This window comes from Clupea harengus, chromosome 22 (genome assembly GCF_900700415.2).
Source record: "Clupea harengus chromosome 22, Ch_v2.0.2, whole genome shotgun sequence".
Lineage (NCBI taxonomy): Eukaryota > Metazoa > Chordata > Actinopteri > Clupeiformes > Clupeidae > Clupea > Clupea harengus.
The window spans coordinates 9,429,685-9,573,863 of record NC_045173.1 but is presented as its reverse complement, the minus strand read 5'-3'; the positions used below and the strand labels follow the sequence as shown (position 1 = coordinate 9,573,863).

General features: G+C 40.8%; 6 protein-coding genes across 10 annotated transcripts; 5 read left to right on the top strand and 1 right to left on the bottom strand.

Moving 5' to 3' along the window:
• Window positions 1–3,502: 3,502 nt before the first annotated feature.
• Window positions 3,503–7,608, top strand: cnga1a (cyclic nucleotide gated channel subunit alpha 1a). Of its 2 annotated transcripts, XM_031560234.2 has the most exons (5): window positions 3,504–3,699; window positions 4,024–4,209; window positions 5,453–5,557; window positions 5,645–5,751; window positions 5,932–7,608. In XM_031560234.2, the coding sequence occupies exons 2-5, from the start codon at window positions 4,046–4,048 to the stop codon at window positions 7,437–7,439; spliced, it is 1,884 nt and encodes a 627-aa protein (XP_031416094.1). In that variant the 5' UTR covers window positions 3,504–3,699; window positions 4,024–4,045; the 3' UTR covers window positions 7,440–7,608. The 2 variants fall into 2 exon arrangements, with proteins under 2 accessions (XP_031416095.1, XP_031416094.1); XM_031560235.2 differs by lacking the exon at window positions 4,024–4,209 and having other exon boundaries at window positions 3,503–3,699.
• Window positions 7,609–27,351: 19,743 nt separating this feature from the next.
• On the top strand, window positions 27,352–50,843 carry tacr3a (tachykinin receptor 3a). Of its 2 annotated transcripts, none has more exons than XM_031559567.2 (5): window positions 27,352–28,299; window positions 32,934–33,155; window positions 33,360–33,510; window positions 42,474–42,670; window positions 43,682–50,843. In XM_031559567.2, the coding sequence occupies exons 1-5, from the start codon at window positions 27,932–27,934 to the stop codon at window positions 43,977–43,979; spliced, it is 1,236 nt and encodes a 411-aa protein (XP_031415427.1). In that variant the 5' UTR covers window positions 27,352–27,931; the 3' UTR covers window positions 43,980–50,843. The 2 variants fall into 2 exon arrangements, with proteins under 2 accessions (XP_031415427.1, XP_012692405.1); XM_012836951.3 differs by having other exon boundaries at window positions 27,359–28,299; window positions 32,934–33,122.
• An 18,533-nt stretch (window positions 50,844–69,376) lies between these two features.
• bdh2 (3-hydroxybutyrate dehydrogenase, type 2) lies at window positions 69,377–75,326 on the top strand. 2 transcript variants are annotated; one of them, XM_012836924.3, is made up of 11 exons: window positions 69,377–70,518; window positions 70,661–70,698; window positions 71,049–71,135; window positions 71,807–71,885; window positions 72,657–72,753; window positions 73,119–73,227; window positions 73,645–73,705; window positions 73,916–74,029; window positions 74,297–74,355; window positions 74,975–75,067; window positions 75,161–75,326. In XM_012836924.3, the coding sequence occupies exons 3-11, from the start codon at window positions 71,064–71,066 to the stop codon at window positions 75,212–75,214; spliced, it is 738 nt and encodes a 245-aa protein (XP_012692378.1). In that variant the 5' UTR covers window positions 69,377–70,518; window positions 70,661–70,698; window positions 71,049–71,063; the 3' UTR covers window positions 75,215–75,326. The 2 variants fall into 2 exon arrangements, with proteins under 2 accessions (XP_012692378.1, XP_042558904.1); XM_042702970.1 differs by lacking the exons at window positions 69,377–70,518; window positions 70,661–70,698 and having other exon boundaries at window positions 71,062–71,135; window positions 71,696–71,885.
• A 100-nt stretch (window positions 75,327–75,426) lies between these two features.
• si:dkey-162b23.4 (sodium/hydrogen exchanger 9B2) lies at window positions 75,427–84,817 on the top strand. Of its 2 annotated transcripts, none has more exons than XM_012837066.3 (13): window positions 75,427–75,522; window positions 76,564–76,745; window positions 77,226–77,427; window positions 77,728–77,898; window positions 78,989–79,131; window positions 79,420–79,547; window positions 80,320–80,495; window positions 80,809–80,915; window positions 81,507–81,656; window positions 82,285–82,393; window positions 82,547–82,683; window positions 82,932–83,118; window positions 83,488–84,817. In XM_012837066.3, the coding sequence occupies exons 2-13, from the start codon at window positions 76,662–76,664 to the stop codon at window positions 83,541–83,543; spliced, it is 1,650 nt and encodes a 549-aa protein (XP_012692520.1). In that variant the 5' UTR covers window positions 75,427–75,522; window positions 76,564–76,661; the 3' UTR covers window positions 83,544–84,817. The 2 variants fall into 2 exon arrangements, with proteins under 2 accessions (XP_012692520.1, XP_031415223.1); XM_031559363.2 differs by lacking the exon at window positions 75,427–75,522 and adding an exon at window positions 75,529–76,112.
• A 606-nt stretch (window positions 84,818–85,423) lies between these two features.
• cisd2 (CDGSH iron sulfur domain 2) lies at window positions 85,424–88,963 on the bottom strand. Its single transcript, XM_012837067.3, has 3 exons — window positions 88,756–88,963; window positions 87,172–87,383; window positions 85,424–86,624 (listed from the first exon to the last, which is right to left on the bottom strand). The coding sequence occupies exons 1-3, from the start codon at window positions 88,856–88,858 to the stop codon at window positions 86,535–86,537; spliced, it is 405 nt and encodes a 134-aa protein (XP_012692521.1). The 5' UTR covers window positions 88,859–88,963; the 3' UTR covers window positions 85,424–86,534.
• Window positions 88,964–94,667: 5,704 nt separating this feature from the next.
• suclg1 (succinate-CoA ligase GDP/ADP-forming subunit alph) lies at window positions 94,668–118,776 on the top strand. Its single transcript, XM_012837043.3, has 9 exons — window positions 94,668–94,812; window positions 96,553–96,653; window positions 97,960–98,076; window positions 98,751–98,963; window positions 102,985–103,042; window positions 103,700–103,783; window positions 103,923–104,074; window positions 113,908–114,096; window positions 118,333–118,776. The coding sequence occupies exons 1-9, from the start codon at window positions 94,779–94,781 to the stop codon at window positions 118,357–118,359; spliced, it is 975 nt and encodes a 324-aa protein (XP_012692497.1). The 5' UTR covers window positions 94,668–94,778; the 3' UTR covers window positions 118,360–118,776.
• The last annotated feature ends 25,403 nt before the right edge of the window (window positions 118,777–144,179 follow it).

Below are 144,179 nucleotides of genomic sequence, written 5' to 3'. Positions count from 1 at the left end.
TTAGGCAGAGCTAGTCTTTGGGTAGAGCTACTCTTTGAGTACAGCTATTGCATTTCAGTTGAGCCTGAGCACATTTGAGACCAAGACCAAAGCATTTTCAGGATATTCACACACTCTGTTCTTTGTTTCTACCAGGCCCCTGACAGCAGCAGCAATGAGGTAGGACTGAACAATGATACATTTATGGGGGGGGGGGGGGGGGGTGATACTTGTACATCATGATACTTGTACATCCTGATACAGAAAGTTGATGAGTGTATGTCTGACGTCTTTTTGTAGCAAATTGCGGCCCATGCAAACACTGCTGTGCAGTTGATGGAACTGTACCGAATGCTTGGTCAGCAGGTGAGCTCTGCGCTACACAATCTGATGACTGTTAATCCGCTAAAGTTGAAATATCCATCTCATTCACTTTGAAATATCTATCCAATTTACTTTTGTGCATTATCCTGGTTGAGATTTTACATGGCTAACATATAGAAATGGAATATTTCATGAAATCTGTGTTTTGTTGTAGGGATTTGGAGCAGCCGCACCAGCAGGACTTGCTGCTGGACCAGTAAGTTCAATTCAATCATAGTTTTAAGACCCTTTATTACTTTTGATAGGCCACATGTTGGCTTTCCCATTAATGTTACATTTTGGGTAAAGCTCATGTGAGCCACTAGGTGACACTGTTAGACAGTATGATTAGTTCTAGTAATTATAGAGTACATTCCCAGTAAGAGACACTGTGCTTCTTTTTTTCACAATTCCTTTGATATCCGTTTATTTAATTAATGTTGGGAGTGCCAAAGATTGCCTGGTAACTTTTGTTGCACTGTGCTGTCATGGTTCAACTTCAGTGAGCTACACTTCCAAGCTATGCGGTACACAACTAGCATGTATGCTTGAGGACCAAAACAATGTAAAGGCAACAATTATTCACCATGCATTTGAGCATGTATGTGGAGAGTGCAAAGATGCTTTCAGGGTCTATATTTCAGTTCAATTCAGGCCCCAGCTGAGCCCCCAATGGTAAGACCAAACAACTAAACAACATGAAAGAATCTAAGCCATCATTATTCCTCCATTTGCACCTCTTCTGAAATAGGATCCAATTGAGTAATGGATTTGTGGATGGACACAATTTGTGCCTTGTGGTAGAGATGTTTACACCCGATTTTGGCAGTGTATGATTTGACCTAATAGATTTGTCTGTCACTCTTTCTGCCTTGTTCTCTCTTTCTGTCTTGTTCTCTCTTTCTGTCTGTCTGTACTCATCCCTGTTCCTGTAGCTGAACACAGCACCACAGGTACTGCAGCACTTCAGAGATATGCTAGAACATTTTCAGAGCACAAACTGTTCACTGCATTGACACTTACTCAAGTGTGTTTGTACTTGAGTGAATTATCATGTCTAATTTTGCTTGATTAAAAACATTTCTCAGGCAGCCGCTCCTCTGAACTCGGATGAGGAGGAAACTGTGGTAGGATAATTGTTTTGTTTGTATTACAGCTTAAAAAAAAACATTTGCAATTTTCCTCATGTACGATTGGGGGATTTGTTTTATTATCTCTAATCACTGGTCTCTCCATTATACTCCCTCATCTTTTAATCTCTCTCTTTCACACACACACACACACACACACACACACACACACACAAACACACACACACACACACACACACACACACACACACACACACACACACACACACACACACACACACACACACACACACACACACACACCCACACACACACACTCACACACACACACACACTCACACACACACAGCCCCAGTTTGCCTTTGGTGCCGCCCCTGCTGCTCCCCTGAACTCTGACGAGGCTGAGGGTGCTGAGGAAGAGGCAGCCGAGGCCGAGGCCGAGGCCGGCGCTGAGGAGGGAGCTGAGGCCGAGCCTGCGGCTGAGGCCGGCGCTGAGACCGAGCCCGCGGCAGAGGAGGGAGCTGAGGCAGCGGCCCCAGACGCCGGGGCCCCTGCTGTTGCTGTGGAGACCCCCGCAGTGGAGGTGTCTGTGGCAGGTCCCGTCGACGCCGCTGCCCCTGCCGGCCCCGTTGTGGAGGTGGAGGTTGATGTGCCTGTCGCCGTGGACACCCCGGCTGGTGTGGATGCTGCTGCTGCTGATGCTGTCGCTCTGGCTTCAGCTGCTTTGGTGGCTGTGGACCCCTCCCTCCAGGGCGCCCCACTGGCTGTGGAGATTGACACCTACCCCGCCCCCGCTGCACCCCTGTAAATGGGGACACTCCACACCTGAGATCCATCCCTGCTCCCACCTGTGACCACCCAGCCACAAAGGTGGGCTGCAGACAAGATGAGCTGTGAGCCTTTGGATGAATGCAAGTGAATCTGAGCCTTCATGCAATGTGTGGCACAGTAGAATAAATGGCTATAGGACAATACTTGTAATGTGAAACAAAAGATGACAGATAATTCTGTTGTGATGTCCTACACCTTTTATCTTGCTTCTGTATGTTTCTATGTTACTCTCTTTCCCCCCTCTCATTCTGCGAATAAACATGGTTTTTCAAGCCATTAAAAAGTAAAAGCTCTCTGGGTATGTCATTATGGGTTCTTTGTCCATTCAGTTTGAAAGCTGTCAAAGGGAAAAACAAACATGGCAGAAAAATTCAAACCCTATTTATGTTTCTGTGAAGCTTCTTATTTCCCTTTTGACAACTCTGATCTACCTTTTCATCACTCCAATTATGCAGAGAGAGAGCCATTACACACAGCAGGCTGCAGATTCCACCCCTGAGGTGTAGTGTGTGAGAGGGATTGCCATGGCGGACGGGAGCGTAGATGAGTAGCAGCTTGTTTTAATACGATCAGAGGGATCTGTTGCAGAATGCTGACAGGGCGGGGGGTGTTCGTCTCAGATAATCCTTTGCTCGTCCCATTGGCCGACAGAACTCCTCTCGTGGAAACATGCAGTCAAGGGACCCAGTTCCAGTTAACATGTGAAGGTTAGAAAGCAGCACAGTGACTGTCCCCGCGAAGTGTAGATGCAAGATGACTGGAAGCCTGTCATTGGTGGGGCTCAAGTTTAAACATAAATACTCATATAAATACTCAGAGGAAAACAGATACATTTGCGTTCATCACATTGTTTCCAAATAATAAGCTATTGGATTCACTCCTTAAAACAAATATTGATATACAGTATATATAAATGACAGGGGACGTGTCTATAAATCAATGCTGTAAGATAGTAGCATTAGCACTTCAAATAATAAATCAATGCTGTAATAAACTTGCACCGACGTTTCAAATACATCTGAAACATAGTGTCTGGTTTTCTGCTCAAAATAGCAAAGTGTCAAGAACCCACAAGTAATCTCATAACACCACTTTGATGATCTCTTTTTCTCCCACACTGTTCGATCATAATGAATGTAAGGACACCTCTCTCCCCGACACAAAGGCGGAGGCAGATGGATAAGAGTGTGACTTTGCCACTGTCATTCTCACCCATCTCTGTAATCTCCAAATCCCCCAGAGGGTCAGGGAAATCCACAGCCACCACCGCAGCTACAGTTGCCGTCACGCCTATGGACAACAGGTCAACGTGTAATTTAATGAACAGTTTCACTGATGGGGCTGTGCTGAATTTTAATAGCTGAACCACCCCTGGGCCTTCTGAAAACCGTCTGGCAGACAATAAATAATGGATTGCTCTGGGACCTAGTTACAGGTGAGTTATGATGCTATCTATTTGATATGCACATTAGGAGCTTTCACACAAGGCTAAGTAAACCACAGGTGTTTCGTGATCATAGAACAAGGACTTCAGAGAGCGTGACACCAGTTAAATAAAACCTTGGGGAGATCCTGAACTTCATTTGTGTGTTGTTCTTAGCTTCAAGCGAACACAGCATGAATACTGATGCTCTTTAGATATGGCAGCGATCATACCAGAAGGATAATAGCCTACTTGAATGGACTTCATCATGCTCTTGCAGTCAGCCTGAGGTCGGGCACGTTGTGTGTGGATTTTTGTTTCATATGTTTGCGCCAGGAGTCCATACCAGTTGGCAGATATGACGTCCACTAGGAGAGGTCACGGGGCTATGCAGCCGCCTCACACAGTCATCTCCCACATCTCTGAGGAGACAGAGAAGGAGGGGAACAGACGCCCTTTGCGCTCCCCATGCCACCTCAACACAAACAACAACAACAACAACAACAACAACAACAATGAAGAGTGAGTGCCACTCACACGAGAACTAGTTGCTGTAGATTTATATATTATTCTTGGAACGGAGAAATATCAAAGATCACGATGATCACCGGAATTTATACTTTATTTATACTCCGTGGCACATCGGAGGAGAGGTTTGGAGAGGACAGATTGTTCTTTGTCCTCTCCAAGAAAGACGGAGTTGACACAGTTTTATATCAGTGAAATATGATCTTCACAGTGCTTATGGGTAGTGTATTGCAGTGCTCATAGGTAGTGTAGTGCAGGGCTTAATTTGTGATGGATCCTGCTGGAACACGTTCCAGGACCTCTCTCTTTTTGACTGTCTGCATTACCGTACCTATTAACAAAGATCTGGTACATCTCTAGTGTATAAAAACGGCAATAATAAAATAAAATAATATTTTCAAATTTATGTTAGTGATAGAGGTGTGCGAGTCATGAGCGTGTCGATATGTAATAGTTTGCAGGATGTTAGATTCCTTCAGCTGCCCGTTTGAATCAGATAGAAGAGTTGGGCATTTAAACAGTGAAGCACATATGAGAGCCTACCTTGTAAACCAAACCAACCTCCAACCCCAACCTCCCGCTTCACAAATTGAGATCTGATGTAGTGCTGATACAGTATATCGGACTCTATTGACATTTAATCTGACTTTTATTGAGTATATCATACATATACATGTAGATATTATAACTTGTACATATGTGTGCACACAATTAATTCATACAATTAGCAAAATATACAAATAAAGATTTGTTCTCAGATGTTGATATATGTCTCGTGGCTCATAGACACAAGAGTATATGAATACTAAACCCCTAAATAGGTCCAGATGTTTAGTTGTATTGCTTTAAACAGGTATGAAATGGGTATGAGGGGTTTATAATACGACTCATATAAACATATAACTTATATCACTTTGGCTTTTTGCTTTCATTATGTAGGGAAGAGAAAGAGAAGACAAAGAAAACAGAGAGGAAAGAGTGAGGTTTTTTCCCACTAATCCATAGTTTAGATTGGATAATAATATCTAACCAATCTTTAGCATTGCCATTGCCTTATAGGAAAAAAGAGAAGAAAGCAGCAAAAGATCAGGAAAAAGAGAAAGAGAAAGAAAAAGACAAGGCCAAGAAATAAGAAGGGTGTGTATATGAATGAAAAGAACTGAGAGTCATTTGAGGTTTGATCTTCACCACAATTTCTCATTGTTATTCTCATCATATTCACCGTCTTTTTTCTCAGACCAAAGGAGCCATTCGTTGTCAATCCAGGAGGGGGCCTCTACAACTACTGGCTCCTCATAATCACAATCCCTGTCAGTTACAACTGGACCATGATTATCGCAAGGTATTGTCTGTTATACACTGAATTAATGATTTCCCTTGGGTCGTAGGAAAATCTGCAGGAGCCTGTATGGTCTGTGTTGCTTTTCAGATCCTGTTTTGAGGAACTCCAGCACAGGCATCTGTTCCTCTGGTTTTTTCTGGACTACACCTCAGACCTGGTGTACCTGGCTGACATGGCTGTGCGAGCAAGAACAGGTTACCACTTGTACAACTAACTTCTAACTAACAACCAAATACATGGCATAATGATATAACTGACTATGTACACAAATATATAGGTGATTCTGAGTCCAAATAGTTGGTTTGCATTTTACACTTGTTTTGATAGTAGGAAAAGGCTTTCATGTTTGTTTGCTTGCATTTCTCCAAATGTAGGTTACCTGGAGCAAGGTCTGCTGATCAAAGATACGAAGAAGCTTCTGGCTGAATACATGTCTGGCACGCAGTTCAAATTGGACGCAATTTCAATGTTGCCCACTGATCTCCTGTACTTTTACTTGGGCCTTGACTACCCCGAGATCCGCATGAACAAACTGCTGCGGCTCAACCGTATGTTTGAGTTCTTTCAGCGCATGGAGACCAAGACCAACTACCCCAACATTCTGCGCATCAGCACCCTGGTCATGTATATCATAATCATCACCCACTGGAATGCCTGCATCTACTACTCCTTCTCCAAGTTCATCGGCTTTGGCTCGGACCCTTGGGTCTACCCCTCTCTGGATGAAGACGAGTATGGAGAGCTGTTGACAAAGTACGCCTATAGCCTTTACTGGTCTACTATGACGATGACCACAATTGGTGAGATGCCGCCACCTGAGGTTGACTCAGAGTTTTTCTTCCATACTGCCGACTTCCTGGCAGGTGTGTTCATCTTTGCCACCATTGTGGGTAATGTGGCCTCCATGATTTCCAACATGAATGCTGCAAGAGCCAATTTCCAGGCACGCATCGACAACATCAAACAGTACATGCATGTGCGTAAGGTAGACCAGGACCTGGAGAACCGTATTATCACCTGGTTTGACTACATGTGGAACAACAACCGTTCGCAGGACGAGCGAGAGGTGATGCGGTACCTACCAGACAAGCTGCGGGCGGAGATCGGAATCAGTGTGCACTTGGAAACCCTCAAGAAGGTGCGCATCTTTGCCGACTGCGAGGCAGGCCTCCTGATAGAGCTTGTGCTCAAGCTTCGTGCCGTCATCTTCAGCCCAGGTGACTACATCTGCAAGAAAGGGGACATCGGCCGGGAGATGTACATCATCAAAGAAGGCAAGCTGGCTGTGGTGGCCGATGACGGGGTCACACAGTTTGTTGTCCTGGGCGAGGGAAGCTACTTCGGAGAGATTAGCATCCTCAATATCAAGGGCAGTAAGGCAGGAAACCGTAGGACGGCTAACATTCGCAGTGTTGGTTACTCAGATCTTTTTTGCCTGTCCAAGGATGACCTGATGGAGGCTCTCCAAGAGTACCCTGAGGCCAAGACCGGGCTGGAAGACAAAGGCCGACAGATCCTCTTGAAGGACAATCTGATTGAGCTCGACCTGTCCAAGCTGAAGCCAGACGAGAAGGACCTGGAGAGCAAAGTGAACAGCCTGTACGGCAGCATAGAGCTGCTGAAAACCAAGCTCTCCAAGGTGTTGAAGGCTCACTGCAGGAGGAGGCAAGCACTGAAGGAACGCATCACTATGATGGAACGCTACACGGGAGAAGTGGCGGAAGACTCGGAAGATGAGGAGGAGGAGAAAGCAGATGCAGAGACCGAGCAGGCGGAGAAGGAAGGGGAGACAGAGGAGGAACGGAAGGAGGGAGAGGTGGAGGGTGGCAGAGATGAAGTCGCAGAGAAGGAGGAGGACACGGGGGAAGGAGAGAAAAAGTAGACTGCGGCTGAGAATTACCTTTTGTTTTTTAGCTGCTTTAAATTATTATTGATGCATGACTAACTTCATTAACATGAGCATGTAAAAAAAATCACAGAGGTGTATCTCTGCTCTCTGAGATTAAATCATGAACAACTACAAAATAAATAAATAATTTTACTTCCATAAATAAAACTTGCCATACTTTTCTCGCAATGTTGCACTCATGTTCATGTTCTGATTTTCTCAAAGATTATATACATGGGCCCATACTTATAGTGATCTTTTGTCTTAAGCAGGACTTGTTCAAATAAACTACACTTTTATGGTTTACATCACCTTAGTTTTTAAAATAATTGTCTGATTATTCCAGGTGGTTTCTCAGATCATTGTATGGGTTGTCTTTAGGTTCAGTCAAGACAAAAAGTGCATATTGGTATTTAATTACAGCAATCATTTTAAACAAGATTTGACATTTTTGGAATGCTTTTAGACTGAAAAAAAGCAAGCAGTTATGTCAACAGTACACACTCAGTCTGACAAGAGACCTAAACATATCTCAGAAACAGAAATTATGGAACTCCAGAACCTCTTTGACACCACAGGTCAGGGGCTCTATTAACTGAGACAAAGCGGGCTAGAGATTTCTACTCAAAATTGTTCAAAAGTAAATATGAAAAGGAACAAAGACTGACTTTGTTGATGTCTTCCTCAATGATTTACCAAAGATCACAAAAGATTCAGCTGAGAAGCTTGCTAGAGCATTGGCACTGGAGAAGCTGGGAATGGAGAATGGGAGTACACCTTTGAATAGATGGTTTACCAGCGGAATTTAATTTAATTTTAAGTCTTTCTGGTCAGTCATTGGGCAGGATTTACTAAACATGCTGAATGCCAATGTGACAGGGGAAAAACTCTGCTACTACTGACTCAAGAAGGGTGACCTGGCTGATTTAAAACACTGGCACCACCCTGTCCCTCATGTGCGTAAAAAGTTGATTCTTAAAAAATAAAATTAAAAAAAACAGAAACTCGGCTTTGAAAAGAAATGAAGGAAATGATTCACGTGGACCAGATGTACTGTGTGCCAGGAAGATTATTTTTTCATAAAAAAACCATAATTTAAATCCGTGACCTTCAGATGTTTGCATTATTCTATTTACCGCACATATATGCATACATTGCAATAATGTTTTTTATTCACAGTCTTTAGAGAAATTATGCAGAGTTTTCCTTTATTCCCAATCTGTGTGTCCAAAGTACATATAAAGGAATGATAATGAAGGAAATTCCAGCATGGCTACTTGAAGGATAGTGTGATCAGGCTGAAACAGAAGTGTTTGAAGTGAGGATTTTCAAAGACCCAAGAAAGATTACCCTGGGATTGAAGTTGAGCAGAAATCCAAGGCATCTCTTATGATAGCTGTGACATCACACTGACTGTACCAGAGCTACCACACAAATGAGGTATCTTGGTGTTTATTTAGGTGACAGCAATGTAATGCAGAAGATTATGAACAATTTAGTGGCTTCTTTTTTGTGGTGTGAATGAATATGCTTAGACCCATCACAACCTAGCTAAAATGCAGGCACTTTTGATTGATTTTTTTTGGGGGGGACTGACTGCACCGGGTTCCCCAAAGTATATTGCATATTCACCTATTGTCCAGTAGAGGTGCCGCTTTTCGTCTTCAATTCATTCAACAATTCTTAACAAGACCAGAGAACTTGACCTGAAGAGGAGTGGCTTGTGAAATTCTATATACTGTATACTGCCTTATTTTTAACGAATCCCTCTGAGTTGGAGATGTTGCAGCAAACTAATTCCTACAAATCCTAAAGCTGCTGTTTCAATGAGAGCCTGATGACTGAGTGCGATGATCTGGAGTTTATTTCAATCTTGCAGACTTCCAGGCAATTTGAGTGGTGGTCCATGGAGCATCTCTGCCAAAAATCAGTACACTTACTTTTTATACTACAATTTCTCATTGTATTAACATTATGCTTTTCCAATCGAAAAATAACTCATCAAAGTTAAGCAAATCAGAATATTCTGCTCTCTTGTTGCCAGGAAACATTTCAAGACAATGATGCACCATCAAAAACTAAACACTTATCAAAGTTAAGCCAATCAGAATATTCTGCTCACTTGTTGCCGGGAAACATCAAGACGCTGATGCACCATCAAAAACGAAACACTTATCAAAGTTAAGCCAATCAGAATGTTCTGTTCACTTGTTGCGGGTAAACATTTCAAAACAATGGTGGCTATGTGCACAATCTGCACATGTGTGTGTGTCCTGTTACAGTCCGCGTGTGTGCGTCTGAAACCTTATTTACAACTCTTCGGAAAGGTTTCACCTGTCCATGACTGGCTGCATCCTCTATGCAGAGACCCTTTCATGAATACTTTGCTGCCTTTGTCCTGAGTGGCCATGTGTGCGTCTGAGACCCTGTTTACCACTCTTCGGAAGGTTCCACCTGTCCTTGACTATCCAAATCCCCTATGCCGAGACCACTCTATGAATACTCGACTGTCTTTGTCAGCCTGCAGATACAGACTGCACATAGGCCCTCTCAGCCTCACCTTATTTGACACTCGTCTCTGCACGTAGCCAGTTACGTGACACACGTGTTCACCACACAACTGTATCACAACCATTATATTTTTCTACAAATACAAATGAACAACCTGTTTTTTAGGGAGGACTATTCAAAGTTTGGAATCTGTCCAAAGAACAAAAGATAGATAATGTTATATCTATGTATTTGATATAATGCACTGCTGCTGCGTTTAATGCACGACTTTGCCAAACATGAACAGCAACACTATGTCAACTGCTGGATATAGGTGGGCCTGAACTTAAAAAATTCGATCCATGCATGTAATGGGGCAGATTTTGCAATGCTTGAGGTCTGCTCTAACACCAGAAGAGCATAAAGTGCTGACAGACATTCCAAGGTTACATTCTCTTCCTAAAAAATTTAAATGTGAAGGTTCTCTTCTATTTTCTACTGAGCAAATGGTAATGGACATGAATGTGGTCAGTGTTAAAATTACGTTAAAAAAATTGTGTTAAAAGCTTCAAACAAAAAGTTTGCCAACTTTTGAATTGATACACTTTGGCGTAGAATCTTAATGATGAAAAATAGTATACAGCCTGAATGGAGAACTTTGTACAAGCCGCCATTAACCAAAACAAAAGGGTTTACATGGTTCCTTGGGGTCTTAATGAAATGTCTAACATATTTTGGTCAAAATACCACAAGGATCAAGCAAAATAGTACCCTTCTCACCCTGTCTAAAACAGCCCTGTTTTGAGCGGCCCCCTTTTGAGTGCCTGTTCCTTTAAATGGTAATGAGCCAGCTCACCCCACCTCCTCCTCTGCGGGGGGCGTTCTCACCCGAGTAAGGTTTTGTGATACCAGAGACAGGCTCTGGCGCTACCATGGCAACTGTTGAGCATGTACCTTTGGAGAAACATGGCTGCTGCACTTTGACACAGGGGTGCACTTAACTGTTTGAACCAGAGTCAGACCCTGAACAAGAAGTGTATGACATAACTCGTTGTAATTTATGTTCGGGGGGGGGGGGGGGGGGACGTGTGCAATTTTACAGACGGTAACATTAACATTTTTATTTTAACATTAACAAATTTGTTGGAGAGACTATTTATGTACTAGAAGTGTTTATAATACTAGTTGACATGAACCATAACTGTTTGGGGATCTTCTCTCAACTAGATAGTTAGCTAGATAGCATAGTTCGCTAGATAGTGTAACCTTTTGTGTTGGGTTCGTTTGAAATCCTCACTTATTAGATAGACGAACTGGAGGGAGACAAGGATGCTCTTGAACAGTTTAATGGATCACTTCTCACTCCTCTACTTTCCACACTCAAACGTCACTTCCTGATCCTCCAAAACATAACATGTCAACATCCAATCACATTGATGAATTTCCAATAACTTAACTAAACAGAGAAGTCCTAGATGGACTAAATGTTATTTATAAATTCCCAATTTAGATATAACTTCTAATTTAATTAACCTTCCAACATAATAGAAAATGCTCCAGCTTACAATAGCTAGCTGCAAGCAGCTTAATTTACTTTAGAGCAGACATGTGTGTTTGTTGATCTTTAATATATTGAGTTGGGAGTGGGGTCTCTCCCACACTGTTTAATCCACAGCCGGCACCTTTCCCCCTGTGTTTTGGGCTTTGGAAATTCGGGAAAAACGACGTGTCACTCTAATACCTCAGGGTACATTGTGCCAGATGTAAAATGTTATAAGAGAATTCGGTATTTAGCAGCTATGTTATGCTAGCTCTCGTTACAGCAATTTTTTCATGTCTCTCCCCCCCCCCCCCAGGAATTACTCTCTGAAATGTTACCATGTATTGTCCCCCCCCCCCCCCCCCCCCCCCACAATGAAATGGGATCTCCGCCCCTGTCAGCGATCAATGAAGTAGGAGCTTTTGCATTCTGTTTATAATATTTATATAGGTAACATATTCTCTTTCTTTGTTGCTGAAATTTTAAAGACGTAGTTTAAAACAGATATTTTTCTAAATAAAATTCAAAAATTCTCTCTCTCTCTCATGTTTCAGACATGCAAGACCTATATTGTTTAAAAAGCATCCTTTCAACACATCTTCATTCTCTTGATATGTAAATGCAAAGTAGAGGTGCAAACACATCTACTGGCACAAGGCCAACATGAATCCTCTTGAATTTTACAAAATAACTGAATAGCAGACAGCACTAAAACTGCCATACCATGCTTACCTTGAACCAGCCTTTATATGTTCAGTGCTCTGATGAACTTGAATATGTGTTAGTATTCAAGTCATTCTTATCTGTCAGGTCTTATGTAAAATAGACAAGTAGAGAGAAATATGTCAACCGAAATTGTGAGGCCGGCTAATGTAGTGAATTGGTTCATGCATTATTTCTTCACTGGTTCCCTATGAACCATATTAATTAAGTCTCTAGTTCATCTTCAGTCAGCCTGTCATGTTTGAGCGAACCCAGTAATTCTCTGAGGATTCTCTGAACATGGTATGAGCTCACGGCTTTTCCTTATAGTCCAGTTTCAAGTTTATTAACATACACACTCCCCCATCCATATGAACAACTTACTCTCAGCTAATCTGCAAATAGGCTCTCACTTTGTCTCAACTTTACCTGTCTGCACCTGATCTGACTAATGCATTTTACTTGTCTTCACCTTGGTGATTTTTAGCGATGGTGGTGGTGGTGCCCTGACCATTTGATATCCAACCATAATTTGCAGTTTTTGTGAGGCTTCCCAGTTGATATTATTTTGATATGGACATCAACTTTATCTGGCACCTCTCACTTTATTTTAAATACCTCTCTGCTAATGTTCTACTTATCAGTCCAACAAAAACCGCTAAGTAAGTATACTGATAGCTACCCTGCCCTCTAAGAGCTGAAGAGGTTGATGGCAGTGGTAGCTTGTATCTAGACTTCCCCTTTGGTCCCTGTCTCACACATGCACTATCCTCCTCAACTTTGTAATCAGCTATTTGGTCTTTTATCAGTCCATGCCATCTGCTAGGGAGCCATGCACTCTGTAAAGAGTATAAACAGGTTTAGTCTTTGGAAACAAATATAATTACAAATGTAGTCTTTTCTATGCACTTTCTTACTAAGGAAATTAACCCTAACCCCTAATTGCAATATGTTTTTTGTTTCGTTTTTTATTCACACTGTCTTCAGAGAAACCATGCAGAGTTTTCCTTTATTCCCAATCTGTGTGTCCAAAGTACATATAAAGGAATGATAATGAAGGAAATTCCATCATGGCTACTTGAAGGATAGTGTGATCAGGGTGAAACAGAAGTGTTTGAAGTGAGGATTTTCAAAGACCAAGAAAGATTACCCTGAGATTGAAGTTGAGCAGAAATCCAATGCATCTCTAATGATAGCTGTCACTGATCACTGACTGTACCAGAGCTACCACACAAACGAGACAGAACACAGAGATGATAGCTGGAGATAATTGACCCGTGACAGTCTGACTGTTGATTGGCAAATAGGAATAGAAAATAGCCATGTAATTTGCCATCCTACTTTCCCATCATCGCAGATGGGGTAGACACAGGAATTAATAACTGAGTCCTCTGTGCATCAATCAATGCCTGACAAGTGTCTCAAAACAGCTTGATTGAAGCAAACCATGTCAATCTGTGTGGAATTGGTCAGCCTGCCATAACAGCCTCCACCAAGGAGCTGACATGCTTCTGTGAGGAACATAATTCCCTCCCTGGCCATTGTCAGGTTTACTCACCTGAGCACAAAGAAAAAAGACAGAAAAAACCCTCTTCAAAAGGATGTAATTACTGACAGTGTACTTTTGAAGAACAGCTCAGCTACATTCTCACTCGGTATCAAATCTGTGCCTCCATGCTTTGAATGAACAAATTAAGCTTTGGCTATGCCTCTGTCATATTTTCCCCTGGCTAAATGGGGGAGTGGAAGATGCATATTTTGCACTAGTGAGTCTCTAGGATGTTTCAGGCAGAAACTAAAGGGTATTTGCCTTAATCACAGTGGTGGTTGGTTTGGTGCGAGGGTATTGGCTTGGTTAAGACAGGATCATTTTGAATAAAACAGGATGGACTGTTATAACATCAAGGGGGGAATGCTGAACTGGATGGACCCGGGGTAGTGGTGTTCCAATAAGTTATTCACTAAGTCTCATTCTCCAAGGACGGGAGGATGCAGTACGCTCAATCTGTATTTGGGACAGGAGAGTTCAGCTTGGCTCTGGAGTCTACCCTGCATTTTCACTTTTATCTTCACTGTAATTGATATTTACTACAAAATAAGTAAGGGATAATGTATAGTCTGGCGTCTTGTTTTGTCCTCAAGGGATTTATTTTACGATTATGACCGCCAGACTTATTATGCGGCTACTTGCGAAGACGATAGAATATACATTCCTCTTAAATACCTATTTTTAATGATTTTGTTTGCCGTTTCATGATTTCCGCTAAGAAAAAATAGTTCTTCACGCAAATAGAACTTTAAAGTTCCAGGTGTTGCGTAGCTACCCATTACTTGCTGACTTCAAGTTACAATGACTACTTGCGGAATGATGATGTGAATTAGAAGCACAAAACCAGCGGTTGTTGGTAGACGATGGGTGGAAGCCAGACGATTCGCTTCGCCCGGAAGTAATTCTAAGTAACGATTGGTTGAGACCAGTCACCTGACTGGAATGGAAAACATGATTCGTTTGATTGGCTAATGGTATACCAGGATCTTTGCGTTTTCATTGAGTAACGATTTCAATTGCCTGACTTTTAAACGATTTTTTTTTTTAGGTTTTTTTTTATTCTGTAAAGTTATATGGCTTAATACTCAATTGACTTGTTAACCAAACTTTTACAAAGTCATACGGCTAGACACACAACTGAGTTGTTAATCAAACGTCACTGAACATCTGCTGCTCATGTCATGAAGTGGGTGCACTTACTGGCCATAACATTATCCGCAATGCAAAATAAACAAAACAATATAGCACACCGATGCGGTAGCTTAGAAATGCTAAGCCCCCTGCACACTTCCCCGTATACATCATGCTGCATGTTATTGAAATTAGTTCCTGAAAATGTCATACATTTTTAACAAGAAGTAGACAACTGAATGTCATGTTGAAATTCCTTTATTTAAGACATTGTTGCGAAGAAGAAAGCAACCTTCCTCGCTATTTCCATTCATCTTGGTTACAACCTGGCTGTCCACTTCCCAGCGATCAGCCTGTTTGAATGAGGCCATTCATACTTCCATGAGTTAATCCATGTCAACCAAATACAAAAATATTACTACAAAATGTTTTTCAGAGGAATAGAAATCCTTGGTGATATAAATTATTACCAAAAGGTTTCAAATTAATGTCTTTGAAACAAATCTATTTACTTTGTGAAATAATCTTGACAGTTATGTACTGACAGCTGAGTACTTACACATTACAGCCCTCCGTAGAGCTATCAATAAATACATTTCACATTGATTTACAGGTGTTGCTTGCTTTTAAAGAGGAAAATGGAGAGAGAACCACAATGCCCCAGTTATGACCAGCAAGTATAAAGCACAGTAGCTGAGCCCATGATACTGTCCCTGACTATGGCACCTGCTGCTGTGCAGGCAAAAACACCACAGTTACTGTTGCCGGACAGTTACAGTTACAGTTACACCACAGTTACAGTTACCGGAACAGAGAGTTGAAATAGAAACTACATACAGCGGAACGCTGTCTGTGATCTGCAGCAATCACTGTAACGTGTGTATTCACAATCTGCAAGAAAGAATGAATGCTCATGCTATAATATGTTACAGTGTGTTGCTTCTTTTTAGGTTATTCATTTAGGTGTGAGAAATCAAGTGTATATTGATGGCAAGATAAGTCTTTGTTTAAAAAAACTGTCATGAAAATAAGCTGGAAGAAATGGCTGGATATAACATGACTAAGTATTTATAGCCGAAAGTACTACAGTCTAATGCATCAATTCTGCAATAATTATTTGCCTTATGAAGGTTATAATATTTTGTATTAGTTTAAACAAATTTAGAGAGCTGTTGATTAAACTGTATGTTCCTTATAGAGTTTGCAGTTTGTAGTGGTTTTGAATTGTACTGCGTTGAGCTGACAAGTGTTTTGACCACCCCATGCCAATCAGTGGGGCTGGGCTAAATAACAGAAACATATTTGTGTTTAATTCAGTACAGTTTAACAGCACCACAAACGACATCCCCTAAGATGATCATACAGTTGAATTGCCACCTCTCTTAATCAACAGAGTGTATTTTTACATTGTATTATCCACAAGCATATTTAATATTGCACTGTAGCAAAGACTAAAAGCTAGTACTTAGGTAACATCATAAGGGGAGCTCTAAAAACATAGACAATGAACATTGATATAGCTATCAAATTAAGTACAACAGGTCATGTTTCATGATCAAGCATGCAAACATCAATGAATATAAATAAATAAATACGTAATTTCTTCTCCTACATACATAGAACTATCAATCATAAACCTCGCTATTGCTGAGACAGGCGTGGGCTACATACTGTCCCTGGACGTTGCTATGATTCCCAGGTGTGCCTCTCTTTAGGTAAACCTTAATGAGAAAAGAAACACACAATAAATTAATTTAGCAAACATTTAAAAAAATGTAATTTAAAAAATATTTGTACCACAACAAAAACATAATGTGACCGTAACTGATGAAGCATATGGCTGACACATAATGATAACTGGTTTAAACCATTTGAATGTCATGACTTACACACTGAATAGATACCTAGATGTTTTGTAGAGCAAAAGCATTTTCAAAATGTGCAAAACAATTAGAAATTGATGTCATGATTACACATGGTGCACAAGTGACCAGATGATATGGAGGTTGAACAAACAGTTTTTAGAATGTTACCAAAGCAACTGAGAAAAACTGTAAAAAACAAGTATTGACCTTTATCGTCTGCCTTTCCACTCATCGTCTACCGTCATTTATTTTTTGCAGTGGCCCATTCAAATCAATGGAACGTTTTGGAACATTCTGAAGGAGCTGTATAATAAAAAGAAATATCAGACCTCCGAATGTTGGGGTGGCCCATTCAAATCAACTGAAATTTTGGGAACATTCTGAGGGGTCGTATAATAACATATAATATAGTTAAAAAAAATGCTTAATTAAAATATAAAAGAAAAGGAAGTGATTGTGGGAGTTTGTAGTTATGGTGGAAGTAGTTTGTGTTTGCAGAGTGAGAAGGTGAGTACAAAAAAAGATCAATACGAAATGTACAGATATGTGTTTGGTCTTCTGCTGCCATTTCCACTTTCCCTGAAATAATTCATTCTAATTTGATGCAATCAGTGTATAAAAGCCTGCTGCTTTTGTTCTGTGTTGTCTAGACTCATCAACCCTGAGGATGTCTGTCTGTGAGTTTTCTCTCCTTTGTTTCCCTGCGATATTATTTCCCCATTCATTTCAATGGGGAAAAAACAAAGAAATATAAGAAAAAGAAAAGAACGACTGGGGGGGATTGCAAAACATTTTCACACAAGCGCTGCATGGGATCAGGGACAGACGTGTCAGAGCTGGAGTGGTGTCAATATCTCAAAAGTATTAGGAGTAGAAGTGGCGCCAAATAACAGGTCGAATAGAGAAAAATACCTCGATAATGACATTTAAGAAGAACAGTACTGTGATAACATCACGCTGCGCAGTCACACTAAATATTGGTTGTGATATATATGCATTAGATTGTGTATTTAGCTTTGTTTTGTATATCTGTGTGTCTGTGAGTTCACTTCAAATCTGGATGGAAGCTATGACTATATCAGCTTGTGATGGAGGAGGCCAGAAACAATTGTCAATTGTGTGTGCTTAAGGGACTGTGTGTGAGAGAGAGAAAGGGGGGTGGGGGGGTGGCATTGAAACAGTGAAAGGTAATTTCCCAAGAGGAGACCAGAGTCTTCACATCTTCTTCACTTAATGGATTCACATAGTAAAGGTTGAATGGATTGAAATCTGATTTTACTCTTCCATGAAGCAAAGGCCTATTATCAGAACATAAGAGCCACACAGATTGCCGCTCACAGACCAAAGGCCAGCCCATGAGTATGTTATCTGTGGGCATGAGGTTGAAATGAGGATAGGCACTTTGGATGGAAGCGCCTTGCTTTGCCTGTGCTTTATTTATGCTGTTGAAATGACATCTTGCATTGACGAAATGGCAGTATGCGCCGTGTGCTCTGAATGTGTATTTCTTAATGGATGTTTCAGGAGTACAGTGAAACAGCTGCTCTTTCACTTCCTATTGATGTCTGTTTTGAGTGGCACATTCTGCTGACTCTTAAAGGGGCAAATTTACCCCGCTTAAAGTGCTACTGTAACTTAAGGTGTTTTTTTAGCTGTAAACTAAATGATATGACTGAACTGTGATTAATCACATCATTCTTGTGTTAATATGGACAAAATTACTATTTGAATTCAAATGTATGGGTTGAAAACAGCTCAGCACACCATCCATTGTTGAAAATCATCCTGAACCTTGCAAGGCCGATGCTGACATAGTGAGCTGTTAGGGAGTCATCTACGTCATTAAATGGGCGGCCTACCTCCTCCAGTCCGTGCCCGTGAGTGTGAGTCTCATTTTCATTTGCCGATCGAGACTCATCACTCACAAGTGTTTACAGGCTACAAAGAGAACACTTACAACACATACTACACAAAATAGCAGTTTAAAGAAAAACAACACAATCATCTAGAATCTGCAACAGCTACTGTCTTGGGAAGAGGACGGGAAAATCACCCTGTGAAGAGGACATGAGACAAGATTTTTGCTTTCAGGTCGCCATGGCAATGAGTAAAGTAATCACAGGTTTGTCTCACCGTAAGCACAGGGTAGAGCTTGATAGTTGAAAATTCACTCTAGTTACCTCAGAACTCCGGAGCTGCATATAAGTGTATTTATTAGACAACAACAATTGCAATCGGGCTCACTCACAGCACAAGGATGAAAGTGAAGCAATATTAAATACATCACACAAGGTTTAGTATATAGACAAAAGTTTAGCGTTCAGCAGGGATAACCACGTGGTGGATCTCTGACGCCCGAGGCTCCCTCTCTTGCAAAGATGGCAGTTTTGCACGAGGTCGGAAAGAGCACAGTTTGACCCTTCTTATCACCTCTGGTCTAAACATGCTCTTGTACATATGCAGGCTAAGTGGCACCTAATAATCTAAGTTACACACACACAGAGAAACACAGAAATACCATGTTCTTGCTTACATGAAGCACATGATTCATACAAGGTGTATGTTAATACAAGGCACTTGATTCATATATTCTAAAGTAATTAACAGTGTTTCGAAATTATCTCCATCAGAGCTTTGTGGAACGCATGTGACAGTTCAATTGCACTGTGTGCCCCACTAATGGGCAAGTAGACGCCATTCTATTTGCAAATATTAGAAAATGTTATAAATGTTATTAATAATTTTGCGCTCATCACAGAGAGACATTATTCAAAAGAGGGTCCTATATCAGCGACCAAAACAAAACATAACTAAAATCATTAAACATTAAACTAATAAAATGTCAAACATTGTTTGTATAATATCAACTCCAAAAATGCAGTGGTTTTATCAAATGATGATTAGTTCACTCAATAACAACTGTGACTGGATCGTTATAATGATGTTAGCATTCATACCATTATACAGAGGCAATCTGCCACATTTGAAAATCACAGGTCAAAAGGTGGCACTATAACAAATTGTTATCCATTTTCACCTGCAACCCTGCAACCCAGACTGCACCTTTAAAAGAGTTTTGTGCAAATAGAACAGTCCAGATGCGTCCGTGCATTTCTTCTGTTGACAGCGCAAACTTTGTTAAATTATACTGTTTGCTAAAACTTTATAAACTTTATAAACCCCACAGATCAACACTTGTATTCTGTTTTGTGTTTGGTTATGATGTGTTATTATCTTATTGAAGTACCACCAAAAGTACCTCACGCTGTGTTGAGATTTGTCATTTAGACATCATATCATCTTATCATGGAGTTCAGGGTTCACTTACTGTGTAATCCCATATGGAAAAGGTCTGTAAAAAACATTTAGGAATCACACTTGTCATATACTTTCATGACACAACTGTGATAAAGAGCTTATATCTACATTTCTTACTAAAATGGCATAATGCCCTTCAACATCCAAGGTAGGTCAGATATAAATTAATATCTATACTACTGAAAGGGGCCATAATTATGTGTTAATACACTGTTAACATAAATATTATATAGAAATGAACATCTATGAATTTTACAGGCTTTTTTCCATGTGGGATGCCAATCCAAAAGCCAAGGGCTGCATATTTCTACCGCTGTTCCGTGTTCAAGAAAGTGCACCAGGATTAAGTTTTTAAGTCTGTGAGCCTATTAAGTAGCAGGTGCTCCAAAGCATTTCTGTTTGAACTTTTTAAATTGCCAGCTCTCTCTCTCTCTTTCTGCACCATTTGTTAATTCGCTAGAATCACACTCACTGGGTAGGAAATATTGTCTAAAGTCATGCTGGGAGTAATCCTCTTATCTTATTTGGCTACTGAGACCTTTGAGCGGGAACAACAGAGTGCACAAACTTTGGAATGATTGAACTGTACAACTCTACATATTCATTTCCTTTTCGTGAAATTATGCTTTCAAACCACTGAACAGGGAATCTGGTTTGGTGGATGGAATGCCTATGTGAATGGAATACCTCACCCAGGGTACAAAAGCACTAGATACAATTCTGAGAAGATTGCATCAAATGACAAAAGAGAAACCCAAAGAATGAAAGACAAGCAATTTCTGTCTACACTGGAATTGTTTGTGTATGTCGGATCTTTTCCATCATCCCAGCTCTGTAGGTCATTGTATCCCTTTGTGGTGTGTGAAAACCACATTTGATATCTAGGTGTCGTCACACAAACAGCTTTGCAGCTACATGCTACATACATATGACATTTACTGGAGATTGGAGAAATAGAGGAGACAGACAGATCCTCCAATCGTTTTGTGTTTTACATTTACATGTTGTGTTTTATTTGGTAATTGGAACATGACGTACACCCCAAAATGAAACAGCAGAAAGGAATGTAAAGTTTGTCTGATCTGTGCATCCGGTACACTGCCTTCTTATATGCTTAATAAGTGTACAGCAAGGGAAGTGATATGGAGTTTGAATAATACTGACTTTTAGCCAATCGCATATAAATCGAGGGCATGACTGAATGTGACCACACGGCATTACGTCTGTGCAGTGTCCAGTTATGTGGACTACTACACCATAACATGATGCATACATCTCATTACACAAAGAGTAATCCATGTTTCAATGGCGTCTGGTAGATGTCCACCAAGTAGGAATATAACGTTTTCATCTTGTTTAACCCCTGGTCATATGTGATTGACTTAATTATTACAAATTCAAAGTCCACTGAACATGTCATAACCCCAGCTGATTTAATTACACAGGCTCCCCGTGGCCAAACGGATCAACTTTAGAATCTTATTACTAACATTTATAACTGTCCATAACCTTTCCCCTGTGTATCTCACAGACCTCCTTCAGACTGACATTCCCTCTCATTTCCTGCGGTCTTCATCAGCAGGTCTGCTGGCACTATCAACCTCAGCACAATGGATGCCAGACCCTTCTCTGCTGCACCCAAAGTTTGGAATTCACTTCCTCCCTCACATGTACGTACTGGACTCCATCACAGAATTCAAAGTTGCTCCTAAAACCCATCTTTTAAAACTATCTTACCCACCCACTGCATCAACTGCAACTTATTTTATACTGCCAAATTGATTTGAACTCCTTGCCAAGCTGTGCTCTGTTGCGTATTGCATGTCTTACTGTTGTTTGTACTGATGTTTTACTGGGTGCTTTGTTACTTACTCAAAATTGTATTACTGATGTGATTACTTATGTGATATATAGATGACCTTAGGTGCAATGAAAGGCACCATTAAATAAAGTGTATTATTATTATTATTACTTTCAGGGGGGTTGAATACTTTTGTAAGCCACTGTACATGGTTTACAGTGCCCTCCACAATTATTGGCACCCTTAGTGAATATGAGTAAACGAAGGCTATGACAAAATGTCTTTGCTGTTTATCCTCTTGGTCTTTCACTCAAAAAATATTCACAAAAGTAAAATTATTGTAAGAAATTAATTTTTTTGACATTAAATAAATATCGCCACCCCTAGAAAATCTTATAATTAAAATCTAAGTGAAGTATATTTTCAGTCATGTTTCACATTTTTAAATTCACCTGTTTGATTAGGAACTCTTAAGAGGTCAACCATGACTTCCTGTTTCACTGGAGTATAACTATGAGGTGACACAGGCCAAATTCCCGTAGTCATTCATCACTATGGGAAAGACCCAGGAACACAGTTCTACAATTTCTACTATCATGGCAATAATTAAAAAGTGTAAAACGACAGGAGAAGTTAAGAATCAGCCTGGAAGAGGACCTGTCTGTAAATTGACCCCACGCACCTTGAGGAGAATGGTTCGACTGGCAAAAGAATCTTCAAGGATCACAGCTGGAGAATTGCAGAAGTTAGTTGAGTCAGAAAGTCTCCGAAACTACCATCAGATGCCACTTACATCAAGTTGTTTGGGAGGGTTGCCAGAAAAAAGCCTCTGCCGTCAATCAACAACAAACTAAAGCGCCTACAGTTTGCCAAATATTACTGGGACCATCAATGGGACCGGGTTATATGGTGAGATGAGACCAAAATAGAGCTTTTTGGCAACAAACATCAAAGGTGGGTTTGGCATAGACAGAAAGGTAGCAATACAGAAAAGCACCTCATACCCACTGTGAAGTATGGTGGCAGATCTTTGATGTTGTGGAGCTGTTTTTCTTCCAAAGGCCCTGGACATCTTGTTAGGATATATGGTATCATGGACTCCATCAAATACCAGCAGATATTAAATGAAAACCTAGCTTAAAATGGGCCGTGGTTGGACCTTCCAGCAGGACAATGATCCGAAGCACACCTCGAAATCTACTGTACACAAAAATGGTTCACCGACCGCAGAATAAAGGTTTTGCCATGGCCATCAAAGTCCCCCGACCATTGGAAATGTGTGGGATGAGCTGAAAAGGAGTGTCCACAAGCGTCGACCTCGGAATCTGAAGGATCTGAAGAGATACTGTATGGAGGAATGGCCTCAGATCCCGTGCCATGTGTTCACCAACCTCATCACGAATTATAGGAGAAGACTCAGAGCTGTTATCTTGGAAAAAGGGAGGCTGCACAAAATATTAAATGAAGGGGTGCCAATCATTTTGGCACACATAGTTTTTCAGAAAAATATTTGTTTCATGATAAAAATTATTTTTTTCTTTCAATTAGGTTACTTCAATTAAAGGTTCAATTTTTGTGAATATTTTGAAAGAAAGATCATGAGGATAAACAAAAAAGAAATGTTTTCGCATCTCGCTTTGCTCATTTTTACTAAAGGGTGCCAATAATTCTGGAGGGCACTGTATCTGAACTATGCATGTAGGTAGACCATTTCTAACAATAGCTTACATTATTTCCTCCCAACTGTCCTAACTAAAGAATTAAGAGTACATGTGAGCAGCTATAGAAAATATTACCAGTTCCTTCCACTACATCGAGCAAGGTCACAGACAAGATAACAACATCAATGGGTGTGTTTTTAGACTAGATTCGATTATATTAAACGTTATTGTCAATGTGCAGAGTAAAGGTACGAAGTCAATTAAATTCAGTTAGCATCTAAACAGAAGTGCAGGAAAAGTAAATGATAAGTGATGTTATATATTACAGTATGTACAGTGATAGACAATGGAGAGTTACAATACACTAATGTTGTATATGTAAATATTTTAAATGTGTATATACAGACGAGAAGTGGATCATTAGAGAACCATGCTATAATGGTGTGTAATTTTATCTCAGGTGAGCACCTAGCCAAGGCCACATCTTCTGCTTGATAGCTAGTTGGGTTATGTAAGACAGAAAACACGCTAAACATGATCAAATCTACACAATGGTCTTGCCACTTGATCATCTACCTATTTCAATACACAGTACAATATTCAATGTAACATTGTTTCTGATTCTGATATTGTTTTTATGTCTGTCAGCAAAGTATATAGAGTGGAGAACCACTTTGCTGCTCAGCTGAAGGACTTTTTCCCCAAAAACATTCTCATTTTAGGACACCTTGTGTACATATAGCATATACTGTATGCCAGAGGTCTTCAACCGGGGGTCCGCGGAGGAACTGCAGGGGGTCCACCAAATGATTTCATCTGAAGCATTTTTTCCCTCTTCCAAAAATTAAAAAACGTCCAAAAGACTACATAAACATAAACAGAACGTAAAAAAACAATTCAAAAACAACCCATGCTCACTTGAAAGAAAAAAACATTTAATATTTCCCGTTTAAAATCTTTTGAGGGCCAGCAGACCTTGATGAGACAATCAGCCAAAGTGTGCGAGCTAGCTTTAAAAGCCTCCTATCAAGTTGCATTACGTGTTGCTCAGACCAAACAGCCATACATAATTGCGGAAAGTTGAATATTGTGTTTGGGAAGGATGAGTACGTAAAAAAACTGAAAAGCATCCCAATGCCCGCCCTATTGATGAATTGGCAGCTGATGTGAGGGCACTAGGCCTACTAGTCGCAAAACTCCCGAAGGCAGATTATTTTGCACTACAATTAGATGAATCCACCGATGTGTCAAACGACGCTCAGCTTTTAGCTTTTTTGTGATTTGTCGACCAAAATGAGATGCAGGAGGAATTTCTATTCTGTAAGCAGCTGCCTGGAGGTAAAAAAAGTTCAGAGATTTTCAAAGTGATCGACAATTTTTTCCATGAACATGATATACCCTGGCCAAAATGTGTCGCGATGTGCACAGACGGTGCAAGAGCCATGTATGACGCACTGCATGATTCATAGGGAGAATGTGGTTGCCAAAGACATGAATGATGAATTCTCAAACGTCAGATCTCTCACTAGGTATGAGATATTTCATCCATACTGAAGCTTCTCAAGCTACTCAATTCTTTGTCCCTCCCTAATTTAATATAGAGTGATGGCTAACTGTAAGGGAGAAAGAAAATGTCAATAATAAACAGAATAAATTGAAACGAGTTGTGTGTCACAGATTATTTGTAATTCTGTTCAAACATGTGTAGGGGAGTGTGTGTGTGTGACTGACACTTAGTTCCAAATAAGTTATATGAATATCAGGCCCAAATTTGGAGCGGCGGGGGTGGGGGTCCCTGCTCAGTGTCTCTCTCAGCCAAGCGGTCCTTGGGCTGAAAAAGGTTGATGAGCCCTGCTGTATGCTGTCTATAGAGTTTTGTTGTGCTTGTTTTGTGTTTCAGATAGTTAACTGTGGAGGTCTGCATGTCTGCATGTGTTTTGTGTTTCAGATAGTTAGCTGTGGAGGTCTGCATATCTCCATGCCATCACTTGTCTTTTCCTGAGTGCACAAAAGGACAGCATGTGCATGCATGAGTGAAAGCATTTTCACCCAACTGTGGCCTTGCCCCTCACTAGCACACAGGCCCATGGTTATTGATTTGGGGAGAGCTGAACTAGAACACGTCTAGGCTTCCTTTGAAACACACTTTTCTCATCACCTAGACCAAGCATTGCTGAAATGAATTGACCAAAAAAGACCAGTGTCAATAGCATGGACCCAAATCATTTTTGCCCCTTTTTTGTAGACACAAAGGCATAGTACAGATCAATTGTAGACTAGGTACACTGTGCTTTCTGTAGCATTCACTATCAATATTAGGGAATATATTGTGGTTCAAACCCATGTATGGGTGATTTCCTCTATTTCCCTGTGTTTCTGGAATGCATGAGTTTCATGCGGAATAGCAGCCGCAAGGCTTGATAACTGGTTTGATTGAATGTATGCATTAGCAATTAATTTAAAGACAAAGCTATCACTCAACCTGCAAATTAAAGCATTTAGCTAAGGATAAAATTATATGATAAAAATATGATTATAAAGTGTAATACTCTCAACGAGCATAATATGCACAAGGCCTTTTATGTGTAGTATGCCTTCATGCGTAGTTAAGGAATGGTCTTTGATGTTTCATGCTCCTATGCACAGATGCCGTGAGTTTGCGGTTTTTATAGATGGAAATTTTAAACATGTAACTAAAAGAGATCCCTATTATGCAAATTATAGCATCACCCCCCGCTCCCTGTGTCCTCTGACTGGTCAGCTAGGCAGAAAATAAGGATTGTGTAACCGAGATACTGACATTTTGTAACAAAGGAAAAGGGCTGGAATTCCAGCGAGGCGTTTCAGGCAGCTGCAAGAAGTGGTTTCTGTGGGAGCGTTTCTTCCTCTGGCATGTAGTTTGGGATTTGTACCATTGCAGACATGCACATGAAGCAATATATCACACTAAAGGAAAGGTGAGCATAACAGGTCCCCTTTAATGAAGAATATACATTCTGGGGAGTATGTATTGTTGCAAGAATACCCAGAATAGACTTTATATGAGCCTCTAAATGCCTTTTGAAACAGGAAGATCTGTGAATAAGATGCAGTACTCACAATTTCAGTTTCCCTCATGGGCAACTTTCTTTTTTATCTGTGCATACAACAAAGGTAGATTAATAGTCAGTCCAGTGTGATGTTGACATGCAGAGGGTGACCATGTGAATCAGGATGCTCAGGCTGTCTAGAAGCCTTGTGTCAGAGCATCTTCACTTGAATGTATTGTGATTTTCATCAGTGTATCACATCTGAATAATCATTTGGAAGCAATCAGTCTTTATAGATATGCAAATACGTTGTCTGCTATGGATTTTTCCGTGGCACCCTTGGGCATACAGCCACAAATGGTGAAACTACATTAATGGTGGTGTGGTCCACAAGCTGCCTGCTGTCCTTTTGAATGCCACAGGGAAGGGAAGGGGTGATACACATGGTACCCACATGGTCACGTGCACCACACTGCTACATTTGACAACACAAGAGTACAATTATTTATCGCTGGCATTTTGGCAAGGGTGCCCAAGAACTGTGCCATGGAGTGAGTGTCAATGCTCCACTCCCTCTTCTAGGAATCAAACCTCACTGTCAAAGTCCTGATCCTTTGGAAAACAGCCACGGTTATACTAGTACCCAAAAGACCAAATCCCTCTGTCCTCTACCACTACCTCCCAGTGCTGTTGCACTCACCTCCATAATAATGAAGTGCTTACAGAAGCTTATGATGAACACCTGCCTCTCTCAGGTCACTTCTGATATCTATGATCTGGACATGGCTGTAAAAAGAATAAAAGTGCAAACTCTACATTAATTTACAAATATGAACCCGTCTTTGGGAGCCATAGTCCTTACTCTCATGTAATCATTAATGTGAACTGCTGTGTGTGGCGTGTTGCTGCCTCGTGTTTTGTCTCGTATCATTCTCACACACATTTAGTTGTACCTTAGTCCGATCTGGAAAAAAGAACACCAATGTTCAACCTTCATGGTCGCCAGATACAATCCCATTCTTCTTGACGGTGTTCTAGCCTTTAACAAAGTGAATCAATCGACTGCTCCTGGACTCACGACAAGCACGTCACCACTGGATTTGTCACAGAATCAATCTACACTGTTGTTCTCTGTGACTGAGTGCAACAGGAGAGTCGCAGACACAGAGAGACTCGTTGTCCAGAAAGTTCTCTATTTTGAAATTTTGCATCAAGGAATTGAATTCAATTTTATTCATCGAGGTTTTTTTTCCGGATAGGTATTAAGCATCGGAACGGTCTGGTGCGCAGTGAAGCTAATCTCTTTTCAGTGTCCGTACTGAAGCGCGCGTGATTTTAACGCTATCCCTCGTGTCAAGTTGTAAATATTTATTTTAGAATATCTCGGAATTCATTTTGGAATGGCAACGGCATCGAATGGAACTAACTTCACCGGGAACTTAACGAACCAATTTGTCCAGCCACCCTGGCGCGTCGCGCTCTGGTCGGTGGCATACAGCACCATTCTGGCTGTGGCGGTCTTTGGAAACCTGATTGTAATCTGGATAATACTGGCCCACAAGAGAATGCGCACAGTCACAAATTACTTTTTGCTTAATTTGGCATTTTCTGACGCATCTATGGCAGCATTTAATACTCTTATCAATTTTGTGTACGCAACGCATGGTGATTGGTACTTTGGGGAATCATACTGCAAATTCCACAACTTTTTCCCGGTCACCTCTGTTTTTGCAAGCATCTACTCTATGACTGCAATAGCTGTTGACAGGTAGGAGTCAGTTAATGTTCACACACGCCTTTATGTACGGCTATCGTTGTATTGAATGGTTGCAAGATAAAAAAAAAACTATATAAACCAGTGGTTGGTAATTGCTATTTTCATGGAAGTTAATGACGGGGAGGTAATGATGTAATTGCACAATAAAAACAATGTGTTTCGACGCCATACAACAACGAACTGCAGTGCACTGCTGTGCCTTGAAAATCAGGCTTTAATTTAAAAGGCTTTAAACCACCTTTGGAGCCTTGTGTATGTTAGAGTATGTGAATGTGTATTCCCCCTATGCGATTGGATAGTTTCAGCAGTTCTATGCAGAGCCAACATCGATATATTGCTACTGAATGTGGTTACATTACATACTGAAATAGACGTGGGTATACAAAATGAGTCAAGTGGTATGAATACATAGTCATGCTTCTCCATGTAAGGGGGCACTTCCCTAAAAATACAGAGCCTCATTTGGTTTTAAGCAGGTTTAAGGTAAACCCCTGAAACATGTAAAACTCCCAGTAAAATCAGACACCTGTGCTAGTGACACACCTGTAGGAGAGGAACAACAAGTGTGGTGCTGAGGTAGGGGAGCTGTGAGTGTGTGTGGGGGGGGGGGGCTAGCTCACATAGCCACTTTATCATTCTGTCCCACTGTGCCAGAAGAACTAATTAAATCCTAACCAAATGTATTTGCTTAGTGGCTGCACCATTGTGGCTTTTTTCAAGCTCTAATAAGTTATTTATAAAATCTCCAGGGGTTCTATTGCATTACCCCCACAGATTCTACTGGTCCCAAGACCCCTCGGCACAGCCTATCCTCCCTCATTTACATCTCAACAGCCATCTCGCATCCTTTCTGTGTGCGCTGTTCTGAAATGCTCCGCTTACAGAAATTTGTTTGTAATGAGAAAATTACTTTATGCCCAGGAGGGGTTTCCACCGATGCCTCTTTCATTTCAGATGTATGCCTACAAATGTTGATTTTATCGTAAAAGACTAGTTCAATCTCCAGAGTTGGCCTTGAAACACGGCACTCTAAACAGGCGTGATTGTAATTAGCCTAATAAACCCATGTTCAGAGTCGCTTTGCCATAGTAGAAGTGCTGCCCAATGGATGACAACTAAAATGAGGATGTGCAAAGCTCATTGAAGTGAAATGACTCTGTAACACTGCTCAGTGCTTTAATGTAATCTCTCTCTCTCTCACACACACACAGAGAGAGAGAAGGAGAGAGCCATACACAGGTCCAATCTCTCCTTTCTGCAGCAGTCAGACAAGAATAGCCTTAATGTCCTTAAGAGTGGCATAACTCACTCCATGCAACCTGGTTTTCTGTCCTTTGTTACAATGGGAGGGAAGTTGTCAGTGTGTGCAAGTGAAAAAGCAAAATGCTGTAGTAACCACTTGCTGTACATAGCTTAGAATGGGTTTAGCCCTTACATCTATGACCTGAGGATGGTCTTCATGTAGATGCCACGTTGCTCAAAATATTTACCAGTCAGTTGCTTCATACATTGGTCTGCATTAGCATAAAGCAATATGAAAATATGGGAAGGCTTCAGTGTAAGGTTCGGTTGCCTCGAATATTTCTTACAGCTCCATGGACAAAAATGCTCCATATCCAGGAAACATCATCAAATGACACATAAAGAGAATTCAATTATTACCTCGCGTAAATGAGATGCACACTAGACACCTGTAGCCGTGAGCACTGTGAATATCAAAGATGATAGTACAGTCTCCAACAGGTCGCCTTGTCATCTTGTCAGGGTGTATTGCATTTTGCTTTTAAGTTGAAATTGTAAGCCATGGGCAATTGTGGCCGAACAGAAATATTTCTTTAAGTGAGGAGACATGAGCTGACCGATCAAAGTTGCAGCGAGAACCATGACAACAGGTCAGAGGGAATTGAATTAGCATGTTGACATTAGCACTTTTGCAATCATTGTGTTTGCATTTGGAGTAGATTAAATATTTGACCCCAGGGAGAGCCTGATGTCACTTTTGTTAAAGATAATTCTTATTCACGGTTGCTCCCCTTGTTATTCATTCTATCTGCTGTATGGAGTGATGCCACTTGAGTATGGGGAAGAACATGTCCTTTTCTGAATTTGTTCAGTGACATTCAGGTACATATTCTGGGTGAAATATTAGAAATGTATTTGAGTAGCACTGCATACAGAATGGAATGTGTAAAACCCTCTGCTCTTGTACATTCCAAAGAAACGCCAGTCTTGTCATTTTACACACGCACTGTCATTATGTAGTGCACAAATACTATCTGACTCCATAAGACTAGGTATTGCTTAGACTAAAGCCTGTGCCATACTGTCCTATGCAGTGTAGTGTGGGTAACATGTTTGCTAATGGGGGTCTAATTAAAAAAAGACGGGAAGACATTTTGGGAAGGGAAGGGGAGACTTGCCTTGCATTCAAATTTTGCATATTCATGTAGCATGATGTAAAAGTCCAATTTTTTTTTAGCCACTGGGGTCCACTGCTTTCTTCAAGGCTATAGCTCAGTCTATGCATATTGATTTGCCACCTTGCTAAATTATGCTAATGTTTTTAATTCAATGTTCTGATTTTGTACCATTGTCTTAAAATTGATGGTCTACCATATTCTGCAAATATCACAAATAAACAGTCCTGGATTTCCTTGGATCTCCACCTGTTGAAATACATGTGTCCAAGCTATAATGCAAAATGCATTTGAATGGACCTCAATAACCTCTCAGAGTTTGACTTGAAAACAGCCATTAGGCTACCACATCTTTTTATTTTTAGGAGAAAATCATTGCCATCAACAAATTGTATTTACATTCCAAATAGTATTTACATGCATAGAAAGAGACCAGCACATACTCTTTCTTTGTTGCATGCTCGTGATGTGTGGAGTCCACCAATTTCAAATATGACTTATGACTTATTCATACAAAATTCATACGCTCTTTACAATCCATGCTTCTTTTCTAGCCTTTCATTTGCAGTACAGTGAAGATAACCCACAAAGTCAATGGGCTCAAGAAATGACCTAAGGCCGGACTTAACCCTGGGTCTTTATGGGCACTAAACCCCCATGAGGTGTGGGCGCAGACACTACCACTGCACTGTGGCTTCCTCCTCCATGTTACTCCTCTGCGACTGAATCTGTAGAACCGTCTATTTAGTTCAATTGTATTGGGTTGGTTGGGTTTTTGGAGCAATAAAATCATTTAATTTATCATTTTATCTTCACTAAAGACATATTTTCATTGTTTTCAAGTGAGTGTAAGCCATGCTAACTATTGAATAATGTTTTTAATTTTTTTTAATTTAGATTTATTTCAGCACCTTGACATTTAGATTTAGTTATGCAACTGATACCCCATCCCCATAGCATTAGGTGTTGGTTTAAAATCATATCGGTAAATCTTGCAATTATGTTGTTGGTAATTCCATGTTAAATCAGATCATTATGGTAAGGATCTCCTAAACCATGAGATTGAAAGAACAATTGTCCACCAACAAGATGAGAAATTCACATTCTCATTTTCAAGACATGAAATGACATGCATCTTAAACAAATGTGAATATCACCGTATTTCTAACTCCCCTTGACTGCAAGGCTGTGACGAAAATACATACATGGTATTACATGAGATAACAGGAATTTGCCTCGTTTTGCATTGAGATTTTGAACCAGTATGTGTGTGTGTATATCTCTGTCTTTGATGAGCGTTATGAATAGCAGCTCAACAGCTGGATGGGAGAATGTCTTCAGACGCTTCCCATGTTGAGTATCAGCAGCCTCAATACATCATAAGGTCTGAAGATAAAAGGCTCCGTGAGAAACCTGCTTGATTACTTCCCTCTGTGTTTTTCTTTTCTAGGTCCTGCTGCCTAACATGCATTTACATTTCTTCTACACAGCTCTCTCTCTCTCTCTCTCTCTTTCTGTGTGTGTGTGTGTGTGTGTATGTATGTGTTTGCATTTGTGTGTGTCTGTGTGTGTGCATGCATGCATGTGCCAGTATGTGGCTCCTTGTTCAAATGTTTGCCCCGTCTGTCACCTCCTTCAGATTCCTCTTCTTAGAGGTCGCCCCAATGAGGCTCTGGACCTAAATAAGACATCATGCCCCGCAGCCAAGCCTCGTGTAAAGCCACTCTTACAGCACTCTGAGTGAGAAGGCACTGGTGTGTGTGCAGCCAGCCAGCCAGCCAGCCAGCCTGTGCGCACACTAACAAATTATGTTGATGAATGGTGGCAGTTGTGATGTGCATTCAGAAAAGCCCACTCATTAAGGTGGCATTGTTTGTGAGGAAGCATCGGCTAAGCTGACTGAGGCACTTTCTTTGTGTTTACGCCTGTGGTAAAGCAGATCATAAGAGCCAAAAAAAGTGTCAAATGTAACCACATTCAACCGGCATACAAAGTGACTACAGAGACCCAAATTAACATTAACGCCTGAAAACATAGGGGTGTGGGAATCCGTGCCTCTGGATGCCTTCGAAACACATCTCAGCACTGACAGATAACCCGCGTATCATTTGCCTCTCTCAATGTAGGGTGACATCTCGTGTTTTCCCATGCCTGTTGGCTCTGACCTCTGACCTGGATGTATATATGCTTGTTTCCTGTGCTGTGCAGATACATGGCTATCATCCATCCTCTGAAGCCGCGGCTATCTGCCAAAGCCACCAGAGGGGTGATAGTTTGCATCTGGGTGCTGGCGGTGGTGCTGGCTTTCCCTCTCTGCTTCTACTCTACTATTAAGGCGCTGCCCAAGAGGACCCTCTGCTACCTCGCCTGGCCTCGTCGCTCTGAAGATGCCGTCATGTCAGACATCTTTTACGTCAAGCTTTCTCTATTGTCTGCTTCCCATAAACTAGAGTTTAACGTGTTGCCAAAATGTAGATCATTTTAGCTGAGTTCAAGGGCTTCCTCATAATTCACCAATACATTTTAAATTACTATTTAGAAAAAAAGACAGAAAGAAAGATTTCATAATGTCCTTATTTTATTACACAACTGAAATGCTAGGTTTTGAGTGTTGTTCTCTTTATTATGTCACAGGTACCATATCATTGTTACTGTGCTAGTGTATATTTTGCCCCTGGGGGTAATGGCAATCACCTACACTGTAGTCGGTGTGACCTTGTGGGGAGGAGAGATCCCGGGGGACACCTCAGACAACTACCATGGCCAGCTCCGAGCCAAGAGGAAGGTAAGTACCAGTGGCTATTACTAGGAGAGGTTACTATTTCACCTTTATAATCAGCTATGTATCTCTGTCTGCATTCATTCAACTCCAATCATGCCTGGAGCAATGTTTTTGCCTTGCACCGATTGCTGATACTCACTAGAAAAAAGGCATTCTGGATGTCAATGAAAATTACCCACTTAATCAGATATAGACATCAATCTGTCAGGTGGCATTTTATGTTGCTGATGCCTCTGTCTCTACGCAATGTAGTGAGTTTTTTTCTCTAGAGGGGAATACAGACATATAAGAGATAGACCAGCCTCTTGCAATGGTGCGTGGTGTGCTCTTTTCCAGTAGTTTATGTGAGTGCCATGTAGCCGGTGAATGCCTCGGGCTAGGACAGTGACTGCAGTGACCCAGAAGCTTTAACGTCTGGTCTGGGAAATGGAGAGGGCGCACCTCCACCTCTTCAGTGAGGGTGGGCTAGGGAAGTGGGCCAGTCGCATGACAAACCAGGGACAGGCACTAAACAGAACCTCTCTGGGGAATATGGGCCAAGGAGCCTCCAAGGCACTGTAGGGCACGCAGGTGTGTGTCTGTGTGAGTGTGTGTGGGAGTATGAGTGTGTGTGTGGGCGTATTGATGTTTCCCTTTTTCATCGTAAAAAAACCTGCTTATATAATGCCATTGTTGTAAACCTTGTCTTTATAATCCGTTCACAATATCCAAGAGAAGAATTGGAAGGATATAGTGATCAGCCTTTAAAATATACCCACAGGTGGGATGTAATAATATTGTAAAGAATCAGGGTTTCAGACAAGGCCAGTATGTCTGCCAAGGTAGTATAATTAATATGAAATTTAGCAGTGTCGTGGGATCTAAATATTTTGAATGGAAATATGAAATTCAAATGAATTATGCATAGGTGTATTTAGAGGTGCTTTGGCTAAGAGCCCTGGTAGTTAAGTTGATATTATCATTCAAATTCAGCAGATTGCTGGAAAGGATAGATACATCAAAGCATGTCAGTTCAATCACTTAAAACCTATTTAGGCCTCTTTAGATCTATTAGATTTCAGATAATCGCTAAACAGTCCTGCGGGTCCATCTATCGGGATTGATTGTGTGGCCATGCAAATACACAGCATCTGTCACAAACAAATTCAAGTCATTGGCATGATTATGTTCAATGGGTAAGAGCAATTAAGGGTTACTTTAAAGATGAAGTAAACTTAACACTATTATTAAATGAGTTGTGATTTTAAAGATAATTGAAGTTTAGTTTGCCTGGAGGTCAAAAAGCAACTGTTATTTCACTGTAATCTGGTCAAACAGCAAATCTAACATGATTTTTGGTCCATTCGTCAGATTGTTATGTTGCTCTTTTACTAAAATGTAATGAAAAAGCCACTGTATATGTTTCAACTCTTCTCTACTTAATAGAACTTGATATAACTCTACTTGATATGATTTTTTTTTTTACCAGGCAATAATACAGGCAATAATACAGTTAGTTGCCATTCTTAAAGGCTCTTACAGTAAAAGCAAGTTTGTTGAAGGCAAATAAACAGCAGAGTCAATTGAGGGTTGTTGTGGCTTGGCACATACTGTACATCTAGACACAATTATGTCTTGGTGCAACACAACAGCATCACAAAACACCCCAACTAACTGGAACCCTTTGATTAAGATTTACCAGCTCGCAGCATTGCCAATACAACCATGTACCAATATCCAACTCTATCCATATCTCTATGTTAAACATGTGGATATGGCTACATGTTTTCACTCTAGTTACACTGAGACAGATGTAGCTGCTTTGCCCATCAAAGTGGGGTGGACATTATAAAATCCATTCATGATAAATCCTTCAGTCAATTAATGCAACTGTCATATGCATTTTCTATTAAGTAGTTTATATCTAATTAGGATTATATGAATACATCTCTTTCTCTCTCTTTCTCTCTCTCTTTCTCTCTCTCTCTCTCTCTCATTCTGTGTGTGTGTGTGTGTGTGTGTTTGTTAGTATGTGCATGTATGCACTCACATTTACAATGTACATAGATGGGAGTCACACACAGGCACTACAAAGTCCATGGAAGGTTTGGGAGTTATAATTTGTGTCAGTCTGAACTTGTTGAGCTGGAGTGTTGCTTCATCATTCAGCAAGCCTGACTGCAGTCGGTCTGGAGGTAAAATAATCACAGTTCAAATGGCAGGCAGCTCCGATAGGAGAATCTATTTTTCAGCTATTTCATTTTGATCTCTATAAAAGAGTTAGCGTGGAAAAAAAGACGAGTAACAGCTCAAGAGAGGTCTCTGTGTGGTATAACAGAAGTCTATTCACTTAACCTCTTTGCCAAATGTGGTTGCTTTCTCTTAGAGAGGGGATTCGAATGTTGTGTTGGTGGTATTGAGGCACCTGCATGCAAGATTTAGTGCATCACCAGTTGCGATGTGACGAAGAGTGTCTCTGCATATTTGAAGAGCAGTCTAGACTTATTAGAATCAAGCAGATAGGACAGCGGAGACATAAGCCATGCTGAGAAAAGGGGAGAAGGCCGTTGAAATATACTTGAAGTGTCTGGGCTGAGAGTGGACAGAGATTTCTATGAGCTTCTGAGTGGGCACTGGGAGTGCAGTAATAGCGCTGTTTCACAGATAGAGATATGGAGGTCATGGAGAGCAGGAGGTCAGTAGGTATCAGGACTTTGAAGTAAAGATGAGTTAAGTGCAATGAAGGGGTTTGGGATTTTTTGGTAGTTTTGTAAAGTCCTCAGTACTGTTCTGTATGTTTTAGGTTCCTGTGTCCATTTGTGTTTAGTGGGTGAATATCTGTCTTTGTGTGTGTTATAGTAATGTGTGTGAAGTTTTTTTAAATTACCTCCTAAATATAGGAGTTAAAATACAGATTATGTTGGTAATGTTTATTTTATGCCTGCATAGAAGCATAGCAGATGACAGATTGGTATCTGAGAATTAAATAGTGTTAATCCTTCGGAATGGTCAAAGTGGTTTAGTGGTAACATTGTCTAATTTAGGTGACTAATAATTCTTCAGATCTACACCCTGTATATTGTCAATAAGATCTGGGTTTTATACGCTATATTTATTGTTGTTGTAAGTGCATAGTGGCTCAAACACCTAAGGCAGATAATATCTTAAATAAACTAGTAACTGTAAAGTAACTAGTACATTTGACAGATCGCTGATTTCCTTACCTTCAGCAGGGGCACTTAATACATTATCTAGTCCTTAAAGAACCAAATAACCACCATAGTCTCATGCTCTCTCTATTTCATTCATCCAGTGCTAGAGAGCGTATTTCCATTAGCCTATTTAGGCATCAGAGCGGAAAAGCTCTTATCAGCCAGATCTCAGCCTCTGTCTCTGGAACAAATTGCTCTCATGGCACCCAGTTCAAATGCAGGCCTGAGCACAGCGCAGATAATTAAAACAATTAATATGCATTTAGCCCTTTCCTATCAGGGGGTGTTACAAAAAAAAACAGATTTTATTCAACGTGTGTCACCTCTCGCCTGAAAACACACCTTCTGAGTGAGCGTAAACACGGTAGTCCCCATTACACCGTAATATCCCCACACAGAACCAATATGCCTTCTGCTCAGCCGTGCCTCACTTCAAAGTCAACGCTCCCAGCCTGTCAGGAGGCCTAAGCAGTAGAACTAATGTCCCTCATTAGGTCGGGGGGAATGGCAGTGCCAGACTCGATCAGCCGGCCTGCCTGCCTCATTCACCTTGACTGATCCTGTTCACCCTGCAGGGGCAGACCAGGCCTCTCCGTCAGGCGCTCGCATGAGCAGGGGGTAATTAGTGCAAGAGCGTTGTCTTCTTCTCCTTCCCGGAAAACTTCCATTTTTCTAGGGGATGTATTTGCTCATGTGCTAAGCCTTTTGAAAGGTCAAAGAGATAGAGTTTAAAAGCATGGGAGAGAAATGTCAGTGTATTCACTGCCAGCTCTGTGTCCATTAAGCCTCCGTTCTTTGAACCCATGATGGGTTTGTGGACTGGTGAAAAGCATCTTTCCTAGAAACCTTTTAGTGACTCTGAAATTGACTCATATTGAGCATATGGTTGGCAGTTTTGTAGCACCTTACCACCTAAAGCCTCTTGTTGAAAGTTTAGGTTCACCTTAATTTAAATAACCTCTACAGCCCTTACTAGGTTCATGTTACCACAGGATGTATGATGTTAACAGGGTTGCAAAACCCACACGCCATTTTGAGGGATTACCTAGCCTAAGCCACTATTGCCACTTAAACCCACGATAAGCACTGATGTGAGGGCTGCGGGTGCGGTTGGAGTGTCCTCTGGAGGTGGTCTAGGAGCGTGTATGCTTAACCACTGATGACCAGTCACCCTAGACCCTGCCGTAATGACCAGATCTCACACCTCTTACCTCACTGTGAGTGTCAGCTACACCTGAGACCCTTAGGATTCAGGAGAAGATTGGACATGGAGAGGTTTTTTTCCCCTCCTTTCTTTGAAATGCAGGAAATAAGGTGTGTGTGTGGGGGGTGATTTCCTAGGTGTTGAAACGATTGGAATAAGATAGGTGAAAACTCTAATTTACTGACATTTTACTGTGTGTGTGTGTGTGTGTGTGTGTGTGTGTGTGTGTGTGTGTGTGTGTGTGGCAGCTCTGGGCTCTATGGACTATTTGAAAAGTAGAAGATTCAAGGTTTCTGGGGGTGTTATTTTTAAGTCTGTAGGAATTTAAAATGCAAATGCAAATGCAACAGCTTCTCTTTTGAATTTCTGAAGGAACTCTTCTTTTGTCCTACAAGAAGAAGACAACCAACCACAGAGGTTTGGCTTTTAAGATGGAAAAAACTTCTCTGGGTACTAAGGAATTTCATTCTGTTCTTTCCAGCTATTCTCTTAGCACTTGAAAAGCAGACCCTAACATTTGAAGAGAACTCAGTGGCGCCTTTGAAAGTCAAGCGTACTGGGGAACACGGTGTTCTGCCTTTAGGTAGCTGTGCTCACAGCTCTCTGGAGATCACAATCATCAGAGCACACCCGCTCTCAGGCAGGGTCTTTGGGCACAGCTAAGGCAATCATGGCCTCTGTGCTGATTGGAAAAGGTAAAAAGAAGGTGCTGAAATTGAAAAGCTTGAGAAAGAGATATTGCATGTAATATATATTCCCTGTAAATATGTTCTTATATTCTTTAATCTAGGAGGGGCAGTGGGCCTTAAAACTATTCTCTCATCAATGGCTTTCTTTTTTCAAGATCCATCTGATTGTCAGTCGGTGCTCTTTTATAATAAAGTGGTTAATGCATTTCAACAGCAGATAATAATTGGCTACAGAAAGATGGCCCATTATATGACTCAGTTTGGTGTTTGTATTTCAGCCATTTGATTTGATGTATGCAACACTTGCCATGTCTGACCACATCCCTCGGTCAGTAAATATCAAGGGTTATGGCGTCAGGCGTATCCCAGAGCCAGCTCCACTCTGAGGCCCAGACACACACATTGCATGGCAAAGAGCAGTTGACGGCTGGCACACAAATGTGTGATGTCAGGAACGATCAACTGTGTTTACTTCACTTAAGGACACGAACTTCCACCCTTGAGAGTGAGCACTGATCTACTATATATGGAGTTCCGTCCCTCTGGAATCTGTAACCTACCAGAAAGCTTCACCCTCCTGTGTCTTGTCACAATCAAACATTAGGCTAAATATTTATTCATGTGACAGCAATGCTTAAATTTGTTCATAAACTGTTTTTGATATGGAGTATAGTTTAAAAAATATTTAACAAACTGTGTACAATTAACCAAATACCGCTCAACCAGCCCTCAATCAACTACCTTTGAACTGTCAACAAAGACCAACTCTCTATTTATGTGAGTTCAGCACATAGGCCATTTAAAGGAAAGTTAGGAAATCCCTTTTACAGCATCGCTAAAGGCTGTCCACGACCTATCCAGATTGTATGCCATTAATATATTCTGCATTATTGATGTAACCATCAAACAACCCAGGTCAGCAGAGAGAGAGAGAGAGAGAGAGAAAGAGAAGTAAACAACATGCGATGCCTCTCAGCATGTGGCGAAGACTTACAGACTCGGCCAGACTGTCTTCATCATTCCTGCTCTGGGCAGCAGAGGATGTGTTCTGTGTCCTTGACAACATTAATGGCCTCCTGTGAATTGTTTCCAGGCAAACAGAGGTGTTCTGTTTTAGACTGGCCTTTGTCACTAACCCCTTCTGTTGAAGAAGCAGAGATGTTTTTGTCTGTGTTGGATCTCAGAAGCCATTTGAATATAGCACACTAATGAGAGACTAATCACTGGAGCAGAAGATTAAAATGTGTTCAGAATCAGGTGTTGTGAAATTATTATTTAGGATCAGAATAAAATGTTCATAAATACGAAGATTTTTTTTAAAAATAAACAAGAAATGATTCTCAGTTATTTTTATATTTTTTTTACATTTACACAGATTAATAACAATTGTTTTTATAAAGAATGTATTGCTATGTCATACACCAAGCTGTACGTGGCCCCACTTTACATTGCATATCTAGAGCAAATGAATAATGATTTAGTTTTGTATGAACCTAAAGAAAATAATTGAATAATAATAATTAAACACAAGGCAGGTCATTAGCATGGTCCATTACACTATGATTAATTCATATAGGAATAATAAAAAAATGTATACATGTAAAAAAAACATAATTAGATGTGCATATATAGAGAACCATGTCTACCTGGAGGTTTGCTCCCTAGTTGTGTTGATATTTCTGTGTCCTTGTGGGTTTTGTGGATTTGCATGCAGTTATTGTCTCAAAGCTCTTGAGCCAAATTACTTTGGATCTGCCCATACAACCCTTGGACAAAAGACATGGGAAATAGGTTTTAGCTGGGAAAGCTTTGAATGCTGTCAGTTTTCTTTTCACTTTTTCGTTGACATCACACCTGCTCTCCACACAGCCCTTGCCACAAAGAGAAGATCTATATCCCTCATTGGAAGGCACAGCCTTTCCTACTACAATAACAAAAGAGGAGTTGGGGAGATAAGAGGAAATAAAAGAGGGTTTTTTGTTCAGTCCACTTCTATCTTCTCCCTCTGTTTTTCGCTTTATGGTCTATTCTCTCTATCTTTCTATCTCACTCCCTTTTTCTTGTCTTTGTCTTGCTCTTTTCCTTCTTCCCCCTCTTTTCTGTATGCAGGGAATCATCCATTCAGTCAGCTTCCATATTTACCCAGTGAGTTCAGAAGTGGGGGGAGGGTAGAGAGATGCCAGTGTGGCAGGGTAGAGGTGAACGTGACATGCAAGCATAGAGCCACTCTAGCCCTACCTCTGTCTTCTCGCCTTTATGTGTCAGCGGTGTCAAGTTCTCATTGCAAAGAACATGATGATTCACCTCAGAAAAATGTGGTGAACATTTAAAAAAAATTCTCTCTCAAAATGACACTAGGCAGTGAATCGGTTTTACAGGAAATGTTTGACAGACAAAAGAGTGCAAATCTGCTGTGATTCCCATGACTTACCCTCTAGAATATTCTCTTCAGCACATAGCATCATGGACCTGTATTCATGCATGTGATGATGAGCAATGCAGGGAATGTATAAATCATAGAAGAGTTCAATTTCTGTAGATACAGGGTGTGTTTTAAACAAATGCATTAGAACAGAACCAGAACCAGAATATAGGTGTTCTATAGGTGTATTATTACATGCTAAAATATGCATTCACAATAGAGATCAACATACTGTAAGTATGCTTTTAGGTGAATTGCATGCATCTTCTGGAGTCTGAAGATGATGCAGTCACTTGTGAGGCTCTGCCCATCCCTCTTCGGCAGTAATGGAGGTCATTACTACCACTTGTTCAACAGTGAGTTGAATAGATTTGAGTAATATGCTGTTCATCGTTAATATCTTTTTAGCCATTGGCCTCACAGAGCCAGAGACACATAGACATATATATATGTTCACCCAATGACCACCCTGGAGAACTTGGTGTAAATGGTGATGAGAATAATGAGCAGGTATCATTCATTTAGGATTTCTAAACCTGTTCCATACCTTATGAAGGTGGAGCTCACCTTCACGCACTTAACCACATCTGGTCTTCTAGACTGCCTAGTGATAGCTACTGAGAAGAGGAATTCATTTTCAGATCAGTGTCAGTAAAATCAAGTCAGATCTAAAAAAAAAAAACACTTCTTTTTACCCAAACTGAACAACACCATTATATCCAGTCCGTTTAGCATTCATTCTTATCAGCTTCCAAGCACAGAAATGTGTTGTACACACAATGTTTGTTTAAATCCTATGTTTTCCATCATCTCTCAGGATACTCGAAGTAAGACAGAGAGGACTCTTGATTTTATTCATCAGAACACAATTGTCCTTCATGGGCATTCATAGAGGGGACCAAAAGAGGTAGATAGAGAGAAAGAGAGGGATAGAGAGAAAGAGAAGTACAACGCAGTTATCTTCATTACTGTGCTGAGGAAGAGTGGCAGAAGTGTGGAGATCATTCAGAAGTACCGTGACAAAGCTACCTAGAGTAACAGACACAACCGTGTGTGATTAGATCTGAAGTGTTCGAGTAAAATACAGCTGAAGCAGAGTGTGGAAGGGTGGTTTGTGGATTGATTTGGTGTTATTGGATTCTGTGGAAGAGACTGCGACACCAGAGCATGTCTCCACATGTTTGCATTGAAACCTAGTTTGGTTATGTACACATGTTTGCACTGGAGCCTAGTTTGGCACTGTACACATGTTTGCACTGGAGCCTAGTTTGGTTCTGTACACATGTTTGCACTGGAGCCCAGTTTTGGTTCTGTCCACATGTTTGCATTGAAGCCTAGGTTGGTCCACCTGTTGCTACTTTTCAATCTGTGTCATCTGATTCGGCTGAATCTATCTCCCTCTCTAACCTCAATTATTTAACCTCTTTTTCCCATCTTTCTTCCCTCTTGTCTGGATCCAGGTGGTGAAGATGATGATCATTGTGGTGGTGACATTTGCCATCTGCTGGTTGCCGTATCACATCTACTTCCTGGTGTCTGGCCTCTACAGGCCAATCAATCGGTGGAAGTACATCCAACAGGTTTACCTGTCAGTCATGTGGCTCGCTATGAGTTCCACCATGTACAATCCCATCATATACTGCTGCCTTAACAGCAGGTATGGCTCAAATACACCTACTATTTGTTTCAAGTGTTGTGGGTGGCACATGAGCCCTAGATGGCAGATGAATCCCATCAGTCAGTAGACATGCACTCCTGCACTCGACCAGATGTGACACAGATGCCTCTTTCAGAAGTGTATTTAGAAGTCTCACCAGGCTTGAGTCAGTGTTGAGTACATATTACTTGGTGCACCAGTAAAGCTAGGCTTTGTCACATGTCGCCAGGCCTAGCCCATGGTCGCAAAATACCTTAGCTTCACCAAAACCTTTGAAAAAAGATTTGTCATGATTACAGTATGATGAGTATGCAATGTTTGAGTTGCATGCAATACATTATGGCTGTAACCTTGGTAGAATACAACCATTGTTAGACGTCTTTTTAACCAACATTTGACTGGTTCATTTGGGTTTCCTATCTCAAAGTATACACAATACACCTATACACAAACACTAACATCCACGCAACTCATACGAGAACATGTATATCACCTGGTTCTCTGCAATCTCTCCAAAATACATTCAAATGCATCAAGGTTTCCAAAGTAAAGTGGGCCGCTCATGCATCATCCAAGAATGTTGTTAATGTTGTAGCAACCAGGCCAGTTAGTGTGGTGTCTAAAAAGACAGGGATAGAAAGAATCCACTGTGGGTTGTTAATAGGACAATTTTACTTTATGAGTACCTTAAGGCTCTAAAAAAGACAGAAATAGGACTGGATCTGGAACATGTACAGCTTCTAGGGCCATGTGTACACACTTGACACAAGTAATGTGTGAACGCCAGAGTGTGACAGGGTTTAAGGTCATTATTTCTGACCAGCAGGGGTTCTTACAGTTTAGCTCTTTTTCATTGGGGATTAGTTCAGTGTGTGTGTGAGTGGATAAATAGAGGGAATTTACATACATAAATCGCTGTAAATTAATATCTTTTTTTACAGCCTCTAGCCTCTTCTTGTGAGATCAAATAATCTGCTTCTCTCACCGCTCCCGTCTCTTTGCTGTGCACAGATTCCGTGCTGGCTTCAAGCGGGCCTTCAGCTGGTGCCCGTTTGTGCGCGTGTCCAGCTATGACGAGCTGGAGCTGCAGGCCACCCGCCTGCACCCCACCCGCCAGAGCAGCATGTACACGCTCTCCCGGATGGAGACCAGCATGGTGGTGGTGTACGAGTCCGGCGAGGCCAAGCAGGCCGGACGCAAGGGAGCCCCGTCCTCTCGTCACCTCAACGGCTGCGGCGCTGGGGATAACGCAGTGGCACGGGCAGTGCCTTGCACAGCTCACACTGCCCAACAGGAGGAGTTTTCGTAAGGAGATTGGCGCACAGATCAGTTTCACTGGAGTCTCCCGTAGGCCTTCGTATAAGGGTGGGTGTCCGAAAAGAAAGCTTCGTATCACAAGAGTATTGTTTGTTCATTACAGATGTTCAAGTCAAGTTCCTTCCTATGATTCTTGCACTGGGCAGTATGGCTATATAATTATATCACTTCAGATATGGACAGAGTATATCATCATAAAAGGTTGTTTGGTGTATATCACTGTATAATGTGTTCATAACAGCTTAAGGTGGCCTATTTTGATTGACCTACCTTGTCATGGTCATCCAATGCTTGTCTATGTTGTTTATTTTTTTATGCTCCTTTTTTATGCCCCGAGTATTAGCTACATACAATGTCAAAGTCATGAGGATCTAGTCCAATGTTATCATTAGGCTACTCAGGCAGCAGCCGGTTAGTGACCGAGCTGTTGTCAGCTAAGTTGTTTTGTTTACCAAGTTAGTGCAGCAAATCAAACCATAAAAAACACAAGCTAATTTACCACTGTCAAAAAGAATTTCTCAACTAACCAAAGAGGAGGCCTAAAGATATATGTGAGATATAGAGGTATATAGGTTTATGTGCATTGTGTGCTGATTTAGTCTTGTAACATTCTGTATATTGTCTTTGCAAACAGGAAGTATCACTGGCAGTGTGCAAATTATGACCAATTAATTGGGTATTGTGCACATCCAGAGTACGTAAAGAGCAGTCATTTGAAACAACTGAGCATGGATAAAAGTGGTAATGAAGTAGGCCAAATACTAATTCAGAAGCTTAATTCAGAGCTTAAAGCACAAGGGACCAAACAGTCTTGGTGAAGTGGTTAAAGGTCCTTTCCTGTTTGCCATAGTCGCGACAACCAGCTTCCATCCATGGCTCAGTAAAAGGGTATGGGATTGGAAAAGAGGAGAGTGAGGACAGACTGGTGACAAGACATTTGGTGTAATTTAGTTGAGTTTAGCTTTTTCACACTATGATGCAGTGGACTTACTGTAACAAGATAAGGCATTATGTTCCCAGTTTCACATCTTGTAATTCAAGTCTCAAAACCCAACTCTTCTTGTATTTTGCCAAAGCATACAGTATTCTTTATATTTGCACCAAGCAGGATCAAGGCCTAACGGTAACTAACTTCAAGCAAGAAACATTTATCAGTTGGTTTAAACCATTTTAGGAGATCTGAAAGGCGTACACTCCATTAGCCTATCCACCACCAAAAAAGGTATTAATCAGCACCATTAAACAGGGTTTAACCAGTGAATATTACCCTTTAGTTAATATTTCTAGAGATTAACTAAAAATGGGCCTTGTTGATTACAGTGTCCTTCAATCAGAGCTGCCAGAAACCTTGTGCTTGTGAAAGCTTGTATAGTCTGAGGAATTATTTCCTCTCAAGCTCCCTGCAGGATGCCCCCTTGCATGCAGTTTTAATTGCCATTGTCTCGGCAGAAAAAAACTCTCAAAGGGAAAATTTGTCCCCAGTCTTTCTCAGTGGCATTGCTGATGAGCACGAGAAAGCCTCGTCCATTGCTACATTTTGTTTAAATTACAAACACACATTACAAATGGACGTTTTCTTCTCAACACACTATATATAGCACCAGTCCTCTATGTCTGAACAATCACTGTCTTTGTACCCTGCCCAGGATTGTCACACTTGACATATAATGTACACATACCCCTGCACTGTAGCCTACCCCCATCTGTAGTGATGTTGGCTGGAGACTGCTAGAGTTTATAATGCTGGCATACCATTAGAGGGGCTATACGTAAGATTGACTATCTGTCGGCTAGCGGGCTAAATTATTCGAGACTCCCCACTCTAAGCAGATTGGGGATAGTGTATTTTTACGTTTGTATACCCCTACCTCCTCTCCCTTCAGAGGAGTAAACAAAAGGACTGGCCAAGGTGGAGGAGGCTGAAAGCTACATGTAGCATGAAAACATTTATGTGATTGAAAGATACCTAAGTTACCATTAGTGTTATTATGAATAACATTAACTTAATCAAGACAAACAGACCCCTGTTGGTCTTCATTTAAGCATTTGAGCTTTTGAGCTAGCTGATTAATGTTAACCGATGAGCTTGCTACTGAGCTACTTGTTGATACATGATAGCCATGCTTACTTGGGTATGTGCGTAATTTAATCCAGTACTCTGAAAATGGATTGAGGCACTGTAGTTAAAAAAATTGAACAATCCATTTCTCTACAAATTCATAAACACTTTAACTGTCATAATTTTAGGCTCTGAAATGGTATTTTAGCAATTAAAAACACCCTTTCTGACAGTGTGGGCTTATGCCTGTCATGGCACTCTTGCCTTCCCTTGCTGTTTTCACTACAGTAACTCACTAGTGCCTCTTAAGGTACAAAGTGGTATTATGAGAGAGGCAGGAGCGGCTCTAGCTGATTAGCATGCTAACTTTAGTAGATATCTGGGCCTCACAGTGTATAGGTTATTTTATCACATTATGTGGCTGTTTTTAGTTAATTTCTGAATGTTTTGAACTAAAATTCTTACATATATCACCTTTAAATGACTTTCTAGCTACGTCCGGAGCATCCACTCACTCTACAGTCCACTATACTGTGAATCAGCCATTTTGTAGTGCTGATCGAATTCTTAACTGTAAATTATTTTCACTATATAGTGCACTATAAAATTCCCACACACGCTATGAATAGCATGGCAACTATAGATCGCATTTTTGCTAAATATCACCATTGTTGCCCTGTAATGGTATTTTATCAATTTTACCGAAGGAAAGCAGTCCTGTTGCCAAATTAACGTTAACATGTTGGTAAGTTACCAATACGGAACATTTTGGAATGTAGTGTCCTGTTGTTTTAACGCCTGATTCCCTACATAGTGAACTTGATAGATTTTTCTATGTGGTGGGTGAGTGAGTAAGTGAGTGAGTGGATGTTCCGAATATAGCTTCGGACTTCAGACACGAAAAAGGCACCAGTTTGGAACTCGTTGGCATTCATTTCAGGTTCTGTTTTTGTCAGAAGTTCTTTTTTTGCTTGTTTCAGTACTTCCAAGGGTCCCAGGGAAAAGCAACACTGGCCAGTTTTGTTGCTCCGAACCACTCACGCTGCCATTTATCCTCTCACCTTTCAAATGCAAATGCAGACCATCAAGCGGAAGACTTTCCATGCCTCTGCTAGTAATGCAGTCCAGATGTTTTGGGAAATTGATTTGATTTGTTTTTCTCCATTGTATGCATTGCTGACTCATCCAGTAGTATATGGACCCACATCTCCACATCTCCTCTCCAGCTCAGTCCTACTGGCCCTTCTCCTTCTGAGTGTCTGAGTCTCCCTGCTTGGGCCTTGTAACAGGCAGGCCATTAACATTAATAGTCAGCCTACTGCTTTGATTACTTACCTGATCTGTGCTTTGCATGTTTTATGCTTAACACACCACATGCGTAATCCTCATCCTTCCTTTCCTTATCTAAGCATGAATTGGACAGTGGAGGGTTACCGCATTGAGGATACAAAGAAAGGCAAAGTGAGGTATTACTGTTACATATGTGTCATTTGGAATGGGGCCTGACTGGCAAAGCGTGTAATTCACCCAAGTATCTAACTGGCTTTATTACAGGCAAAAAGGGAGTTCTGAAAAAACAACACTGTTGGTAAGGAACACAACCGGCCGTGACCACTGTGTGTCTATGCTGAGGCTTTAATTAGACCACATGTATAACGAAAGATTTTGTGCCTACCACCCAGATGAACTTTCCACTGGCTCTCTCTAGGCCAATATAGGAGACATTGACTTTTGACCAACCTGCTGACAACAGCAATTATTCCGATTCATCACACTGATCACTGCACACACCAAGGGGGGAAAAGAATCTCTCGCAGCACTTAAAATGGCTTCCCTCACCTCCTGGTGAACAGACCAGTAATCTCCGTTGCCCCCTAGGGAACAGACCTCCAGACTCAGCTCTGGGTGGCATGGACTGCCCTTCAGCTTTGATAACAGAAGGTCTGCCCTGGGTAACAGTGGCCTTAGTTAGCCTGCCACTACTGCTTACTACTGCTATTAATGGGAGCGCCTGATGCATCATCTGGATGTGTGCCAGACCCCGATAAATCAATGAGGTTGGCTTAAATGCATCAACAGCCATCGGTCACTCGTGGGGTAAAGCATGCTGATCCTGCTTGTTCACTCTTAACCAGTGGAGACAGTGTTTTGTTCTCTTTGAGGATCGTTGCGACTTACTTTCACACTTCAACAAACATGCTAGAGCATATAACACATGAGGTGACAAGGTCAGAGAAGAATGAACCATCTACTCCCAGTCTCTCAATGTTGTAAGCATTTGGGGATACCTCACCCAGACTAGTGGTACAACAGTCTGCAGTGTTCCTTCTATGGTCGTGGTAGATTTCCAGAATAGCAATGGATATCAGTTGCCATGTGATTAGAAAAAGTGTAATGAAATGAAGTGTAAAGGCCATTTTGGATGTGTTTAAATGTGAGGATGTTATGTTCTTTGTTTAGTGACAGCAGCATAAGTCACTGGTCTGTTCCATTTGCACAAAATAATGCATGTGCTTAAGCTTGCAAAAAGGAAAGATAAGTTGCGTGTATTGGTTTTGTTGTGTCAACATTGTCAAGCCATAGAAACAGCATTAGTATTCACGTGGTGATAAGAATTTGCTTTCCTATACATGTTGGTGAAGCGTGCCCCTTGTAAGACAGGGACCAAATCATTGTTGTTTTATTTTCTCAGTACACCTTTAAATCATAGCAGTCAAAAAAGCGCAGAGGACTAGTTATGATAAAAGATGACTCTTTGTGTATATAATGCATTTTCCAGAGTAAAGAATGGTATTGTGTTATATTTATATCAGAATTAGCTGATTTATACGTTTTTCTTTCAAATCTTTATGTAGCTACAAAATAATACATTGACATGCCAGAATGTGTTTAAATATTAAAATTGTTTATCGTTGGTGGATGACATTGAGTCTCAATGTGTTTTGGCAGATTGTTAGAAAAAGTATAAACAAAAGCCTAATGTTGTGGATGGCAGATGCCAAAATCACTGTTGCTTTGACTTGTGGTGTTGTGGAACATTTACAGGCTTGTTGAGCTGGTCCCAATCATATTAGTTGTTGTTGATGTAGTCATCGACGTTCTGTTCCCTCCCCTGTGAAGCTCAGTGGTGTAACACAGCTGAAGCGTTGTATTGTCTGCATCCTTCCAGATGTGTTGGCCTATAAAAAGAATTATTTCAACATCCAATTTCCACTGCTTGGTTTGATTCATTCTGCCTGCGTTATCGCCCCAGTGCCCTGCATGATTCTGCATGCATCCAGATGCCTACGGCCAGAGGTGCTGAAAGCTGGCAGGATCTCTCACCCTCACAGCTACGGCTATTGATTATTTAAGCCTCTGATCCTTACAAGGGCCCTGAGGCCTGACTGACCTACAGCATAGCAAACAGGTCTGACTGCCCCACTGCTGTCTTGCCTCAGCAGACGGAAAGGCTTCAAGATTAATTGATTTTCTTCCAGGTGGGAGATGCCCACCTGTGATCCTCTCTCTCGGCAGGAAAGATATAAAACTGCACAATAACGCCACAGTGGTTTTCTGGGTTTTCAAAAACAAACAAAACAAACAAAACTAAAAAGCACGCACATATACACACACACAGACACATTCTCACTCGCACATCGAGACCCGTGATGATTTGACTGTGGGTTATGAAACTGATGTTTGAGGAAGATAGTGGGTTACACCAAAGCAGACAAAGGTTAAATAGATTATATAATTTGCTACATATATACAAACACACACACACACACAGAGGGAGAGATAGAGGGAGAGAGAGAGAGAGAGAGAGAGAGAGCGAAACAAACAAATCAGGAATAATCCTGTAGCTCTTTTCATTCCTGGACAGCCTTTCTTTGGTCTTGTTTGTTCAGTTTTGGTCCATGCCTTATTTCAAAGCCTTTGTAAAAATGGCTACTCTTTTGTCTCTTTTGGTTATATATTTAGGATATGATCCTCACTGAGAGATTCAGAGGTGATCCTTATATGTGTATATACCTGATATGTGTATATAAGTATATATGTGATATGTTAGAGTATGTTACAAATAGAATGTTCTAGAAGACATTATGAAAGTATTACCATGCAAGAATGTAGACTATTTAAACTTAATTACATATGTTTTAGTATTTTGTCAAAGGAACAGAACCAACCTTTTTTGTATAAAAAAGAAAAGTCTTACTGCCATTGTGAATGTAATATGGATTTAACTGTGGGGTATCATTTTGTCATTATTTTCTATTAAGCAAGTGAAACATACATGTAATTAGGGTTGTCTTTGTTTCCGTTTGATGTCTGTATGTATTTGCCAAAAATAACTGTGTTTCTGTGGTGTGCTGATTATATATGAGTCAGTGATGGATATCATAGTGTAGTCGCAGTGCAGTTTCATAGCTTCATGTCAACAACCTGCTTTTGTTTCAACTCTGTGATGAAGACTAATACCGGAACATACTAGTTATGATGATTGTTTGTGGTTTTTGTTTTTCCTTTAATAGTTAATTTATTAAACTGAGTGCTCAGTTATTGTATTTCTGTTAATAATCATATATGTAATGTTTTTTTTCATTCGTTATTCATTATGTTCATGTTCATCCATGACCATGAATGCAATTAAGATATGTTATACAGACCAAATCAGTGAGGCAAAAATAGTTTCGTTTAGCATCCATCTTACCAGTATATATTCCATAATGTATATGCTAATTAAAATGTATATTTATTTATGTTTATCCTTAAGTGTATTCTTTTGATCCAATTTAATAAATATCATCTATGTTATTCTGTGTCATTCTGTGTTATTCACCATCTCATTTATTTAAAGCCTAAGGCAGAGCATGTATGAGACATCAAGAGGCCCACCACCATAGAGACTCACTACCCCTTTCCACCATAGAGACTCACTACCCCTTTCAAAAGGGTTATCTTTTTTCTCATGCAGTTCTCTCAACCAGTTAATTTCAAACTCACACTTTTGAAAGAGTCCATTGTGAATGTTACCATTAATTGAGCATGAAATATGAGCATACGTTTTACATTTCATTCAGTGTAACTCAGGTTGAAAAGTGTAACTCAGGTTGTAACTCAGCTTGAAAGCACTGCTTGAAGAACACTTCCTCTTCAGACAAGCACTCTTTAACAAACACTTTTTTTAAACGCTGGCGTGTCTCTAGGGTATGAAGTGACTCCCAAACTGAATTGCTCATGCTGAACTTCCCATGATTTTGTCCTATTTTTTGGCATTAAGGAAAGGTTGGTCTGAGTGTGAAACAAATATGACATGGTCAGTTGCAAGGCCCTCGCTTATTTCACATTCACCCAAGGCATTCCTTTTTCATGTTCACCGCTAGACATCAACCACTTGTAGCAGTCAGTACTCGGATTTTTCACGCTATCAGTTATGTCAGATCTTCAATCAACCATCTTCCTGTGGAGAATATAGACATTCACAATGACCATGCCTCAGTCCTCGTGTCAGCAATATCAGTATTTATGATTACAGCTTTCATTATATTAAATGCCTTAACAGCCAAAGTCAAATAGTAATATGCTGCTATACCATCAAACATTAGGTGAGCCGCCATGACAATTACTGATAATGATGAAATGGCAATGTTATACTATTGAAAGTATTCCTCCATGAAAACACAAGACATGGCTATGTTTGTCTAATCATTGGTTGATTCAAGTATATATGATGATTTGACATTATTACCAGTTGGCTAAATGAATGGGATAATTTAAATCATGACTGACTTTGAACACATCTGAGGCACATCTACAGAACTCAGACCAGAGCGTTGGTTAACGATAAAGATCTTGATGAAGATAAAGATATTGATCTGTTCGTAGTTTTGGTTTGTGTGGTAATCCTAAAAGAAATGACCTGGAATCCATTTAACTGGCAGTCTGCCCCTGACGAGTGGCTGTGTCTCTTTCTGTCTGACGTGTCAGTGTTTCTGACACACTCGTGCTCTGAGGCTCCCACACTGTCTGGCGGAAAGCCGCTATGGGGGAGAGGTTGAACTGAGAAATGCCAGGGTTTCACGGTCGCAGTACTACACATGCATGCCATTTCTCTTTCTGGGGTCATGCACTGCAGGATGAAATGCCACTGATTTCTTGTTAAAGTGAGATGCCTGGGAGTGTATTCTGAGGTTTGTGTTTTCTACATACACATGTGAATAATGGTTGGTATTAGACCTGTGTCAATCTTGGGTCTTTTTGGTCTTCTTCAGTACCTCAGGGGTTACCTCTCATACTCTCATATCCTAATGACTGCTGCCATTTGGACATCAATATCAGTCTGCGACTCAGTCACCACTGTCATCTTTTCCGAGACTATAGTCATGATGTTTGTTTGGCCAGCACCTGTTTCTTTGGCCCAAGTCCACAATTGTTCTCAATACTCAACAGTATGATTTTTTTCCAGTTTATTATTCAGTTTCAGTATTTTTGTCTGATATACACATATCAATACTAAGATATCACATTAGTCAGACATTACTATATTATGTAATGTATTAATTGTATTAAACAAGCATTTGTTGTAGAAATCCAAGCTCTGCATGCTGAATGTGTTGTTACTGTCACTAGAGTGTTGAAGTAAAGTCTGTGTAATGTAAAAACATTTGTCTTGGAGTGGACCCCCCACCCCCCCAACCTTATTGGTTGCTAAACCTCACCCCCTCCTTGGGCTTTGGATTGATGCAGTACAGGCCACCACCTGACGGCTGTTGAAGTGTTATTCAGTATTTAGGCAAATTTTCTTTAAGAAAAGAAATTAAACACCACCTGTGGTAAGAAAAAAATAAATGTTTACCATTAAAACAACAAAAAAAAAGGTTTAATGTAGCTGTTGCCATAGAGCATATGTAATTGATTTGTGTCCATTCTGCTGTTTGGAATGTTATAGGCTTACACAGCACTGGGATATTCTACAATATATTTACATTTACATACATAACATTTTTAATTAAATTATTTATACTTATATTTGTAATTTCAGAAATGTTGGACCCTCAGAAGGTATGGTTAATGTTTACCAGTTTGCAAATATCTGTGAAATATGGTCCAGATTATATGGTAATTGGAACTGTGAACTGTATTTTGTGTTTCTGTTCACTATATAGTCAGCTTTCACATACTGTTTTCATCCTTAGAAGATGTCTGCATCATTTGTGTATGGAAGAGGGAAAGTGTATGGAAGATGGGCAGTGTTAGCTCTTCCACCAGAGGAGAGGGAGGATGAGCTTCAGTGCAGTGATGAGGAGAATGACATTGACGCGTGTGGCTAAGAGAGAGAGCAGTCCCTCGGCCTGGATCTTTGGCTGCCACTTCATTACCTTGGAGGCCTGGGTTCAAGGCCGGGTGGGGTGACTGCTGTCTCACTTTGCTACCTTTTTTGTCAGAAGTTGGATGGCTTGCTGTGGGGCCGTTGGAGGCATGCTCGGTTTGAACCGACGAGAGACCCAGACAATAAGCTGATCCCTGTGCGAGGGACCTCAGAGATTAATGAAACGATAGCGTATGGGGCACTCTGGGATGGGAGAACTATGGTAGGGGGATGTGTGAGGGATGCCTGTGTGTCCCTGTGTGTGTGTGTGTGTGTGTGTGTGTGTGTGTGTGTGTGTGTGTGTGTGTGTGTGTGTGTGTGTGTGTGTGTGTGTGTGTGTGTGTGTGTGTGTGTGTGTGTGTGTGTGTGTGTGTGCATGGGCGTGTTTCCCGAAGGGGAATGCAATGATGTCCTTGTATTACTTTTGAGGTGGATTTCACCGTCACAATATTACCCTGTTATCATTACTCTACAGTCCAAATACAAAACCTGCATGTGCTACCACGGTGGTATAATGGCAATGTCATTAGGCACTGATGGGTATTTGTTTTTTGCTGCGAATTTGACACGGAATATTTATTTATATTTTCTAAGCCCCAGGGAGGAACCTCTTATGACCCCGAATGACCCCACGAGGGGAGTCGATTTTAAAAGGCATGTGGTGGGTGCAGTCTGATTGAACTCAAACCACCATCACCATAAAAAATCTCATTGTGGCTCCCTGACATGTCAGAACCACAGGGCTCTCAGTGCATTGATGGCGTTTCTCATTAAACACTCACCATTAGCCACAGCTGTATTACAAATGCATCTGACAAAACTGCCATGTTTATTAATGTAGCGAGGAGGCCTAGCAGGAGAGTTCTATGATCCGCCTTGTGCATCAAACACAGTCTCAGTAACATATTAATGATGAATGTAATGGGCCGGTTTAAAAAATGTTTGTCTCTCCCTCTCTCTTTCCAGCCAGTTTATTGCCAGCTCTGCCAAGCCTCAGCTGTTCTCAGCTGGGAAAATGAAGTAACAGCAGAGCACTTTGTGTGCACACAGTTGGAGAGGTGTGTGACGTGGAGTGATTATTCTCCACAATCATGTCTTTGACATTTCCAGTGCCGGTTCGTGATAGAATAGGTACTCATGCAACCCTCAGGAGGCCTGTTGGGGAATAGGTTGTCACTGCACTGAAATCATCAACTGGCCCCTGGGAAATGTGAATTTAGCTCCATGTGTCCTATTTTATTCAGTGGTGTAGAGCATATGCTGCTGATCCACTGAATGTAACCTTTGAAGACTAATTCAGGGACCATAAGGGGGTTTCGTCTTTAGAAGCACTCTCTTTTAATAGCAGCGTAATACTACACACTCTTGCAATAAATATTTCAGACTTCAAAAGTAGTCAGATTGACATTTTAAATTGAGGTAAGGACTGAAATATCATACACACCTTGTTATTCCTGAAAAAGAAAAGAAAAAAGGGGGGGGGGGGGACATCTCTGAAGTGTAAGGTGAGTGGGGGAAAAGAGAGTAAACCAAACATCAGAGACTTCTTTTCATGTCATGATTGGGATTCAGATCTGAGATTTCAATTGATTTTTTTCTTTTTTTTCCAGCTATCAACTAGGTCCATGTGTGTTCTTCCAAAGAGAGTGCGTCCCTGGGCTGCTGTCCTGTATGACTGGAGAGCATCATGAAATAAATGTTTTGTTATACTATTCATACTATACAATCTATCTTATGTCACTATTGCAGACCCCCCCAAATCATGTAGGGACAGGACAAAAATATTGCCATTTTCAATCTTATCACAAAAAAAATTGAACTTCTTCATGCTGATTAAACAAATAATATCTTTGGTTACAGTTCAAATACTCCACACCACTCCTGACCTGCGCCACTGGTGTGAAATTGATGAAACCTCTCTCTCTCTCTCTCTCTCTCTCTCTCTATCTATCTCTCTCTCTCTCTCTCTCTCTCTCATGGGCTGTGTTGCATAATACATTTGACGTGTTTCCATTGAAAGAATATCATGTCATCCATGGGGGTGAATATGTTTGTGTTCACAGTAATTATTATGCTAATGGTTTAATTTCAGAAAGACAAAGCTAAGTATGCTACCGGGAAATGGCTTTGTTGTTTATGCCTTTGGAGCACATTGAAACAGTTTATTCAGTCAATATCTTTAACACTCTTTCCAATTACATCCATTTCGCACTTTGCAAGTCAAATGTAAGATTTCATGCCACTATATTAAATCTAAGTTCCATCAGCGCACATAAGAAGCCTGTTGGAGTTAAATGTTTTCTGGCTTCTGTGTTGATTTCATGCCTGGGAGGCTCTACGCATCAACACATAGATAATGCAGTGTTGAGAGCTTTTCCATTGTAATCATTACTCACGTTATCAAACTCATGACGTGCATGCTTGCAGGACTGCACTTCAGAGAAATAGAGCGATACCATTTTCCTAACATTAATCTCTGCCAGTAAGGCCATAACTGACATAAAATAGAAAAATAGAATGTGGGTTCTGCAAGATGAAACTCTTATTTGCATAGAGTTATGAATACCACAGATCATGAGCAATCACTTCTGCATGGAGCAGGATTACTCACTCTGCAGACATACTGTAGATCTGGGTGTACCCTGAGACTAGAGTATCTTACCAATCGGCTGGTTTTTTACTATGTTAGGTACCTAGAATGGCTGGTTACATTGTGGGAACGTCTAGTTAAAGGCATCAAATATTAAGTAGGATATTAGTAAGATGGTCTTTGATTGCGTTTTTGGGTGAGTAACAGAGCTTACATTAATATCAACACCAACATGGCCAGCATTCGGCATGTTTGACTCCTGGTGAATGCATGGTGTAGTGTCCCCTTTTGGTGACGCACTTCAGCCACACTCATGCTGGTTTTCATTTCCGCTTGGAAGCGTGGGTTCATTTGCAGACACTCTGTGTAGGGGTGGGAGAGTCTTGTTAAGAAAGACACAAAGAAATTCAGAATGGAAAGAATGCCAGGCAGAATGCCAGACATGGATCTGATCGTAGTTACACCACGAAGGAACCAGTGCCAGCAGATGTTCCTTTTATTGTCTTTTTAAGTAGTCTTTAGAGTAGTCACCAGTGCTAGACCAGGCGGTTCTTTTGACAGCTGGTATAGGGGGAACTGTGCTTCATCATCGAAATGTCAGGCTCAGTACAAGCCCATAAGGATGAGAATGTGCAGCACTGGAAGCTAAGACAGCCAGAAGGTGTTCATAATCTAGCTTGAGTCTGTTGTTTCTTTTAATATGAACTCTTGCCCCATCTTTGCTTTTTTATCAATTCATGATTTAATTACTTAGACTTTTTGCAATTGAGAGAGATAATTTAAACACCCTCCCCCCCAACCTCCCTCTGTGTGTGTGTGTGTGTGTGTGTGTGTGTGTGTGTGTGTGTGTGTGTGTGTGTGTGTGTGTGTGTGTGTGTGTGTGTGTGTTTGGCTTGAGAGTAATTAATGCCTAACAGCTGGATCCTGAAAAACTGTTAATAAATGTAATTTATCAGCTAATCATAATTCAACACAGAGAGGTCCAAATGAAGCAATCACATTCTGCCTCTCCGATTATCTTGATATTTAAATGACATTCAAATACATAATTAACCCTGAATAATTCGGTTATATACCAAAAAGACCCAGTGGCTGTAAGACAATAAACCTTTACATGATCAGTGTGGTAAGTTATTAATTACATTTCACCATACGGTTGTTAATTGAGTTCTGCAGATTATGGGAGCAAAAATTAAAATGTCAGAACCACATGGTTGACAGGGAGACAAGGGAAAACAAATGAGGCCCTGAAGAGAGAGCAGCATGTTCGTATCACTCGGTAGAAGATGAGTCAGTGCGGATGAGCCATCTCAGGAGAGAGGGGAGCAGAACTGAGTGAAAAGACATACGCAGTTGTTTGTTTCCATTGCTTCACTCAGCATCCACTTCAGTCTCAAGTGGTGGGCTCCTGCCATTAGGACACTGTGCAGGCTCACCTGTGTATCAGTGCCAGCAATTGTGTTGACCCTTTTCCTTTTTTGAAGACATGCAAATGCTGAGAGGTTGGGAAAGGAATTGGTACCGGAAGGGTTTTGTTATTTGCAAATACTCATGTAAAAGTGATTCACTGGCTGAGCACTGGCTGAGATATATATATAGGTGTGTGTGTGTGTGTGTGTGTATGTGACATATTTTGCCTGATTCTTTCACTGTCTGTGAGATGTAGACATTTTAAATGCAGTGTCTTAATAAACCATGCAACACAGCCTTCAACAGTATTAATGCTGAAACATTTCTGGGGGTTAGATTTAGGACTTAGATTTAAAACTTCTTCACTGAGTACAGAATGTACTCCATGGTAATATCAGTCATAAGATTTAATTGGAGTTAACACTTATATGACTGTCTACTGCATGACAACCATATTTAGATTTCATAATTTCCTTTGTGTGTGTGCGCACGTGTGTGTGTGTGTGTGTGTGTGTGTGTGTGTGTGTGTGTGTGTGTGTGTGTGTGTGTGAGAGAGAGAGAAAGAGAGCGAGAGAGAGAGAGAGAGAGAGAGAGAATCGTCTCTAAGATTCACCAAGGCAAGATTTGAATTTGAAAAATAAGAAAAGATGATAATTTAATATACGTATCTTGTGTTTCACAGACAAAACAAATCTACTATGGATTACCACTCACGCAAGGCTGAATATTGAATTAGGGTGATTTTAGGGTGATGTCTTCCATTCACTGTTTAATGTTTGCCTGTCAAAAGTGTAGATTAGATCAGAAATGTTGAACTTTGATGTCAGAGCCAGGTCCATGAGAAATGATAAATTGCAATTATCATCATGCAAAGTGTTTAAACTTATTCCCATCAAATCATCCCTACATGCGTTACATTTTGTCAAAGCATTTCAATCACTTCCACGCTGTTTCATCAAGCAGACCTAATGGCCCTAGCCTTTTGCCTTGATAACATCCGCTAGCTTTAAACCACTCAGAGCCCACCCTTGGCTGATTTTAATTCCAGGGTCTCTGTCTCAAATGCTGCCCTTCTCCCTCTTGAGTTGAAACGATGTGGTACACTAACTCTCAGAAACAAAGTCTGCACTTCATTAACACAGCAGTTGTCAGTCTGAAATAAAATATCTACTTCATAACTGCAGACTGCCATGGTAAGCAGGTTGTCAGAGGTGTCTATAAGTCACATTTCGGCCGACACCTCTTAATCAAAGATGTAGTCCTGGTTGTGACAAGTGTATTTCTATTGGGTTATGTTTCTTAACTGAGCTAACCCAAACTGAAAACAAATGTAAAATATCTTTGAATAAAATATTTGACTTCAGGATGTTGTTGGATCAGGATCTCTCAGTAAGTTTAGAGTGCCTAAATTAAGATAAGAGATTATTCTCTTAAGTTTTTTCTGGGCACCAGGCAGTCAGGAGTAGAGGTGTTGTTTAGTCTGGTACAAAGATCCTTCTTTTTCTCCCTCTCTTTCTTTTTTATATTCTCAAGTGTCCCTGGATGTCCATAAAAATTATACCACAACAAAGGTGTAAATCAGACAGAGAAACAGATACACATAGCAGCATAAATCCGGAAACAACCATATTAGGAGACAGGAACCACACAACCTAATATATGGATATTACATGTTCTGGTCTCACAAAGCTGGCAACCCACCCAGACCAAACAAAGGCTCCAGTGCTTTCCACAGGATGGATTCCACATACCAAGAAGAACAAGCCCCTCAGCATGGCCTTGTGCCCTCCATACCAATAACTGTCACATGTGTACAACACATTTACTCTTATAATACCATTGATGGTCACATTGACCTAGCAGCACATTCATTATGAGAAATGTCCATACCCCACACAGTTATTCCCTGAAGGAAAACACACTTACATAACAATTTATGATACACTTCTACAGTGCGATCCCTTGAAGTGAAATGCCAAAATACAAAGTACTGCAAAATACATAGTATAAAGATTGCCTTACAGAAAGGACATATACAGCTGTCTGTCATCTGTGTAGAAATAATACAAAAGAAAGTGTAGAGCAGATGAATGGAAGCTGGGGGTTTGCTCATATAGACACAAGAGGAGTGCCAGTTACAGAACCCGAGAGCACAAGTCGAGAGTCTTTGTGACACCAATTACACATGGAGCCCTGGGAATGTCCTGGAGAACAGTTTGGGACCACTGCTGTAAGTGATAAACTGAAGATATATACAATGTCAGAGGTGAATGTGTGTGAGAAGATTGTGGGTCATTAGAGAGGACTAGGGAGTTGGAGAGGATAGTGGTAAGGATGACTGAGGAGAGGAAGCATGTAGACAATGTGATACCCCAAGCTGCTCTTGGGGTTTAAAAGTTAGTGAATTCCCTTTCCAGGCCTATACTGGGCAGGCTCTAGGACCCTGGGGAGGTGCCCTGGGGACTAGGGAGGTCGGGCCATCCACTGATTGCAAGCTCAGGTGCAAATTGTTTGATTAGTTTGGCACTGAGCAGCAACAAGAGAAGACACAAGGGTTTAAAGAGTCAGTGGGGAAGCAGGGCTGAGAGGGAGAGGGAGAGGGAGAGGGTGAGGGTGAGGGTGAGGGTGAGGGAGAGGGTGAGGGTGAGGGTGAGGGTGAGGGTGAGGTTGAGGTTGAGGTTCCTGTAACTCTGTGTGCAAGCCTGTGGGCTTATGTCTTTTCTGTTATGTTTGACTACCTGAGTTTGTAAGTTTAAGAGTTAATAAATGGACCTGGATTGCCGAAACACCCTTGTCGTGTCTTTTGGAACGCTAGGCGTTCACAACAACTTCAGTACATCAGCGGAATGGTTGAATGCTAAGGGTGATGTACTGTTAGTTAGAAGAGTGCATCAGTCTAGCATGGACATTTTGCCACTAATGGCTGCAAACTCAGGAAAGGGTGTTGACGTTATGCCTCATGTCAGTGAGTCAGGGATTAGAGGTGGTCTTGAGCTTGTCTGTAGGCTAGGCCAGGGGCTGTAAAGATGATGTGAGCATGGAGGGCCTGGAGCCTCGTCAGCAACAAATGAGGAGAGTGCTATCTTTTTACTGAAAAGTCTTCTAATGTAAGGGCTGGAGGCTTCAGAATTCATGTCCAAAGAAAGCTTAAGTTTAATGCAAAAATGGTTTATTTGCCAGCAGCAATAACAGCAACAGCAAAACCAGAGTGATATCCCAAAAGAATAACACTGACATGTTACATTCTGTGTGTGTTGTTTGTTTAATACACAGCAATACTTATATTTATCATATCAGACCCATTGTGGATCCTTCCCATAGATCGTATTCATCTTATTTTATGGGGAGGGCTTTTGGCTCCTTAAATAATTGTATCATATTTGAGCATGTCTGGCACCTGTTCTCTGTGTCAGCACAGACTGCCAGTGGATGACCCTGAGCCTGATCTCACTTTTCTCTGTGTGATGGTCCTGTTTCTGTACTGCTCCTGTCTGTCTGTGTGATGGGCCTGTCTGTGCACTGTTCCTGTCTGTCTGTGTGATGGGCCATAAGAATACATGTCACTTATTTTAAATCCCTTCTTGCTTGTTGTTATCATTCATTCAATCACTCTCCTACTACAAGCGAAGACCTGTTAAAAGACAACAATTAAGTAAAAAGCGTTAGAAAGACTTGGGTGTGATGAATTGGAATCCAACCCGCACTTTCAGACACAAAACCCATGGAAAATAGCACGTCTGGGAGGAGGGGGGATGGGTGTTCACTCTGTACCCGCCAGGGTAGGAAATTTACATATTTTTTAGGGGGCAATTTTTGCCCCCACAGACTGAAATCCAGGGGCATTTAAAATAAAATTGGGGGCACTTTTTGAAACTTGTGAAATAACATTTAACTATGTTCAAACTAATAAAACATACTTATTTAGGCTTAAAGTATATGGGGATTGTCATCAAAAGGCAATAATAAGACTATTAAGCAGTACTCTACAAAAGTGTTTTCTTAGATTTTTTGAACAAAAAACAAACAGAAAACATAAATCAGACAATCATATTCAATTGTATTCTTATTTCTTTGTGGTTATTTATTGTTATCATTACATTTTTATTGTAACTATTAACTATTATAAGTTTTGTCTTTCTTTTTTATAATAATAGCTTATTATATTTATTGATTTTTTTTTGTTTCCTTTAATCATGTACCTACCATAGTACAGGAAATACAGATAGGACTAGTTAGCTTGCAAGCAAGCCTTTGTAGCTAACGCACTATCAGAGCTAGCTAACGTTAGCTAACTAACGTTTAACTAGCTGACGTTTAACTAGCTACACCAAACTAAATAAAAAAAATATATATTATTACTAGTTATCATTCACCGTAGGCGATGGCGTGTTGCTTGGCGCCTGGTGACAAAAGGTCATGTATTTCTTTATGTTTTAGCTGCCCTTGATGAAGTCAGTGTGCCTGTGCTGGATTGACAACGAGTTGGCAACTCGTTGTCCACAAATCTGACATGCCTTAAAAAAATGCCTTAAAAAATTGCGTCTTTTTCTCGTCGTCGTCATCTTCCACCCCAAGCCAATCTAGCTTCCATTTTTCGAATGAAAATGTTATCTTTTGGAACCTGAGATGGTGACGGAGACTGTGTTTGCTGATCCTCATTTCTCCTCACACTCCAGTCACAGGTCTGATTAAGAAGCGCTCCATTTATAACTTTTGTTAGAACGTTCGGTTCTTCACGCACACGCAACATCAGTCAAGGCGAAAATCTAAAACATTTTATGGGAACTGGACCGGGTCATATAGGCTACGATGTTTTTGACAAGTTCATTCAATTATTATTAGAGGAAATTATGGGGGCATTTTTTGCCCCTCTCCTAGTGATATCAGGGGCAAAATTATATTTCTTAGGGGCAGTTTTGCCCTTTGCCCTCGTGTATTTCCGACGCTGGTACGCGCTGTTCACGGTTACACCTAAATGAATGTTCAAAGTCAAACTTGTCAAAGCGCCGCCATCCTCCAGAGAGTACCGCTGACCTAGTGGACCATTTTATGACAACCAGGTGGACTGACACAGGAGTGATAACCATGATTGCATTGGTATCTCAAAAGAGGTACAATTGTTGAGAAAAACAAGAGGGGCGGATTTCTATTACGAGTAAAACCTCCCCTCCCTCCCTCCCTCCCTCCCCAGATCAGAGAAAAGTGTGGAAGAACATGAATTTCACTTAAAGACCAGTTGGTGTGGTTGTGTTCTCTGGAATGACCCAAGCCTCAGTAAGTGCTGGTGTCTGAGTACATGACTGTATATTGCAATCTGGGCTCATGTTTGCTCTCTTGTCCACAGATAAGCGGCTCCAAAGCCAGAACAAAACAGGGGGACATTGAATAGGAGCTAGGAGGGACTAGCAAAGAGAATGGTTGCAAAAGAAGGCACTTACTTCTCTAAATGGAACAGTTGCTGCATTAGAATTGAACGGCAGAGTTGTGTTGGTACCACATAATAACCCAACAAGAAGAAGAGGTAACAGTTAGGAGGCTGGTTAAAGAAAGATCATATAAAGTGGAGACAGACCTTTACACCATCTTCTGAGCACAATTAGATTGGCCTACATGAAATAAACGTTCCTCTGCACACACACGTAGAAAAGTCAGCAGCTGTTACCCATGTGTCTGATATGTAATATGACGTTTCGTGTATGTTTCGCTTTTGTGTTATATTCTGAACATATGTTTGTATTTATCCTGCTGGTGCAAAAATGGTTTTAGGCTTTTTTTTTTTTACTTTAATGCGTTTCTCACAAAATGTTGGAAAAGTGTTTCTATGGTTTGATTAAAAAGGGCATTTGAACATTGTGCTAAGTGAAAGCTATGTGTTGCCTGGTGAAAAGTGAAGCTTTGGCATATCTCTGTATTACTTTTTCATTTTCTCTTGTTGGTTCGTCTTGGTCTTTGTAATCACTGCTCAATATTTCAGTTCAATTATTTATTTTCCATGTCCACCACTGATAAGCACCCTGTGTTTTTTGTGTTGTTAGCTGCCTATCACACAATGAATAACAATTGTTGGTATGCTGCAATGGTTCCGACTGATTGTCACAAATCACTGCTCATTACAGTCATAGATCATTGAAATTCAAATTTCAAGATCCAGTATACCACTTGGTCTGCTATTTTTAAAACTCCTTTAAAAGTCCTTTTTGAAAGTCCTATTGCCTCCAGATTTATTGACAGCCAAGAACATATACAGTGGGGAAAATAAGTATTTGAACCCCTGCCGATTTCGCAAGTTTGGCCACTTGCAAAGAAATGTGTGATCTATAATTGTAATAGTAGGTGTATTTTAACAGTGAGAAACAGAATATCAACAAAAAAATCCAGAAAACTGCATCTTATAACATTTATGACTCAATTTGCATTTGATGCAGAAAATAAGTATTTGAACCCATAGCAAAACATGACTTAGTACTTGGTGGAATAACCCTTGTTGGCAAGCACAGACGTCAGACTTTTCTTGTAGTTGGCCACCAGGTTTACACACATCTCAGGAGGGATTTTGGTCCACTCCTCTTTGCAGATCCTCTCCAAATCCTTAAGGTTGCGTTTTCAATGGGAGGGAATGAGGGAATGAGGTTCAAGCCCAATATTACACATTACATGGCCCCATCCATAGTCCCCTCGATGCAGTGGAGTCATCCTGTACCCTTGGCAGAGAAACAGCCCCATAGCATAATGTTTCCACCTCCATGCTTGACGGTGGGGATGGTGTCATATTTAGTATTCTTCCCCCTCCAAACGCGGCAAGTCAAGTTGATGCCAAAGAGCTTGATTTTGGTCTCATCTGACCACATCCTATCTCCCAATCCTCCTTAGAATCATTTAAGTGTTCATTGGCAAACTTCAGACGGCCCTGTACATGTGCTTCCTTGAGCAGGGGGACCTTGCGAGTGCTGCAGTACTTCAAACCATTACGGCGTAGTGTGTTGCCAATGGTTTTCTTGGTGACTGTGGTCCCAGCTGCCTTGAGATCATTCACAAGCTCCCCCTTTGTAGTTCTGGGGTTATTCTGGGGATATTCAAGGGGATATCTTGCATGGAGCCCCAGACCTAGAGCGATTGACAGTTGTTTGGTGTTGCTTCCATTTACGAATAATCGCACCAATAGTTGTCTGCTTCTCACCAAGCTGCTTGCCGATGGTTTTGTAACCCATTCCAGCCTTGTGCAGGTCTACAATCTTATCTCTGACGTCCTTGGTCAACTCTTTGGTCTTGCCCATGGTGGTGAGGTTGAAGGTGTGAAGTATGATTCTTTGGACAGGTTTCTTTTATACACGTCACCAGTTGAGATCAGGTGTACCTTGTTAGGCCTAATGAGGACTAATCTGTGTGCTTCTTGGGCACATAACTGGTCATTGGGAGCCAGAATTGTTGCTGTTTGCTTGGGGGTTCAAATACTTATTTTCTGCATCAAATACAAATAAAGTCATAAATGTTATAAAATGCAGTTTTCTGGATTTGTTTGTTGATATGCTATTTCTCACTGTTAAAATACACCTACCATTACAATTATAGATCACACATTTCTTTGCAAGTGGCCAAACTTGCGAAATCGGCAGGGGTTCAAATACTTATTTTCCCCACTGTATTATCATAGCCAGAATTACATACCAATGACGATAATTCCAGGAAACTTTTCAACAAAGGTATCACTTAAGGGGAACAGTAAGAATATCCTGATTTTTTTTCTGGTAGTTAAGTTGCTGTGTCCGTTGAAAATAATTCTTAAAGCAACAAGTTAATCCCTGGTAACTGTAAATATTATTTGTGCATTCCCACAAAAACGTGAAAAACGTTATGTTGATGTTAATATGCCGTATTGGTGTCATGTGGGAATGGGAGCCAATGTTGTTACAGTAATACTGCTGTTGTGCTTGTGCTTGCCAATGCGTAATTCTACCCCCTGGCGACAGTTAACAGTAGTCCATTTCACATATGAAATCCCAAACAACGCTAGATGAAAATAGCTAGATTCATTAATTCATTAATTCCCTCAGGAAACAGCAGAACAGTTAGCACTGACACTTCATTTTCATCTATGTCATATCTTGGGAAGTGTCTGTCTTTTTATGATTAGGATTAAAGCTAATTTTATGATTACATTTTGGGAAGTACCATACTGGGATACTGGAATTTTAATAATCTCTTTTAGAGACCTGAAGAATCTTTCCCATCTATAAAAAACTGAAGAAATTCCTGATATCTTTTTTGTAGTTGTGTCTTCTGTGGATACATAAAAACGCAAACACATCCCTAACATATGCATGTATGTTTTAGTAAAACAACCTTCAATTTTCTAATTCTAATTCTAATTCTAATTCTAAGTGTTTCCTCCTGGCTCTGCCTGGAGTGCAGGCATCATTTACCTCCATCTGAACAGTGACTCCTTTGCAAACATTGCTGAGTACCACCATGTTGAACAGTTCTTAGATGCAATCTTGTTTTTTTAAATAGCCTAATTGCTTGAATTTGGACACCACACCAGGGGCGGCGCCAGGGGGGGGGCTAGGGGGTGCTATAGCTCCCCCTGGATTAGCCATAGCACCCCCATAGCACCCCCAAGAAAATAATGGTTTATTTATTATTGTTATTTAATTTCATTCTGCGTTCTTAATTTAATTTATTGTGTGATAATAATATTTCAATCACAAAAGAAAATAATAACAGATTGTTCACGTAGCACGACACAGACACGTCGCATGCGTGAACGTTGACGTTTCCTGACGATTGAAGGAGAAAGAGAGCTAGTGCACTGTCAAAGCCAAAGTCAAGCGGTAGTATCAACAATTTCACAATAATGGATCGGTTTTTGATACCCAAAATTCCACGAGTAAAAGAATCATGTGACGTTGAAGAAGGAGAAAAAATGCAAGGGGTATCTGAATCTGATTTAGAAGAAGAGGAACGTCGTGGTCAAAGAGATCAACTCTACACCTCTACTGAGGGTGCTAGCCATGCTACACCTGGTCTGCTGGCTTGCCCGGATTTTGGTTTTGCTTATGGCTTTTCCAGCATAGTTTTGTTTGCATTTTTGCCTGTTCTTTAAGAGTTTTATTGTACAATGATACAATGATCTAGCTCTGATTATTGTGGTTTTGAGTGCCTACTGTTTTGTTTCATTCACTTTTAAAAGGGGCCTGCATCTTTACACCGTTTAAGATTTAAGGTGGAACGGTCTTGTTAGATGTGTAACATTAATGAATGCGGTCTCTTTTGGGGATTTTTCTGGATCCGCCTTAAAAAATCAGAGATTCTAGCCTAGGACGAGCAGTCTGTCTGTGCTAGCCAGGTATACATAAGCTTCTATGGTTTTATTGATTGTGACCTGAAATAATATATACTTTTTGAAAGCATTTCTGGCTCTTTGACTGTTTTAGTTCATTCTATCTGCTATTCTAATTTGCCCTCTTTAGTTTAGAATGTATTGAACTATTTATGTTTAGTTTAATTTGTCAGACATGGTAGTGGTGACCTGGTGGTCATCTGGCGCCAACTTTAACCCCCACTGAAGTAAGTGAAGTATTTGGGATTGCGGAATCTATAACATGCTGCATGCATTTTGTCAGTGACCGTCGCAGAGGAACACGGCTATGTGCGCGTCCGTCGGAAGCAGCCTAATGATAATAATAATACGATCGATTTGTATGGCGCTTTTCATGGACCACAAAGACGCTTCAGAGAGCAAACATGTAAACAGATATGACAATATGATGGGGAGGTGTTGTAGTAGAGAACCATGTGACACATATGCTATCACCCTAATTTCATAGCACCCTCGGTAAAACGCCGAGCACCCCCATAGCACCTGCAGAAAAAAAATCTCTGGCGCCGCCACTGCACCACACAAACTGATTTGCAATGAATCAATAGCATGGCACACTCCTGTGTCAATGCTATGGATTTCCCTGTAATGTAAAAGCAGATGAAATGTTCATTACCTTGACAGATGATAAAATGGGAGAGTGCTAATTGAGCACTGTGGCCCCATCCTTCACTCTGCTCTGAAAGATGAAAGATGCCTATGCTCTGCATTCCTTGTCCCGTCTGCAGTGGCCTGTGGTAGCTCATTTTAATCATGTCTTTCTATTGTAATGAAATATGTCTCCTTGAAAAATAACATAGAACCGCTCATACAGAAGAGCTCATTTTTGCTGGTCAATCTATTGGCATCTGTGTTCATGCGTGTTTGGTAAAAAGTGTATTTTCCATTTATTTATATCTGCTACTACTACATTTACCAGAGGAAATGCATACTCCTGACAAAAACACATTTGGTTGTAAAAGCCAAACCTATTTTGAAGCACTTAAAGTAACACTATGCAACAATTTGACACTTTTTGAGATATTGTTTTATAGGCAACTAGTTTTGGTACCATCCTCAAATTGATTTTGACAGCATATGGTCATGTGAAGGACCTGTGTCTCCCCCACTAGCCATCCAGGATTCGCCCTATGTAGTTCTGTGTAACGGGCTGGTACACCCTGCAAAAATGGAAGAAAGCTTTCTCACACATGACATTGCCAGTTAAACTGTGCAGTGTGCCATCAGTGTAAATTTTAAATGTGTATACATTGTAAGTCGTACATATGTAAGTCGCTTTGGATAAAAGCGTCAGCTAAATGACTAAATGTAAATGTAAACTGCCAAAAGACACCAGTTTGTGTGGTGGCAAGCTTCTATCAGTGTCAACTGGGCTGTTGGTGGTGTTTGCAAGGTTTTTGCATGCCTTTTAGGTAGTTAGCTTATTGGTTTTGCAACAAAACTCTGTATTGCTGCTTTAACAACAACAGCAAATATGCCTTTGTGAGCATTTCCCTTGGTTTGTGAAGTGCACCTTCCTTCATCTCTTTCTTCGACTCCTCCAGAAGGCTCAACAGTGCAGTTTGGCATCTGGGATCCATCCCCCTCCATGCTCAGGTTACACAGGTTAATTCACATAGTTTACCCGAGTAGTCAGCAGCCTCAGACAACTCCTTTGAAGCTCCTTTTAGTGACCGTCCTCAAAAATCCAAAGTGTTGTGGTTGATTTTGTCACAGTGAATCATGACACCTCTCTATGGTGTCCTAATTGGGAATTTTGTGGAAAGCACTCACTTGGTGTGAAAATCTCACCAACTCTCCACTGGTGTACTGTGGTACTTGGACCCCTCCTATTGTCTATTTACACCACATTTTTAGGTCAGATCATCTGTTCCCATGGGTTCTTCTGTAATGCAGATGACACTCAACTGTTCTTGTCCTTCCCCCCGGATGACTCCACAATATTGTCTCGAGTTTCTGCATGTCTCAGTGATATTTCAGTTCGGATGAGGGACCTCACCTTCAGCTCACCTTACCTTCAGCTCAATCTTTCAAAAACTGAGCTCCTGGTATTCCAAGTCAATCTGGATATCCCACAAAATATTAATATCCAACTTGGTTCATCTTCACTGACCCCAACTAAAACTGCACGAATCTGCACTTGGAGGTTATGACTTTCTCTGGGCATGTAGCTTCTGTCTCAAGATTGTGTCGGTTCACACTCTATAATATTCGGAAGATCAGATCCTATTTCACACAATATGGTACATAACTTCTTCTCTCACTCTTGCCTATAGGATAGCCACTGGATCAGCACCAGCCTATTTAAATGCTGTGAATCAGCTCTATTCCCCTTCTTGACCACTGCGCTCCTCTGATGAGCGTCTGTTATCTTTGGATTTTCTAGGCAGCAAGGCAGTCAAGGCACTTTTTGTTTGTGGTACCTCGGTGGTGGAATGTCCTATGTCTGTTCCAGCCTTGGTACACTCAAACAGCTAATTTGTTTGAGGCATACTTTATAAATATAATCATAGTTTTGGTATTATTATTATTGTTATTATTATCATTAGTAGTATATTAATAATTGATGGTTATACTTTTAAATGATCGTCAATATTACTTTCATTGTGCTTATTAGTTACTTTTCTCATAGTTGTTTTTACGGTTTTTGTTTACATTGTTTCTAATGTTTTGGAAGTCACTTTGGAGAAAAGGGTCTGCTAAATACCTCAACTATAATTTTAACTGGAGTCAAAAAAAAGGTTCAATCTCTCATCTGTTCAATCTGCTTCATTGATTTGTAGGGTAACCAACCAACACCAAATACATAGAAAAAGCTGAGCAGCAGCAATAGGTGGATGGAATCAAACCTATAGTTTAGTTACACCTGCCCAGTGTAGCCCAATTCATTATGTAGACTGTGCTAAAGATCTTGTTGATCATTGTTAATATTTGAGCTCATTAGCCAGTCAAATTACACCCATATCTTCTTACCTACCACTATAGCAGGAACAGAAGTGAGAAATGTCAGACCTTGCACCTCCCTTCTGTTCTCCTGAAGCAACATATTGATTAGCAGAAATTCTTTATGGCTCAGTCTTAGCCGCTACGATTCCCATTTACATAGCCAAGACTGTATATGAACATATTTAATACAGAATGAGTGGACAGCTACAGGACCATGAGGAGCAATTAGCTGAATTTGACAAAAAGTGTATTGGATTAGAATAGCGGACTTTACCTTTACCACTAACAGTTATTTATATGGAGCTTGTGTAAACAATGACTATAATCAGAAAAAAAAACATAGTCTAAGAAATCAAATAAATACAAATAACTCATTATTGTACCCAACTGCGACCCGAATATATACATCTCATAAACAGCAGAGAGGATTGCTGTTTGGTTTATGAGGAAAGGTTACAGGTTGGCAGCATTTAAAACACTAAGCGAACCACTAACATATCAAATTATTTTTGCTCCAATTTCATCATATTCCCACATATTCTTTCAGAGTCATGTTTTCAATTGTGGTATGTCCGGGTATTTCCTAGTGCCAGATAATTTAGGTGGGATCTATGTCAATGGTGATATATATATGGTTTATCTGCTGCTTTCACGTGATGAGCTGCTTTACTTCCGCTTATGAAAGTGAGAGAACTTTGCTTAGCTATCCAATAGAATCGTGAGAAATGCACAACGTGATGTTCCGCCCCTCGCGTATCATGTGACTTAGAAAGTGTCTCGGTATTGAAAAGTCGATAAAGTGAGTCATCTCATAATCAACAAATGATTATGTTTTGGGGGAGACTTGATTGATTGTAAATACAGTTTGCATATTCTGAACAAATTATTGAGTTGCCTGTTAAACGTGTTTTTCTTGTGTTTTCTTTGGTAACGTGGTGTAGGCCTACAGTGGACTATTCGTGTGTGCCTACGGTGTAAGGTGAATGCGCTGCTATAGGCTGTGTGATATCTCAATGAGATGCATTGTTGCAGAGATTAGCCTAGATTGCGCGAAATTCCGATTAATCCTGGTAAAGTGAACTTTGTCGCAAACTAGTATTAATCATGAGTATACAATTTTTTAGACTGAACATTACATGCAGCATAATCACAGTCAATAACATATTCTGATGTCTTGATGTTTTGGTGTAGGTGCAAGGTCTGTGGTTGTCAATAAATGGCATACATTTGTAGTAAGCGATATTAGTTTAAATGTGGTAAACATAGGCCTACATGAAAGCTGGAATAACCGTAATCTTTTTTTCTACCCTGAAAATGCTTAAAATGAAGAAAAGGGGATTTGTCATGGGACGCCTGGATGGAAAAGTGATCGTTCTGTCTGCTGCAGCGCAGGGGATTGGCAGGGCCTCAGCCATAGTAAGCTTCCTTTTACGACTAACACACTGCAGGTGTAAAACCTGGCCATTTCCTAGGCAAAGGTCAGTCATGCAGCAGAAACTTCTGAACCGGTGTTCTCTATGTGAGCATGTTAATTGCACACAGTGTAGGCTAGAAGTGTTTGTTTCCCTCATTGTCAGCTCTGTAGAATACAATATTTCAGACACATTTAAAGCCAGGGTTATCACTGTTAATCATGCCCTCAGAATTACATAATTTTATGTTTAAATACAGTAAACATAAAGTTTGGTTCCCCACAATACAAACAAACTGTACCTTTAACACCAACAGTTGTTTCTGTGGCATTTGTGTGAACATGGCGGCTTGTCTGTTGCAAAGGACATTCCTTCTCAAAACATACTGTGAATATGGTTCTTTCAACTGAAATTGGGCAAAGTAGGATCAGTTCTTTTCAACCATTATCTTAGAACAGGTAAGATCAGTGTGCAAAGGAGACCCAAAGAGACGAAAAAAGCAATGAATGGTATTGTTTCCAAAAGTGATCAATTAATTAAAAGGCTGACTATGGTGTATTACAAATGTTACTGCATTATTTGGCTGACCATACTTGTGTTTAGAAAAGAGAGGAAAAAGGACTATCGGGAAAATACATGTCTATAGAAGTAATCAAAACTGAAATGCGATTCCAGGCCTTTGCTAAGGAGGGAGCACAAGTAGTTGCTACTGATATCAACGAAGAAAAGCTGAAAGAACTTAATGGTGTTCCAGGTATGGTCCCTTTCATTGTGGTTTGCTGCTGCCATCTAATGGACAACAATCTAATATTTATGGACAAGCTCTATATATTGTTCAAATTGTTGTACTCTCTTCATGGTACGTGGTACGTGTACAATAGAAGAATATCAGAACAGTAATAGCTTTTTGACATGACAGTAATGCAATACAGAATTAACACAGTGTTAAATATATTTTGTTATACTTCATTTGTGAGTTATATAGTTTGAATTCAAAAGAGTGTATATGAAGTGACATAACCCTACTGACAATGACAGAGCTAGGCCTAATTTGTTTATCTTAATATAAAGTGATTGTTATGGAATTCAGTATTGCTTAAGTATCTAAATTTACAGTGACCTGTATTGTATGGTGTCATTGATATATTCCTTCTTATCAACAGTCTTCCTTTTGTAAGTAAACACTTGGAGGGGTGTATGTATGTGTGTGTGTGTGTGTGTGTGTGTGTGTGTGCGTGCGCATGCACGCGTTTGTGTGTGTGTACGTGTGTGTACGTGTGTGTGCTCGCACGCGTCTTTTACTACTCAGATGCTAATCTCATTAATGAAGATGCAAATCTTTGCACGACCCACTATGTACACAAAAGTGATCAGTTTTTCAGGATTCTCTGCACATCCTCAATCTCATGTGATTTTAATTATTGTTAATTAATTAATTAATTCATTCATTCATTCATTCATTCATTCATTCATTCATTCATTCATTCATTCATTCATTCATTCATACAATTTCTGTTTCATTAAGGAATTAGGACCAAGGTTGTTGATGTAACCCGGAGAGACCAAGTTGAGGCTCTTGCTAAGGAGCTTGATCGTGTGGATGTGCTGTTCAATGTTGCTGGGTAACTTAACTTGGCTACCTTTAGTCCTGCCAAGAGGAACATTGTTATTCATACAAATTACTAACATAGACAGATAAATGATATGACATCTTAGGCTGTCAAAATAAACACTGCAGAGTTATACAATCATGAATTGGTTTATATTGGAAATACCGTCCCAGTTTTTTGCAATCACAATTTCTCTATTTTAGTGTATGTTATTTGTATGTCCAAACCTAATATTTATCATCTTTTGAACTCTACCATTGTTCTCTGTGGGTCTACAGGTCTCAATAACAGTCAGTGTGTCTCTTAGATAAAGTTTATAATTACCACAGTTCCTTTCTCTTGTTTCAAACTAACCATTCACTCCTCTGTCCATTCAGCTATGTCCATCATGGCTCTATTCTGGACACTGAGGAGAAAGATTGGGACTTTACAATGAATGTGAACCTCCGCAGTATGTTCCTGATGATTAAGGCCTTCCTGCCCAAGGTGACCTTGACCTGCAAGTATCCCTCCTTCAGAGGATTATCAGAGAACACATGCTGCCCTATTTCTCTCCACTCTTATGTTCAGTGGTTTTATAAATAAGAGCAACATTGGACTAGTAATGAACAGACATGCCCCCATCCGGATTCCTGGATTAAGTACTGAGATGAGCCTTGACATGTAGGGGTTAACACCTAATCCCTCTAGACCATAACACTGACCAAATTGCCTCAAGACTGTTGTTGTTCTTAGCACCCCTTACATGTTTTCTGTAAGAGTTGGTAAATGTTATGGTTAATGAAAATGGTAAATTAACAAACTGCTGAAGGATAGCTCACTTTTAAAATATTTTTATTCTGATGCAATATTCTTATTGTTCATTCATGACCCTCATTGTCATTATTTTCTACTTGAATTCAGATGCTTGCCCAGAAATCAGGAAATATTATTAACATGGCATCGGTGGCCTCCAGTATCAAAGGTATTTCTCTGCTGAGCAGGTCCTTTGAAATGTAATGGACTATCGATTTGAGACTGTAATGAAGTCAATGTGACATTCTGACATATGATATTTTACAATATATGTTTGTACTTTCAAAGAATTACAAACTTAGATACACTCAACTTACTCCTTCATTTGGTCACACGTGTCCTCATTCTCTTGCTCAACACGTTAATGTCTAAAATTCAGGTGTAGTGGACAGATGCGTCTACAGCACCTCTAAGGCGGCAGTCATTGGACTTACCAAATCTGTGGCTGCAGACTTTATTGACAAAGGCATTCGCTGCAACTGTGTCTGCCCTGGTAGGTGTCTCATAATTATTATTATTATTATTATTAGTAGTAGTAGTAGTAGTAGTAGTGTTACTACAGTTACCGATTCAGTTAGTTGTGTTGACTAATTAACTTGCAATTTGATTATAGCGTAATCTTTAAATTCTCCCTATAACGTGTTTTTGTAAACCTGACAACCTTTGTGTAAACCTGAGATGGATGAAAACAAACTAATGACATAGATGACCTTATGCATATAGAGGCAGTTTAGCAATTTTGTATCTTTTGTGGTCATAGGAACTGTGGACACACCATCGTTGAGGGACAGAATCCAAGCCAGACCCAATCCTGAGCAGGTATTTGCCTCTGCCATGAGTCAATGTCATTACTTAGGTTAACGTTCCCTTTCGGAACTGTCACACAGAGGTGATATAGCATATCCTGATAGCCACACAGTCAGACAACAGAGTATAAATATCATGACAACCTTTGTGAGCAGATTCCTCCAGTTAGCATCGATTTACTTTGGTTTTTGCCTTTGCTGCTATAAAAGATGCAGTCTGCGATTTGGTTTTGGTTTGTGAAAGGTTGTTGATATTTGTGCTCAACTGCCAGTCAAATTACTCCCTTCCAGTCCATGCTCCTGAAGCATGTGTGTTGATTGGCTGGGATTGTTTATGGCTCCGTCTGAGACACTGTGTTTGTTTCAATTTACAGAGCCAGGACTGTGTAGTCCGGTTTCTTTACCGCAAACACTGAACAGGCAGCTAGAGGACCATGAGGAGCAATTAGCTGAATTTGACAAAAAAGTGTATTGGATTAGAATAGCGGACTGCATCTTTAAATCGTGAGAGCAAAAAAACATGTTAGATTTTGGCGGATTTTAGGCCATACAAGGTCCCAATACCCTACCTTGAAATTCTTCAGTTGTTGAGTATGAATTAAAATATATTTCTGTTAATTATTGTCCTACAGGCCCTAAAGGACTTCCTTGCCAGACAGAAGACTGGCAGAATGTGCACTGCTGAGGAAGTGGCCCATCTGTGTGTATACTTGGCCTCAGATGAGGTATGTTGTTCCCCTTTAATATAACAATCATTTGAAACATTTTATTCCTAGTGCTTAATGAAGTCAATTCAAATGTATACTCTCATTTCACAGTCAGCCTATGTGACAGGAACTGAACACATCATTGATGGCGGATGGAGACTCTGAAGACGAGCTGTTTTGCAATTAATTGTGTGTACCCTAACTCTTAAACTGTCATCAACCGTTATCACTATCGAGATATGTGGTCTTGTGTGAAAATAAAATGTGATCAGTCAAAGCTGGGTTTAATTATTTTAAATATTATTCAGCATAGCGAAAGGACTTCTGAATGTAAAAGCGGATGTTTTCAAACTCCGTGGTATATTTCAGTCGGACACTTTTAATCCTCTCCTGCTTCTGTGGGATGTCCTCCTGTGATCTTGAACAATCCCCCATGCATCCACATCGGCGACATTTCGCCAGTGTGGCATGAGGTGAGTGATCGATTTAGTTAATGTACGTGCCTAGACGTTTCTGTAAAACCGTATAATGTAACTGCTTTGTATGAACTCTACTTGATGGCCGAACTCTGTTCATCGCGGGCAATCAGACGTTTTCAACATTAACTAGCACGTGAGGTAGTAACATAATAAAAGGCGCGGCGGAATTTTGGGACCTTATTAACTAGTGACGCAGCTGTTAACAGAGTTTTCATTGCAGCCAGTTAGGCGGGAGTGGAGGTGGTTCCCTACTTAACATAAGTGACGTTAAGATATATGCTTACCTCTGCGTTGAAGCATATTGTCCCAGTCCCAGGTGATGGTTAGCTAGCAAGTTGGCTAGTAAGCTGAGAGTCTTACCCCAGACCATATGCCACTGTTCTCTCTGCTAATGTGCCATATGTTCGCGCATCAAGACGAGCGTCGATTAGTGTGAAAATGGGATTAACTAACGGTTGCCTGCTTAACTACCTTCGTTAGCTAGCTGTGTGTTTATTATGCTCTCCGGCTGATAAGAGATTGCCAGCGTTGGACTGTCATTTGACTTCAATTAAAGTCTGAAACGTCACAACTCATCACTTTGGGTAATGTAACCAAAATTAGCTTGCTTGTGCGTTTTTGTTAGATGAACAGGTGAAGTTCTTCGCTATAAAAGACCCACGTTTATGTTCTCTCCAATTCGTGTTATAGTCTAGCTAACACATTCCACCTGTCAAAGGAACAACCAGATACTGGGGGTTCATGTTCAATGTGTTTTTAGCTAGGACCATTTTTGTGATTTATTCTTGATTTGTAAATGCCTCTACTCATATTTGTAGAAATATGTCAAATGTGGGCTACAGTTAGCCAGCTGGCTAACGTTAAATCGGCATTGTCGAAGTTTCTTTGTGTTTCATTCTAAATTATTTCCGCACGCCTTCGTATTATTTCATGGGGAGAGTGTGAATAAAAAGCAGTTGGCAATAACCGTATACAACTTTATGGAGCAGCAGTTGTTCATCTGCTTGTATCAATTCAAACACTTCCTCACGTTAGGTGACGCCTTGATGGAAGTAAGCCAGATTCTGGTGTACATCTGGAGTGGAGCGCACCCATGGTCAGTCACATTGGGAACACAGTAAAGCTGCTATGCCATGGAAGGTACCTTGTCAAGACCACTCTCTTCAGTATCCCAGGGGACCGATGGAGGAGTTAGCCCCATATGCAACCATGCAGAGGTACGAAATGCTATACAGAGGTGCAAGGACATAGGGCGACTAGACGAACAGATTATGTTAGTACATTTGAATTTGAGGTGAATCGTTTGCTGTTGAATTGAGTGTCTTGAGAGCCATGTAGTGACTTCATTACTAATTGTGTGATGTAGTTACTATAATTGAATCATGTCAATACATCCTTTCTTTCTCCTGCTAAAATACACACAGTTCATTGAAACAATTGCGTTATTTCCTGTACGGGTATAGTAATGTTGAAAGCTGTATGACTCATCAGCATGAGTGTGTGACCTACAGCCCATTTAATAGGGTTTACTTACATTTTGATAAGCACACACCTCTTACATTCTGTGGTGGCACTGTTTTTTCCTTTTAATTTATTCTTATCCACAAACATCCACTCCCTTCAATGCTGCCTACTGAACCGATGCCACTTGTCTGAATTACTGTTTAAACTGTTATGTTATTGTGTGCCATATCCAGTCACACCTCAACGCAGACCAGGCGCTGCAGGTGGTGCCAAAGCGATCAGAGAGCCCCAGTGTGACGGAGGAGACCGTCTTCATTCCACATTCTGTGACCTCGGTGGACGCTTGTACCAACACCGACCCACCAGACAAATGTTGCGAAAGACTGCAGATGATATGCCCCCCCAGGGGCATCATCGCTGCCCTCATAACCAAAGGTCTGTTGATAGGGAATGGTGATTAAGATACAGGCAGGATTTATGATAGCAGCATTGTTTTTTTCTTTTTTTTCCCCCCCTTTTAGCAGAAGGTTACATTCAGCCTTCGGATTGGTTATGCTTATGAAAAAAAATATTTAAGTGCTCTTTATTTTGGAATTTGTTTTTGAGCAATTCAGAAGTCCTAAACGTGTTCTCCTCAGTTAGGTCTTGCTAGCTGTTGTTGACTTGGAATGGAATCTGCTACTAACTGAAACTTCACGTGCTGGGAGCTAATATAACTTGTTCCACTGCCCACAGTGACCATGGCTGCTGTGCTTTTTGGGGTGGTTTGGTCCATCACCGTAAAGGAGTGTGAGCCAGGGGGCAACCTGTTTGGCATTGTCGTGCTCTTCATCTGCGCCGTCATAGCTGGCAGAGTAATGGGGCTCATCCGTCTCCCTAAACTACCTCCCTTACCACCTCTATTGGGTAGGTTTCATATCTTTAAATATTTCCTGAACATTTCCCTTTCACCAGCTACAGTAAACAAAAGTCACAATGACCTTATCAGAGGAACAATGGTCAGATGTGAACAGATGCAGCAGAAGGAATCAGTTCCCAGAACAGGACTCATTTTAGCCTTGTGTGTATGTTTGTTTACTGTACACTCCACTGTATCTGTTCGTACCAGCATGTACAAGGTGTTTGTGCGTTCTGCCTTTATCTGAGTGAGGGTGAAACTTATCTTTTAGGTCTGTTTACTTTTCAAATAACATCATTAATATTCACTCTCTCATGACTTGTTCCCTCTTTTAGTCCAGATAGGCACTGCTGTTTACTTGGCTTGATGGGGTGTGGTGCATTTACCACACAAAATATACTTGTTGCATAGGTATTATCAGTATCGGTATAAGTCAGTCATTTCCTTAGTGCTTGGCCAAAGGGGCTGTGCTATGTCTCCCTAGGCTCACCAGTATGCATAGCAGTGGGTTAAGATCTTCAGTGATGTTAAAAAAAAGCTGATGTGGGATAGTGAGGCTCTTTGAGCTCTTCTAATTATCTGTCTGATGTGTTCTCATCTGATATTTAAGAAGTGTCCTCATTTAACATTCCAAAGGGCCACTCTTGATTTGACGTCTTTGGGGCTTAGTTGCCCAGGGTTACAGCAGTAAAGGAAGGCAAAGCTGGCAGGAATTTTTCATTGGCCTTTTGATTCCTGACTAAGAGCTAACTTTTGAGTAAGTTCAGAGTTCCCAGACATTCTGCGTTCTGTATTCTTTGTAGCTTTCCACGAGTCACTCTTATATTCCTGTGAACGGATATTGTTACACTTTATCCTTTCACAAAGTCATCAGTGCCATCGAACTGTGTTTTCACTACAAACACCTCCTACAGATTAGATATGCTTTCTTTGGATTTTTGTGTCGGTGGGGTGATATCTGAGTAGGACTTCATAGTGTTGTGGGAATATTCTGAAATACTACGACATACTGTTTTCTCATCAGCCAGTCGCTCTCTCTCTCTATCTCTCTTTTTGTCCCTGTCTCTCTCTCTCTCTCTCTCTCTGTGTGCTCTCTAGGCATGCTGCTAGCAGGCATCCTCCTCAGGAACATCCCTGTGGTCACTGACGCTGTCCAAATCGACAAAGAATGGTCATCCTCGCTGAGGACAATCGCGCTCGCTGTCATTCTGGCCAGAGCTGGGCTGGGGCTGGATTCATCAGTATGTCCATGTTCACCCTCCTCTCTCACTTCTTTCTTTTATAACAAGTGTTCCTCCTTCGTTTAAGGGCTGCACTACTACATCAGACTTAGTTGTTTGTTGTTGTTGTTGTTGCTGTATCCATACAGTTTGGTCTGTATGTTTTTTTTGTGACAGATGCATTTATGATCATGTGGGATTCAAGCTTCTATGCTGCTGAAATAGTAGTCTTTTGGTCTTAAAGGGTCTTTGGTCTATGAAGGGTTCTGAACCTGCTGTTCTGTTCTGTTCTGGTTTTCATTTCATCAGGCTCTGAAGAAGCTGAAGGGTGTGTGTGTGCGGGTGGCCATGGGACCCTGCCTGATCGAGGCCAGCACTGTAGCTGTGGCCTCACACTTCATTATGGGACTGCCCTGGGTCTGGGGCTTTATACTAGGGTACAGTAAATTACTTAAAATAATAATAATAATAATAAAACTATTCTTGAAATAATGTTTTGTCTAAACACATTCTGTTGATGTGAGATCTCTGATAGAGTGTGTGTATAAGTCTGTTTTGTTAAAGTAACACTATGCAACAATTTGACACTTTTTGAGGTATGGTTTTATAGGCAACTAGTTTTGGTACCATCCTCAAATTCATTTTGATAGCACGTGGCCGTGTGAATGACAGATAAACACCTGTCTCTTTCCCATAAGCCATCCAGGATCTGCACTATGTAGTTATGTGTTTCCTGGCTGGAACACTTTGCAAAAATGGAAGAAAAGCTTTAACAGCATGACATTGCCAGCTATTCTGCCAAAAGACACCAGTTAGTGTGTTGGCAAGCTTCTAGTGTCAACTGGGCTGTTGGTGGTGTTTGCAAGGTTTTTGAATGCCTTTTAGGTAGTTATCGTAACGTGTTAATTATCGGACAGTGTGTGTTATCGGCAAACGTTTGCGTTGTCATGTTAATCCATTATGAGACTGAGCATATCCATTGTTAATCCATTATTAAACTTAGCATGTTGATTGTTTAACAGAATGGCCGATGTTTGACACTGTCCGATAACTGACATAGCTACGCTAGCATGCTAGTTTTGGAACAGAACTCCTTATTGTGTGAATATTCTGTGAATCTATGTGGAGAAAAAAACCCTGCATGTACCGCAAGGGTTCTTAATGTGAAGCGTGTTGCTGATCCAGCACTGGTGTCCTGTTGCATGGCAGGTTTGTTTTGGGAGCCGTTTCTCCTGCGGTGGTGGTGCCTTCCATGCTGGTACTGGCAAAAGAGGGCTACGGCGTGGAGCAGGGGGTGCCCACCCTCCTCATGGCAGCAGGCAGCTTCGACGACATCCTGGCCATCACTGGCTTCACCACCTGCCTGGGTGTGGCCTCTGCCACAGGTACAATGATCGCCATGACTGGGACAAACCCCTCCCCATCAGTGAGGCCCACACGACTGGTATTGTACTAGCTACCAGCCTTTAATATGTCAGCTGAGTGTTGTGTATTCACTCAGTAAATGTATCTTTACCAGGGTAGGTCAGCTGAAGTCCACATACTTTTTTTACAGTATTTGCTGTGAATGCACACTGATCATAGTGCCATATTTAACTTAAACTATAGATGCTATTTTGCACAAATTTTTCTCCAGGAATGATTCAAATTGTTATTTGACATTACAGTAATTGTCATCCCACGTGTGTTTTGTTGAAGGGGCCGCCTGGTTTAACATACTGCGAGGCGTATTGGAGGTATTCGGGGGTATGGTGGCTGGAATTTTGCTGGGCTTCTTCCTGCAGTACTTTCCCAGCAAAGACCAGGTGAGGAAATTAGCGACACTGATGAAGACTGAGAACCTCTTAAATCTTGGCATTAAGACGCATGTAGTATGGTCTTATGTTACATTAATGTATGTGTCTTGTGTGACTGACTGAGATCCATTTGCAGTTCCCCATGCGAAAAAAGTCAGCATGCAAGTCACCATTTACCTCTTCATAGTTGGATTTCCTCTATCAAATATTTGCTGGAGCCCTTTGAATTGACACACAGTGAGCCAATTTTCAGCAGTAGTGGTGAAGCTCCTTTAGTTTAATTGAGGTGAATGCAGGTGAATTGTCTTGTCTTAATCACAAGGTAGAATGTCTGTTATCTGAATGTCATGTTTACTGGCAAACATTTAGCGTACATCTTAGTTGTATGCAGGTTTGCTGACCAAATACGGTTAGATCGATCTCATCACAAAGATGTGTTTGCTCATGTTTTTGAACGCAGCTCTTGATGTGGATACCAGCTTCTGGATATAGATATATATATTATATATAGATAAATATATTATTGAGTGTCAAATATACAGTCCTTGGTATCATTCTGTGTTGTATCCAATCCTCTTTTTCTTGCTCTCTCTGATGTAGAAACATGTGGTGATGAAGCGCTCCTTCTTTGTGCTGGGCCTCTCTGTGTTTGCTGTGTTTGGCAGTAATGTGGCCGGCTTCCCTGGGTCCGGAGGCCTCTGTACACTGGTGCTGGCCTTCGTGGCAGGAGTGGGCTGGGGGGATACAAAGGTCAGGTTTCCTCCACTCTTCCCCTACTGTGTGTGTGAGTGTAAGTTAGCGCCTCACTGACAGCGCCCAGCTGGGGGGGAAAAAAACATTAGACAGCTATACAGATGCACACTCAGTTAAGTCTTCTCTCTCTCTCACTGTCTCTCTTTTCTAATTATCTCTCTTTCTGTTCTAACGGTTCCACATTAACTTAAGAAAAACCTCACCAAAACCCAATGCCTTATTTTCATAAAGTGTTATCTGCCAGCAAGGTTCACTGCTGTCACATCTGCTAAGAGTTAGCACCCATCTGCTTGTCTGCTGCTGTTCAATTTGTCTTCTAAATAGGTGTTCTAACCCCAAATTATATATTTTTTGCGTTATGTTTCATTTACGGAGTCTTCTCTTCCATTAATATCAGAACAACCCAGTGTAACACGGACACTGTGACAATGCTTGTATGTTGTGTAGCAGTGAACTGAGTGAACTTCCAGTAATTGGATTTTAGTTAGTCAGCAATACACAGTTACCCTGGTATCGGTGTTATTTATGAGGTCAATTCAGTTGTTATTCTGCCAGGTTTATTTGGTGCTGTTGTACGTGCTTGTGTGATCTAACTAAGATTTACATTCTGTGCCTCTCTTTCCAGGCTCCTGTTGAGGAGATAGTGGGCAGGGCTTGGGACATCTTCCAGCCTCTACTCTTTGGTCTCATAGGTACTGAGATCACCTTCTCCACTCTAGATGGCCACCGTGTGGGTAAGCACACATAACTCTTATGTTTAGCCTGTGAAGTTTGCTTGATGCTTCAAAGGTTAGGGTCCAAGCAAACTGATTTATCAACCAAGACTGTAACAGAGGTTGTCCTCTCTGTCTGTGTGTCTCTCTCTCTCTCCCTCCCTCCCTCCACAGGTTTAGGTATTGCAGCTCTTATGATTGCACTGGCTGTTCGTCTTCTCTTCACGTTTGTGATGGTGATGTGCGCAGGCTTCAATTTCAAAGAGAAGATATTTATAGCACTAGCCTGGATGCCAAAAGCCACAGTGCAGGTACAAATGTGATGTTTGGGAGTATGCCAACTCCACCATACCCTTGATTGCATTTAAGTTAAAGAGCAAGACAGTCATAACATCATGCCACGAAGACAGCATAGGGAGTCCAGTGGCACAGTATCACATAGATCAGACTCCCCAATCTGTGGAGACATGTACTGTACATGTTTTATATAATGCGAAGATGAACTTAATGCAGCCAGTGAGTGTGTGTGGTTAAGGCAGATTTGCTACTGTGCCCTCAGGCAGCTATTGGGTCCACGGCACTGGACATGGCTCGCAAAAAGCAGGATGCGGAGCTAGAGAGCTACGGGATGGACGTGCTGACGGTGGCCGTCCTCTCAATCCTCCTCACAGCACCCATCGGAGCCCTCCTGATCGGCCTCTGCGGACCATTCCTCCTCCAGAAACCCAAGAACCCCTCTGCCTGGGGTAAACACCATTCCTCACGCCCGTCTATTTGTGTGGAGCTTATATAGGGCCTTTCTGCCTAACATTTTTTTTTTTAACTATTATTATTAAATACTTTTTTATTTATTTTTTTGGTTAGGGCATTCCCACTTAACATCTAACATTACATTACGTCTAAAATAATTAAGTAAATTCATCAAGAGAATATTATTTGATATTACTGAACCTGCTTATTGCTGTGACCTTAAGAGGACACCAGGAGGCCCACTGTTACTACCATGCCACACATTGGGAGGGAATGTCACAAAACTGATTCTGATTATATGTTGTCAATGCTCGCAAAACACATGCGTAATTTTGCAGTCTTGACTGATCTGTTTTGTGCTCCAGGTCTGGGGGGCAGACAGTCGACAGACACCCCAGTCACCTATGAGAGCGCCATCTGATGTGCTCTCCACTGCCATGGAATGGCTGGGGAAGGGGAGGTGTGTGGCATTCGAAGAAGTGATCTATAACCCCAAAGGAAGTGCAGGTTTCGGCAAACCAGTCCTTTCGCCCAGGGGTTTGATTGGAGCTTTTGCTGACATGCTGCTGGTACGGGTGAATCATTGTGTATTTATAGTCCTGTAAACTCCAGCTTACAGGCTTCATAAAAGGCTTAGACACTGACCCTCATCTCATGGATCCACTATACACCATCCCTGCACCTGCCCAGTAACACAAGACTAATCAGTCAATATTCCCATACTAGGGGAGATGGGGGGGGTCTGATTTATTTTTTATTGTCAAAGGGGGTAACAATTTTCAAATAACAGCTTCAAAATAATTTTTGTGGTAAACTGAATTGTAATACGGCGAATGGCGTCTGTGCCACTGCCACAGCATGCCTGTTGCGCCTGGTATTGCACTATGTAACTTTAGGGTAGAGGGGCGTGAAACCTCTTGCAATAACTACGTAATGTTTTATGGCACCACATCTCTATGAAAAGTTTGGGAACCACTGCACTAACCTTATTTATGCAAGTGGATGCTTTGGAGATACACTGAGAGTGCAATATCAACAGCAACCTATTCACGGTGACATGGTATATGACCTTGGTACCCAATACCAAAAATGTTTTTGTTAAATTATTATTATTGTCAGTTTAGGTTTTAGGGTTGAATTGTAAGTGACTTCTAATAAAGTTTAGGATTATATTGCAAACTACTTCTGATATTGGTGAAAATTGGTTGTCGATTTTCTGTAGGAACAGAAGTGAATAAATTACATTTTAAAGGCTGATAATTATATATATCAAAATATTATGGAGAATAGCCATTTTTGTCAAATTTATGCTTTGTTTGCAACATTTTCTTATGTTGAAGGGAAAGCAGAACTGGGTCATGACAGAGATTAATCGCGGCCTTTATGTGTAACTGTTGTGGTTCAGGTGAGCCTTTTATTCAAGATGCTTATCTTCCTTTACATTTCTCCATTGAGGTCAGGTTTTAAAAAAATGATTTATTATTGTTTGCTCTTTCATTGTCTTGTTACTGAATGTTTATGGTTTTGTTTTACTGGTGTGGTGATGATAGCTTTAATATGTTTTGTATCGTGAAGCTTGTACAACCTCTATAGGGCTTTCTGTGTTTACAAAAAAACACTACAGAGCAATATTCTACATTAGTGATATTGTGTGTTTTTTTTGAGGTATCATAAAATAAACAGGTTGTATGCGAACTTTACATTTAAGACAATCATATTTTGTTCAATCGTGTGTTTTTTTTTTTTAGTGGGAAAGATGGTATTTAGAGGTACGTAGTCATTACTTTCCCAGATTGCATGACATCATCCAAATCATTAATTCATCCCATAAAATGGCATTCATGTACAGTTTGCAGAAATACAATAAAAAAAAAAACAGACTAGAGAGAGAAATTGGCTCTGTCCCTGTGTCCAATTCATTTTCAGTGGCAACTGTGCTTGGATGGACACAATAGCAAGTAATGCACGTTGAATTTAGTTTGCAAACATATTTTGCATGGACAGAGAGGAGCGCCACATCCACAGAATACTAAAGGTTATTCCCCTCCATCCCTCCTCCTTTGAAAGTGCATTTGCAAGGTCAGATTTGCAAATGATATGTAAACAAGATAACCTTGCTCAGAGGATGACATTGTTGGTAGCGCTGTTGTATCATTTAAGATGCAGAGAACATATTTGCCTGCTCCTCTCAGAAAGAATAGGTCATTGCATCATAGATGTATTTGTGATCGGTGTTTGTTCTTGCCCATGTTATATATATATATATATATATACATTAATGAACATAGTCTGAAATCTTAATTAAAAAAGGCAAATATTTATATAGTTTTTGATTTTTTCAAAAGTATTAGAGCACATCTGATTTACATAGTAACATGGCCATAGGAAATGCGTTAGCCTAATTGATTTCCTTAGATCATGTCAAAATATTTAAGTTGGTGTCCTACAAACCAGTAGTTAGTGAAGAAATAGATGCTTGCAATAGCAGTTGAATCTAGACTCTCAAAACACTAAATGGCAAATAGAAAGTAGTAGAAAAGATGGCAAAAACTCTGTAATGTGATTTGAGGTTTGTCTGTGGTACATTCCTTGGTTATAGTTTAACAATTTCTTTGAATGCACAACATTGACAAATTATTTTCTGACCATTTAAGCAATACCTATAACAACATTAAGTAAGACTTGATTTCCAATGTAAAAAGTAATACACAGTTCACAATAACTTAAACATGCTGTGAGTTAAAAACAAAATGAAAATTCGATGCACAAATTTGAAAACTCCCAAACCTCATGCATGAACTGGGTAAATGTGTCAGTGACCTGTATCATTTTAGATACCCAGTTATCAAAAACGGATTCGTGCAATCATGATGGAGCTTGGTAAACCAGGAACTGTAGTCATCACACTCACCAACACACTCATTTGTATATTCAAGTAGGACTGACTCATACAGTATTCAGGCACCGAAGCTTGAATTTAACAAAGTCAGTATTTGCTCCATTAAATGCTATTTAAAATTGTCTTGATTGCGTCATTGAATTGACTTCACGTTGATGGTGAATTTTTTTTCCCCCCGTCAAATAATATTGCACATTAAAACATTGAAACTTAAGGCATTAACAGAATGTCATACTTTCACAGAAATGGGTAAAAAAGTAAAAAGAAGCAGATGAAACTCAAACATCTAGAATCTTAGAAATCTGTTTGTCCCAGATATCTATACTTTAACTAATTGAAAAAAAGACAAAATGTCCCTTAACATTTAAACCCTAACAAAACATAATTGCCACTATATTATGAAAAACAGACAATATCTGTCACTAAATAAAGGCAATATAAACCTTTGAAGAAAGGTCTCTCTCTCTCTCATGCTGACTCTAGGTCTATCCTCCCTTGCAGCAAAGCCAGGGATTATAGAATCTTCTTCTTCAGTACCAGGGGTCCAACATTGTCGCCAGTCAGCTCATTGTGCTTTATGTGGGATCTGTCGCAAACAGGAAACTAAAACAGGAACAAGGACAGCCTATTAAATGCTGATAAGACTGCCATACACAAAACACCCTGCACTACCATAAGCCCTCAGGCCATGTCTCTCAGTCATCTTGCTCCCTAAATATTAAAGCACTTAGATAGATTGGATAGGTTTCAAGGTCAGGTTCGCACACATTTTAACATTTAAAAACTTTTCCAGGACCCTTAATATAATTGCTTTACATTACTTTTTTCCCACAGGTTGGGCCTATTTATTGAATGAAAAATAAAAAAAACATGTTCCCTTCCTTTTCTAATAAAGTTATGGCAATTAAATTTAAGTGGATACTGGATCCTGCTGCAGAAATTCAACAAAATATCCATAGAAGAGTACAATAAAATAATTCATTTCATTAGACCTATATATGACTAAATCAAATATCATGACTTTTCCAAAACTGTCATTGAATTTGCTTAATTCCATAACTATTACAGGCCTGGAAAATGGGATTTTAAAACTCCAGGATTTCCAAGACCATGGGAACCATGTAAAAAAAAATAATAGCATCTCTCTCACCGTCTTGGACCGCCAACACCTGCAGTAAGATTTTGTGCTACTCAAGTCCTCGATGTCAATCTCGTTGACCACTCGGGGGTTCTCCTTTTGGATTTTTGGGTTGATGATGCTGTCTTTCTGCTTCTTCTTCTTGGGGAGGAAGGGGCGGATGGTGAGGTAGCCCAGAAGGGCCAGAATGCCCAATAGAGGCAGCAGCCGCAACCACTCCGAGACTGGAGTAATGGAGATAGTGTATTTAGGCAAGTCATGTGTAAACGCAGAGTTATAATCATAGTGCTCTGATGTGGATTCAGACCAACACAATGCTACCCCAGAAGGGAGGCCCTGAGGTGATGGGGAAAACAAATATCTGGACTGCCAGTGTGAGCCAGTTTTCCTCACAGCATCCTAGATCAAAGTTTGGCCTCAAAGCTATCTGACTTGTCTCTGTTTGAATATGTGTATACACTAAAGGTACATTTTAAAATGATATGGTGGCCCAAAATTGTCCATGTTTAATGAAGGTTTATTGGTCAAGGCATATTACAGATCTATAACTCAAACTCAGCATACAGTAGACAAAAGCTGAAATTACAAATTCCAGGTCACTAAAAGCACCATATCTAAATCCAATAGACTAGTGTTTTCTCCCTCAGTCAACACTTTCAAACTACAGAATCTTATTCATGCAAAACACGTCCAAAGCTCTTCCAGGCATTGCACTAATTGGTGCAGAAGCATGGCGCTTCTTGAGATTTCCTACAGACATCCCATTTATTTGCACGCTACAGTATAGCCTGCGTGTTATAGATCACCTCAGGGAGGGGTGTAAGGAGTTTTCTTTAAACCACAACATCAGGTAGCATGTTTTCCACAATGGCATGTTTGTAAAGTAGGTCCTGCTCCAACTTGTGATTTGCTCTATACGACCACATCTCCTCTCACACTTTCAGTAGAATTAACTAGGTTTTTGCTTCTCATACTATACTAAACTAAATAGTGTTGAAAGCAGATGTGGTCAGTGAGTGCCTGAGCTATTTTTCACAGACTCCACCAATAATGCAATACTGAAGACTAAAATACCCGCATTGACATGCAGCTATATGCCCAATCCAACAGGTCAGCAAACTCCATGGAGTGATGCCGTCAAACGCATGAGATGTAGGCTGTTAACCTTGCAAAAAGTCCAACTTACTGTCCTTGTCAGACAGCTGAAGGCATCAGGCGTGGGTAGGTTTTTTTTATTCTTACCTCGGAGAAGCTTTGTTTTAGATCGGCCAACATCGAAATCTATCTTTTATACGCAGAATTTGATGATACACTTTTCTTTACTTCCCCTAACTTTAACGTCACAGCATTTCAACCACATACTATATAAACTCATTAGCTGCTAACTACAATCTGTTAAAGCAAGCATGGGGGAATGGAAACACATGTGTGTAAGATATCGCAGGTTGAATGCATTAAGAAAGTTATGTATTGACATAACCTATACGATTCCAAAATGTAGGCATTATGAAGTATCAGAACAAGCAGACAAGTAGAGTATCTAGGAGTTGTGTTTGTCCATAATGGCACGCTGTGCCAAGCAAACTCTTTGCTCACCTGTTAATCTCGCAAAACCTCCTATTGTCTCTGGTAGGGGTAATTTTTTGAGGTAGGCTGGAAGCTGGATTTTGATTATCCTAGATATGGTTTCTAACACCATCTTGAATGAAGAGGTTGTAGTAACACAAAGTTGGCTATTTCCTGGGGTACAACGTCAGTACGTCGTTTCCCGAGAACGAACACTAGCCTATGAGCTTTGTAACTTGACTGGGCGTTTAGGTCGACGTACTTGTTACAGTGAATATAAAAGTCTTACGTACCGGTACGCAGGGAAATTTAACCAATAAGAGAACACGGAGTTGGGGCGATATGATTGGCTATTGTTAAGGAGAAGTTGTCTTTGCTTGTAAGAAAGTTTTAAACCATTGTCATGGCACGAATAACATCGATGGCTCTCTACTGTAAAAACTGTTGTGTAGACCCAAGGTAAAAGTTATTTATTTAGCAGAGGCAGTTATCTAAAGTGACTTACACAAAGTAAGAAATATGAATACTTCTTGCAAAACTACCAATGGTAACGACATTATGAACAATAATAATAATAAAAATAATGATGAAAATAATAATAATGGCATTGCTGCTTTGTTGGCAGCAGCCATTTATTATAGCAAACACACTCCTAGGAGGAACTCACACACAATGGGAGGAGTCTGCCTTAAGGAAGGTCACCCTGACTGGTGAAGCTGGAGCAATGGGCCCTGTGCTCGATGATCGGAGGAGTCATGCTGGTGCGGAAGCCCTCCACCCGGCAGCGGTGGTGCAAATGACTAGCTGGCGGCAAGGACGCAGCGGACTCTCTGATTGGCAGTGGTGACACAGAGGGCCTCTGGCCAACAGCGGCACCAACACAGAGGAACCCCCAGCTGAATACAGAGATGGTGGCAGTGTGGACGATTTCCCGTGGCGTGGCAGCTTTGTGGCAATGCCCTTTGGCTGATGGTGGTGGCATGGAGACTCCCCCTTGTCTGGCGGCAGACCCTTGGGCTGCCAGCGTTGGTGTAGTGGACCCTCTGGCAGGTGGCAGCGATGCAGAAGACCCCTGGGCCGGTAGCGTTGGTGTAGTGGACCCTTTGGCCATGAGGTCCGTCACAGGCCCTCTTGTCAGCAGCGTAGAGAGCCACAGCTTCAGCACCCAGAAAGAAATTGACACTGGGCACATCACCGTGGCCTCCAACATGGCCAGCAGGTCCAGCTCAATGATGCAGGGTTCCTTAATGTCAGCCAACCAGAACTGATGATCAATAGTGTAGCCAACTACAGTTACCTGAAGCTACAGTTACAGTACCTTCTCACCCGCATCTTGGCGTGCTCACCAGTGACCGTGGTGATGCGGAACGTGGTGGATCTCCAATAATAATAACATACAACGTTGTTAAATTCGGCGTAAAATGCACAAAACAAGGCAGCATTTTGTTATATGGTAATGGTTTTATCTCTGTGGTTTTCACAGCCACTATGTAAACTTGAACTGCATTTACCAAATCAGTAATCAGCAAGGCCAGAGCACTCCAATTTAGCACCAATCCCCATTCCTGTAAAACAATTGCATCCATTAACCTATAGTTTACAGGCTACCTATTCATCTCTGCATTTAGCGATGTTTGTTAGGCTATTTGTATGGGTAGCCTATGAAGAAAAGGGCTAAGTCCTCAGTATAATATTATTCTTGGCGGGCGTACCTTATTTCTCCACATAAAAGGTGGCAACCCTAAATGAGATATTTAACTAATAATAAAAAATGTGTAAGTTAATAAAGACTGTAAGTGAAAATAATGTGTCTGATTATCTTTACTTGAAAAACAGGTGTCTCATAATCACACAAGTGATCCAACAATGGCCACAAGACAATGGTGGGCCTACTTCTCCACTCTCAGTTGACAATGACAGATTGTCACAAAGACAGTTTTGGATGGTTTTATAGATATACTGTATAAAAATCATTGCCTTAGTACAGTAGCTGTAACAACATATTTACAACATATCAATGTCATATGTAATACTGCTGGGTCTCTTAATAGGCTGTTAGTCAGTCTCTGACTTCACAAATTGTATGCTATGTCATTAAAGACCCCCTCCTGTGAAAATCGAGTTTGTAACCTGGTTAACATGTCTATATGGTGTTTATATCATACACAACATATCATGAGCGAAATAAGCAGTCAATGCCATGGATGAGTATTTCCACCTTGGAACTGCAGGTTACCAACGACAGTCACACAAACATGGAATCAGACAACCTGGGTTTCATATGTCATAAACCTATTGAACCAACCCTGTCAACTTGCCTGTCAGGAGGGAGGGTGTAATGTCAGTATACATATACAGTGGGGAAAATAAGTATTTGAACCCCTGACGATTTCGCAAGTTTGGCCACTTGCAAAGAAATGTGTGATCTATAATTGTAATGGTAGGTGTATTTTAACAGTGAGAAATAGAATATCAACAAACAAATCCAGAAAACTGCATTTTATAACATTTATGACTTTATTTGTATTTGATGCAGAAAATAAGTATTTGAACCCCCAAGCAAACAGCAAGAATTCTGGCTCCCAATGACCAGTTATGTGCCCAAGAAGCACACAGATTAGTCCTCATTAGGCCTAACAAGGTACACCTGATCTCAACTGGTGTATATACATATACAGTGGGGAAAATAAGTATTTGAACCCCTGACGATTTCGCAAGTTTGGCCACTTGCAAAGAAATGTGTGATCTATAATTGTAATGGTAGGTGTATTTTAACAGTGAGAAATAGAATATCAACAAACAAATCCAGAAAACTGCATTTTATAACATTTATGACTTTATTTGCATTTGATCCAGAAAATAAGTATTTGAACCCCCAAGCAAACAGCAAGAATTCTGGCTCCCAATGACCAGTTATGTGCCCAAGAAGCACACAGATTAGTCCTCATTAGGCCTAACAAGGTACACCTGATCTCAACTGGTGACGTGTATAAAAGAAACCTGTCCAAAGAATCATACTTCACACCTTCAACCTCACCACCATGGGCAAGACCAAAGAGTTGACCAAGGACGTCAGAGATAAGATTGTAGACCTGCACAGGGCTGGAATGGGTTACAAAACCATCGGCAAGCAGCTTGGTGAGAAGCAGACAACTATTGGTGCGATTATTCGCAAATGGAAGCAACACCAAACAGCTGTCAATCGCTCTAGGTCTGGGGCTCCATGCAAGATATCCCCTTGTGCGGTATCGGTGATCATCCGAAAGGTGCAGAATAACAGGGGAAGCTTGTGAATGATCTCAAGGCAGCTGGGACCACAGTCACCAAGAAAACCATTGGCAACACACTACGCCGTAATGGTTTGAAGTACTGCAGCACTCACAAGGTCCCCCTGCTCAAGGAAGCACATGTACAGGGTCGTCTGAAGTTTGCCAATGAACACTTGGATGATTCTAAGGAGGATTGGGAGACAGGATGTGGTCAGATGAGACCAAAATCAAGCTCTTTGGCATCAACTCGACTTGCCGTGTTTGGAGGGAGAAGAATGCTGAATATGACACCATCCCCCCACCGTCAAGCATGGAGGTGGAAACATTATGCTTTGGGGCTGTTTCTCTGCCAAGGGTACAGGATGACTCCACTGCATCGAGGGAACTAGGGATGGGGCCATGTAACGTGGAATATTGGGCTTGAACCTCATTCCCTCATTCCCTCCCATTGAAAAGGCAACCTTAAGGATTTGGAGAGGATCTGCAAAGAGGAGTGGACCAAAATCCCTCCTGAGATGTGTGTAAACCTGGTGGCCAACTACAAGAAAGGTCTGACGTCTGTGCTTGCCAAAAAGGGTTATTCCACCAAGTACTAAGTCATGTTTTGCTATGGGTTCAAATACTTATTTTCTGCATCAAATGCAAATTAAGTCATAAATGTTATGAAATGCAGTTTTCTGGATTTTTTTGTTGATATTCTGTTTCTCACTGTTAAAATACACCTACTATTACAATTATAGATCACACATTTCTTTGCAAGTGGCCAAACTTGCAAAATCGGCAGGGGTTCAAATACCTATTTTCCCCACTGTATAGTAGCCTACCATATTTCCTATGATGAATTTCATGGCTTTCTTCAGAGACTTTCTATGGTATTCAAAACATTTCTTCCTATCGGCACATCTGGATGTTTATCATTTCAATCTAGCCAAGTAAGAGCTGACGATCAGGACCAACGTTTATCAAACATTAGCAACACATTATTACATACACCATCTCACTCTACAATGCCGTGTTATACCCTTACTGATACCCATCAATTAATACCAGAGTGCTTATTAACTTGTTTTTCCATGACATTGTCTAACCAGTACATCTGTAGGGGGAATACAAATAACACCCACATGCATACTTTTCTTTAGGCTACCCTAACAGGAAAATGGCACATTAATTACTGGTTGCTGGTGCTTGTGGTATGTGAAATAGGCCTATGATCAATAGTGTTTCCTACATTTAACACAATTATTGTGTTCACCACCATTTATTGAGTACTAAAACACCCATTACAATAAAACTTAAACACTTTAAAGTAGGTTAGCACATATATTTATTTAGTTGATTAAACTATACACATATCAGTGGCGCCATTGTATGCATGAACCACATATGGTGTACACTAAACAATCTAGACAGATAACATGGGTAGGTGTTAATATTTATTTCACGCCATCTAGAGGGGAAAAAAAATCATACTGTTATTCAAACAGAGGGAGACCAGGCACAGATATAACAAGGGAACAGTTTAACATGCTTAATTTCTCAACTCGTGTCTAACCTCAAGAGGTACTGTACACAAATGTGTTTTTGAGCTGTAAACTAAATTAGATGCCTGTATTGTGATGAAACAAATCAATGCTTTCTTTAATATTGAAAAAATACTATTTTGATCAACATCGGCATTTTATGGGTTGGAATGGCTCAACACTCCATCTACTGTTTAAAATCATCCAAGGCCAATGCTGATGTTGAGACTACCTTTTGGTACAACTCTACTATTAGACTCTCAGCCCCATGCCCAGTCTTTTTTTTAAAACAAAGTGGCTATTTGTATGGATTCCGTGGCGATAAGTGTTATCACAACAATCATACATTTAACTTAAAGAGGAACTGGGATTTTTCAACCTGGGCTATATTTTTAGATCTTTTTGAGTCTCAACTTTTGCTAGGGACAATTAACGATCGAAATCGGTCAAGTTTTGAGTTAGAATGCTATAACCGGCAACCGCAAAATTGATATGGCAAATGCGTCAAAGTAAACCACTTGTTTTCACCACTGACTGGCTCATACGGGTATTATAAGCTTCTGACAACATGGAAAAGATCCACACAGAGATAGACCCGTGTCTGTTTACCTCAATAACTGTAAAGAAACAGTTGAAAATGGCATGGAATACCTACTACATGCATCAGATGTTTTAGGCTGCAGAGAATGTCCTTTGGGGGGGGGGGGATAATAATGTGTGAATCAAGCTGTGTCAGGAAGTTTGAACAATTCACAAATAAATGCAGGAATGATTGAAAATGGCACTACATTTACATGTGAATTAGGAAATACATTTGTGAACTGTGAGACATTTATCTGTGAATTTTGAAACTATGTATTCTATGCAGCAGATTGCGGCTATCAGATCCGTTGGTAATCAATGTGTTTACTTAAGTTAACTTTGTATAACTAAGTTCGTAAGGCATCAAGAAATAGGCTACTGACGATTCTCTCCTCGTGCATAGGAATGAATGACTACAAAAATGTGTACAAGGTAAGCCTACAATTACCAGCATGCCGTGGGTCATATGTGGCCAGTGCTTAAATCGGTTTTGTGTCGCGTTTAATTATTTTATAATGGTGAATGTACACATTAATTGTACATACTAATAATGAGGTGAAATATTTCTATAAGACAAGCATCCAAATGTATGCTGTATAAAAACAGGCATGTTGGAAGTCAGCCATTCTTTTGACGGTTAGGTCCATCTTCGTCCTATGTCATTGGCGAATGACCGAAGATGTCTCACAGCAGGTTGTTTGCCAGGCTGCTCTGTAAGTTTATTACATTTCGTAAATAATTCAGTTGGGTTATACCGCTTTGATCAGTTATTTGGTGTTAACAACAATTTGTAAGGCGTTTGTATTGGCTTGTTTCGTAGAAAGACATAGCTTACAGCTGCTCCAGCTAGCTGGATAGCTAACTTGCCAGCAAGTAGCCTTCATTGGTTTTAGCCTGGTTAGCAAGCTACTTCGAGCTGACCTGTCTATTTAGAGGCCACAAATAATTGAACTTTGAACCACTCGCTTCAGATCGCTGTCATGTTGGATATGTTTTAACCACTAATTCCAATATTGAATGTTGTTTTGTGGTTGGTTAGTGCATTGAACATTTAGTTGGGTCGTTAACTACGAATGGCGAGCTAGTAGAAACACTAGCAACATTGACAATCATGTAGTCAGCTAGCGATATAACATTATACATTGTGTATGTTAGTGACATTTATTTGTCATGTCAGATTCATCGGTACAATTTTCGAGATGTTGGCAAGTTATGTGGCTGACATAATGGGTAATTGACATATCTTGTCACATCAATTATGAACTTCCATAGGTAGGGAACGTAAACTAACTCAGCGACATCAACGTTATTCAGTCCATGCTTTTCTTTCCCACACTGGACTATTGTAGTGTACCTGCTTATTTTTCTTATTCTGTTCTGTTCTCCATATCTATGGTTTCATGTACCTGCTTATTTTTCTCATCCCTTCTCTTTTTGCTACTTTTATTACTTTGCTCTTAATTCTTACTACTTTTACTTTATATGTTCGTTTGAGCTTTTGCTCATTTACCCTGTCTTTTGTTCTTGTTATTTGGTCTTTTATTCTTTGTCAATTGTGACTTGTGACAAGTGTAGGAAATATACACAATTGCACAATCATTTTGCTCACAGATGTTATTTTTGCCCAATGTATTTGAAAGGCATTAGGAAACAAGAATGTTGTCAGTTACTTCAGTTGACATTTCTTCTCTGTTTCATTTCCCCACTGAAAAGCTCTCCGTCATGAGGCGCTCACAACCTCGTTCTAACTTACTGCACTATTGCAAACTGACTGTCATTTGTTGTCATACTTTTGTGCCCTCTCTCCAAGAGAATAACATTACACCGGACGTGCTCAAGCAAAGTTTGGAAAATAAATTGTGTGATTTTGCTTTGGTAGTTTGTAAATTTGACATCTAAATAGTAGTTTTATTAAGAAATGTGAAAAGTAGAGCTCTAAATGTTCACTCAGATTTGTTCTGTTTACTCCAGGGCAGAACTTCAACAGACACTGATAGTGTCATTCCAAGTTGTTCCAGAAGTAGACTAGTATGTATAAAGAGTAACTAAGCCCTTCATGGCAAGAAATCTCTTTGGTGGCCAGAGTCCGTGCACATGCAACACTGACCTGTATTTTGAACTGTTGCTTAATTGACAAGTAGCTGTGATCTCCATTTTGGGAGTAGTGCTTTATCAGACCTGTGTGCAGGAGAAACTAATGATTGTCACTCTCTACTCTACCACACTTGAATGAACTCCTAAGGCATTTCTAATGACCTTTTATTTGCTTAAAACAACAATTTTCCATTTATTGCACACAATGAATACCTTATTGATGCGCAGTTGGCTAAGACTAAACATCTCTCTTATGACCTTGGGGCAGTCTCGTTTCTTTGCGCTCTGTAAATGCAAGGGCAGTAACTCTTCTGGTCTTTAATTCCATTTCTAACATTTACTTCTGCTTCTGTTCACAGGGCAGCAAACAGGAGTCAGGCACTGTTATACTGCTTCCAGGAAGCATCTGTACATTGACCAAAACACCAAGGTCATTTGCCAAGGCTTCACTGGGAAGCAGGTATGTATTTTTCCATTTACGTTTAGTCCTGGCCTTGTAGCTAAATGTACTGTGTTGAAGCTGTTAGAGCATGCTCATCATTGGCTACATCTGCTAATGCACCAATTGTCATGTTTCACAGTCATATCATTTGGCAAATGGCCTGTGCAGTGCCTAGCACTGACCCTATTGACCTTGAGCTAATCGCCATCTAAGAGACATTTAATACCAGTGTCATCTCAACAAAGGAGTACTTGGATCACTAAAGAAAACACATTGTTAAGGAATAAGCAACAATGAAAGTGTCACTGACACCAAATTACTTTTCTCACTGGCTTGTGAAGGAACGCATCCTTAAACTTCAGTGTCCTAATATAAAATGTTTGTGGTGTGAGGAGAAAAGCTTAGTTAGCAGAGTGCTTTGCAGATGTGTTGTGAGGAGAAAGTGTTCATGGGAAAGTTCACTAGAGAAAATTGAGTAGAAATGTGCTGGATGATTGGCGTCTCTCTTGCCCTGGCTTTTAATTGTTGTTGTGACATGTTGTTCATTGACCCCTCCTGGTTATCAGCGGCGTTTCAAAACTCTAACGTAGTCAATTAAGAACAAACGACGAAGTGGGTTAAACATTGACTTTCAGGCTTTATCAGGCCTAATTGAATAGAATGTGTCCTTTGCCTGGTAGGAAAGTTCACTATGTGAAAGTGTGATGTTTTTTGTAATTTATAACCCCACACCTACTAATGCTCAAGTCCTGGTTTGAGTACAGTAAACTGGCACAATGCCAACGTCCCACAAACATATACACAACAGTATTATGTAGGCGGTTGGCCATCGGCAAGTTTGTAAACATTTTGTTCATAATTGACATGCAATTTAACGTCCATGATGAAAAGTACACACTACAAGAACATGACTGGTTAACAAGACATGATACAGAACATCTTGAAAAACCAATAAGCATGTAGTTGTGATGGTTGTTTTAATAATCAGAGGATTGACACTAAAGTTATACATAAATAATGTCATCATGACCACCAATATATTGTGCACCTGCAGTGTGTGTTTTTCCAAGCAGAATGAGGAAATTGTCATGTTTTCAGATGTGTATGTGTATGTGTTTGTGTGAGTGTCTTCTTTATGACATTACTCCCAAAATCATTCCCACTTTTCCTTTTCTCTCTTGCTAATGTATGCTCAATTATTCCTTTCATAGCCACACTCACCAGATCATTGTTTTCTTTCTTTCTTTCTTTCTGTCACTATCTCTCACTGGCTCTGTCTTTCTCTCTCTTTCTGGCTGTCTCTTGCTGTCCTCTGTTTGTCTAGGGCACCTTCCACAGCCAGCAGGCCATAGACTATGGATCACAGTTAGTGGGAGGAGTATCCCCAGGCAAGGGGGGCAAGACCCACCTGGGCCAGCCTGTCTTCAACTCTGTGAAGGAGGTAAGGGCTCGCTCGGCCTCCTTGCCCTTCTCCTTTCATGTAGGCTACTTCTGAGAGTCTATTATCAGGCAGCTGTCCTGCCTGTCTCACGTTAAAGGTCACACAAGAAAAGTCTCTGACAGACTGCTATTTGGGGTAAGGGGTTTGCTGGACAGCTGAGCCCCTGTCTTTCAATGAGCTTTGAGCTCACAAAGTCCATAGATTAGAACTTGTCTGATTGTAATTTTGTCTTGTAATTTTTGATTGTATGACGCACACACAATTTAAATTTGCATATCATTTTAAGTTGATTTGTTTGAAGGGGTGGCTGTGTTTACTTATTGAAATATGTTGCCGTCACAAATTATTATTTATTTATAAATTAAGTCATGCATGTGATATTTGCACGCCTGGGTTTCAAACTTCATTGAACTTGATTTTTAACCAAATCAACCATAAGGGGATTCGGTACCTTTTTTGATAGAGATTCATTTTAAATGAAAATGGAAGTTTCAGATGTCATTTGAAATGTGTTCATAGAAAGGCTGGATATATATACCTTATATTTGTGCATGTAAAAGTTATACAGTACATTATATTATTTCTAATGTGATAAATGGATTGTTCACTGATATACAAGTTAATTGACCCCTTTCTTTGTCTCCATCTTTTCCCCTCTGTCTCGTATCTGTCAGGCAAGGGAAGCCACTGGAGCCCATGCAACGGTGATCTACGTCCCTCCGCCCTATGCGGGGGCCGCCATCATCGAGGCGATCGATGCTGGGATGCCTCTGGTCGTGTGCATCACAGAGGGGATCCCACAGCAGGACATGGTGAAGGTGAAACACAGGCTGCTGCGCCAGAGCACCACCCGCCTCATCGGCCCCAACTGCCCCGGGGTCATCAACGTAAGCACTGCACCACTGCACTCCACCGTTGGCCAATGTCAGACTGTCGGTGAGCGTCTGGGGCCCTAGTCTTCGCAGTGTGTCCCGCTCAGTGTTTCCCCTAGGTTTACAGCTTTTAGGGGGGGGGGGGGTTTAACGCTTAAAGGAATCATGGTGTTCATGTGTTTCTTTTAATGACAGCAGTCAATATAACAACTAAACATCGGAACATGTCTTTTTATGACAATTATCCACAAAGTGTGCAGCTTTTGTCGCTGCAGTGGTGTATCTTTCTGGGCTTCTGGAAGAACATTTTTTAAGATATTTGCGGCCTAAAATTCGATTGCGATGAAAGTTTTTATTTTTAGGTTTTTGTTGCAATGAAATTGGCGAAACAAGTGAAAGTTGCGATAAAAAGTTATGAATTGTCCTCTTTGTAATTATAATTGAGTTATTTGTTGAAAAATAATTGATTATTAAACAAACATTAATTCATCAAGAACAAAACGATTGAGAAATGGTCCTCTTAATAACCTCACCAATATGCCAAACAAAAGATTACCAGGACTACAAAAATGTAGCAAAATAGGCTTTACTTATCCACAACGAAGTGCACATGTTGGCATTACAAAAGGACCAGTACGACTGAATAAGATGTTATGAATGTCTCAGCCTTCATATGACGAAAAAAAAAGAAAAACAGCCTGTGTCACTATGATCTGTCTCGTCATCTGACGTCCTGCCTGTGTTTCTGCCGTTCTCATTGCTTATCAATCTGTTTTGCTATCCTTGTTTATTTATTTTATCCGTATAGGTGTTGATGTTCAATTTCATATATTAATTTCAAGTCGTCCAATTTCAAGTCATCCATTCTTCAACACTAGCTGCTACCTTGTCTTCAAACAGAAAGTAACGTTAAATCTCCATGGCAACAGCTCTTGAGGGTTTGGCAAATAATCGGATTTATTGCTTCCTTCATTATTCACAGCAAAATAAATAATTTTCGTTACATTTCATAGATTTATTAGCAGACTCTATGTAAAAAGGGCCACGCACAACTCGCGGAAAAAGATAAAAAATGGAAGCCAGATCTATTTCTGAATTTTCGGTGCGGACATTCTGTACGTACGTTCTGTTTCCACGTCTGTTGTAGCCATTCTCATTGGGCCTCATTGCAGTTTTAATTTTGGCAGCTATTTTCGATTTAGTCTTAGTCTTAGTCTTTAGACAAAAATGCATATTAGTTTTAGTCACTTTTAGTCATTTTTATCCTCCTTAGTTTTAGTCTAGTTTTCGTCGACGAAAACTCAGAACATTTTAGTCTAGTTTTAGTCGACGAAGTCTCATTACATTTTAGTCTAGTTTTAGTCACATTTAAAAGTCCATCTTATAGCCACATTAAACTCCTTTCCTTCCCTTCTCAGGCCCGGGGACCCCTTGTGTAGTGTCTACAACTGCATAATAGTCAAGCTTGCAGTACTTAAACTGTGGATGCAATTAGTCTCTAAGATACAGATCTCCTAGTATATGCCTACAGCTGAATTCCAATGAATTCAATGTAAATAATAATTTTAAGGCAATACTTAATTAACAGTATTATTATTAAAATATAAGAGAATATCAAGTCTAGATTTTGAAGATTCAAATGATGTGATAACACAATACAACTACTATGCCTACCTGGCCTTGGAGCTAAATCAACCACATATCCTCCATATGAATTGCTGTGCAATCTGATAACCAACATACAGTATTTAGCTAGACGGATAGTTTGAGAGTTGAAAGTAGTGCCAATGATGATAACAATCGCATAAATAGACAAGGATATGTAAACAAATCACATATTCATTTATTTTTTCTTGATTAATGTCATGCGTGGCCTGTCCTATAGTCCATTCTGCAATGCGTTTACTAGCTAGTTATCGATAGCTAGTATAACTTAGCTATGCTACCTCATAGTTAGCTAACGTTAGCTAGCTAAACGTTTTGGAACTCATTTGCCAAGCCAAATGGGAGGTTTCAATCGAAAATGACTAGCTAGTTATCCAAGCTGACACAACCTATACACTCGACTGCCCCTTTGAAGTTAACTTAACGTTGGCTAATATTTTCTAATAACTAGTTAACATTAGCTAATTATCATTGACAGTTACTAGCTAATTTACCTTGGCATAAATTGCAGGGTTGTATTGTGCGCTTTTAGGTGCCTCTTGTTGTGTTCTTCCCACCTATTTTGAAGCCACAAGGTTTCTCGCCGGTTATTGCGGTGCATTGTGTTTTATTTTCTGTCAAGTTATAATTAAAGACTGTCCAGATATCTATTCTTATTTTTCTTCCAGTAGCCTACCGAGTGCCTGTACTTCAGCCATCATGACGTTTGTTAGGGCGTCACTTGCATGTCTGTCTGGGCATCTCAGGGAGTGGAGGAGGGATAGATACAGGACAACCAATGATGTGCATACAAGTTTATAAAAAAAAAAACAATTCTGACTTAGTCAACCACCAACATTTTCGTCTCGTCTCGTCAACGAGAGTTAAAATAGATTTAGTCATAGTTTTTATTTTTAAAGATCCGTTTTCGTCACGTCTTAGTCTCGTTTTAGTCACGGGAAAAAGGTCGTTAACGAATATTTTTCGTCATAGTTTTCGTCAACGAAATTAACACTGCCTCATTGTCGACCCTACCGAGGAAAAGAGCTCTGCCGGATTCATGAACGCCTGGATATTAGTTTTTTAAAGCTTAAAAGTGTCCGTAGCTGTGCACTGGTTCTTAAGCCCAATTCTGTCCGCTGGTGGGAGCGTGCTCACCTGTGTGTGCGCGCACGTGTCTGTGTGTTTGTGCGCATCGCGGCGGAACTCTGCCATGCGCGATACAGAGAGCAGAGAATTGTAAACGCGCGACCATGTAGAGACAGAAATTACATGCCGTCGTGTAAATAAGATAAATAACATAAGGCTATTTATTTTGTTTAATAAAAGAACAAGCTATAGACCTGTTCTATAGGAAAGGTAACCTTAAATTACTTCCGTTGTGATCTGGCGCTTTATAGAAAATAAAATTGAACAAAATGAACTTGACCTTCCAGGGGGGGCGGGGGGTGCCGTTGGGGGGGCGGGGCGCCCCCCTAATATAACGGTAGGGGAAACACTGCCGCTCCATTGGCACTAGTCAGACCCCTGTCGGTGGCTTTTCGGGCGTTTGAGCATGTTGAGTAGCCGACGGAGCCCGTCGGTGAGAAAGATCACACTGATTCTCTAGGCAATTCAACGAGTGCGGTGAAGAAATGTTGTATCGTATTATATCCCTCGGACAAAGAAATTTGTTGTTTGTAAACATTTTATTTGTAGTTTACATGGTTTTCAATGTAATGTCCTTGTTAAAAAGTACACTTTAGAAGAACATGACTGGTTAACAAGACATGATACAGAACAAAATCATATCTCAAAAACAAATAAGTGCTGTGTCAGTTTACTGTTCATGATGTTCCCGTTTGTGAATGCAAATGCAAAAAAGGTGTATCCAAGGAGTGAAATAACTCGCCTTTACACTGAAATACAGCTGTGAATAAATATTGCAGAAAATACATGCTAGTTGGCCATTGGCTGTCGTCTTTAAGGTGTGCTGTGACTGAATGAAGTGTGACTGTTTGGCGATGCAACACTAAGCCTTGATCGCCGTTAGTTCTTTGATGTTTGTCAACCTCTTGGCCCAGACACTGGAAACGTGAGGCGACGCAACAGTCAGCCTTCGTTGACGCTAGTTCTTTGATGTCGGTTTGATGTGTCTCTGGCTTTAGGTTCACACGGTGCTAATCTGGTTACTGGGGCAAAATCGTCCAGGTTTTGCGACGTGCAATATTGCAGTTTTCAGTAAATCAGTTACAAGTTACTGATACTGAAACATTTAAAAAAAATGTACTCAACACACACACCATTCATGCCTCACGCTAACAGAGGGGTTTAAATATGTGTTGCGTTCACAATACGTTTCTTCACAAGTAATTTCCATGTCCTTTCTGTTCCTGTCCCTTCACCTTGACAGCCTGGAGAATGCAAGATTGGAATCATGCCAGGCCACATTCACAAGAAAGGAAGGATTGGTAAGCAACATTACTTGTTTGTTCTGGCAGTTTTTGAATAAAGGGTCCGAGCTCTGACATGTTTCTGACATCTATCTTGATGGCATACTTGAACTGTTGACTCATTTAACTTTGAGGAACAGGGGTGCGCGTTTGATAGTGACTGTGATCTTTTGGAGATGAATGTAGGTAATAGGCTTGCAGTGGCAAGAATATGTGAGGATTCTTTGGCTTTATTCATTCCAACCCTTCAAAGAACCAACAAACAAATGATTGCTGCCATGAATGAATGTTACCATTTTACACCAGCTTGAATGTGTGACTCAGCATCAGGGAGAGAGTGGCACTTTTCTGCTTGAGTGCTCTGGCTACTGTTTGATAAGATATCCCCCGTGGGGAGGGGCGAGCCATGGACAAAGCACTCAGATAGGAATACAAATGCTTTGATGTCCTTTGAGGAAAGGCGAGGCAACTGGGCGTTTAGAGCAGCACTGATTTTATGCATGAAAAGCGACAGCAACTGATGAAAAACAGCAGGGCATGGTTTGCAGAAATCTCCTTATGTGTCAGCTTTTTGTGTCTCATCGTAGGGAAATATAGTACTGCCTAATGTATCCTTGTTGCATGAGTGTATGTTTCTGTCAATGTGCAAAGGTTGATGTTTTTTGTCCTCTGCAGGCATTGTCTCCAGGTCTGGCACCCTCACATATGAAGCCGTGCATCAGACTACGCAAGTCGGACTGGGGCAGTCTCTCTGTATTGGTATGGAAGCATGTTGTTTAAGTTAGTCTGGTGTAGCGTGATGTGTTTATGCATTACACAAGGAAGGTGGATGGTATGAAGGTAGCATACAGTGTCTTGTCTGACTGACCAACCTCTCTCTCTCTCTCTCTGATGTCAGGAATCGGAGGCGATCCTTTCAACGGCACAGACTTCATTGACTGCTTGGAGGTGTTCTTGAACGACCCAAAGACTGAGGGGATCATCCTGATTGGAGAGATTGGTGGGAATGCAGAGGAGAAGGCCGCTGAGTACCTGAAAAAGCATAACTCTGTAAGTCTCTCCCAGCCCAGTGTTAGAGCATAACTCTGTAGGAGTCCCTCCCAGCCAGCTCAAGGCCCGAAACAAGAAGGGGAGGCCACGCAGAATTTAGGATAATAATAATAATAATATATTTATTAATGATTTACAAGTTTATATAGTTATCTAATAATTATAGCAAACATGTGGTGAAGATCAGTGTTGTGAAGAGAAACAAAAGATGTAATGTAAAGTCAGGTAAATGGTAATATAAGCAAACGACGACGATAATCCAAAACCAACGACACTCCAAAACCAACGACAATCCAAATCCAATCTCTATCCAAATCCAACGACCAACCCAACGCTCTCCCGACTGCCATTTGATCAGGGCTTTTGTAGCCCAACCAATCATGGGTCACACCTGGGGTACACCTGCTTCCCATTACCTGCTAACGAAACAGAGACAGAACAGGCATGCAACTATCATGGGGCGGGGCCAAGACCCGCCAGGGTCATAACATCCCCCCCCTTAAGACAGAAGCCCACTTAATGGGATTCTGCGCTATCCAATTCACCTATTCACTCACACGCTCAACATTCATCCAGCTCACCAGTCACACCCCCTATTGCCCCTCAGCAATTCCAGGCCCTGGAAAAGCAGTCTAAGAGGGACAGGGGAAGAGATAGGAGAGGCGCGAAATTAATTAAGCAGGCACGCCACTTATCACAACTTATCCCCACATCCGGAGCGCGGGACAACACATTAGTCCATGCAAAATGAACCTTTTCTTTATGAGGTGTATACCCCCTGTATAACAAAAAGAAGCTGTAGGTTTCGAAGAGCACGCCAATAATGGGCCACCCCATCAACACACCACATACACACCCCACGAAGAAACTGGAGGCTCTTCCTTTATTCCTTTGACAGGAGAATCTGACGGTGCGTTCCAGGCAGACGACAAATGATAACCCTGTAATAAATAGTATATTTACTATGGCAAGGAGGGCTCTCTCGATAAACAAGATTATTCCAAAGAAGAGGGAAAACACGCTGAAATCTGTTAGACCCATTCCGATTCCCAGAGACTTAACTGTTTTTTCGCTACTTTTCGCCCGTGTCACCACACACTCCGTGAAACTATCCAGAACCTCTGTGACCCCGTCATCTTGTTTAGTGGCCTCTATTGGCTTAGTTGATCCCACCAGTGGTGCTGACCCGCTTGACCATACCCGGTGCCCAGCTACAACGTTACCCAGAATCACGTGCACTCCTGGCAGAGGTGTATCACCACCCACTTACAAAAATCCAACCGACTAGAGCTTCCCCGCATCTATCTCCAAAACACAGTCCTCGCTATTTCCAACCTATAATCTTCAGTGTGTCCACCTGCAATTGAGCTGCTAACCAACTCCAGCGCGTCCGACACACCCACGAAAAACAAAAAACTCTTATAAGCACGGCCAAAACAACAAACAGCGGTAAGCGCTCTTAACCTGCGCAGGGGTTTGCGTTTGCTCAGTAGGTACTCACCTACTATCACCACCCAGTTACCACTACACCTGTACCCAATTTTCCCCAGCCTGCACAGCGTGTCTCTGTTGCAGCGAGAGCAAACGGCTGCAATCACTTCCAAAAGTGACTTCCCTCCTCCACGGCAACCCCCCGAAAACAACAAAAGCTTAACCTTACAAATTTCCGCGTGCGTCTCCCCCAATTTGCAATCCCCTTGCTGCTGCACCGGCAGTTTTGTGCCCGTCAGTATCAAAGGCCAATATCCCGATCTATACAATCAATACAGCTTCCCCACCACTATTCCCCAATGAGTGGATGAAAAAGTTGTCTTACCAGATTCCCGGAAAAAATCTCGGACGAGCCCCCACGTGTTACGAGCCAGCTCAAGGCCCGAAACAAGAAGGGGCCACGCAGAATTTAGGATAATAATAATAATAATAATAATAATATTTATTAATGATTTACAAGTTTATATAGTTATCTAATAATTATAGCAAACGTGTGGTGAAGATCAGTGTTGTGAAGAGAAACAAAAGATGTAATGTAAAGTCAGGTAAATGGTAATATAAGCAAACGACGACGATAATCCAAAACCAACGACACTCCAAAACCAACGACAATCCAAATCCAATCTCTATCCAAATCCAACGACCAACCCAACGCTCTCCCGACTGCCATTTGATCAGGGCTTTTGTAGCCCAACCAATCATGGGTCACACCTGGGGTACACCTGCTTCCCATTACCCGCTAAGGAAACAGAGACAGAACAAGCATGCAACTATCATGGGGCGGGGCCAAGACCCGCCAGGGTCGTAACAACCGGCAGAAGAGTAGGGGGTGCAAAGTTTTTTTCCGAAAACCAGACAAGCGAATTGCGACGCTGAAAAAAAAAAAAGATTGCGGACCAAACTCTGTAGATGGTCGTATTTGTACATAAAAGTGGTTTGTTTGACTTTTTTTTTGCTTAGATTTTTTTAAAGTTACAGAGAAAAAGACACTGTGCAATGTAAAAACCCCGTTATTGTAACTGAAAAATATGTCTGAGGGGATTTGCGAGGTGTCTGAGCCAGCTATCTAACGGAACCTGGATTGCCTGAATCCGGAAAAAAATGTGGTCGGATCTGCCTTCCGTCCACACAAACCCAGCGGGTTGGGTCCCTGAATCAGGAACTTTTTGAATCTGGTCTCCAGAGTGGATACATTTCAACCCGCCAGCGGATCCGTGTTCCTGTGGGCGCCCGATCCGCACATTTTCTAACCCGATGACGTCACTGCCCCTCGTGAACGCCCCACGCCCCGCCTCGCAACCTCAGCCTGAACCCTTATTAACCCTGCTGCATCACTTCATAACACCAACAACATAAACTAAATTTATGTTGTTAGGAAAGGGATGACATTAACAAGCCACACTTTAATCTATCACTGCTTAATCTATTTGCATCTGACCATTGTTCAAAACCGGTTTTTAAAAGTGTCAGCAATGAGCAAATCTGACGTGAAAAGACTTTTAATAATAGACTGAAGTTTCAAAACAGTAACTTAACACAAACGAGGGTAATGGCGAAGTGCGCGATTCTAACTAGTCCTGTTTGAATGCTGTGGTAACAGTGATTTCAGGTGGAAGAGAGTCTTACAGCAATCGAAAGATTGCTAGTTGGATCTCAACTTCTGTCTTCTGTCACTTTATGCTCATGCTCCATGACGTCTTTACAGCGTTTTCAACCACTCTGCTCCGCTCCAGCGTTACCGCGTGGACACTGATTTTTCTTGACACGACTCCTTGTGGACGCGATAAAAAAAAAAGTACCGGATCCAAAAAGAAATTCCGGATTCAGGCAATCCAGGTTAAGTGTGGACGTGGTCTTAGAGCATAACTCTCTAAGAGTCTCTCCCAGCCCTGTGTTAGAGCATAACTTCTCTTATGCCATAATGTGGTGGATTATTTGCTACTTACCGGCTTGATGTGGTGCGTTAAAACAATTTAATGCATGTGTAGACCTGATCAGATTGAATCATTCTAAATATATTTTTTTGTGTTGCTTTGTTTGTTTGTTTATTTTTTTGTGCCCACAACATATTAATATCTTGATTAACAGCAGCAGTCTAGCGTAGCTGAAAATACCTGCTTTCTTTTCTGATCTAAATGAGATATGTGAACAACTGCCATTGAGATGGCAATGCTAATTCACACCTCTCCAGATCTATGTGCTGATGGTTCACAGTCTCAACAGATTGCTTGCATTCAGTCTCCTCAGAAGGCTCTAGCCTCATCTATAATCAAAACTAATCTGGTGATTTGGTTTCACTGGCCCTTCTGTGTGTTTTTGTTTTGTTTTCCCATCATTTTTACCCAGTCTGTAAGACTCCCTCAGGTCTTCCTCTTTCATCCCTGGCCTTTTCTGACCTCTGAACAGAGGCAGGCCGTCACAATGCATCAGCCTCTGCTAGCGCAGGGCCTCAGCAGCGGCAGGGTCAAGTGGTGCTCCGCGGGGCTAGCAGGCTGCATGGAGGGAGAGCCATATTTGGCTGGGCGGGAAGTTCTGGAGTGCTCCATGAGAACCGCAGGAAATATTAAAAGATTTAGATGATCAAGAGAAGTAACATCTCTTATTATTCTGTGCTGACTGCCAGTTCTCAGGGGGTGTACTGAAGTATCAGCAGCCCTTTTTCCTGTATGTTAACACTTTCTTTGAATATCCAGCACTGCTTCTTGAAATGTATGATGCGTGGACTTGCAGGATTGCAGTGTTTGGTATTTGGAACAGACAGGGTATGGGGGGGGGGGGGGGGGTGGTTGTTGATTGGTTCTTGACCACCCTTGTAGGTTCATAAACAGGGTCTCCGTGATTTAATTTGTGCTGTGCTAGTGGCGTGGGTTGATTCAGATCTAACAGGTGAAAGCGGACCTTTCAAGCGCTGACAGCAGCAGAAGAAGGAGAAATAGTGAGCTCATTTTCTCAACAGCAGGCGGGGGGAAAAAATAATTATATCTGGAATTTGTAGTAAAGAATAGTCAGTATTTCACTGGCCTGTTCACTTGACAAAAACATTGGCTTACCGTCTGTGTAAATGGGGTTAACCACACTGGGCCATACAGGTCAGAGACCTGCATTAAAACTGTGCTTTACGTTCCTAGCCTGGGTCATCAGTTTAAAAGGGTTGATGGGCATCTTTTAATCTGGGAAGTGTAAGAATGCCTTGTGTTATGCTGTACAGAGCCCAAGAGGGCACACATTTTAAGTGTGTTTCTTTTCTTTCTTCGTGGGCATGTTCAAGTATATTGCGCACACCTTATGGTACCTTTTGTGAGCTCGATCTACTTCAACATGCTCACAATTTATTAAATGCACCAAGATCTTAAATGGTGTGCACAATATTGTCATAACATTAGTAAGCCATGGAGTGATTAGGTATGTACTTTGGTTTGTGGATGACCTACAATCAAATATCGGCAATGCTATACGTTTAAGAACTATGTGAAGAATGTTGCACATGTCAGCATGAACCTAGTAGCCCGCAGTACGACCAACCCACATGCTAAACACCCACATGCTAAACACGCACACCCAGGCTAAACCCACCTAGTCTACTCCTCTGGCTGCTTTATGGGAAGGGACTGGCTATCAACCCCAGCCAGGGGCTATCTCGACCTAATCTACTCCTCTTTGCCTGCTCTATGGGAAGGGAAGGGACTGGCTATTAACCTAATTTACCCAGTCTGGCTGATGCTTGAAATGTCCAGGCCAAAATAGCATACTCAGTGTGGCTAATCCTGTAAATATCCAGGCCAAAGTAGCATGCAACACACTGACTCGCTCAAAAATTGGGATCAGGTTCTCAGTTTTCCACAGAACAGAATCCGACCGTGATTAATCCACAGTTCCAAGGCGCTTGTTCCTTTCCCGCTCTCTGCCCTTGTTATCCTGTCCTTCTCACCCCACCAGCAAGTAAACATAGAGCCGGTTTGAATTCAATAAGCCACAGGTGTGCCCCCAACCTGCGTCATGCAGCAATTTAACAGCGTTCACTACACAATCGTGATTTAGGGTATGTAATTGACTTCAATATGAATGGAAATGTAGCAAAATGACAACACGGGAGCACACAACACACACTTCGAGAGCTCAATTTAACTCTTTTTGTTTGCAAGTGACACTTTTTCCAGACCACGCTTTATTACCTCGGGGGTACAATCAAGGAAAATGTGCACAAATTATAGCAGCTAGAAAAAATGTAGCTCACAGCGGCTTCTTCCGGGTTCCATAATTCTGGATGGTCACTGAATGCTGAAATTCTGATTGGCTTTCAGGCTCATCTCTGAAGCTAACCTGTGTTGTCAGCTGTTGAGATCATGTTAAAGTGTGTAGTGAGACTTTGTGGTTTGAGAGAGGGAGTTGGAGAGGTATGTGAGTTTTCTGTTTGCATTATCAGGTGTGACACGCCAGCCAGAAACAGTGCCTTTCTTAAAGTGAAATGTCTTGCACTATTTCTTCCTTTTTCTGAAATATATAGCTGCATTGAGACTTTGTTACTGTTGCAGAACACCGGATTTAACATTGAGCAGTGTCTGTAGTTCTGCTTTTAGAGGTGTCTTTAGTTAATGCAGGTCTGCATTTAGATGCTTTTACATATTTAAAACGAGCTCTTACCCCAAACATTTTTTAGGTCTAGACTCTAGATTGCTTTCCTTAGAATGCTCCAGATTAGTTCAAAACTCTTTACTGCATTACACTGCACACGTATTTGGCAAAACAAATGCATGGCACAATTAGTTGGCCTCCATGAAGGATACAGTTTGTACTTAAAAAAAAAAATGTGCCTGTGTAGCGGACGTCTACTCGTTGGTCTTTTCGGTGTAAACCTCTCAATGTGTCTGACATGCACTAGCGACCAGGCTAGCGACAGGGTCTTGTAGCTTTGTGACTAGAGCACCTGGCTCCCATGCTCAAGCTGGTAAAGACAACCACTGCCTGATTTTAAGCGTTTCCATTCAACATTTCCACTCAACCATATCTTAATTTGCACAGGTGACCTTAAAGTCTATGCGCTTCCAACAGCCTGGGCAGCATTACTGAACTGCAGTCTTCTCTTCACTTTTGGTGGGGTTCCACTGCTGTTGAGTGTGTGGGGCTCAGGGGTGTCAAGAGAGTCTGTTCTCAGGACAATTTGCTTAATGGGTGATGTCACCTCAATTACTTGTCATTACATACACACCCTCATTAACATGGCGGAGGTGAAGAGAAATTGATGATGGTTTCAGAGTTTTGGGCACAGTGTGTGAAAGTCATCAGAGAACCTGTTTTTCAGGATGAATTATTAGCCCCAGTCTGGCAAGATGAGATTGACTTGTTGGGGTCTGATTGGCGACATTTTTAAATCCCAGACTGTTCCGTCAGCACATTATGGCAGACACCTCTCGTTAAGATAATGAAACCGTTCCCCGCGGAGGGTTTTTAGAGTGTTTTTCCGTAGCAATATGAGGCGAGACTGGATCAATGAATGGTCATGCCACATTACATGTATTGAATTTTGCTTAGAAAGATTTATCTCTGGCCAGTTACATTTTCTTGTCCACAGCAGTATTGACGTGCAGAGGCAAAGGGGTCGGACAGAGAGGATCTAGTGACGGGCAGGGTTAAGTGCTCCTTGCAGGAGGAGTAAGAGGCAGGTCATAAGGCACTTTGGAGCTAACCATGCTAATGAGCGAAGTAAACATGCTAATTGCTGACAAGGTCAACAAGCACCCTGGCTGGTGAGGACTTGAGTGAATATCACAGGCGGCGTTAAGTGAGTTCAGAGGTCAGATTTGTCTGTAATGTGTGATCTTTCGCAACGGTCAGCATTCTTCCCTGCCCCACCTCACCCCTCTCTCTCTCTCTCTCTCTCTCTCTCTCTCTCTCTCTCTCTCTCTCTCTCCCCGACAGTGAGTCAGCCACCATGTGAACCATTTGCTGTGACCTGCTTACCACCCCTACTCTAATCCCCTCAGCTCTTAGCGTTCACAGGTTCACTTGTTCTTTCTCAGGCCCAGTCGATCGCGCTCCACACTTAATGTTGCGCTGCACACTCAGACCTTCCACTGCGTGTTTGCAGCATAATGAGCAAGGTGAAGGGCTTGCTGCCTAAACCGGCATGAAAACACTGTGGGTCCCCATTTAATCCTCCGGGTTGAACGTGTCTGCCCCCTGCTCTCGACACTCTCTCTCAGGTGCTCCACAGTCGTTGCATTAAACCCTTTTAATTCATTTAGCTTAAGTCCCATGCCATGCTGTCGAGTGCAGTGATTTTTCTTATTTCGGGGGTTGCGTAATTCAGGAAGGGGGGGGGGGGGGGGGGGACAAGAAAGAACAAACTAAGAAGAAAAGGAGTGAAGCTCTGATGCTGCACAGATCTGCAGCCAGGGGCTTGTAATTGTCTCACCGGTTGGTCTCTTAATCGTACAAGATTAACGCTCCGCTCCGCCCGCCGCCCCCTCACACCCCCTCCAGTCCTGTACTCCGCTGGGTAAAGGTGTGGGCACAGCCGCCTGCTCCGTGTTCGGAATTAAAGTCACACAGCCCCGCCACTGACAATAAGAACAAAGAAAGGAATTATAAAGCTAATTTAACTCCTTTTATGTACGAGGGGTGAACCTCTGTGGGGAATGAAAATTAATTGCCTAATTATGCTCCGACCTGTTTAGGTAGATTTAAGCGTTGGCTTCGCAGTGGGGCGGTTCATTCATCAAAGCGCCAGTAAGCTGGAATACGGCGCTGGCTCCCACCACGTTGTGTCCCCTCAGAGAAAAGGGTTTAAGTGGTAAAATGATCCAGGTGCAGGCGTCGTCCCGTGTTTTTTTTTTGCAAAGCTTGTTTGAAAAGATGACTTCTCGGAAAGTTGATGCTCATTCTGTCTCTCTTGTGCGTTGTTTTTTTTACTATATATTTATATAATTAAAAAAAAAATTGCGGTGAGCATTAATCAACTGAAATGAAGTCCTGCAGGCCCCTCCTGTCTCAGCCTCTTGTGTGAAAGCCTGGACCAAACTGCACCTCACGCTGTGTCTGATTATGTTGATGATATTCCTAGGGATGAAATATTGGCTTTCACACAAAACAGGATCCACACTTCCATCCATCAATGTGCTGTAGAAACACCCAGGCACCTAATCACCTCAGACATGACTAATTACCGCCACTCCAGTGAGATTGTATTAAAACACTGTCCTGAGCTACCATCAGTTCCCTCCCACTCCATTCAGAGGTGTGTGTGTGTGATGTGTAATATATATATAATATATATATATATATTAGTGCTGTCAAACGATTCAAATATTTAATCGCGATTAATCGCATTTATGTCATAGTTAACTCAAAATGAATCGCGATTAATCGCAAATTTTTATCTATTCTAAATGTCCCTTCGTTTATTTATTTTTTTCCATCTTTTTATTTTTATTTGAATGCCCTTATCAACATGGAAAAGTTGATTGGCTTGCTTTATGCAAATGTTTTATTTTATTGAAAACCAATATTGCCAAACAGGGCGGTACAAAATAAAATTATAAAGTGCACATTTCAGGTAAACAAGGACTCAGCCTATAGAGCAGTTAAACCATGGCTTAATATTTTCTTTTTTTCAAGTTTGCTGGGAACATAGCAGTCAGGCCTCTTATTTCAGAAACATTGAACCGTAACAGTTAGGTTACCAATAAAAGGTAAGCCTACTACTTCTTTGCTTTCAGCCAGCTGCCTGTTGACATTTTCAGACAACAGTGAAGCTCGCTTCTTTTGCACAACACAACTTTTAAAAGTAAACTTTCCATTCAGAAGCTTTTTATCATCCATTTCGCGGTATCGCGCTCACCATTCACTCAAACCGTAACGTTCGCCTACTACACAGTTTGCGAGGCCAAAAAGAATGTTTATCTAAAAAAAAAAAAAAAAATATATAAAAAAATTCGCGTTAATCTCGCGATAAAAAAATTAACGGCGTTAAAATGGGTTTGCGTTAACGCCGTTAATAACGCGTTAAACTGACAGCACTAATATATATATATATATATATATATATATATATATATATATATATATATATATATATATATATATATATATATATATATATATAATTACACACACACACTTGATATATAATCAAATAAATTAATTACAAGCACACTAGACAGTGTTATCTTTCTGGTGTCTATGCACCCCTTTGTAATTGGCTTCAGTTGTTTCTTCTGAGTTCCCACCTTTTTTCATGGAGGTGTGAAGTATACAATTAACTGGGTGACCTCGTTCGACCCAGTGCCTTTTATGTCTGACTTTTTCTCTCTCATTCACGCACCTTTTCCTGTCTCATGCCACAGGGTCCTAAGGCCAAGCCGGTGGTGTCTTTCATTGCTGGGCTCACCGCGCCGCCTGGCAGGAGGATGGGTCATGCCGGAGCCATCATCGCGGGGGGCAAGGGTGGAGCCAAAGAGAAGATCGCAGCGCTGCAGGCCGCCGGAGTGGTGGTGAGCATGTCACCCGCTCAGCTGGGAAGCACCATTTTTAAGGTACGACAGCGCCGTCTTGCAATTCTCTTAATTTCATCCTGTACTCCCACCGGCCCCACACACACACACACACACACACACACACACACACACACACACTCATTTCCGCCATCTCTCTCCCCCTCTCCTCCTGTTCCCCTTGTCTCAGAGCCAGACACCCATTCCCACAGAGTTAGCACTGGCTCTCACTTCTCTGCCATGTAGCTAACATGGCAAAGAAGTGAGAGATCTAGATCTTTGTCAAACCCAGAACCCTCATCCCTTTCCCAGGAACACCTGTTTTTTCTCGCTAATCCTTCCTTCCTTTCTTCCTTGGGCTGAAATATGGAAGATTGTGTCTGAAATAACAATAGCAGGGTTCCCGCGGGTCCTTAAAAAGTCTTAAAATGTCTTAAATTAAAATTCAGGTAATTAAGGTCTTAAATTGTCTTAAATTTCACGTAAAGTTGCTGTAGGTATTAATTTTTTTGCCGGTGCACTTAATGACGATGAGAAAGCACAGTGGCGCATCGTAAAACATCTAATAGTTGATTAATTTAGTATTGTGTGAATTGAGTCTCCGCAATTTAATAGCTGTTTACGGTAGGTCGGCTACAGACGCTGACGTCAGGCTGCGTGTCGCCATTACGCGGTTGTCGATGTGAGGTTCAAAATGCAAAGAAGATGGGGAAGTGCAACGCAGATTTCGATGCTTCATTTCGGTGCCTGAGCCAATTGAACACGGTCGCTAGGCAGATTCCGTGGGGCACATGTAAAACTGCCCCAGCTCCCAATGGAAAAGTTTTCCTGTGTCGCTCACGCTCATTGGTGTTTTCATAGCAACAGTCTTATGACAGTGAAGAGCAGGCAGCATTTCACAGAGCAAGCACAAACAGAACTAGCCAATCAACCTTTTAACAGAGAAAATACCGAAAGGTAAACGGTCAAAAGTGCCACTGTATTTCGCACAAAAAGATTAAAACATCGCGACGTGCAGCAAATGCAACAAAACAATTGCGTGAAAAGAGGGGAGAGAAGGCAAGAGTCAACGGCAGATCAGCAACCGAAGACTGAAAAATAAACGCAGATGACAGCTAAAGGTAGTCTCTAAAGGGGCAGTACACATTTTCTCGTACTCAGTGTGTTCAAGTAACAAGATTAACTATAAACAAGATAGAAAAGATAGGTATAAACAAATCATAAAATGGTGAAATTTCATGAAATAAATGCAAACAAAATAATACATTTTTGACTCCAATAATACTATTTTTGCAAAAGAAGTTTGAAGCTGTTTTTTGTATTTATTTATATTTATTTAAGTATACTATAAACTGTTGTTTACAGTTAATATAATGTTCATAGTTTGAAGTTAAAAAGTTTGAAGCTGTAGTTGGAAGCCAAGTGTTTTGTATGTATTTATATTTATAATATACTTTAAACAGTTAATATATTGTTCAATTTGAAGAAAAAAAATTGCCTTGGCAATAAAAAAAGCCTTTCTTCAATGTCGTCAATCGTCGCTTTGTGCTTTTAAAAAAAGTATCGGTTCAGGCACCGTTTATGCACCGGTATCGTTTTAAAAGTATCGGTTTAGCACCGGTATCGGAAAAAACCCAAACGATACCCATCCCTACTAACGACGATACAAGTTCAGACGCCACCTCTCAGTCGGCTGTAACAAGTTTCATTTCAGCGCCAGACACCCAAAAGGCAGAGGTACTGTGGGTTCTCCATACTGTGACGAGGCACAATTCATTTAAATCTAACGATGACATACGTGGCGTCTTTGCTGCCATGTTCCCCGATTCGCAGCTTGCAAAGTCATTCACCTGTGGTGAAAAAAAACCGGCATATGTCGCCAAATATGGCATCGCTTCATTCATCAAGAAGGAGCTATCGTGCAGCGTTAGTGAGAAACCATATGTTGTCATGTTTGACAAAAGTATGAATAAAACGACAAAGAGCAAACAAATGGACCTTCATTTGCGATTCTGGACTACTGATGATGAATTTGGGATGTTACAAAACAATGGACCTCTCTATTCATTGGTTTCTCTCATGAAGAGTCATGTGATAACATTAATGTTTTCAAACAGTTATTATTTTCATTATTCGATATGATTCCTTCATGCAATGCATTGTGTTTAGTGTAATCCAAACATATGTATGTTATGTTGGCTGTGTTCTGCATCACAAAGGAACAAAACAAATGAAAATGCCAACTGTGAGCTTTGATTGTTTACATCTATATTGGCCAAACACTGTTGGAAGGGTTATTGTCAGTTATTATACTGTCTCCTAATTTCAAAAAAAGGTCTCATGAAAAAGTATTTTTGCAGAGTTTACACATTTCACATAGTTGATAACAAATTGAAAACTTTAAGTTTTGATTTCCATTGTAGGAGGCAATAAATTGAGTATTCTAAAGAAATTGTGACATTTTTGGGTCTTAAATTATATTTGTTGAGGTCTTAAAAAGGTCTTAAAAAGCATTACATTTTACTTTTGAAATGGTGCAAGAACCCTGAATAGTAGTAGTAGTAGTAATTATAGTAACAATACTATAATAAGACAAGAGCCCTAGTAATGAACAGAGTTTTTCAGTAAGCAGGAATGCCAGCAGGTATGAATGAAGACACTAGATGGAGGTGCTCTGTGTGTCGTCGTAGGCCGAGGGTTTCTTAACGAGATGTATAAAAATTGAAAGGGCGCATTACGCCCATTCATCACTGCGTTCATTACAGGCAGGAGCAAGCGCCCCCTCTCCCCGTCCACCACGCAGCTTCCCCCCCCCCCCCCTCGTAATCATTGCCAGTAATGATGAAAAACGCTCTTCCTGCTGGTTAATTTTGCAGTCCATTGTGTTCATACATCTCTGTTAATCTCACTGGCCGATTGAATCAGCCCGCCGTAATGTGTGAGCGTGCAAAAACATGCACGAGTACAGCTGTCTGAAAAGGCCAATTTAGATTGGGTCTTATTGGTTTTTGCTGGTTCTCACAGTGTCATTTCTTCTCATGGCTCATCCTCACTCTTGGTTGCCAATGGACAGTAGTGGTGTACACACGGTTAGGTCCTGACTATACATGTGTTCATACTGCCTACCACTGATCTCGGATGCTACCTCCAAAAGAGGTTTAAGAATTTATAGTTCCAGACTTGGGCACAGAGAAGCATACATCCTTATCCTAACACGCAGACTTGCATAAGCCCACACACGCAGGGAACAGAAAACTGAAAATGGGCACACGGTAGGCCTCATTTGCTTTGTGGTACTGAGGGGCATCTCAAGTGCTTTCGGAACACCGATTCAGACATATCAAACATCTTTAGAATTGTGGTTGAGTTCTGCCTCTGCATCAGTGAAGTAGTTCTAATCATGCCCACTAGGTGGCACCCCAGAATCAGCAATAGAGCTGCAGAAATGGCTGCTCCTCAGTTTGTGCCTCTTCCCTGTGCCTTGATGCATGGCATTTGCTGTGATTGTGTATTTTCAGGGAAAGAATTAATTATGCTGTATTCAAATGTGGGGATTTTTCTTGTGTTTATTTTTTCACTCCTTACCACACATTTGATTGCAGCTCTTAGATTTTGTGAATTGATTGTGCAAATGGCTGGCTGCCATTACCACTCTTCCAACCTCATGCAGTTCTGAAGAACTGTTTGCGATATGTTTAAATGTCACGTGAGTTCCAAGCAATTTTATGCTCACTTGCATAGAAGTTATGAACGCATCCTTGTTTTCCTTGTATGTCTTCGGTTCTTGTGGTAGTGCGAGACAAGATGGAGGGATTTAGTTTGCACCTGTTTGACTGGAACCATTTGAAAGGTTGCGTTAGGAAAATCTCCAACACACTAATAGCAGTACTGTCTCCGCTGAGCCCATTATCCACTCACAGTGTGAATAGTTGTGGCAGTTGCTATTGTGTGAGATGATGTATATAGCAACCCTGTACGACCAAATTATGGCAGAATATCATGACTACTTTGGTTAGTGCTGGTGAACTAGCACATGTGCTTTCTGAGCAGCATGTGACCTGATGGGAGTTGAGTTACTGCCCAAACAGCTACTGATAACTGAAAATAGTTTAACGATTAGAGTATTTCAACAACAACAACAACAAGAAAAAAGGGGGAGCGGGGGGTTAAACTAGTTTAGAACAGTAGCATTTTCAACTCGGCAGACTTGTATGTAACCTGTCTGTGGTGGCTGTTCTGAATGTTACTGATCCCTTTCTCTGCTCCCTCTCCATGCAGGAGTTTGAGAAGAGGAAGATGCTCTAAGACGTCTAATGACATCTGAGTAAAAGGCCCTCTGAAGAAGACGACACTGACTACCCTCTGCGATTCTGAAGACGTGCCCTTACAAAATATACTACACCAAGCCTCCGCTACAATCCACATTCTCAGTGTTTAAAATATGTTCTTGAGTTCATTTGTAAGTCTCATATCTAACCCAGAGGAAATAAATATAAAACCACAATATGTCGATTGTTTTCATTAAACTATGACCAGCTCCTGTACAGCACAGTAAATATATATGTAGACCATTTTATCCACAACATTAATGTGAACTATGCAGTGCTTTCTAAAAAGTGGAGTCAGACTGCTGACCATCTGCACTGTATTGTTTCCATCTACTGTCACTGGTCCACCGTCATGAACTGCAATTGTCCTGAAATACAGATTCTTTTGTTCCAAGCTCTTGTTGTAGCATTTTTCATCTGGTACACGCTCGCCCTGTCCACCTTGGCAGAGCTCTGCTCACCAGAGCCCTGAGGCAGCCCACACATTCATTCAAGCTCAGGCTGAGATGAACCAGCTACACACACACACACACACACACACGCTCCTTTAGAGGCCAGAGAAATACATCAAACTACATGGAAGTCAAAGGATTGGTATCATTTCCCTGCCGTCAAAATGGTCAAGTCTTCTAGCAGTAGTGTTTTAAAGCAGCACTAAAAGGCATGCTAAAGAAAAACTTTATACCACCAACAGCCTTGCTGGTACCCTTAAAAGCTTGCCAATTGGTGACTTTTGGTGACCATAGTTGTGCAGTGGAACATTTTCTTTTATATTCACAAAGAGTTCTGTCCCGGAACACATAACTACTGTTCACAGCACGTATCTTGAAAGGCTATTGGGAACGACTCTGTCCTTCACGTGTCTGTGTAAATGGCAAAATAATTGCCTAGTGTTGCTACAGGGCTGCATTTTGGCTGTATTAAGGTGATTGTGTCTTTATTTAGGTCTGAACTGAAGTACATTTTGCACTCGTTTTCTTTGTCTCGTAAGAAACCCAGGTGGGCTGCCCTTATTATTTTTCTTTCTTGAGATGTCAAGATGACCTTTATGCCTCAGTTGGCTACCTGGGATGTGAAGTGCGTTTATGGCAGTTCACTTGAGGCGCCTACAGACTGAGATTTCAGCAATCTTAGAAGTTTATAGCAAGCCACACTGCGAAATGGATCTAATGAACTTGGGCACAACATGTAAGTAGACTATACGATAATAACATGTACTGAATCGTGGATTTGGCGCTAAGTGTCGCATTTATCAGTGTGTTTGCTTATGCACTGTCAGAATTTTGGCCCAGGTTATGACTACAGCCATCTTTGAACCTCAGAGAATGTCATTGGACCACCGTTTTGGAGCCATGACTAAAGAAATCACAACGTTTCTTTCACATTTGTCATCTTTTCAGGCTGGCCCAAAATCGTTCAGTGTATACCGAGCTTTTAGAGTGGTTGCAAAGAAAACATCCTCACTGCATGCCTCCCGATTCCTCCCCATGGGTATGTTCGGCACCAGCTCGGTTCTTCAGCAGAAGGAGAATGTCAGCTACTGTTGCTCACGTGACTGCAGTTGGAAGCTGGGAGAGTGAGCCAGGGCCAGTGTGCGCTGCCTGCAACGGCTGTTGTTTAAAGCTGCACGCTTCAAGTAATTGCTCATGCTATAATTTATCCGGGGGGAAAAAGCCTTAACGGTATGTACACCTCTGTATTTTTTAGAAATAATAGCCTACTATAAGATAAATTACCACAACTGAGAATAATGTAGAGTGAAAAAAAGAACAGCAGATTCCGCGTATGGAAATACACAGGAGCAACAAAAAAAAAAGGCCTAAATGATTTAATCCCAAAGAAGTGCTGTGAAGCATAAAAATGTAAGGTCCCTGAAAATAATAATGTTCCAGATAAATGTTGTACTATCAGATGCAGAAATGTAAAAGGTCAAAGGTAATTTGCCGTCATCTTGTGTGGAGTTTGCATCTCACCCACTGTGGGCTTTTAGGGTGATGCAATTTCAGCTGTCCTTTTTATTAATAATTGCACTTATTTATAAACGAGATGTGAGAAAATAATTTCCTTAACAGTGTAATTGTTGAACACCACCATCTCGACCCACCCTCTAATAGTGTTCCAACAATGAATATAAATGCTAATGTGTTCTTATTACAGCCTTAGTTCAACAGAGCTAATAATGTGCAGTTTCTGATTCCATGTTCTAGTGATATGACAGTCATTCCTAGTGATCACCCTCTGTACAAAAAGCTTTTCAACTGACTTGTCTGAAGCACTGTTGTAGAGTTGGACAAAATCCATCCACCCAACAATTTACAGTTATATGCAAAAGTTTGGGCACCCCTCTGAGATTGCAAGTTAATTTGCTCTGTCTTTATAAGAAAACGTCATAGCAATATTTCATTCATTTTCTAAAGAAAGCTGGATAATGGGATGTTTTTCAGACAAATATTCTTAATGTATCAGTATTGAGTTGTATGAAAAGAAATCGAATGTGAAAAATAGGCTGTGAAAAAATGTGGGCACCCTTTTAAGTATGTTGATTTGAATAATAATATTTAGTCACTTAATGCTGATTGATTGAAACACAAAATTCTTTAGATTAGTTGATTTAACCTTAAATTTCAAACAAAGTTGCAACCAATCACGTAAAAGCTAATTTAACATAGCTAATTGCTAGGTGTACTTCTCCTTCATTCTCTGTTATAAAGTAGCAAAACGGGAACCTCAAAAAGTTATCAAAAAGGTTTGAGTTGTCTGTCTCCACGGTCAGAAATTAAGAAAATGGAAAGCCACAGGAACAGTCCTTGTGGAGGAAAGATGTGGTAGGCCGAGAAAAATATCGGAAAGACGAAGAATGGTTAGAATAGTCACAGAAAAACCACAGACCACCTTTAAAGAGCTCCAAGAACATCTCGATGCTGATGGTGTCATTGTACATCGTTCCACAGTCCAGCACACTTTGCACAAGGACAGCTCAATGGTAAATGCATAAAATACTTTTCTACGAAATCACCACAAGTAGAGTCGCTTGAGGTATGCAAAGGCTCATCTGGACAAGCCAGAATCATTTTGGAATAAAGTGCTGTGGTCAGATGAAACTAAGAGTTATTTGGTCACAACCATAAGAGCTTTCCATGGCGGAACAATAACTTGCTGCCTACTGTAACATTTGGTGGAGGGTCCGTCATGCTATGGGGCTGTGAGGCTAGCACAGGTACTGGAAACCTTGTCAAAGTTGAGGGACGCATGGATTCCACCCAGTCTCAGCAGATTCTTGGGAACAATGTTCAAGACTCAGTCAGGAAGCTGAAGTTACACGGGGGTTGTTTGTTTCAGCAGGACAATGATCCAAAGCGTTGTTCAAAATCTACCAAGGAATTCATGCAGAGGCACAGATACAATGTTCTAGAATGGCCATCCCAGTCCCCAGACTTGAACATCATCGAAAATGTATAGAATGATCTGAAGCGGGCTGTCCACGCGCAGCAGCCATCAAACCTGACTCAACTGGAGTGATTTTGTAGGAGGAATGGTCCAAAATTCCTGCAGCCAGAATTCAGGGACTTATCAGTGGCTATAAGAAGTGTCTACAAGCTGTTATTTCAGTAATGGGAGGCTCTACCAAATATTGATGTGATTATTCCAATGGAGTGCCCACATTTTTGCACATATCTGTTATTGTATTTACCCATTCCTTGTCACACACACACACACACACACATACACACCTACAAAAATACTATACTAAAAACGATGCTTTCAAAGTGGCCATCATTAGCCTACAATGTAAAGTTATCTTGCATCCTTGTTGGCGGCTTAAGCCATGTGACATATATTTCTGGGTACAAATGAGCCTGTAATTAAGAATACTCTCTGGTGATAGAGCCTCATATGAAAGGTCATTTAATGCTGTCATTCACAAATCTGTGCTGTGGAAAGGTATGCATGGAAGGGCTATATATTTCACATATTAGTTACTTCATAAAAGCTGGCTTCTCAGTGAATATTTCTGATTTCTTTCTTTGTTTCTTTGTTTGTTTGTGGCACATTTGGCATTATGAGGTCGGCTTTTAAATCCCTCCATGCTCTGGAGAGCCGTGTTCAGAGTACACAGTCAAGCCCACTATTACATATGGATACAGTCTTTAAAAATATGCTATACTTTATAAACCCAAGGATTAAAGGGGGGTAATGAAGTGTAAAAATGCTCTCCTCTGCCGGACATCTCTGTAGCCTACTCTTATCACTTAACAGCAGTCAGCCCAGACAGATAGTTCTATGTACAAACTGTTTGCAATTACTTTCTAATCTGCTTTAGAGCATTACCATAATAAAGATTGCCAGTGGAATTTGAGGCTTTATTTGTTTGGGGGCTCTGGGTTCCCACTCTCCCGTTGCGTTACAGCGGCCAGGCACAGGCGAGAGCCTCTCGTTATCTCTGCACATAGCTAATGAGGTGGTGTTGTGGGATGTGCTGTGTGCTCACTCATCCTCGACTGAGTTTGGATCCAGCAGTTAGAAGGTGAGAGAATGTCGCTGCTCGAGTAACGACAGATAACACACTTTTTAAAAGTATATTTTCTCTTCTTATTTCTTTGCCCTGAATTATCAGCCTACAGCTATTGCCATCACTAACCACAGAAGAACTCAAAGTCAAAGTCAGTCAAAGCACTGGTCTTACTCCTGGGAGTAGGTCAGACAGTGGATGTCAATCAAAATGGAATGGCCTAATTGAGAGTGGTGAGTCCTTTAGAGACATACATCCTATACAAACTTTCAAAATTCAAAATCTGTGTCCTTTTGAGTTACAAAAGAAATGACAGCACAAGGAATTAAATGAATTACTTTTTTTCTAAGACAGATTTTGGATGCTTTTTGATTTTGCTTCATGTTGGGAATACAAACAACATATAACATATGTACAAACAGACATACAAAGTGTTAAATCTGAAAAAAAAAAATCGGCAACCTGACAAATCCATTGGCAAAAGGTAGCAATGTGTAAACATTTATTTGGAATGTATGCAAACTTACAATCGAATTTATAATTCACATTTATGAGAATTTAAAAGAGTTCAATGTAATAATCAGTCCCAGTTCAATTTAAAAATGGTGCACCATGGACTGTAAACTATTCTGTTGAATAGGCCTGCTGGTATATAATTTTAATCTGTCTGTCTCAAACTGCAGGGATACGATGAGAGCAAATGTGTTGAAAAACCAATTGTGCAGTAATGACAATGTGCAATATTACTGCTTTTGGGAGGATTTATTCTATCTACCATTTGTATTACTTTCCTTGAAAGAAAGAAAATGTTCAGAAATGATCAAGGGCATATTCAATAAGGTCTACATTTTAATAACCCTCTGGCCAACAATTTGGACTTAGTTTTACTCGTATGCAGCTGATAAATTTAGCCTAGAATGATACCAATTTGTTTTGAAATTATGTTTACAAACCTTGATTTTTCACTGACTTTCAATCAGAATAAAACAACCATACATTAGCATGTCGTAATGGAAATAAAAAATAAAAAAACTATTTAAAGAGGCATTACATATAGTTTTGGAACTAGTTAACAGCAAACAGACTATCCTTGCTTACACAAACAACAATAGAGTTGGCACTAACAAAAGCTGATGCAGTTTGGCGACATATTGAGCTGCCGTGCTTTCACTGCTCTTTCTTTTAACAAAAAGAGCATATACAAAGGGAGAAAAGTACTAGCATACAGGTTGTTATTGTGTATATTTTAATATACTTTTTTATATACTGTTCAACCTTCGGCATCCTGTTGAGCACACATGCTCCAAAAGAGATAAAGCTGCAGGTGACCGTGTCTCCTTGGCAACTAGGGTCTGAATCCTTGCCAATGAATTAGCCTTATCAAGCCGTAGGGCCAGCATTATGAATACAGTCATGGGCACCTTTATGGTTGCAGCCCATTCACAACCCATCGGTAAAGTCATTACCTGGTGGGTGCACTTGGAAGGAGACATGACAGTATTTATCCAAGCCAAGAATCCCTCAAACAGACAGATAAGAATTATGTCAGTGTCTTCACAAATGCTCTGACTGTGAAGTGTAGCAGCATTTTTAATGTAGTTATTATAAAGTACTATGTAGCATTGAAAAACACAGAGCTCTAATTGTATAGGGCAAAGAGGACCGCGAACGGGCTCCGTGCATCCATTCGAAATGGGTTAAAAAATGCTGTCTAACTGGGTATTTTAACTTGACAGCAAGGCATCGAGGCAGCTACCTACCATTTCGAACGCACCCTATGTTTTCACTTAAGCCCGTTTCACACTGCCTGCTCGTGTGCCTGGCGCTTATGGGGCGCCTTTTGTAAAATGTTGCACGTTCTAAAACCCTGCTCAGTTTTGGTACATTTAGCATTATTATATGGGGAAAAAAGCACAACAATATTCAAATGTCACTTTTTCAAACATTTAGAGAGATATTCATGTAAGGATAATGTTTGGCAGTAACACAAAGTTGTTGAATAATATAAATGTTTCATCTAAGTGTAAATGTTAAATATAAATGTAAATGTTAAATGTAAATGTTAAATATAAACGTAAATGTTCAATGTTAAATGTAAATGCTAAATGTAAATGTTAAAGTTAAATGTAAATGTTAAATGTAAATGTAAATGTTAAATGTAAATGTAAATGTAAATGTTAAATGTTCAGACTACATGTCAGATTTGAAGACTGAACCTTATATTTAACAATACAAACAATATTTACGGTAATTGGCTTTCATAGTTTTCACCTCACGTCAGAATCAGCTTGCGGGCAAGAAATACACTCCACAGCTGTCTACCACTGGAATTTATACAGGAACTGACCATCTTTCATTCAAGATTATTTACTATATCCGCTTTAAAATTGTCTGACATAGGTAGTAAAATGCCAGACAGTTGTTGCTCGGTTGGCTGTTCAAATCGGCGAGGAGACAAGCCCGGCTGTTTCCAGCTGATTGTAGACGTCTTCTGGGTCAACTTTTCTCAGGCGGGCAGTAAAGTAGCCTTATTTTTGGAGCTTTCAATAAAAGCAGTAACCCTGTTTTGGTCGCCTCATTTATCAGAATATCTACCTAAAACGGGAATAGATCAAGAAATAAAGTCAAGAAACAAAGCATCAACACGATTCAAATTGGATTACCCGGTTTCTGCTCTGAGATTGCGACAAGTACCTAAGCAAGTAGGCTAGGCTACTGTATTTTGTCATCCAACTGGCACTGGCGTGTTCAGGGGGTGGCCTAGGGTGGCACGGGCCACCCCTGAAATCTGATTGGCCACCCCAAGTGCCACCCCAATATCTTAAAATATGATTGGCTATATGCCCAGTCATTTACGGTAACGTGTGACGTTGGTACGCTGCAAGAACGTTATACTATCTAACGTAGGCTAACGTGCTAATGTCAGACAGTTGGCTGACAGACGCCTCGCAAATCACATCAACTATTTTTGCTGGTTACAATAACGGTGTTATCGGATAGTACAGTGTCTTTTTCTCGGTAACTTTTGAAAAATCTAAGCGTGAAAACGCCGAAAAATTTAAATTGACTTAAAAGACATAGCCGTCAGCTGAGTTTGGTCCGGAGTTTAGCTGCTAAAGTTATCTTCTGTCCTGTCGTTTGAAGCAAACCTTTTAGCTCTGGCATTGGTCTCCCATTATGTATTTATCTATCACTTCACTGGATTGGAAGTCCATTTTCCAGGCTATCGCACGCCCCCTTCATTGAGGCAGAGGTTAGGTTTGCCTCCCCTATGTGCTTTTTCACTGTGGTTTTATGACAGATCAGCAAGACTAAATAGCTTCTTCACATACGTGAAATACATTACATTACCTATTATATGGATACAAACGACATATAATAAAAGTGTCTAAAAATATTTCAGTGATGACAAACAATGAGAAAGCAAAAGTCATGCGCTCAACCCAGTGTGTGAGGGATTGCACAATCTGAGATGAGGCGCAGCTCGTCGCTGCCTCACCTCGCGAGTCGCCTCTCTGTTTGAAAAGCACATGGTCAAATTCAGCGATTTTGATTATAAAAATGATCGGAATCATACAAAAAAATTAATTTAAGTAAAGATCAGTAGATACATATTAATATTGATTTTATCATTATTTGTTTTTTACTTTTCATGAGGTAGCCTATGTGTATGACCCGTTTTCTACTGCCGGGCGCTTCACTGCAACTGAACAAACTTACCACTCTCCTATTTCAGTTTGGTTTTTAGAATGAGAGAATTTTAGGAGGATGCCATTACTGTGGCTCAACTAGGAGTCAGGTGCAAATGGGCCTTGTCCTGACAAGCTAGACTCAAAGAGTAATGTAAAGGGAAAATAATATGTGTTCCCACTGTCACAGTTTTTCAAGAACACAGAGAAGCTAGGCCATGCCTGATGCAGCCTCTGTTGATTTTCTGTTCCTATAGTTGGCCCTTTTTTTTTTGCTTAATACCTGATGGAGATCTGTGACGTAATGTGCTTTGGTGAAGTGGACTGGAGTGGGTGGTCGGGAGGGTATTGGGGTGGGTGGTTGGGTTGGCCTGTGCCCGTGCAACATTCAACACAGGAATGTTTATGATGAAACTGTTACCAGAGCACAAAATTGTTTACAACAAAGTTATTCATAGATCTAGCCTCATAATTTTGTTGTCAAAGTGCACCAGATTGATGCACTGCACTTTAAAATGTGCAAAATGTTCTTATATATAAAATATATTCCCCCAGGGAGCATGCCCCGGACCCTCCTAGGGGGTTCGCATCGTTGTCACCTTTTTCATCCCTGATGAGTTTTCACCCCTGGGCATACGTGAGTGTATATGTCTGCGCAGGCGCTCCTGCTCACATTTCATGCCACCCCTGCATACGTCAGTGCCCCACTGGTGCCACCCCTATCAAAAATGTCTGGACACGCCCCTGCCAACTGGTAATACTACAATGCCAGTAGAAAATACTTGGGAAGATAATTTCAGTTGTCATTCGCTAGACCAGTTGGTTGTACTTGTGTTAACCAGGAAATTGTGTCAAATGATAAAGAACAGTGTTGGGTAGGCTAAAGCAGGGGTTCTCAAACTTTTTGGGGCCAGGGACCCCTCAAAGGGTAGAACATTTTCCGAGGACCCCCTCATAATCACATCCCAAATTAAACCATATAGGCTTATAGCTATTTGTAATGTTTTATGCTTTTGGACTCTTTTACTCTAAAATCATATAGTACTAATATTACAAGAGTTTTAGATAATCATTCTATTACATTCGGCATTACTTGACAGTATGTAGGATAGATTTGTAAATTATTTTTTGGAAAATGTGCTGAGAAGCTAAATAATGTTTACCTTACATAAAAACCAAATATTGATGGAATACATTTTTTTATCAAAGCAGATTGTAGGGTTTTCCAATACAACTCATATTGTAGGGTTTTCCAACGGAGATGATTCTGAAGATTTCTTTTTAACAAAGACATTAACAAACATGAAATATCCCCCTAATGTTATCCAAAACTGGTATCCCAGACTGACACTCCGTGTGTGTGTGTGTGTGTGTGTGTGTGTGTGTGTGTGTGTGTGTGTGTGTGTGTGTGTGTGTGTCATCAATGAGAAGGGTGTTCCTGTCTCTCAGCACATAGTTTGTCCAGTGCAGTTTATTTACCCGGTCTTGTTGTCACTGAACGATGGCAACCTTTGGAAACCAGAAATCTGCAGTTGTTTTATGGCTGATGTGATGAGCACTTGTCTGTATTAGCGTTGTCACGAACACATAACAAATGGCATTTATAGTATTATCCTCCAGCAAGATACTAATGGAAACAACATGGTGACATCACTGCATTGATTATACACGTATAGCGTTTTCTTTCTAGAGGTTCATTTTGACAATGAACTGGGCTACGTTCTTGCAGCCAAATTGAAAGCTAGATCAACGTCTTAAACGAGAATAGCTACATGCAATAGGGCTAACCTATCTTTAAAAAAGGGCCTTCTGCAACGATAAACACGACCTGTACTGATGGAAGATTAAATGCATCACTTGCAGATTATGGCAGTTAACATTACTAGCGTGAAAAGTGCGGTTTAGTTACGTTAACCACACTGCATTATGATCATTGTACTACGCATAGTCAAAATTATGTGATGGGGAAAATCGCTTGTCGCTAAACTAGGCTAAGGCTACTCGTGTTAGGCTGTATATGGGTGACCTTGTGGGTGTTCATGTTTTTAATCACATTTGCTAACCTGTCGTTCTTTGAACTCTCTGAAAAGTTCGGGGTGTCTGTCTGAGAGGTCCTTAGCCATATTTTACGTGTTACCTCCCTTTGCCTGTGGCTTTGAAGCATGTTTTACAGACGGGTCTCTGTGTGTCGATGGGCTTTCCTTCACAGTCTGCTTCGTATCCGAAGTAATTCCAGATCTCACTTATTTTTTTTAAACAAGCCGAGGACGGTCGGCCAGAGCTCCTGCACATGAGGCAATGTCTCCCCTGAGATGAGTGAAGGCTGTCTGTTGCATGGGTGAGAGTTGGGCAGCCCCGCCCTTGCAGTCAATGCGTGCAGGCAGCCTGACAGGGAGCGGAACAGTGAGTGCGCTCTGATTGCGTGCTATTTTAATGAAGTAACTATACTTATACCTTTCAAAACGTGTCTAGTATCGGTACAGTGTGTAACATTAGTCTACATGTTTTGTATACTGTATTGCAATAAAAAAAAAAAAATTTAATTAAAAAAATTTAAAAAAACCTTTGGAAGCCAGACTTTTTCGCGGACCCCCAGGCAAGGCGTCTCGGACCCCAATAGTCAGGTGGCTTAAGCCCGAATTATAGATCTGCGTCGGTGTCCGTCCGTTTTACGGATGGGCGGGGAAACAGATTCGGACGGATTCGGACGTACTGTTGTTGATTTATACTTCTTCGACGGCTGTGGGTGTTGAAAACAATTCACCGCCAGAACAGTGGGTGGAGCAGCGGTTTTTTGGTCACAGACGAGCTACTACGCGACCTCTTTGAGTGATAGAATTCGTCGACTGTTTATCTCCCTCCTCCCAGCCGTCACGTCATCAAGAGCAACAGGTGTAATCACATGGGTCTTTGAGACACACTACATTACCATGAATAGTCTGTCTAACGCTATATATTCACTTGAAAAGGCAAACTTATCTCCATCATGGTAGGTATTATTTGTGTGAAAATAGTAGCAATCTATAACAAAATGATATGCTTATCTTACATACACTATAGAAACTATTAAAAACGATTCAATGAAATGAATACTATCTCATTTTCTTTGGTATTTTTTGTCATATTCAGATTTGTAATGATGATTGCTGGGTAATATGTATGCTGTTGTCCAATGTCAAGTCTCTATTTGGTCATGTGACGAGACGATATGATAGTTTAGGCGCAACATCTGAACGTCAAGACCAACAAGCTGACTGGGCAAATAAATATCTGTGACAACGTGATTACAGGAGGCAAACTGGTATCAGGGAAGAAGTTAAAAATAAACTGTCATCTGGAGAGTTTAAAAGAATACAAAACGAGGGGGAATCTACTGTATGGAGATATTTCTGCTTAGTAGTCAACGCGGATTTATTAAACCTGGATGGTTGGGGGAGAGAGATGAACGTCAAAACCGACAAACCGGGCCAGAGGCAAAAGCACCTGCAAGCTGAAAACAATGGCTTTCAAACATAAGCGTGATAAGGCATTGAACATTCCATATTTAAATATCTTAATAAGTAGTCAAGTCAACGTGTCTGCCTCACGTGATGGAGAAGTTCGTTTTTGAGACTAAAATAAATCACATTTAGGATAATAGCCTTCTTGTGTGCGGGGATTTTTTGTATGTCCTAGCTGTGACAACGCGATTACAGGAGGCAAACTGGTATCAGGGAATAAGTTAAAAAATAAACTGTCATCTGGAGAGTTTAAAACGATACAAAACGAGGGGGAATCTACTGTATGGAGATATTTCTGCTTAGTAGTCAAGGCATTGAACATTCCATATTTAAATATCTTAATAAGTAGTCAAGTAAACGTGTTTGCTTCACATGCTTCTCCCCTGTACAAAAGCGTCGGCTAAATGACTAAATGTAAATGGATTAGACCTCGATTGTTGGACTATGTAGATCGTTTTATAACGAACTTTGTGCACTTAAAGTTTTAAAAAAAAAGAAACTGTCATCTGGAGAGTTTAAAACGACACTCGAGGGGAAATTTACTGTAGGCCTATGGAGATATTTCTGTCGGATGGCATCATATTCTATGCGGATTCTAATGAGGCTGTTTGATATGTCCAATGTAAGAAGTGTGAAGCTTTAATGAAATATGATTGATGCCATCCTCTTTCTCCACAACATGGATTAAACATCGATGGTTGGACTATGTAGATACTTTTATAAGGAATGTGTCAAGAAAAAAGATAATCTTCAATGGTAAGACTTGTTTTATTCGCGCCTCTTCTGGTGTAGCATATAACGTGAGTTTTATTTAGGCATAGCAGATGCATAGCGTGTGTAATGTGTAGGCCATTTCATTCCGTTCTTGCAATGTGAATAATTCATTTCAATATGCTTATATCCCTTTTGTGCGCGCTTGTGCGTTTAACGGGGCTTGTTTGTGTGAGCCAGTGCATTTATCATTCATCTGTTGATGCTCGAGTTTAATAAAGGCAGGCTATTCTTAAGAAAGGTATGTAAATGTGTCAGTAGTATGAACAGTTGAGACATTGACTCATTGGGGTTCGGACTAAATATTTTACTTGCTGTCGGGCTGGGGTAGGGCTGGGACAAGTCAGAGCGATAAGGCATTGAACATTCCATATTTAACTTGGCATAGTCGCCCCATAATGCCGTGCGGCGGGCACATACTTTTCTCGATGTGATGCAGCGCATAGACATATATACATGTCTATGATGCAACGCCCAACGATGTTCTTTAACAATGTTCCTTACTGTTCTAATTGCATGTCGTTGTTCTGTGTTGGGACGGAGTTTATACAGGTGTGTGACGGTAGCACAGTCTGTTCGTGATAACTTGTAGCAGGTCATAAAGCCCGTGCCATTTTGACATTGTATTGTGTTTAGTGTTTAATTAAAAGCCATAACAAATATTCCACACTTCCGTGATTTGTTACAATATCTTAATAAGTAGTGAAGTCAACGTGGATTCTATGGAAAGCACCCAGAAAAAATCAATCCTTTGTGTGCAAAAATGTCTTTCCTTAGCCTACAATTGTTGCAGCCCTCTCTAGAATTTCGGCGTCTTCTGAAAAGTTGTGTCAAAGCATCCTTCAATAGCCTGCTTATTGCATCCCGGAAATCTAAAACTGTGTTTCTTCCATCAGTTTGTTCTTAAAGAGTCTCTTTGTAATGTTCTAGCAAGACATTGATTAACCTGGTTTTATTTATAGTTTTCTTAACTCCAATATCTTCAAGCCTCTTGATGTACAACGACAGCTCAGAAAGTTTAAACATATGAGTTCCTTTTTTAAACGCTACATTCTTCTATGTACTCGATAAGCTCGACAAATGCTATTGACTTGTTCATTTTTCATCATCACATTTGTCAATTTATAACAGCACATTCCTCATATGATCAGTTTTGATGTGCGAAAAGACACGCTCAATCTGCGCCAAATTTACCTTTTTCTGCGTAGCCTCCTGGTACTGTAATGCGCCTTTGTTGGTGCTATTTTAATGATGTTGAAGCAAATCTTTAATAAAATATTACAGTCCTTATACATATAAAAGATACAAATGCAAATATGGTTTTAAATGGTGGTAAAATAACGGTTTTACCTAACAGATATAGCAGAATTACGTCTTTCCCGCCATCTTGGATGAGCGCGCGCACGGGCACAAGTCTTTTTGTCTGTTTTGCTACTTAAAGGAACATTTGTTTAAACTAGTGGATATCAGAAACAAAGAAGAAAACACAAACATGCATAAATAACTGATTTATTACTTATTTGGTAAGCATTTCTAGGCAAAATAACCGTTTTGAAAATCGGACCACAGGTAACGCATATCTTGATTTAGGTCAAAACTTAATATCTCATTAAAACGAAAAAATGAGCAGTTTCACTTGGGCACCCCTTCTAATATCTTTTAGTAGGGTATAAGCTAATTGTGTGCCAAATTTCATGCTTTTATCACTCTTGTCACTATCGAGCCTAAATTTTGCATTAAGCCACCTGACTACAAGGGGTCCGCGGACCCCAGTTTGAGAATCGCTGGGCTAAAGGCTGCTACCTAACAGCATGTAGCTCGCTAGCTGGTAGCTAGCTATTAAATGGCAATCATCTTTGCTCTGATAATGAAGATGTTTATTAGTTTTCACCTTCCAGATGACATCGTTATGAACCCATCCCCTTATGAAAATTAAATTACTATCTGTGCTTTTGGTAGGCTTTCAGTTTTTGAGGTGTGTAGAGGGACGGATTTTCTATTAAAGATAGGTGTAAATATCTCCAAACTGGAGTTCAGGCAGGGACTTCTACGACGTTATAGAAATACAAATAGCGGTGCAGTAAAGGGATCACAGGTTCCCAAAATGGAATTTTTTTCTAGATATCTCTGTCTGGCTATTGTGGTATGATCTGTGTTTGATGGCGATCGTAATTGAGTAGGCTGCACTGCTCGACGATGTCCACTGTTGGTCGACATCTTCGCTTTTGCCCGCAAGGTATCCCTTGTAGTGTTACTGAAAACTATGAATTACCGTAAATATTGTAATGTTCTGTCGTCAAGTCTGACATGTAGACTGAACATTTACATTTAACATTTACATTTACATTTAACATTTACATTTATATTTAACATTTACATTTAACATTAACATTTAGATGAAAGATTTATATTATTCATCAACTTTGTGTTACTGCCAAAAATGATCCTTGGAAAAGTTATCGCATGAATTTACATGAATTTATCTCTAAATGCTTGAAAAAGTGACATTTGAATATTGTCATGCTTTTTTTTCCATATGATAATGCTAAATGTACGAAAACTGAGCAGGATTTTCGAACGTGCAACATTTTACAAACGGCGCCCCATAGGCGCTGCGTTATCTGTTGATTTTTCCGCAATAAAATTAATACAATCTGATATATATACAACAAAGTCTGATATTCATAGAACGAACTTTGATATAAATACAACAAAGTCTGATATTTATAGAATAAACTCTGGAGAAATGTTAAATAGATAAGAAGAACTGGTTTGATATTGAATGGAAAAAATCTGATATTATTGAACTGTGATTATGATATGCTTAACACGGTAAAGATAGGCCAGGCTACTCTTTAAGCATTGAAGGCATTTCAGTTGAGGCTGAGAAGACCTGATCAAATCTATTGTGGCCCCTTTGATATGCTTGATGAGGCCATGAATGCTGTCAGTAAGGTTGCAGAATGGACATGTCACTCAGACAACATGCAACATCCTTAAGAAGTTGTGACTAAAACCAGGTTCATTGGAGTGGATTATTTCACTGAGCCAGTCGAATTGGATGGCAATCGCAAATTAATTGTCAAATTTACATTTGTTTTTCTTTGGTTATGTATCCCAGTAGCCTATGGCATAAATACATAGCCTGAGCTATTATCATAGCTAGTCTTGCTAGGAAGCCCGTTTGGTCTATGGTGTTTATATAGTCTCATGGTCCACTAGGAGCTATTAAAGCACTTTGTAGTTTTTTGTGTGTAAACTATGGCCGTGAGGAGACTGGCTATTGACTGAGTGGCTCAGTTACAGTAGGCTACTTGCTGAATGTAATCATGCCATTCTTGGCAGGTTTGAGTCAGACAGACTACGCTCATAACCCCGAACAAGCCCTCAATGTAGTCTAGCCTACTGTAATGTGTCAAGTTATAAACATCATATTTCTTATTTCAGCTACTACAAGCACTCAGTTCATTGGGCATAAGTACTCTTAGGCTATCAGATGTCATTGTATGTTGATGAAAGTTCATTCCATAAATATCAGAGTTCATTCAATTTATATCAGAGTTCATTCCATAAATATCAGACTTTGTTGTATGTATATCAGACTCCATTCAGTATATATAAAAATCATTAAATCATTTCTGTTTGGCTTGCCATACTTTTCATACTGTGTAGAAAAGTGCTCAACACGACATGTGACCCTATGTGATGTAAGAACTGTTGTCAAATACGTAAGAGTAATATTATCACTTTTGTGTATAGAGAACTATATTATTACACACCATCATCCCCAAAGCCATATAAAACATAACAGGTAAAATAGTCTGTTTGCCTAAAAAAGAGCAAAAAACAATAGCTTTCTTTGTATTCCTTTCTAGTGAAACAAGCCAGCATTCACAGCATCTGGTATACTGAAGGGCATGCTGCTCTTAAGCACAGTGTGAAGGCAATGATTCACCCCTTATTGTGTGAAGAGTATAGAACGGAACGGTTGTTGTGACAGATCCGTTTTACCACCTAATGCTGCTGAGGTCGCTTCTTCAAGACCCTTTCCCAGGGTGCATCTGTGCCAAACATGCAGTAACAACAGAAACCCCTTTGTGTCTGCAGACTTTACAGTAAGCGTTGTTTTCTTGGCGTGCATGTCACAGTGCACAGTGATTCTTTAGGAAACTTCTCAGCTGAATGCACATACATAAAGCATTCCTCATTAAACAAGTTTAAAAATAATAATATGGCATTCTAAAATGTTTTCTCTTTCGCATTGGTCCTTTAAGAATCTGTCAAATTAGCCTAATAAATATCCTGTGTGCCACCCATGGCTCAAAGCTTTTGTGGACAATCTAACCTCTGACTGGGGAGTGTTGGGTATGATGGCGTATACTGTCAGAAAGTCTCTAACCCCCTGAGCCATTAACCATGGAATTTTTCCTTCTCTGCCCCTCTCTCCTTTGCGTGGGTTGGCAGGACCTGTCAAATATTTCAATGGAAGGTGATCCACACTGTTTTTGTATCACTTAATACCTTACAATTACTTCCACAGTTGAAGGCCCCAGGGTGCTCTCCCCAACTGACCTGGCTGTGGAGAGCTTTACAGCGCTACTCCAGCAGAGAAACACCAGAGCCATGCAATCCAATAAGGGCCCTATAGGCACTTCTGGGCCAAATTGATCTAACCTGCTCTTGCTGTTCCTCTGAGCAGTGTTCACCTTCACTCAGCTGGAGAGAAGAGAGAGAGAGAGAGAGAGAGAGAGAGAGAAAGAAAGAAAGAAAGAAAGAAGAAAGAGAGAACTGGAGAAGTGCGATTTTGCTCCCTTGGCCAAACAATAGTTTCAAAGCTCTTTTTTAGGCAGCTGCCACACCAGGCAGGGGCATTGAAAATAGCCTTCTGGCAACATTTCTCAAACTGCCAATAGAACATTTTCCCCACCAGTGTTATTGCACCATAAAATGGTTTGGTGAATGGTTAGGTTACTCAAGATATGTTTTCTGTCCATCATGTGTGTTTTAACATGTGAGTTTGTGATAATGGATGTGATGGTGAGGAGCTCTGCTTTCCACCAAAATCTCCTGAGTCCTTTAGGGTTTGTGTGTGGATTTAAAAAAAAGCCATTCTGTCCTATACAATGACATGCAAATGCAATTTACCCCCACTGCACATTCGGTTGATTTCATCCAGCAGCAAAGTGCCTGGGTAGCAACTTAATACAGCGTACAGGGAAATCATGCTGATATTTCATAAGTGATCCCGCTCAGGAGAGCACAGCACCAACCCTCAACTTGCCTCAAGGATACAATTCATCTTTATTCCTCAGCTCCCCACGCCCACCCCCTTGTCTGATGCGCTAATATAATCCAGAGTTTGGAGCACAGTTGTTGATTAAGGCAACTCCATTCATCATCACAACAGAGGAGGCTGGTGAGTGCTTTTCTGTGCGGGCGAGGCAAGGGGGAGGGGGATGGAAGAGGACCGTCTTGCCACCTCCCAGCTTTTTCATTATAAACTGTTTACTCATCATCTGTGATCCATCCACATCATGAGCCCATCAGTCACACTCTGCTCAGGAATCTCTACATCGTGGCAGACATGAAATTGGGATGAATCCTGATTGCCCCCCCCCCCCCAAATTATTTTAAATGGATGAGGAAACAATCAAGTGTTGCTGTAGAAGGAAATCCCCTTTTCACTGCTATAAGCCTGTGTCCAAGTAGAGACAGACCTCAGGTGCATCTTCCCTTTGAAAGACTGGCCTTATAGGAAACTGATTTAAAAAAAAACGTATAACATCATACACTGGGTCCTGTATTGCAAAAGACAAGACTTTTACAATCATCATTTTTGAAGTTGGAAGAGAGACATTTTTATTAATTCATCTGAGATTAAAGTCTTTAAAGGGAGACAGTCTTCAACATAAAGCAACTTTTCATGTTCTCAAATCCGACAGATATATCACTGTGGTGCCCTTACGTTCACCCTAAAACTTTTACTTCTCTGTGTATCAGCAGCTGCTATATCATTTTTTATGTAAATTTAAAAGCTGTTAAAATAATTACGAATCCCTCAGAAATATAATAAACTGCTTGGTTATATCACTGTACCCCCATAAGATGGCTGTCACTATTTCGGAACGTCTTTAAAAGTGGAATTCTGTATTCAAGAAGCAGACTGATTTAAATGTATCCCCCTTCCTTGACTTGGCTTGACTTTTTTTTTGGTGTCCTGGTGGGATTTATATTCATTATTCTGGCTTTTAGAGCAGTGGATTGAAATAATGTGGTATGTGCTGTTCTGAATGCCCAAAACCAGCCTAAGCATTCTCAAATGAATGAGACATGGATATTCACAGAGGCCAACCTCTACAAAAAACCTCAGGTATGATTTTGTACACAGCCTGAAAAAGAGAAAGGAGACTATTCATGTGAAATGGTGGGTGCCTAGTTCTGACCTGTTCTGTTCTGGCTCTGCTCTGTAGCATCTGAAGGAGATCCATGTTGACATGGAGCTCATTCCACCTGGACAGAGACAGAGAGAGAGAAAGATTGGTATTAAAGCTCTTTTCGCCAGTGAGGCTTTGAGTCGGCGTGATGGGCCTCATATAAATCAAGTGAAAAGTGACAGCTGCTATACTTAATCCTCCACGGTGTGGACTGACTCCTGCAAACGGTGAGGTCAAAGGTCAGAGGAAGTAGGCAGAGTTGACCCTCTGCTTCGTTGGCCTGGCTGGCACAGCCATTGTAACAACACTCGTTCTGAATTTAAATCCTGCTGCCTCTTTCTTCCCCAAAGAACTTGTTTTCTGCTTCAATTGCTTTTTTGCATATTATCTCCACAATACATTATTATGCATGAGAAAATATCCCTCTCATTGGTTTATTTGTCGAGTAATTAATTACTTTTGATGTTGCATTAATCCCCATCTTTTGGGTTTCAAATTAATTTCCTCATTTCTCCCCTCTGTGTGCTTTCTAAATGCATATAAACTGGTAAACCTTTTTTTTTTGACAAATCGTTGACACTTTTCTAATTATGCCAGTCTCTTGAGATGTGCAATTTGCAGCCTGCAGATTTCAAATACACGTGGCCACTGTGACTTCTTCGTTTACCCTGAACTGTACTTCCGAGACCCACTCATTGCAGCCTTACTCAGCAGGCCATCCTGTCAGCCCAGCAGTCAATGCTGTGCAACTTAGTATTGACCACTCAAAGATGCTTCTTTTAAAAGCTGTTTTTATCCAAGCATTGTCCGTGTGGGAGGGTTACATATGAACCCATTTATGGCATGTTGAACAGTTCAAGAGTTGTGGGAGCTCAACATTTGTCCTTTTTTTTTCAAACAGATCCTTATCAGGTCAATATTTCGAAATATAACATCATAGGAAAGAGCACTGAATAATTTTCCCTCGGTCTGACTGTCCATTTGTTTCGCAGGGGAGAGTATGACCTTTCCTCAAGGCCAGTTGGTATAGCCATGAGCAAGGCTTCCAGCAATGTGAAGTGTGATGATAAATACAATTATAAAACAATTGGGTTCTATTTAATTATTTAGCTGTTTCTGATTGGACGAGAGACGTTCCATGAGTTGGAATATCCCAGGACATCCCAACTCGGACTTTTCACAGCTAATAATAAATCACTCCACGATGAAACATTCTATAACCGTTAATTCAAAGTTCTTATAATTCCAAAAGACGTTGACAATGGAACTATTTTTTTGTTGCGGAGAAACAATGGCGAAATAAACATTTTTTTAATCAATAACTTCGTGTTTAAATGTTAATTGGTTGACTATGAAATTGTTTTATAAAAGCAATATAGTACTCGTGCGAGTGGGGTAGGTAAGGGATATTCCCACGGGTGTTGTTGCCTGCGCCACTCGGCCTCCGGCCTCGTGGCTACGGCTGAACACCACCCGTGGGAATATCCCTTACCTACCCCACTCGCACTCGTACTATATTGCTTAAATATATTACAAAAAACCATAGGAACTTTCAAGGAACCATACTCTTACCTACTTTCTTTTAAAAGAGTGATCCTATCTTATAACTAAATTTAAACTGTAAATTGGCTGACTTAACCGAAACATATTGAATACTTCTACAGCCTTTTCTGATTTTTATTTATGTCACAGTGAAATAGATGTTCTCTGGTGATGAAGACGAAGTAGGGATTCTGGAGAGACCAGATTGGCATATGGCAACTTTCCCCCAGTTTCCCCCAGATTGTTGGGCTGCGCCGGGTATATAACACACTGCACTGACCAGCCTTTAAAATGAGCCCATTCAATAGTCACATGCTTTTAACAGGGTTCTTTATGTACTTATGTTCGAGATACCCCTTTGATATCTGTAGAAATACACTGGCCGTGTAAACCAGTGCACTGGGCCATCATTCCATTAATACTGTACATGATCACGGTTGGCCTTCCCAGAGTAGGTATATGCTATCCTGATTTGCCTAATGAGTGTATTATGGCTGACACTTGGAGCAGGATCCTGGACCATATTGAGTTGCAGTATGAGGCTAGGCTTTGAGTGGGTGCATAAATATTTTGACAAATGGCTTTGGTGACACTTTTAAACTGAGAATGCTGAATTTATATCAGCTAATGGCTCTTGTAGCTACTCTTCTGCAATCAGAGAAGCAAATGCAGTTCAAGGCACAGAGTTAGTGGATGTCTCTGGAAAATAGCACTCTTCCCACAAGTCCTGCCCCTGGAGTTGCTAAGTGTTGCTGGAGAAGTGCCTAGACCTAAATCATTACACTGTGTTTTGCAGATCAATGCTTCACAACTTCAGGCCTGTGAATGTTCCCTGCCAGACAAATGGTTCCCTGGGTGAGACTCTTAGTACATACAAGCACATAGATCTCCTGTTTAAATGTGTCCCCCTGGCAGTGCAGCCCCAGCAGATTTGTGAGCCAGACGGGTCGTATGGATATATTTTGTAAATAGATGTCGAAACAGAGCCACGCATGCCTTAATCACGCTGCTCAAGTGAGGAGGGTGCGCTCAACTTCAGCATTAATGAGGGATTATTGGGCTTGCCTTTCCTGTTTGTTTTTCCTTCCTCTCTCTTTTTTTGTAAACATGGACTGTTCATGCTTGATTTTCTGATTTAGTGCTCTAGCGCTAGAGTTCTGGTCAGGGTAGGACAGAGGGACCTCTCAAAAATGAGCACAAATACGTGAGGTTTGGGAGAGGGAGAGAGATTCTTTATATATACTGTATATATATATATATATATATAGTATTATTTTTTCTTTCAGTAATATCAATGTTAATTTTATGTGGGTCTAAGGCTATGTAAGTCTACACAGAGACATTTAGATTTCCTGCTCCATTCATTCCTTATTATTGTATGACCGATTTGGCATTACAAATGCATTATTTATCATGCAAATAAAGCACTTTGAATCAAAATGAACTGAATTGCATTTAGATAGAGAGAGAGATAGAGAGAGAGAGAGAGAGAGAAAGAGAAAGAGAGCAAGGATAATGATTCTAGTGAAATGGGCATTTTTGGGTCTCTTTCAAGGCAGATGGTATCATGGCCTCGGTAGTCTCTTTTGGCTGGCAGTTTTTCACTGCCATCCAGATTGTCCGTGCTTTGTTGTCATTTGGAAGACAATTAATCAGCATGACTCAGAGAATATATAAACAGACTTTATGGATAAATGAGCAATAAGACGTTCATATTCTCACTTGTTTTATGGCTCCCCTGGCTGTGTCTGGGTCACCTCCTGCCAAAAAAGGTTATGCAGTCTGCCTTAAATGACACTGGCACCGGTTTCAGAGGAATATTAAAAAGCGTCTTTTAATCAATTGGACGGAAAAATGTGGCGTTGGTGGTGTGTGTGTGTGTGTGTGTGTGTGTGTGTGTGTGTGTGTGTGTGTGTGTGTGTGTGTGTGTGTGTGTGTGTGCGCGTGTGCCTATAAATCATTTGAGATGTTGCAGGAAGGGTGGTGCCGAGTTCAGTGTTTTTGGCTCGGATCCGTCCCTGTCAAACTAATGGTCATCCGTTAGTCTGCACGATCCCTTTGACAAGGACACATCACCCTGATTTTCCCAGACTATAATCACTCAGGCTATGACAGGCATCAAAGCGTTTGCTTTCTTTGTATTTGTCTGGGTCTGTGCAACATGATTTTAATTGTGTGCAGCTCACAGTGTATCAACCATCCGAGCATGAGTATCACAATTATTTACAAAATGACACTGTGTGAGTCCTTACAATGCCATTTAATAACCTAAATGACCTTGCAGTTTTTACCAGTTGCTTTGGTACATTTCTTGAAACACCCTTAAGATTTTCAAAACAGTAAGTGCATTTCATACATTCGTATCAGCACCACACAATATATAACCTGCAAAAGCCCTTAGTTTGCCCAAAATCCTTAGTTTATATCTCAAAAGGAAATACTTATGTCAATACACATGTCAATACCATCAGAATGAAAAGTCCCTGTTTCATTGTTTATGAACAAGACAGTCAAAGACTTACCCATGTTGTGAATACCCTTGAAGTTTTCCTTATTACTGTCTGTCTTTCACTAACAATGATTGACCATTACACCTTTTATCCACCTAACTGAAGACTACGTTGTGTAGGTTGAATGTTATCCATTTGATTGTATACTGTAAAGATGTAGAATATTACCCGAAAGAAACAGGACAGTAGCCTCATCTACAACCTGCTGAGAAACACTGGGAAATTCTTATTGCATCCCACGCGTATTCTTTATGAACCAAGTCATTTTACAGTGTACAGTTGTGTATCATGACACATAGACCTTTCACCTTCATTCACAAAAGAACCTCTGCATTGAGAAATTAAGAAAAAATAATGGCCACAAAACCGTTTCCAGATGGTATTTGTTCGGCAAAAGTTTTAATTGAGCCAAATGACTACATAAAGTAATTAGGCATGCTGGTCCTTACAAAACCTTTAACAGTCCAAGGGATGAGATGACTCCTAGGAGGGTAAGATTTTGTGGGATGATAAGCCCAATGGTGAAAATAAGACTGGACACCTTGTTTTCTGACAATGTGGCACATACTGAGTAGTACACTCATGCTGGCCTGGCACACCCACTCTGGCTCACTGACCTACGACATTTCAGGCACGTGAAAGTCCTGCATTTGGATTATTTGAAGTCATATAAAGGTTCCAAAGACAAGTCAGTAGTCAAAGTAGAAAACAGTCAAGCAGAAGTGTCACTGAGACGGATGAAATGTATGGTTGACAAAATATGATAAATAAATACACAACTTCAGATTTCAGAGGATTTCAGAGCATCGAGTTAAAGCTTTGGTCACATGTTTGGTCATATATTGCTGCAAGTTGTTATGGCATTACATTACATGGTTTGTTATATGGTCTGGGGATTTCTGACAGCCACTTATCTGTACAAAAATAACCTTATTTTTGTGTGTAACCTGTTCTTCATTGAGCTAGTGGTTTTTTTGTTACAACCCCCCCCCCCCCCCCCCCCACATTTCCTTTTTGATCCACTCCATAGTATGCCTTGTATTGATCTCCAGCAAACTAATGAGAACCCTCCCGGACTCCTAAATGAGCGTGCCAGGCACTGCATTATGCCGGCCCCAGACTCATTTGTATTAAAACTCAAGCAGATGTTTGTGTATAAAATGCACGCTTCGGGGCTCTCCAGCGCAGAGGGCCCTCGCTCAAACCCCTTTTGTAAATGGCTGCCAAATTAGGGAGCTCATCATTTATGCCTGTGAAGCTGCAGTTCTGTGGCCCATAGGCAGAGGGTGGGCTGGGCAACTGGCTAGCCACAGCAGATACTGAGGGAAGACAATGTTCTAGGGTTCCTTTAGTGTTCTGTACGAACTGAATGTTTCACTTTGACCATGTTCCACAAATATCCAGCACGTGCAGGTAGCTTTTTTGTTGTTGTTCAAGGCCTACTCGGAGCACATTTCTAAGATAATAAAGAGTCTGAAGGGTCAGAGGGTTTGCTGAAGGCTCACTGATGCATCTTTATTTCTCTCTCTCTCTCTCTCTCCCTATGTGTCTTACCACGCAACCTTCAGGGTGCCCTTGTCTGCTGGGAACATTGAAAATAGCAGCTCTCTCCGGAGAAGATTGCAGTGAGTTTTATTTAGTCGCGAGATTGATCCACGTGAACTTTTGGCTGACATTAATGATGGCTGCTCTCCCTCTCGGTGGCCTGCTCCATCTTAGACCCTATCTGAAATCGATAGGGGCCTCCTCCACTGCCTTAATATTGGGTTTTGTATGCCTGCTATGGAGGCTGGCTGCTCTGCTGGGGGCGATCTCTCTCTCTCTTCCTCTCTCTTCCTCTTCCTCTCTACGTCTCTGAGGCAGCCCTGCAGTGATGCTACAAGCATTCAGATCCCCTTCACTCAATAGCCACCAGCTAGACAAAAGCCTCACAGTTGTTGTTTTTTTTTCACTTATCCCTTGTACCTTTCCTTTTCTCTCCCTTTCATTTTTTCTCTCTCTCTTTCTTTCTTACTTTTGCCCTCTGTGTCTTTCTCAGTCTCTAACTTTTTGTTTCACTGTCCTCCACCTCCGCCTCTTTCTCTCCCTCTATGTATAATTTTTTCATCACCATAGCCTGGCATTATCATCTTACACTTTCCCATGCCTTCCTTGTGAAACAGAAACAAAAGGATTCATTGGGGATGGGGCAATGCTTTTGGGCACAGACAAAAATGACTTTGAAATGCCTTGGTTTAGCTTGTGGGGATGTTCCAGGTTCCTGAATAGCGTTTTAATGGTAGGGTTTGCGATACTGGAGAAGAAATGTTGAAAGTTGAACTTAACAGCCAAACTAAACACCCCTCCCTCCAGTGCTCCTTCAAAAACTCCACTCCACAAGTTAATGGAAGCGCATTGCCAAGTCAACGGCACCAACAACTGGGCTAGCTATAATTAGCGGAGGCCAGAGCGTCCGAGGGAGGAGGTGGTCTAGTCTCGGACCAGCCTTATACGCTGTGGTCGTCGTGGATGTCTATTTTTCATAGTAAAAGCAAAACAAACATTATGATACAAAATGTCATCAAATGAACACAATGCAAGAACACAAACACAGCATCCAACACAATGGAATAAATGCTAGCAAGAATTAGTTGTTGAGATTGTTTTGACAAAACTACTGTGACCAAAGAGAGAGTACAGCTTTTTATAGTTCCGTACCCCTTCAGACATTCAATCTCCAGCTACGTGGGAGATTGTGAGTTTGAAATCTGTGGGTTGTGAGTTTGAAATCTGTGGCTACAGTTGCTGCTGCGAAGCTAAAGATACATTGAAGGGGACAAGACGGTTTCCCAATGCCAGCAC

Bases quoted from the DNA above. Each gene is read 5' to 3' on its own strand.
- tacr3a (XM_031559567.2), top strand. From the start codon at position 27,932: ATGGCAACGGCATCGAATGGAACTAACTTCACCGGGAACTTAACGAAC. The intron at 28,300-32,933 runs GTAGGAGTCAGT...TGTGCTGTGCAG, and splicing joins ACTGCAATAGCTGTTGACAG to ATACATGGCTATCATCCATC. The intron at 33,156-33,359 runs GTCTGCTTCCCA...ATTATGTCACAG, and splicing joins TACGTCAAGCTTTCTCTATT to GTACCATATCATTGTTACTG.
- suclg1 (XM_012837043.3), top strand. From the start codon at position 94,779: ATGTCTCACAGCAGGTTGTTTGCCAGGCTGCTCT. The intron at 94,813-96,552 runs GTAAGTTTATTA...TTCTGTTCACAG, and splicing joins GTTGTTTGCCAGGCTGCTCT to GGCAGCAAACAGGAGTCAGG. The intron at 98,964-102,984 runs GTAAGCACTGCA...TCACCTTGACAG, and splicing joins ACTGCCCCGGGGTCATCAAC to CCTGGAGAATGCAAGATTGG.
- cnga1a (XM_031560234.2), top strand. From the start codon at position 4,046: ATGACGTCCACTAGGAGAGGTCACGGGGCTATGCAGCCGCCTCACACA. The intron at 5,558-5,644 runs GTATTGTCTGTT...GTTGCTTTTCAG, and splicing joins TGGACCATGATTATCGCAAG to ATCCTGTTTTGAGGAACTCC. The intron at 5,752-5,931 runs GTTACCACTTGT...CTCCAAATGTAG, and splicing joins GGCTGTGCGAGCAAGAACAG to GTTACCTGGAGCAAGGTCTG.
- bdh2 (XM_012836924.3), top strand. From the start codon at position 71,064: ATGGGACGCCTGGATGGAAAAGTGATCGTTCTGTCTGCTGCAGCGCAG. The intron at 74,030-74,296 runs GTAGGTGTCTCA...TTGTGGTCATAG, and splicing joins CTGCAACTGTGTCTGCCCTG to GAACTGTGGACACACCATCG. The intron at 74,356-74,974 runs GTATTTGCCTCT...ATTGTCCTACAG, and splicing joins CCAGACCCAATCCTGAGCAG to GCCCTAAAGGACTTCCTTGC.
- si:dkey-162b23.4 (XM_012837066.3), top strand. From the start codon at position 76,662: ATGGAAGGTACCTTGTCAAGACCACTCTCTTCAGTATCCCAGGGGACC. The intron at 80,496-80,808 runs GTACAATGATCG...GTTTTGTTGAAG, and splicing joins GGGTGTGGCCTCTGCCACAG to GGGCCGCCTGGTTTAACATA. The intron at 83,119-83,487 runs GTAAACACCATT...TTTGTGCTCCAG, and splicing joins CAAGAACCCCTCTGCCTGGG to GTCTGGGGGGCAGACAGTCG.
- cisd2 (XM_012837067.3), bottom strand. From the start codon at position 88,858: ATGGTGTTAGAAACCATATCTAGGATAATCAAAATCCAGCTTCCAGCC. The intron at 87,384-88,755 runs GTGAGCAAAGAG...CCATTACTCCAG, and splicing joins AGGTTTTGCGAGATTAACAG to TCTCGGAGTGGTTGCGGCTG. The intron at 86,625-87,171 runs GTGAGAGAGATG...TTCCTGTTTTAG, and splicing joins GGTGTTGGCGGTCCAAGACG to TTTCCTGTTTGCGACAGATC.